The sequence below is a fragment of the Macaca fascicularis genome, chromosome 13, assembly GCF_037993035.2.
Source record: "Macaca fascicularis isolate 582-1 chromosome 13, T2T-MFA8v1.1".
Lineage (NCBI taxonomy): Eukaryota > Metazoa > Chordata > Mammalia > Primates > Cercopithecidae > Macaca > Macaca fascicularis.
In genome coordinates, this window is record NC_088387.1 from 25,407,392 (window position 1) to 25,551,570 (window position 144,179).

Sequence of the window (144,179 nt, forward strand, 5' to 3'; positions counted from 1 at the left end):
AGTTACATCTGTATTTCGTGAATCTCTTTGCTAGCCTTATTTCTGTGGAATCTGAGAACAGATATTTCGGTTCCCTTGGAAGACTATAGGGCCAAAGGAAATATCCTCCGATAACAAAGAGAAAGAAGCTTTCTGAGAAACTTCTTTGTGTTCTGTGAAATCATCTCACAGAGTTACAGCTTTCCCCTCAAGAAGCCTTTGGCTAAGACAGTTCTTGTGGAATTGGCAAAGTGATATTTCGAAGCCCATAGAGTTCTATGTTAAAAAGGGATATGTCCTCTGATGAAATCTGGAAAGAAGCTTTCTGAGAAACTGCTTAGTGTTCTGTTAATTCACTCACAGTGTTACATCTGTATTTCGTGGATCTCTTTGCTAGCCTTATTTCTGTGGAATCTGAGAACAGATATTTCGGATCCCTTGGAAGACTATAGGGCCAAAGGAAATATCCTCTGATAACAAAGAGAAAGAAGCTTTCTGAAAAACTTCTTTGTGTTCTGTGAAATCATCACACAGAATTACAGCTTTCCCCTCCAGAAGCCTTTCGCTAAGACAGTTCTTGTGGAATTGGCAAAGTGATATTTGGAAGCCCATACAGGGCTATGGTGAAAAAGGAAGTATCCTCAGATGAAATCTGGAAAGAAGCTTTCTGAGAAACTGCTTAGTGTTCTGTTAATTCATCTCACAGAGTTACATCTCTATTTCGTGGATCTCTTTGCTAGCCTTATTTTAGTGGAATCTGAGAACAGATATTTCGGATCCCTTGGAAGACTGTAGGGCCAAAGGAAATATCCTCCGATAACAAAGAGAAAGAAGATTTCTGAGAAACTTCTTTGTGTTCTGTGAAATCATCTCACAGAGTTACAGCTTTCCCCTCAAGAAGTCTTTCGCTAAGACAGTTCTTGTGGAATTGGGAAAGAGACATTTGGAAGCCCATAGAGGGCTACGGTGAAAAAGGAAGTATCCTCAGATGAAATCTGGAAAGAAGCTTTCTGAGAAACTGATTAGTGTTCTGTTAATTCATCTCACAGAGTTACATCTGTGTTTCGTGGATCTCTTTGCTAGCCTTTTTTCTGTGGAATCTGAGAACAGATATTTCTGATCCCTTTGAAGACTATAGGTCCTAAGGAAATATCCTCCGATAACAAAGAAAAAGAAGCTTTCTGAGAAACCTCTTTGAGTTCTCTGAAATCATCTCACAGAGTTACAGGTTTCGCCTCCAGAAGCCTTTCGCAAAGACAGTTCTTGTGGGATTGGCAAAGTGATATTTGGAACCCCTAGAGGGCTATGGTGAAAAAGGAAATATCCTCAGATGAAATCTGAAAAGAAGCTTTCTGAGAAACTGCTTAGTGTTCTGTTAATTCATCTCACAGAGTTACATCTGTGTTTCGTGGATCTCTTTGCTAGCCTTATTTCTGTGGAATCTGAGAACAGATATTTCGGATACCTTGGAAGACTATAGGTCCTAAGGAAATATCCTCCGATAACAAAGAGAAAGAAGCTTTCTGAGAAACTTCTTTGAGTTCTCTGAAATCATCTCACAGAGTTACAGGTTTCGCCTCAAGAAGCCTTTCGCTAAGACAGTTCTTGTGGAATTGGCAAAGTGATATTTGGAACCCCTAGAGGGCTATGGTGAAAAAGGAAATATCCTTAGATGAAATCTGGAAAGAAACTTTCTGAGAAACTGCTTAGTGTTCTGTTAATTCACTCACAGAGTCACATCTGTATTTCGTGGATCTCTTTGCTAGCCTTATTTCTGTGGAATGTGAGAACAGATATTTCGGATCCCTTGGAAGACTATAGCGCCAAAGGAAATATCCTCCGATAACAAAGAGAAAGAAACTTTCTGAGAAACTTCTTTGTGTTCTGTGAAATCATCTCACAGAGTTACAGCTTTCCCCTCAAGGAGCCTTTCGCTAAGACAGTTCTTGTGGAATTGGCAAAGTGATATTTGGAAGCCCATAAAGGGCTGTGGTTAAAATGGAAATATCCTCAGATGAAATGTGGAAAGAAGCTTTCTGAGAAACTGCTTAGTGTTCTGTTAATTCATCTCACAGAGTTACATCTGTATATCGTGAATCTCTTTGCTAGCCTTATTTTAGTGGAATCTGAGAACAGATATTTCGGATCCCTTGGAAGACTGTAGGGCCAAAGGAAATATCCTCCGATAACAAAGAGAAAGAAGCTTTCTGAGAAACTTCTTTGTTTTCTGTGAAATCATCTCAAAGAGTTACAGCTTTCCCCTCAAGAAGTCTTTCGCTAAGACAGTTCTTGTGGAATTGGCAAAGAGATATTTGGAAGCCCATAGAGGGCTATGGTGAAAAAGGAAATATCCTCAGATGAAATCTGGAAAGAAGCTTTCTGAGAAACAGCTTAGTGTTCTGTTAATTCATCTCACAGAGTTACATCTGTGTTTCGTGGATCTCTTTGCTAGCCTTATTTCTGTGGAATCTGAGAACAGATATTTCGGATCCCTTGGAAGACTATAGGGCCCAAGGAAATATCCTCCGATAACAAAGAAAAAGAAGCTTTCTGAGAAACCTCTTTGAGTTATCTGAAATCATCTCACAGAGTTACAGTTTTCGCCTCCAGAAGCCTTTCACAAAGACAGTTCTTGTGAGATTGGCAAAGTGATATTTGGAACCCCTAGAGGGCTATGGTGAAAAAGGAAATATCCTCAGATGAAATCTGAAAAGAAGCTTTCTGAGAAACTGCTTAGTGTTCTGTTAATTCATCTCACAGAGTTACATCTGTGTTTCGTGGATCTCTTTGCTAGCCTTATTTCTGTGGAATCTGAGAACAGATATTTCGGATCCCTTGGAAGACTATAGGTCCTAAGGAAATATCCTCCGATAACAAAGAGAAAGAAGCTTTCTGAGAAACTTCTTTGAGTTCTCTGAAATCATCTCACAGAGTTACAGGTTTCGCCTCAAGAAGCCTTTCGCTAAGACAGTTCTTGTGGAATTGGCAAAGTGATATTTGGAACCCCTAGAGGGCTGTGGTGAAAAAGGAAATATCCTCAGATGAAATCTGGAAAGAAGCTTTCTGAGAAAATACTTAGTGTTCTGTTAATTCATCTCACAGAGTTACGTCTGTATTTCGTGGATCTCTTTGCTAGCCTTATTTCTGTGGAATCTGAGAACAGATGTTTCAGATCCCTAGGAAGACTATAGGGTCAAAGGAAATATCCTCCGATAACAAAGAGAAAGAAGCTTTCTGAGAAACTTCCCTGTATTCTGTGAAATCATCTCATAGAGTTACAGCCTTCCCCTCAAGAAGCCTTTCGCTAAGACAGTTCCTGTGGACTTCGCAAAGTGATATTTGGAAGCCCTTAGAGGGCTGTGATTAAAATGGAAATATCCTCAGATGAAATCTGGAAAGAAGATTTCTGAGAAACTGCTTAGTGTTCTGTTAATTCATCTCACAGAGTTACATCTGTATTTCGTGGATCTCTTTGCTAGCCTTATTTCTGTGGAATCAGAGAACAGATATTTCGGATCCCTTGGAAGACTATAGGGCCAAAGGAAATATCCTCCGATAACAAAGAGAAAGAAGCTTTCTGAGAAACTTCTTTGTGTTCTCTGAAATCATCTCACAGAGTTACAGCTTTACCCTCAAGAAGCCTTTCGCTAAGACAGTTCTTGTGGAATTGGCAAAGTGATATTTGGACGCCCAAAGAGGGCTATGGTGAAAAAGGTAATATCCTCAGATGAAATCTGGAAAGAAGCTTTCTGAGAAACTGCTTAGTGTTCTGTTAATTCATCTCACAGAGTTATATCTGTATTTCGTGGATCTCTTTGCTAGCCTTATTTTTGTGGAATCTGAGAACAGATATTTCGGATCCCTTGGAAGACTATAGGGCCAAAGGAAATATCCTCCGATCACAAAGAGAAAGAAGCTTTCTGAGAAACTTCTTTGTATTCTGTGAAATCATCTCACAGAGTTACAGCTTTCCCCTCAAGAAGCCTTTCGCTAAGACAGTTCTTCTGGAATTGGCAAAGTGATATTTGGACGCCCATAGAGGGCTATGGTGAAAAAGGTAATATCCTCAGATGAAATCTGGAAAGCAGCTTTCTGAGAAACTGCTTAGTGTTTTGTTAATTCATCTCAGAGAGTTACATCTGTATTTCGTGGATCTCTTTGCTAGCCTTATTTCTGTGGAATCTGAGAACAGATATTTCGGATCCCTTGGAAGACTATAGGGCCAAAGGAAATATCCTCCGATAACAAAGAGAAAGAAGCTTTCTGAGAAACTTCTTTGTGTTCTGTGAAATCATCTCACAGAGTTACAGCCTTCCCCTCAATAAGCCTTACGCTAAGACAGTTCTTGTGGAATTGGCAACGTGATATTTGGAAGCCCATAGAGGGATATGGTGAAAAAGGAAATATCCTCAGATGAAATCTGGAAAGAAGGTTTCTGAGAAACTGCTTAGTGTTCTGTTAATTCACTCACAGAGTTACATCTGTATTTCGTGGATCTCTTTGCTAGCCTTATTTCTGTGGAATCTGAGAACAGATATTTCGGATCCCTTGGAAGACTATAGGGCCAAATAAAATATCCTCCGATAACAAAGAGAAAGAAGCTTTCTGAGAAACTTCTTTGTGTTCTGTGAAATCATCACACAGAATTACAGCTTTCCCCTCAAGAAGCCTTTCGCTAAGACAGTTCTTGTGGAATTGGCAAAGTGATATTTGGAAGCCCATACAGGGCTATGGTGAAAAAGGAAGTATCCTCAGATGAAATCTGGAAAGCAGCTTTCTGAGAAACGGCTTAGTGTTCTGTTAATTCATCTCACAGAGTTACATCTGTATTTCGTGGATCTCTTTGCTAGCCTTATTTCTGTGGAATCTGAGAACAGATATTTCGGATCCCTTGGAAGACTATAGGGCCAAAGGAAATATCCTCCGATAACAAAGAGAAAGAAGCTTTCTGAGAAACTTCTTTGTGTTCTGTGAAATCATCTCACTGAGTTACAGCTTTCACCTCAAGAGGCCTTTGGCTAAGACAGTTCTTGTGGAATTGGCAAAGTGATATTTGGAAGCCCATAGAGGGCTATGGTGAAAAAGGAAATATCCTCAGATGAAATCTGGAAAGAAGCTTTCTGAGAAACTGCTTAGTGTTCTGTTAATTCATCTCACAGAGTTAAATCTGTATTTCGTGGATCTCTTTGCTAGCCTTATTTTTGTGGAATCTGAGAACAGATATTTCGGATCCCTTGGAAGACTATAGGGCCAAAGGAAATATCCTCCGATAACAAAGAGAAAGAAACTTTCTGAGAAACTTCTTTGTGTTCTGTGAAATCATCTCACAGAGTTACAGCCTTCCCCTCAATAAGCCTTTCGCTAAGACAGTTCTTGTGGAATTGGCAACGTGATATTTGGAAGCCCATAGAGGGCTATGGTGAAAAAGGAAATATCCTCAGATGAAATCTGGAAAGAAGCTTTCTGAGAAAATACTTAGTGTTCTGTTAATTCATCTCACAGAGTTACGTCTGTATTTCGTGGATCTCTTTGCTAGCCTTATATCTGTGGAATCTGAGAACAGATGTTTCGGATCCCTAGGAAGACTATAGGGCCAAAGGAAGTATCCTCCGATAACAAAGAGAAAGAAGCTTTCTGAGAAACATCTTTGTGTTCTGTGAAATCATCTCATAGAGTTACAGCTTTCCCCTAAAGAAGCCTTTCGCTAAGACAGTTCTTGTGGAATTGGCAAAGTGATATTTGGAAGCCCTTAGAGGGCTATGGTGAAAAAGGAAATATACTGAGATGAAATCTGTAAAGAAGCTTTCTGAGAAACTGCTTAGTGTTCTGTTAATTCATCTCACAGAGTCACATCTGTATTTCGTGGATCACTTTGCTAGCCTTATTTCTGTGGAATCTGAGAAGAGATATTTCGGATCCCTTGGAAGACTATAGGACCAAAGGAAATATCCTCCGATAATAACGAGAAAGAAGCTTTCTGAGAAACTTCTTTGTGTTCCGTGAAATCATCTCACAGAGTTACAGCGTTCCCCTCGAGAAGCCTTTCGCTAAGACAGTTCTTGTGGAATTGGCAATGTGATATTTGGAAGGCCATAGAGGGCTATGGTGAAAAAGGAAATATCCTCAGATGAAATCTGGAAAGAAGCTTTCTGAGAAACTGCTTAGTGTTCTGTTAATTCATCTCACAGAGTTACATCTCTATTTCGTGGATCTCTTTGCTAGCCTTATTTCTGTGGAATCTGAGAACAGATATTTCGGATCCCTTGGAAGACTATAGGGCCAAAGAAAATATCCTCCGATAACAAATAGAAAGAAGCTTTCTGAGAAACTTCTTTGTGTTCTGTGAAATCAACTCACAGAATTACAGCTTTCCCCTCAAGAAGCCTTTCGCTAAGACAGTTCTTGTGGAATTAGCAAAGTGATATTGGGACGCCCATAGAGGGCTATGGTGAAAAAGGAAATATCCTCAGATGAAATCTGGAAAGCAGCTTTCTGAGAAACTGCTTAGTGTTCTGTTAATTCATCTCACAGAGTTACATCTGTATTTCGTGAATCTCTTTGCTAGCCTTATTTCTGTGGAATCTGAGAACAGATATTTCGGTTCCCTTGGAAGACTATAGGGCCAAAGGAAATATCCTCCGATAACAAAGAGAAAGAAGCTTTCTGAGAAACTTCTTTGTGTTCTGTGAAATCATCTCACAGAGTTACAGCTTTCCCCTCAAGAAGCCTTTGGCTAAGACAGTTCTTGTGGAATTGGCAAAGTGATATTTCGAAGCCCATAGAGTTCTATGTTAAAAAGGGATATATCCTCTGATGAAATCTGGAAAGAAGCTTTCTGAGAAACTGCTTAGTGTTCTGTTAATTCACTCACAGAGTTACATCTGTATTTCGTGGATCTCTTTGCTAGCCTTATTTCTGTGGAATCTGAGAACAGATATTTCGGATCCCTTGGAAGACTATAGGGCCAAAGGAAATATCCTCTGATAACAAAGAGAAAGAAGCTTTCTGAAAAACTTCTTTGTGTTCTGTGAAATCATCACACAGAATTACAGCTTTCCCCTCCAGAAGCCTTTCGCTAAGACAGTTCTTGTGGAATTGGCAAAGTGATATTTGGAAGCCCATACAGGGCTATGGTGAAAAAGGAAGTATCCTCAGATGAAATCTGGAAAGAAGCTTTCTGAGAAACAGCTTAGTGTTCTGTTAATTCATCTCACAGAGTTACATCTCTATTTCGTGGATCTCTTTGCTAGCCTTATTTTAGTGGAATCTGAGAACAGATATTTCGGATCCCTTGGAAGACTGTAGGGCCAAAGGAAATATCCTCCGATAACAAAGAGAAAGAAGATTTCTGAGAAACTTCTTTGTGTTCTGTGAAATCATCTCACAGAGTTACAGCTTTCCCCTCAAGAAGTCTTTCGCTAAGACAGTTCTTGTGGAATTGGGAAAGAGACATTTGGAAGCCCATAGAGGGCTACGGTGAAAAAGGAAGTATCCTCAGATGAAATCTGGAAAGAAGCTTTCTGAGAAACTGATTAGTGTTCTGTTAATTCATCTCACAGAGTTACATCTGTGTTTCGTGGATCTCTTTGCTAGCCTTTTTTCTGTGGAATCTGAGAACAGATATTTCTGATCCCTTTGAAGACTATAGGTCCTAAGGAAATATCCTCCGATAACAAAGAAAAAGAAGCTTTCTGAGAAACCTCTTTGAGTTCTCTGAAATCATCTCACAGAGTTACAGGTTTCGCCTCCAGAAGCCTTTCGCAAAGACAGTTCTTGTGGGATTGGCAAAGTGATATTTGGAACCCCTAGAGGGCTATGGTGAAAAAGGAAATATCCTCAGATGAAATCTGAAAAGAAGCTTTCTGAGAAACTGCTTAGTGTTCTGTTAATTCATCTCACAGAGTTACATCTGTGTTTCGTGGATCTCTTTGCTAGCCTTATTTCTGTGGAATCTGAGAACAGATATTTCGGATACCTTGGAAGACTATAGGTCCTAAGGAAATATCCTCCGATAACAAAGAGAAAGAAGCTTTCTGAGAAACCTCTTTGAGTTCTCTGAAATCATCTCACAGAGTTACAGGTTTCGCCTCAAGAAGCCTTTCGCTAAGACAGTTCTTGTGGAATTGGCAAAGTGATATTTGGAACCCCTAGAGGGCTATGGTGAAAAAGGAAATATCCTTAGATGAAATCTGGAAAGAAACTTTCTGAGAAACTGCTTAGTGTTCTGTTAATTCACTCACAGAGTCACATCTGTATTTCGTGGATCTCTTTGCTAGCCTTATTTCTGTGGAATGTGAGAACAGATATTTCGGATCCCTTGGAAGACTATAGCGCCAAAGGAAATATCCTCCGATAACAAAGAGAAAGAAACTTTCTGAGAAACTTCTTTGTGTTCTGTGAAATCATCTCACAGAGTTACAGCTTTCCCCTCAAGGAGCCTTTCGCTAAGACAGTTCTTGTGGAATTGGCAAAGTGATATTTGGAAGCCCATAAAGGGCTGTGGTTAAAATGGAAATATCCTCAGATGAAATGTGGAAAGAAGCTTTCTGAGAAACTGCTTAGTGTTCTGTTAATTCATCTCACAGAGTTACATCTGTATATCGTGAATCTCTTTGCTAGCCTTATTTTAGTGGAATCTGAGAACAGATATTTCGGATCCCTTGGAAGACTGTAGGGCCAAAGGAAATATCCTCCGATAACAAAGAGAAAGAAGCTTTCTGAGAAACTTCTTTGTTTTCTGTGAAATCATCTCAAAGAGTTACAGCTTTCCCCTCAAGAAGTCTTTCGCTAAGACAGTTCTTGTGGAATTGGCAAAGAGATATTTGGAAGCCCATAGAGGGCTATGGTGAAAAAGGAAATATCCTCAGATGAAATCTGGAAAGAAGCTTTCTGAGAAACAGCTTAGTGTTCTGTTAATTCATCTCACAGAGTTACATCTGTGTTTCGTGGATCTCTTTGCTAGCCTTATTTCTGTGGAATCTGAGAACAGATATTTCGGATCCCTTGGAAGACTATAGGGCCAAAGGAAATATCCTCCGATAACAAAGAAAAAGAAGCTTTCTGAGAAACCTCTTTGAGTTATCTGAAATCATCTCACAGAGTTACAGGTTTCGCCTCCAGAAGCCTTTCAGAAAGACAGTTCTTGTGAGATTGGCAAAGTGATATTTGGAACCCCTAGAGGGCTATGGTGAAAAAGGAAATATCCTCAGATGAAATCTGAAAAGAAGCTTTCTGAGAAACTGCTTAGTGTTCTGTTAATTCATCTCACAGAGTTACATCTGTGTTTCGTGGATCTCTTTGCTAGCCTTATTTCTGTGGAATCTGAGAACAGATATTTCGGATCCCTTGGAAGACTATAGGTCCTAAGGAAATATCCTCCGATAACAAAGAGAAAGAAGCTTTCTGAGAAACTTCTTTGAGTTCTCTGAAATCATCTCACAGAGTTACAGGTTTCGCCTCAAGAAGCCTTTCGCTAAGACAGTTCTTGTGGAATTGGCAAAGTGATATTTGGAACCCCTAGAGGGCTGTGGTGAAAAAGGAAATATCCTCAGATGAAATCTGGAAAGAAGCTTTCTGAGAAAATACTTAGTGTTCTGTTAATTCATCTCACAGAGTTACGTCTGTATTTCGTGGATCTCTTTGCTAGCCTTATTTCTGTGGAATCTGAGAACAGATGTTTCAGATCCCTAGGAAGACTATAGGGCCAAAGGAAATATCCTCCGATAACAAAGAGAAAGAAGCTTTCTGAGAAACATCTTTCTGTTCTGTGAAATCATCTCATAGAGTTACAGCTTTCCCCTAAAGAAGCCTTTCGCTAAGACAGTTCTTGTGGAATTGGCAAAGTGATATTTGGAAGCCCTTAGAGGGCTATGGTGAAAAAGGAAATATACTGAGATGAAATCTGGAAAGAAGCTTTCTGAGAAACTGCTTAGTGTTCTGTTAATTCATCTCACAGAGTTACATCTGTATTTCGTGGATCACTATGCTAGCCTTATTTCTGTGGAATCTGAGAAGAGATATTTCGGATCCCTTGGAAGACTATAGGACCAAAGGAAATATCCTCCGATAATAACGAGAAAGAAGCTTTCTGAGAAACTTCTTTGTGTTCCGTGAAATCATCTCACAGAGTTACAGCTTTCCCCTCAAGAAGCCTTTCGCTAAGACAGTTCTTGTGGAATTGGCAATGTGATATTTGGAAGGCCATAGAGGGCTATGGTGAAAAAGGAAATATCCTCAGATGAAATCTGGAAAGAAGCTTTCTGAGAAACTGCTTAGTGTTCTGTTAATTCATCTCACAGAGTTACATCTCTATTTCGTGGATCTCTTTGCTAGTCTTATTTCTGTGGAATCTGAGAACAGATATTTCGGATCCCTTGGAAGACTATAGGGCCAAAGAAAATATCCTCCGATAACAAAGAGAAAGAAGCTTTCTGAGAAACTTCTTTGTGTTCTGTGAAATCAACTCACAGAGTTACAGCTTTCCCCTCAAGAAGCCTTTCGCTAAGACAGTTCTTGTGGAATTGGCAAAGTGATATTGGGACGCCCATAGAGGGCTATGGTGAAAAAGGAAATATCCTCAGATGAAATCTGGAAAGCAGCTTTCTGAGAAACTGCTTAGTGTTCTGTTAATTCATCTCACAGAGTTACATCTGTATTTCGTGAATCTCTTTGCTAGCCTTATTTCTGTGGAATCTGAGAACAGATATTTCGGTTCCCTTGGAAGACTATAGGGCCAAAGGAAATATCCTCTGATAACAAAGAGAAAGAAGCTTTCTGAGAAACTTCTTTGTGTTCTGTGAAATCATCTCACAGAGTTACAGCTTTCCCCTCAAGAAGCCTTTGGCTAAGACAGTTCTTGTGGAATTGGCAAAGTGATATTTCGAAGCCCATAGAGTTCTATGTTGAAAAAGGATATATCCTCAGATGAAATCTGGAAAGAAGCTTTCTGAGAAACTGCTTAGTGTTCTGTTAATTCACTCACAGAGTTACATCTGTATTTCGTGGATCTCTTTGCTAGCCTTATTTCTGTGGAATCTGAGAACAGATATTTCGGATCCCTTGGAAGACTATAGGGCCAAAGGAAATATCCTCCGATAACAAAGAAAAAGAAGCTTTCTGAGAAACCTCTTTGAGTTATCTGAAATCATCTCACAGAGTTACAGTTTTCGCCTCCAGAAGCCTTTCACAAAGACAGTTCTTGTGAGATTGGCAAAGTGATATTTGGAACCCCTAGAGGGCTATGGTGAAAAAGGAAATATCCTCAGATGAAATCTGAAAAGAAGCTTTCTGAGAAACTGCTTAGTGTTCTGTTAATTCATCTCACAGAGTTACATCTGTGTTTCGTGGATCTCTTTGCTAGCCTTATTTCTGTGGAATCTGAGAACAGATATTTCGGATCCCTTGGAAGACTATAGGTCCTAAGGAAATATCCTCCGATAACAAAGAGAAAGAAGCTTTCTGAGAAACTTCTTTGAGTTCTCTGAAATCATCTCACAGAGTTACAGGTTTCGCCTCAAGAAGCCTTTCGCTAAGACAGTTCTTGTGGAATTGGCAAAGTGATATTTGGAACCCCTAGAGGGCTGTGGTGAAAAAGGAAATATCCTCAGATGAAATCTGGAAAGAAGCTTTCTGAGAAAATACTTAGTGTTCTGTTAATTCATCTCACAGAGTTACGTCTGTATTTCGTGGATCTCTTTGCTAGCCTTATTTCTGTGGAATCTGAGAACAGATGTTTCAGATCCCTAGGAAGACTATAGGGCCAAAGGAAATATCCTCCGATAACAAAGAGAAAGAAGCTTTCTGAGAAACATCTTTCTGTTCTGTGAAATCATCTCATAGAGTTACAGCTTTCCCCTAAAGAAGCCTTTCGCTAAGACAGTTCTTGTGGAATTGGCAAAGTGATATTTGGAAGCCCTTAGAGGGCTATGGTGAAAAAGGAAATATACTGAGATGAAATCTGGAAAGAAGCTTTCTGAGAAACTGCTTAGTGTTCTGTTAATTCATCTCACAGAGTTACATCTGTATTTCGTGGATCACTATGCTAGCCTTATTTCTGTGGAATCTGAGAAGAGATATTTCGGATCCCTTGGAAGACTATAGGACCAAAGGAAATATCCTCCGATAATAACGAGAAAGAAGCTTTCTGAGAAACTTCTTTGTGTTCCGTGAAATCATCTCACAGAGTTACAGCTTTCCCCTCAAGAAGCCTTTCGCTAAGACAGTTCTTGTGGAATTGGCAATGTGATATTTGGAAGGCCATAGAGGGCTATGGTGAAAAAGGAAATATCCTCAGATGAAATCTGGAAAGAAGCTTTCTGAGAAACTGCTTAGTGTTCTGTTAATTCATCTCACAGAGTTACATCTCTATTTCGTGGATCTCTTTGCTAGTCTTATTTCTGTGGAATCTGAGAACAGATATTTCGGATCCCTTGGAAGACTATAGGGCCAAAGAAAATATCCTCCGATAACAAAGAGAAAGAAGCTTTCTGAGAAACTTCTTTGTGTTCTGTGAAATCAACTCACAGAGTTACAGCTTTCCCCTCAAGAAGCCTTTCGCTAAGACAGTTCTTGTGGAATTGGCAAAGTGATATTGGGACGCCCATAGAGGGCTATGGTGAAAAAGGAAATATCCTCAGATGAAATCTGGAAAGCAGCTTTCTGAGAAACTGCTTAGTGTTCTGTTAATTCATCTCACAGAGTTACATCTGTATTTCGTGGATCTCTTTGCTAGCCTTATTTCTGTGGAATCTGAGAACAGATATTTCGGATCCCTTGGAAGACTATAGGGTCAAAGGAAATATCCTCCGATAACAAAGAGAAAGAAGCTTTCTGAGAAACTTCCCTGTATTCTGTGAAATCATCTCATAGAGTTACAGCCTTCCCCTCAAGAAGCCTTTCGCTAAGACAGTTCCTGTGGACTTCGCAAAGTGATATTTGGAAGCCCTTAGAGGGCTGTGATTAAAATGGAAATATCCTCAGATGAAATCTGGAAAGAAGATTTCTGAGAAACTGCTTAGTGTTCTGTTAATTCATCTCACAGAGTTACATCTGTATTTCGTGGATCTCTTTGCTAGCCTTATTTCTGTGGAATCAGAGAACAGATATTTCGGATCCCTTGGAAGACTATAGGGCCAAAGGAAATATCCTCCGATAACAAAGAGAAAGAAGCTTTCTGAGAAACTTCTTTGTGTTCTCTGAAATCATCTCACAGAGTTACAGCTTTACCCTCAAGAAGCCTTTCGCTAAGACAGTTCTTGTGGAATTGGCAAAGTGATATTTGGACGCCCAAAGAGGGCTATGGTGAAAAAGGTAATATCCTCAGATGAAATCTGGAAAGAAGCTTTCTGAGAAACTGCTTAGTGTTCTGTTAATTCATCTCACAGAGTTATATCTGTATTTCGTGGATCTCTTTGCTAGCCTTATTTTTGTGGAATCTGAGAACAGATATTTCGGATCCCTTGGAAGACTATAGGGCCAAAGGAAATATCCTCCGATCACAAAGAGAAAGAAGCTTTCTGAGAAACTTCTTTGTATTCTGTGAAATCATCTCACAGAGTTACAGCTTTCCCCTCAAGAAGCCTTTCGCTAAGACAGTTCTTCTGGAATTGGCAAAGTGATATTTGGACGCCCATAGAGGGCTATGGTGAAAAAGGTAATATCCTCAGATGAAATCTGGAAAGCAGCTTTCTGAGAAACTGCTTAGTGTTTTGTTAATTCATCTCAGAGAGTTACATCTGTATTTCGTGGATCTCTTTGCTAGCCTTATTTCTGTGGAATCTGAGAACAGATATTTCGGATCCCTTGGAAGACTATAGGGCCAAAGGAAATATCCTCCGATAACAAAGAGAAAGAAGCTTTCTGAGAAACTTCTTTGTGTTCTGTGAAATCATCTCACAGAGTTACAGCCTTCCCCTCAATAAGCCTTACGCTAAGACAGTTCTTGTGGAATTGGCAACGTGATATTTGGAAGCCCATAGAGGGATATGGTGAAAAAGGAAATATCCTCAGATGAAATCTGGAAAGAAGGTTTCTGAGAAACTGCTTAGTGTTCTGTTAATTCACTCACAGAGTTACATCTGTATTTCGTGGATCTCTTTGCTAGCCTTATTTCTGTGGAATCTGAGAACAGATATTTCGGATCCCTTGGAAGACTATAGGGCCAAATAAAATATCCTCCGATAACAAAGAGAAAGAAGCTTTCTGAGAAACTTCTTTGTGTTCTGTGAAATCATCACACAGAATTACAGCTTTCCCCTCAAGAAGCCTTTCGCTAAGACAGTTCTTGTGGAATTGGCAAAGTGATATTTGGAAGCCCATACAGGGCTATGGTGAAAAAGGAAGTATCCTCAGATGAAATCTGGAAAGCAGCTTTCTGAGAAACGGCTTAGTGTTCTGTTAATTCATCTCACAGAGTTACATCTGTATTTCGTGGATCTCTTTGCTAGCCTTATTTCTGTGGAATCTGAGAACAGATATTTCGGATCCCTTGGAAGACTATAGGGCCAAAGGAAATATCCTCCGATAACAAAGAGAAAGAAGCTTTCTGAGAAACTTCTTTGTGTTCTGTGAAATCATCTCACTGAGTTACAGCTTTCACCTCAAGAGGCCTTTGGCTAAGACAGTTCTTGTGGAATTGGCAAAGTGATATTTGGAAGCCCATAGAGGGCTATGGTGAAAAAGGAAATATCCTCAGATGAAATCTGGAAAGAAGCTTTCTGAGAAACTGCTTAGTGTTCTGTTAATTCATCTCACAGAGTTAAATCTGTATTTCGTGGATCTCTTTGCTAGCCTTATTTTTGTGGAATCTGAGAACAGATATTTCGGATCCCTTGGAAGACTATAGGGCCAAAGGAAATATCCTCCGATAACAAAGAGAAAGAAACTTTCTGAGAAACTTCTTTGTGTTCTGTGAAATCATCTCACAGAGTTACAGCCTTCCCCTCAATAAGCCTTTCGCTAAGACAGTTCTTGTGGAATTGGCAACGTGATATTTGGAAGCCCATAGAGGGCTATGGTGAAAAAGGAAATATCCTCAGATGAAATCTGGAAAGAAGCTTTCTGAGAAAATACTTAGTGTTCTGTTAATTCATCTCACAGAGTTACGTCTGTATTTCGTGGATCTCTTTGCTAGCCTTATATCTGTGGAATCTGAGAACAGATGTTTCGGATCCCTAGGAAGACTATAGGGCCAAAGGAAGTATCCTCCGATAACAAAGAGAAAGAAGCTTTCTGAGAAACATCTTTGTGTTCTGTGAAATCATCTCATAGAGTTACAGCTTTCCCCTAAAGAAGCCTTTCGCTAAGACAGTTCTTGTGGAATTGGCAAAGTGATATTTGGAAGCCCTTAGAGGGCTATGGTGAAAAAGGAAATATACTGAGATGAAATCTGTAAAGAAGCTTTCTGAGAAACTGCTTAGTGTTCTGTTAATTCATCTCACAGAGTCACATCTGTATTTCGTGGATCACTTTGCTAGCCTTATTTCTGTGGAATCTGAGAAGAGATATTTCGGATCCCTTGGAAGACTATAGGACCAAAGGAAATATCCTCCGATAATAACGAGAAAGAAGCTTTCTGAGAAACTTCTTTGTGTTCCGTGAAATCATCTCACAGAGTTACAGCGTTCCCCTCGAGAAGCCTTTCGCTAAGACAGTTCTTGTGGAATTGGCAATGTGATATTTGGAAGGCCATAGAGGGCTATGGTGAAAAAGGAAATATCCTCAGATGAAATCTGGAAAGAAGCTTTCTGAGAAACTGCTTAGTGTTCTGTTAATTCATCTCACAGAGTTACATCTCTATTTCGTGGATCTCTTTGCTAGCCTTATTTCTGTGGAATCTGAGAACAGATATTTCGGATCCCTTGGAAGACTATAGGGCCAAAGAAAATATCCTCCGATAACAAAGAGAAAGAAGCTTTCTGAGAAACTTCTTTGTGTTCTGTGAAATGAACTCACAGAATTACAGCTTTCCCCTCAAGAAGCCTTTCGCTAAGACAGTTCTTGTGGAATTAGCAAAGTGATATTGGGACGCCCATAGAGGGCTATGGTGAAAAAGGAAATATCCTCAGATGAAATCTGGAAAGCAGCTTTCTGAGAAACTGCTTAGTGTTCTGTTAATTCATCTCACAGAGTTACATCTGTATTTCGTGAATCTCTTTGCTAGCCTTATTTCTGTGGAATCTGAGAACAGATATTTCGGTTCCCTTGGAAGACTATAGGGCCAAAGGAAATATCCTCCGATAACAAAGAGAAAGAAGCTTTCTGAGAAACTTCTTTGTGTTCTGTGAAATCATCTCACAGAGTTACAGCTTTCCCCTCAAGAAGCCTTTGGCTAAGACAGTTCTTGTGGAATTGGCAAAGTGATATTTCGAAGCCCATAGAGTTCTATGTTAAAAAGGGATATATCCTCTGATGAAATCTGGAAAGAAGCTTTCTGAGAAACTGCTTAGTGTTCTGTTAATTCACTCACAGAGTTACGTCTGTATTTCGTGGATCTCTTTGCTAGCCTTATTTCTGTGGAATCTGAGAACAGATATTTCGGATCCCTTGGAAGACTATAGGGCCAAAGGAAATATCCTCTGATAACAAAGAGAAAGAAGCTTTCTGAAAAACTTCTTTGTGTTCTGTGAAATCATCACACAGAATTACAGCTTTCCCCTCCAGAAGCCTTTCGCTAAGACAGTTCTTGTGGAATTGGCAAAGTGATATTTGGAAGCCCATACAGGGCTATGGTGAAAAAGGAAGTATCCTCAGATGAAATCTGGAAAGAAGCTTTCTGAGAAACAGCTTAGTGTTCTGTTAATTCATCTCACAGAGTTACATCTCTATTTCGTGGATCTCTTTGCTAGCCTTATTTTAGTGGAATCTGAGAACAGATATTTCGGATCCCTTGGAAGACTGTAGGGCCAAAGGAAATATCCTCCGATAACAAAGAGAAAGAAGATTTCTGAGAAACTTCTTTGTGTTCTGTGAAATCATCTCACAGAGTTACAGCTTTCCCCTCAAGAAGTCTTTCGCTAAGACAGTTCTTGTGGAATTGGGAAAGAGACATTTGGAAGCCCATAGAGGGCTACGGTGAAAAAGGAAGTATCCTCAGATGAAATCTGGAAAGAAGCTTTCTGAGAAACTGATTAGTGTTCTGTTAATTCATCTCACAGAGTTACATCTGTGTTTCGTGGATCTCTTTGCTAGCCTTTTTTCTGTGGAATCTGAGAACAGATATTTCTGATCCCTTTGAAGACTATAGGTCCTAAGGAAATATCCTCCGATAACAAAGAAAAAGAATCTTTCTGAGAAACCTCTTTGAGTTCTCTGAAATCATCTCACAGAGTTACAGGTTTCGCCTCCAGAAGCCTTTCGCAAAGACAGTTCTTGTGGGATTGGCAAAGTGATATTTGGAACCCCTAGAGGGCTATGGTGAAAAAGGAAATATCCTCAGATGAAATCTGAAAAGAAGCTTTCTGAGAAACTGCTTAGTGTTCTGTTAATTCATCTCACAGAGTTACATCTGTGTTTCGTGGATCTCTTTGCTAGCCTTATTTCTGTGGAATCTGAGAACAGATATTTCGGATACCTTGGAAGACTATAGGTCCTAAGGAAATATCCTCCGATAACAAAGAGAAAGAAGCTTTCTGAGAAACCTCTTTGAGTTCTCTGAAATCATCTCACAGAGTTACAGGTTTCGCCTCAAGAAGCCTTTCGCTAAGACAGTTCTTGTGGAATTGGCAAAGTGATATTTGGAACCCCTAGAGGGCTATGGTGAAAAAGGAAATATCCTTAGATGAAATCTGGAAAGAAACTTTCTGAGAAACTGCTTAGTGTTCTGTTAATTCACTCACAGAGTCACATCTGTATTTCGTGGATCTCTTTGCTAGCCTTATTTCTGTGGAATGTGAGAACAGATATTTCGGATCCCTTGGAAGACTATAGCGCCAAAGGAAATATCCTCCGATAACAAAGAGAAAGAAACTTTCTGAGAAACTTCTTTGTGTTCTGTGAAATCATCTCACAGAGTTACAGCTTTCCCCTCAAGGAGCCTTTCGCTAAGACAGTTCTTGTGGAATTGGCAAAGTGATATTTGGAAGCCCATAAAGGGCTGTGGTTAAAATGGAAATATCCTCAGATGAAATGTGGAAAGAAGCTTTCTGAGAAACTGCTTAGTGTTCTGTTAATTCATCTCACAGAGTTACATCTGTATATCGTGAATCTCTTTGCTAGCCTTATTTTAGTGGAATCTGAGAACAGATATTTCGGATCCCTTGGAAGACTGTAGGGCCAAAGGAAATATCCTCCGATAACAAAGAGAAAGAAGCTTTCTGAGAAACTTCTTTGTTTTCTGTGAAATCATCTCAAAGAGTTACAGCTTTCCCCTCAAGAAGTCTTTCGCTAAGACAGTTCTTGTGGAATTGGCAAAGAGATATTTGGAAGCCCATAGAGGGCTATGGTGAAAAAGGAAATATCCTCAGATGAAATCTGGAAAGAAGCTTTCTGAGAAACAGCTTAGTGTTCTGTTAATTCATCTCACAGAGTTACATCTGTGTTTCGTGGATCTCTTTGCTAGCCTTATTTCTGTGGAATCTGAGAACAGATATTTCGGATCCCTTGGAAGACTATAGGGCCAAAGGAAATATCCTCCGATAACAAAGAAAAAGAAGCTTTCTGAGAAACCTCTTTGAGTTATCTGAAATCATCTCACAGAGTTACAGGTTTCGCCTCCAGAAGCCTTTCACAAAGACAGTTCTTGTGAGATTGGCAAAGTGATATTTGGAACCCCTAGAGGGCTATGGTGAAAAAGGAAATATCCTCAGATGAAATCTGAAAAGAAGCTTTCTGAGAAACTGCTTAGTGTTCTGTTAATTCATCTCACAGAGTTACATCTGTGTTTCGTGGATCTCTTTGCTAGCCTTATTTCTGTGGAATCTGAGAACAGATATTTCGGATCCCTTGGAAGACTATAGGTCCTAAGGAAATATCCTCCGATAACAAAGAGAAAGAAGCTTTCTGAGAAACTTCTTTGAGTTCTCTGAAATCATCTCACAGAGTTACAGGTTTCGCCTCAAGAAGCCTTTCGCTAAGACAGTTCTTGTGGAATTGGCAAAGTGATATTTGGAACCCCTAGAGGGCTGTGGTGAAAAAGGAAATATCCTCAGATGAAATCTGGAAAGAAGCTTTCTGAGAAAATACTTAGTGTTCTGTTAATTCATCTCACAGAGTTACGTCTGTATTTCGTGGATCTCTTTGCTAGCCTTATTTCTGTGGAATCTGAGAACAGATGTTTCAGATCCCTAGGAAGACTATAGGGCCAAAGGAAATATCCTCCGATAACAAAGAGAAAGAAGCTTTCTGAGAAACATCTTTCTGTTCTGTGAAATCATCTCATAGAGTTACAGCTTTCCCCTAAAGAAGCCTTTCGCTAAGACAGTTCTTGTGGAATTGGCAAAGTGATATTTGGAAGCCCTTAGAGGGCTATGGTGAAAAAGGAAATATACTGAGATGAAATCTGGAAAGAAGCTTTCTGAGAAACTGCTTAGTGTTCTGTTAATTCATCTCACAGAGTTACATCTGTATTTCGTGGATCACTATGCTAGCCTTATTTCTGTGGAATCTGAGAAGAGATATTTCGGATCCCTTGGAAGACTATAGGACCAAAGGAAATATCCTCCGATAATAACGAGAAAGAAGCTTTCTGAGAAACTTCTTTGTGTTCCGTGAAATCATCTCACAGAGTTACAGCTTTCCCCTCAAGAAGCCTTTCGCTAAGACAGTTCTTGTGGAATTGGCAATGTGATATTTGGAAGGCCATAGAGGGCTATGGTGAAAAAGGAAATATCCTCAGATGAAATCTGGAAAGAAGCTTTCTGAGAAACTGCTTAGTGTTCTGTTAATTCATCTCACAGAGTTACATCTCTATTTCGTGGATCTCTTTGCTAGTCTTATTTCTGTGGAATCTGAGAACAGATATTTCGGATCCCTTGGAAGACTATAGGGCCAAAGAAAATATCCTCCGATAACAAAGAGAAAGAAGCTTTCTGAGAAACTTCTTTGTGTTCTGTGAAATCAACTCACAGAGTTACAGCTTTCCCCTCAAGAAGCCTTTCGCTAAGACAGTTCTTGTGGAATTGGCAAAGTGATATTGGGACGCCCATAGAGGGCTATGGTGAAAAAGGAAATATCCTCAGATGAAATCTGGAAAGCAGCTTTCTGAGAAACTGCTTAGTGTTCTGTTAATTCATCTCACAGAGTTACATCTGTATTTCGTGAATCTCTTTGCTAGCCTTATTTCTGTGGAATCTGAGAACAGATATTTCGGTTCCCTTGGAAGACTATAGGGCCAAAGGAAATATCCTCTGATAACAAAGAGAAAGAAGCTTTCTGAGAAACTTCTTTGTGTTCTGTGAAATCATCTCACAGAGTTACAGCTTTCCCCTCAAGAAGCCTTTGGCTAAGACAGTTCTTGTGGAATTGGCAAAGTGATATTTCGAAGCCCATAGAGTTCTATGTTGAAAAAGGATATATCCTCAGATGAAATCTGGAAAGAAGCTTTCTGAGAAACTGCTTAGTGTTCTGTTAATTCACTCACAGAGTTACATCTGTATTTCGTGGATCTCTTTGCTAGCCTTATTTCTGTGGAATCTGAGAACAGATATTTCGGATCCCTTGGAAGACTATAGGGCCAAAGGAAATATCCTCTGATAACAAAGAGAAAGAAGCTTTCTGAGAAACTTCTTTGTGTTCTGTGAAATCATCACACAGAATTACAGCTTTCCCCTCAAGAAGCCTTTCGCTAAGACAGTTCTTGTGGAATTGGCAAAGTGATATTTGGAAGCCCATACAGGGCTATGGTGAAAAAGGAAGTATCCTCAGATGAAATCTGGAAAGCAGCTTTCTGAGAAACTGCTTAGTGTTCTGTTAATTCATCTCACAGAGTTACATCTGTATTTCGTGGATCTCTTTGCGAGCCTTATTTCTGTGGAATCAGAGAACAGATATTTCGGATCCCTTGGAAGACTATAGGGCCAAAGGAAATATCCTCCGATAACAAAGAGAAAGAAGCTTTCTGAGAAACTTCTTTGTGTTCTGTGAAATCATCTCACAGAGTTACAGCTTTCCCCTCAAGAAGCCTTTCGCTAAGACAGTTCTTGTGGAATTGGCAAAGTGATATTTGGACGCCCATAGAGGGCTATGGTGAAAAAGGTAATATCCTCAGATGAAATCTGGAAAGCAGCTTTCTGAGAAACTGCTTAGTGTTCTGTTAATTCATCTCACAGAGTTACATCTGTATTTCGTGGATCTCTTTGCTAGCCTTATTTCTGTGGAATCTGAGAACAGATATTTCGGATCCCTTGGAAGACTATAGGGCCAAAGGAAATATCCTCCGATAACAAAGAGAAAGAAGCTTTCTGAGAAACTTCTTTGTGTTCTGTGAAATCATCTCACTGAGTTACAGCTTTCACCTCAAGAGGCCTTTGGCTAAGACAGTTCTTGTGGAATTGGCAAAGTGATATTTGGAAGCCCATAGAGGGCTATGGTGAAAAAGGAAATATCCTCAGATGAAATCTGGAAAGAAGCTTTCTGAGAAACTGCTTAGTGTTCTGTTAATTCATCTCACAGAGTTAAATCTGTATTTCGTGGATCTCTTTGCTAGCCTTATTTTTGTGGAATCTGAGAACAGATATTTCGGATCCCTTGGAAGAATATAGGGCCAAAGGAAATATCCTCCGATAACAAAGAGAAAGAAGCTTTCTGAGAAACTTCTTTGTGTTCTGTGAAATCATCTCACAGAGTTACAGCCTTCCCCTCAATAAGCCTTTCGCTAAGACAGTTCTTGTGGAATTGGAAACGTGATATTTGGAAGCCCATAGAGGGATATGGTGAAAAAGGAAATATCCTCAGATGAAATCTGGAAAGAAGCTTTCTGAGAAAATACTTAGTGTTCTGTTAATTCATCTCACAGAGTTACGTCTGTATTTCGTGGATCTCTTTGGTAGCCTTATATCTGTGGAATCTGAGAACAGATGTTTCGGATCCCTAGGAAGACTATAGGGCCAAAGGAAATATCCTCCGATAACAAAGAGAAAGAAGCTTTCTGAGAAACATCTTTGTGTTCTGTGAAATCATCTCATAGAGTTACAGCTTTCCCCTAAAGAAGCCTTTCGCTAAGACAGTTCTTGTGGAATTGGCAAAGTGATATTTGGAAGCCCTTAGAGGGCTATGGTGAAAAAGGAAATATACTGAGATGAAATCTGGAAAGAAGCTTTCTGAGAAACTGCTTAGTGTTCTGTTAATTCATCTCACAGAGTTACATCTGTATTTCGTGGATCACTTTGCTAGCCTTATTTCTGTGGAATCTGAGAAGAGATATTTCGGATCCCTTGGAAGACTATAGGACCAAAGGAAATATCCTCCGATAATAACGAGAAAGAAGCTTTCTGAGAAACTTCTTTGTGTTCCGTGAAATCATCTCACAGAGTTACAGCGTTCCCCTCAAGAAGCCTTTCGCTAAGACAGTTCTTGTGGAATTGGCAATGTGATATTTGGAAGGCCATAGAGGGCTATGGTGAAAAAGGAAATATCCTCAGATGAAATCTGGAAAGAAGCTTTCTGAGAAACTGCTTAGTGTTCTGTTAATTCATCTCACAGAGTTACATCTCTATTTCGTGGATCTCTTTGCTAGCCTTATTTCTGTGGAATCTGAGAACAGATATTTCGGATCCCTTGGAAGACTATAGGGCCAAAGAAAATATCCTCCGATAACAAAGAGAAAGAAGCTTTCTGAGAAACTTCTTTGTGTTCTGTGAAATCATCTCACAGAGTTACAGCTTTCCCCTCAAGAAGCCTTTCGCTAAGACAGTTCTTGTGGAATTGGCAAAGTGATATTTGGACGCCCATAGAGGGCTATGGTGAAAAAGGTAATATCCTCAGATGAAATCTGGAATGCAGCTTTCTGAGAAACTGCTTAGTGTTCTGTTAATTCATCTCACAGAGTTACATCTGTATTTCGTGGATCTCTTTGCTAGCCTTATTTCTGTGGAATCTGAGAACAGATATTTCGGATCCCTTGGAAGACTATAGGGCCAAAGGAAATATCCTCCGATAACAAAGAGAAAGAAGCTTTCTGAGAAACTTCTTTGTGTTCTGTGAAATCATCTCACTGAGTTACAGCTTTCACCTCAAGAGGCCTTTGGCTAAGACAGTTCTTGTGGAATTGGCAAAGTGATATTTGGAAGCCCATAGAGGGCTATGGTGAAAAAGGAAATATCCTCAGATGAAATCTGGAAAGAAGCTTTCTGAGAAACTGCTTAGTGTTCTGTTAATTCATCTCACAGAGTTAAATCTGTATTTCGTGGATCTCTTTGCTAGCCTTATTTTTGTGGAATCTGAGAACAGATATTTCGGATCCCTTGGAAGACTATAGGGCCAAAGGAAATATCCTCCGATAACAAAGAGAAAGAAGCTTTCTGAGAAACTTCTTTGTGTTCTGTGAAATCATCTCACAGAGTTACAGCCTTCCCCTCAATAAGCCTTTCGCTAAGACAGTTCTTGTGGAATTGGAAACGTGATATTTGGAAGCCCATAGAGGGATATGGTGAAAAAGGAAATATCCTCAGATGAAATCTGGAAAGAAGCTTTCTGAGAAAATACTTAGTGTTCTGTTAACTCATCTCACAGAGTTACGTCTGTATTTCGTGGATCTCTTTGCTAGCCTTATATCTGTGGAATCTGAGAACAGATGTTTCGGATCCCTAGGAAGACTATAGGGCCAAAGGAAATATCCTCCGATAACAAAGAGAAAGAAGCTTTCTGAGAAACATCTTTGTGTTCTGTGAAATCATCTCATAGAGTTACAGCTTTCCCCTAAAGAAGCCTTTCGCTAAGACAGTTCTTGTGGAATTGGCAAAGTGATATTTGGAAGCCCTTAGAGGGCTATGGTGAAAAAGGAAATATACTGAGATGAAATCTGGAAAGAAGCTTTCTGAGAAACTGCTTAGTGTTCTGTTAATTCATCTCACAGAGTTACATCTGTATTTCGTGGATCACTTTGCTAGCCTTATTTCTGTGGAATCTGAGAAGAGATATTTCGGATCCCTTGGAAGACTATAGGACCAAAGGAAATATCCTCCGATAATAACGAGAAAGAAGCTTTCTGAGAAACTTCTTTGTGTTCCGTGAAATCATCTCACAGAGTTACAGCGTTCCCCTCAAGAAGCCTTTCGCTAAGACAGTTCTTGTGGAATTGGCAATGTGATATTTGGAAGGCCATAGAGGGCTATGGTGAAAAAGGAAATATCCTCAGATGAAATCTGGAAAGAAGCTTTCTGAGAAACTGCTTAGTGTTCTGTTAATTCATCTCACAGAGTTACATCTCTATTTCGTGGATCTCTTTGCTAGCCTTATTTCTGTGGAATCTGAGAACAGATATTTCGGATCCCTTGGAAGACTATAGGGCCAAAGAAAATATCCTCCGATAACAAAGAGAAAGAAGCTTTCTGAGAAACTTCTTTGTGTTCTGTGAAATCAACTCACAGAGTTACAGCTTTCCCCTCAAGAAGCCTTTCGCTAAGACAGTTCTTGTGGAATTAGCAAAGTGATATTGGGACGCCCTTAGAGGGCTATGGTGAAAAAGGAAATATCCTCAGATGAAATCTGGAAAGCAGCTTTCTGAGAAACTGCTTAGTGTTCTGTTAATTCATCTCACAGAGTTACATCTGTATTTCGTGGATCTCTTTGCTAGCCTTATTTCTGTGGAATCTGAGAACAGATATTTCGGTTCCCTTGGAAGACTATAGGGCCAAAGGAAATATCCTCCGATAACAAAGAGAAAGAAGCTTTCTGAGAAACTTATTTGTGTTCTGTGAAATCATCTCACAGAGTTACAGCTTTCCCCTCAAGAAGCCTTTGGCTAAGACAGTTCTTGTGGAATTGGCAAAGTGATATTTCGAAGCCCATAGAGTTCTATGTTGAAAAAGGATATATCCTCAGATGAAATCTGGAAAGAAGCTTTCTGAGAAACTGCTTAGTGTTCTGTTAATTCACTCACAGAGTTACATCTGTATTTCGTGGATCTCTTTGCTAGCCTTATTTCTGTGGAATCTGAGAACAGATATTTCGGATCCCTTGGAAGACTATAGGGCCAAAGGAAATATCCTCTGATAACAAAGAGAAAGAAGCTTTCTGAGAAACTTCTTTGTGTTCTGTGAAATCATCACACAGAATTACAGCTTTCCCCTCAAGAAGCCTTTCGCTAAGACAGTTCTTGTGGAATTGGCAAAGTGATATTTGGAAGCCCATAGAGGGCTATGGTGGAAAAGGAAGTATCCTCAGATGAAATCTGGAAAGAAGCTTTCTGAGAAACTGCTTAGTGTTCTGTTAATTCATCTCACAGAGTTACATCTGTATTTCGTGAATCTCTTTGCTAGCCTTATTTTAGTGGAATCTGAGAACAGATATTTCGGATCCCTTGGAAGACTGTAGGGCCAAAGGAAATATCCTCCGATAACAAAGAGAAAGAAGATTTCTGAGAAACTTCTTTGTGTTCTGTGAAATCATCTCACAGAGTTACAGCTTTCCCCTCAAGAAGTCTTTCGCTAAGACAGTTCTTGTGGAATTGGGAAAGAGACATTTGGAAGCCCATAGAGGGCTACGGTGAAAAAGGAAGTATCCTCAGATGAAATCTGGAAAGAAGCTTTCTGAGAAACAGCTTAGTGTTCTGTTAATTCATCTCACAGAGTTACATCTGTGTTTCGTGGATCTTTTTGCTAGCCTTTTTTCTGTGGAATCTGAGAACAGATATTTCTGATCCCTTTGAAGACTATAGGTCCTAAGGAAATATACTCCGATAACAAAGAAAAAGAAGCTTTCTGAGAAACCTCTTTGAGTTCTCTGAAATCATCTCACAGAGTTACAGGTTTCGCCTCCAGAAGCCTTTCGCAAAGACAGTTCTTGTGGGATTGGCAAAGTGATATTTGGAACCCCTAGAGGGCTATGGTGAAAAAGGAAATATCCTCAGATGAAATCTGAAAAGAAGCTTTGTGAGAAACTGCTTAGTGTTCTGTTAATTCATCTCACAGAGTTACATCTGTGTTTCGTGGATCTCTTTGCTAGCCTTATTTCTGTGGAATCTGAGAACAGATATTTCGGATCCCTTGGAAGACTATAGGTCCTAAGGAAATATCCTCCGATAACAAAGAGAAAGAAGCTTTCTGAGAAACTTCTTTGAGTTCTCTGAAATCATCTCACAGAGTTACAGGTTTCGCCTCAAGAAGCCTTTCGCTAAGACAGTTCTTGTGGAATTGGCAAAGTGATATTTGGAACCCCTAGAGGGCTGTGGTGAAAAAGGAAATATCCTCAGATGAAATCTGGAAAGAAGCTTTCTGAGAAACTGCTTAGTGTTCTGTTAATTCATCTCACAGAGTTACATCTCTATTTCGTGGATCTCATTACTAGCCTTATTTCTGTGGAATCTGAGAACAGATATTTCGGATCCCTTGGACGACTATAGGGCCAAAGGAAATATCCTCCGATAACAAAGAGAAAGAAGCTTTCTTAAAAACTTCTTTGTGTTCTGTGAAATCATCTCACAGAGTTACAGCTTTCCCCTCAAGAAGCCTTTCGCTAAGACAGTTCTTGTGGAATTGGCAAAGTGATATTTGGAAGCCCATAGAGGGCTATGGTGAAAAAAGAAATATCCTCAGATGAAATCTTGAAAGAAGCTTTCTGAGAAACTGCTTAGTGTTCTGTTAATTAATCTCACAGGGTTACGTCTGTATTTCGTGGATCTCTTTGCTAGCCTTATTTCTGTGGAATCTGAGAACAGATATTTCGGATCCCTTGGAAGACTATTGGCCCAAAGGAAATATCCTCCGAAAACTAAGAGAAAGAAGCTTTCTGAGAAACTTCTTTGTGTTCTGTGAAATCATCTCACAGAGTTACAGCTTTCGCCTCAAGAAGCCCTTCGCTAAGACAGTTTTTTTGGAATTGGCAAAGTGATATTTGGAAGCCCATAGAGGGCTATGGTGAAAAAGGAAATATCCTCAGATGAAATCTGGAAAGAAGCTTTCTGAGAAACTGCTTACTGTTCTGTTAATTCATCTCACAGAGTTACATCTGTATTTCGTGGATCTCTTTGCTAGCCTTATTTCTGTGCAATCTGAGAAAAGATATTTCGGATCCCTTTGCAGACTATAGAGCCAAAGGAAATATCCTCCGATTACAAAGAGAAAGAAGCTTTCTGAGAAACTTCTTTGTGTTCTGTGAAATCATGTCACAGAGTTACATCTGTATTTCGTGGATCTCCTTGCTAGTCTTATTTTTGTGGAATCTGAGAACAGATATTTCGCATTACTTTGAAGACTAAAGGGCCAAAGGAAATATCCTCCGATAACAAAGAGAAAGAAGCTTTCTGTGAAACTTCTTTGAGTTCTGTGAAATCATCTCACAGAGTTTCAGCTTTCCCCTCAAGAAGACTTTGGCTAAGACAGTTCTTGTGGAATTGGCAAAGTGATATTTGGAAGCCCATAGAGGGCTATGTTGAAAAAGGAAATATCCTCAGATGAAATCTGGAAAGAAGCTTTCTGAGAAACTGTTTAGTGTTCTGTTAATTCACTCACAGAGTTATATCTGTATTTCGTGGATCTCTTTGCTAGCCTTATTTCTGTGGAATCTGAGAACAGATATTTCGGATCCCTTGGAAGACTATAGGGCCAAAGGAAATATCCTCTGGTAACAAAGAGAAAGAAGCTTTCAGAGAAACTCCTTTGTGTTCTGTGAAATCATCTCACAGAGTTACAGCTTTCCCCTCAAGAAGCCTTTCGCTAAGACAGTTCTTGTGGAATTGGCAAAGTGATATTTGGAAGCCCATAGAGGGCTATGGTGAAAAAGGAAATATCCTCAGATGAAATCTGGAAAGAAGCTTTCTGAAAAACTGATTAGTGTTCTGTTAATTCATCTCACAGAGTTACATCTGTATTTCGTGGATCTCTTTGCTAGCCTTATTTCTGTGGAATCTGAGAACAGATATTTCGGATCCCTTGGAAGACTATAGGGCCAAAGGAAATATCCTCCGATCACAAAGAGAAAGAAGCTTTCTGAGAAACTTCTTTGTGTTCTGTGAAATCATCTCACAGAGTTACAGCTTTCCCCTCAAGAAGCCTTTCGCTAAGACAGTTCTTCTGGAATTGGCAAAGTGATATTTGGACGCCCATAGAGGGCTATGGTGAAAAAGGTAATATCCTCAGATGAAATCTGGAAAGCAGCTTTCTGAGAAACTGCTTAGTGTTTTGTTAATTCATCTCACAGAGTTAAATCTGTATTTCGTGGATCTCTTTGCTAGCCTTATTTTTGTGGAATCTGAGAACAGATATTTCGGATCCCTTGGAAGACTATAGGGCCAAAGGAAATATCCTCCGATAACAAAGAGAAAGAAGCTTTCTGAGAAACTTCTTTGTGTTCTGTGAAATCATCTCACAGAGTTACAGCCTTCCCCTCAATAAGCCTTTCGCTAAGACAGTTCTTGTGGAATTGGCAACGTGATATTTGGAAGCCCATAGATTGATATGGTGAGAAAGGAAATATCCTCAGATGAAATCTGGAAAGAAGGTTTCTGAGAAACTGCTTAGTGTTCTGTTAATTCATCTCACAGAGTTACATCTGTATTTCGTGGATCTCTTTGCTAGCCTTATTTCTGTGGAATCTCAGAAGAGATATTTCGGATCCCATGGAAGACTATAGGGCCAAAGGAAATATCCTCCGATAACAAAGAGAAAGAAGCTTTCTGAGAAACTTCTTTGTATTCCGTGAAATCAACTCACAGAGTTACAGCTTTCCCCTCAAGAAGGCTTTCGCTAAGACAGTTCTTGTGAAATTGGCAAAGTGATATTGGGACGCCCATAGAGGGCTACGGTGAAAAAGGAAATATCCTCAGATGAAATCTGGAAAGCAGCTTTCTGAGAAACTGCTTAGTGTTCTGTTAATTCATCTCACAGAGTTACATCTGTATTTCGTGGATCTCTTTGCTAGCCTTATTTCTGTGGAATCAGAGAACAGATATTTCGGATCCCTTGGAAGACTATAGGGCCAAAGGAAATATCCTCCGATAACAAAGAGAAAGAAGCTTTCTGAGAAACTTCTTTGTGTTCTGTGAAATCATCTCAAGAGTTACAGCTTTCCCCTCAAGAAGCCTTTCGCTAAGACAGTTCTTGTGGAATTGGCAAAGTGATATTTGGACGCCCATAGAGGGCTATGGTGAAAAAGGTAATATCCTCAGATGAAATCTGGAAAGCAGCTTTCTGAGAAACTGCTTATTTTTCTGTTAATTCATCTCACAGAGTTACATCTGTATTTCGTGGATCTCTTTGCTAGCCTTATTTCTGTGGAATCTGAGAACAGATATTTCGGATCCCTTGGAAGACTATAGGGCCAAAGGAAATATCCTCCGATAACAAAGAGAAAGAAGCTTTCTGAGAAACTTCTTTGTGTTCTGTGAAATCATCTCACTGAGTTACAGCTTTCACCTCAAGAGGCCTTTGGCTAAGACAGTTCTTGTGGAATTGGCAAAGTGATATTTGGAAGCCCATAGAGGGCTATGGTGAAAAAGGAAATATCCTCAGATGAAATGTGGAAAGAAGCTTTCTGAGAAACTGCTTAGTGTTCTGTTAATTCATCTCACAGAGTTACATCTGTATTTCGTGGATCTCTTTGCTAGCCTTATTTTTGTGGAATCTGAGAACAGATATTTCGGATCCCTTGGAAGACTATAGGGCCAAAGGAAATATCCTCCGATAACAAAGAGAAAGAAGCTTTCTGAGAAACTTCTTTGTGTTCTGTGAAATCATCTCACAGAGTTACAGCCTTCCCCTCAATAAGCCTTTCGCTAAGACAGTTCTTGTGGAATTGGCAACGTGATATTTGGAAGCCCATAGAGGGATATGGTGAAAAAGGAAATATCCTCAGATGAAATCTGGAAAGAAGCTTTCTGAGAAAATACTTAGTGTTCTGTTAATTCATCTCACAGAGTTACGTCTGTATTTCGTGGATCTCTTTGCTAGCCTTATATCTGTGGAATCTGAGAACAGATGTTTCGGATCCCTAGGAAGACTATAGGGCCAAAGGAAATATCCTCCGATAACAAAGAGAAAGAAGCTTTCTGAGAAACATCTTTGTGTTCTGTGAAATCATCTCATAGAGTTACAGCTTTCCCCTAAAGAAGCCTTTCGCTAAGACAGTTCTTGTGGAATTGGCAAAGTGATATTTGGAAGCCCTTAGAGGGCTATGGTGAAAAAGGAAACATACTGAGATGAAATCTGGAAAGAAGCTTTCTGAGAAACTGCTTAGTGTTCTGTTAATTCATCTCACAGAGTTACATCTGTATTTCGTGGATCACTTTGCTAGCCTTATTTCTGTGGAGTCTGAGAAGAGATATTTCGAATCCCATGGAAGACTATAGGACCAAAGGAAATATCCTCCGATAACAACGAGAAAGAAGCTTTCTGAGAAACTTCTTTGTGTTCCGTGAAATCATCTCACAGAGTTACAGCTTTCCCCTCAAGAAGCCTTTCGCTAAGACAGTTCTTGTGGAATTGGCAATGTGATATTTGGAAGGCCATAGAGGGCTATGGTGAAAAAGGAAATATCCTCAGATGAAATCTGGAAAGAAGCTTTCTGAGAAACTGCTTAGTGTTCTGTTAATTCATCTCACTGAGTTACATCTCTATTTCGTGGATCTCTTTGCTAGCCTTATTTCTGTGGAATCTGAGAACAGATATTTCGGATCCCTTGGAAGACTATAGGGCCAAAGAAAATATCCTCCGATAACAAAGAGAAAGAAGCTTTCTGAGAAACTTCTTTGTGTTCTGTGAAATCAACTCACAGAGTTACAGCTTTCCCCTCAAGAAGCCTTTCGCTAAGACAGTTCTTGTGGAATTGGCAAAGTGATATTGGGACGCCCATAGAGGGCTAGGGTGAAAAAGGAAATATCCTCAGATGAAACATTGAAAGAAGCTTTCTGAGAAACTGCTTAGTGTTCTGTTAATTCATCTCACAGAGTTACGTCTGTATTTCGTGGATCTCTTTGGTAGCCTTATTTCTGTGGAATCTGACAACAGATATTTCGGATCCCATGGAAGACTATAGGGCCAAAGGAAATATCCTCCGATAACAAAGAGAAAGAAGCTTTCTGAGAAATTTCTTTGTGTTCTGTGAAATCATCTCACAGAGTTACAGCTTTCCCCTCAAGAGGCCTTTCGCTAAGAGAGTTCTTGTGGAATTGGCAAAGTGATATTTGGAAGCCCATAGAGGGCTATGGTGAAAAAGAAAATATCCTCTGATGAAATCTGGAAAGAAGCTTTCTGAGAAACTGCTTAGTGTTCTCTTAATTCATCTCACAGAGTTACATCTGTATTTCGTGGATCTCTTTGCTAGCCTTATTTCTGTGGAATCTGAGAACAGATATTTCGGAACCCTTGGAAGACTATAGGGCCAAAGGAAATATCCTCCGATAACAAAGGGAAAGAAGCTTTCTGAGAAACTTCTTTGTGTTCTGTGAAATCATCTCACAGAGTTACAGCCTTCCCCACAAGAAGCCTTTCGCTAAGACAGTTCTTGTGGAATTCGGAAAGTGATATTTGGAAGCCCATAGAGGGCTGTGATTAAAATGGAAACATCCTCAGATGAAATCTGGAAAGAAGCTTTCTGAGAAACTACTTAGTGTTCCGTTAATTCATCCCACAGAGTTACATCTCTATTTCGTGGATCTCTTTGCTAGCCTTATTTCTGTGGAATCTGAGAACAGATATTTCGGATCCCTTGGAAGACTATAGGGTCAAAGGAAATATCCTCCGATAACAAAGAGAAAGAAGCTTTCTGAGAAACTTCCCTGTGTTCTGTGAAATCATCTCATAGAGTTACAGCCTTCCCCTCAAGAAGCCTTTCGCTAAGACAGTTCTTGTGGAATTCGCAAAGTGATATTTGGAAGCCCTTAGAGGGCTGTGATTAAAATGGAAATATCCTCAGATGAAATCTGGAAAGAAGATTTCTGAGAAACTGCTTAGTGTTCTGTTAATTCATCTCACAGAGTTACATCTGTATTTCGTGGATCTCTTTGCTAGCCTTATTTTTGTGGAATCAGAGAACAGATATTTCGGATCCCTTGGAAGACTATAGGGCCAAAGGAAATATCCTCCGATAACAAAGAGAAAGAAGCTTTCTGAGAAACTTCTTTGTGTTCTGTGAAATCATCTCACAGAGTTACAGCTTTCCCCTCAAGAAGCCTTTCGCTAAGACAGTTCTTGTGGAATTGGCAAAGTGATATTTGGACGCCCAAAGAGGGCTATGGTGAAAAAGGTAATATCCTCAGATGAAATCTGGAAAGAAGCTTTCTGAGAAACTGCTTAGTGTTCTGTTAATTCATCTCACAGAGTTATATCTGTATTTCGTGGATCTCTTTGCTAGCCTTATTTTTGTGGAATCTGAGAACAGATATTTCGGATCCCTTGGAAGACTATAGGGCCAAAGGAAATATCCTCCGATCACAAAGAGAAAGAAGCTTTCTGAGAAACTTCTTTGTATTCTGTGAAATCATCTCACAGAGTTACAGCTTTCCCCTCAAGAAGCCTTTCGCTAAGAGAGTTCTTCTGGAATTGGCAAAGTGATATTTGGACGCCCATAGAGGGCTATGGTGAAAAAGGTAATATCCTCAGATGAAATCTGGAAAGCAGCTTTCTGAGAAACTGCTTAGTGTTTTGTTAATTCATCTCACAGAGTTAAATCTGTATTTCGTGGATCTCTTTGCTAGCCTTATTTCTGTGGAATCTGAGAACAGATATTTCGGATCCCTTGGAAGACTATAGGGCCAAAGGAAATATCCTCCGATAACAAAGAGAAAGAAGCTTTCTGAGAAACTTCTTTGTGTTCTGTGAAATCATCTCACAGAGATACAGCCTTTCCCTCAATAAGCCTTTCGCTAAGACAGTTCTTGTGGAATGGGCAACGTGATATTTGGAAGCCCATAGAGGGATATGGTGAAAAAGGAAATATCCTCAGATGAAATCTGGAAAGAAGGTTTCTGAGAAACTGCTTAGTGTTCTGTTAATTCATCTCACAGAGTTACATCTCTATTTCGTGGATCTCTTTGCTAGCCTTATTTCTGTGGAATCTCAGAACAGATATTTCGGATCCCATGGAAGACTATAGGGCCAAAGGAAATATCCTCCGATAACAAAGAGAAAGAAGCTTTCTGAGAAACTTCTTTGTATTCCGTGAAATCAACTCACAGAGTTACAGCTTTCCCCTCAAGAAGGCTTTCGCTAAGACAGTTCTTGTGGAATTGGCAAAGTGATATTGGGACGCCCATAGAGGGCTACGGTGAAAAAGGAAATATCCTCAGATGAAATCTGGAGAGCAGCTTTCTGAGAAACTGCTTAGTGTTCTGTTAATTCATCTCACAGAGTTACATCTGTATTTCGTGGATCTCTTTGCTAGCCTTATTTCTGTGGAATCAGAGAACAGATATTTCGGATCTCTTGGAAGACTATAGGGCCAAAGGAAATATCCTCCGATAACAAAGAGAAAGAAGCTTTCTGAGAAACTTCTTTGTGTTCTGTGAAATCATCTCACAGAGTTACAGCTTTCCCCTCAAGAAGCCTTTCGCTAAGACAGTTCTTGTGGAATTGGCAAAGTGATATTTGGACGCCCATAGAGGGCTATGGTGAAAAAGGTAATATCCTCAGATGAAATCTGGAAAGCAGCTTTCTGAGAAACTGCTTAGTGTTCTGTTAATTCATCTCACAGAGTTACATCTGTATTTCGTGGATCTCTTTGCTAGCCTTATTTCTGTGGAATCTGAGAACAGATATTTCGGATCCCTTGGAAGACTATAGGGCCAAAGGAAATATCCTCCGATAACAAAGAGAAAGAAGCTTTCTGAGAAACTTCTTTGTGTTCTGTGAAATCATCTCACTGAGTTACAGCTTTCACCTCAAGAGGCCTTTGGCTAAGACAGTTCTTGTGGAATTGGCAAAGTGATATTTGGAAGCCCATAGAGGGCTATGGTGAAAAAGGAAATATCCTCAGATGAAATGTGGAAAGAAGCTTTCTGAGAAACTGCTTAGTGTTCTGTTAATTCATCTCACAGAGTTACATCTGTATTTCGTGGATCTCTTTGCTAGCCTTATTTTTGTGGAATCTGAGAACAGATATTTCGGATCCCTTGGAAGACTATAGGGCCAAAGGAAATATCCTCCGATAACAAAGAGAAAGAAGCTTTCTGAGAAACTTCTTTGTGTTCTGTGAAATCATCTCACAGAGTTACAGCCTTCCCCTCAATAAGCCTTTCGCTAAGACAGTTCTTGTGGAATTGGCAACGTGATATTTGGAAACCCTTAGAGGGATATGGTGAAAAAGGAAATATCCTCCGATGAAATCTGGAAAGAAGCTTTCTGAGAAAATACTTAGTGTTCTGTTAATTCATCTCACAGAGTTACGTCTGTATTTCGTGGATCTCTTTGCTAGCCTTATATCTGTGGAATCTGAGAACAGATGTTTCGGATCCCTAGGAAGACTATAGGGCCAAAGGAAATATCCTCCGATAACAAAGAGAAAGAAGCTTTCTGAGAAACATCTTTGTGTTCTGTGAAATCATCTCATAGAGTTACAGCTTTCCCCTAAAGAAGCCTTTCGCTAAGACAGTTCTTGTGGAATTGGCAAAGTGATATTTGGAAGCCCTTAGAGGGCTATGGTGAAAAAGGAAATATACTGAGATGAAATCTGGAAAGAAGCTTTCTGAGAAACTGCTTAGTGTTCTGTTAATTCATCTCACAGAGTTACATCTGTATTTCGTGGATCACTTTGCTAGCCTTATTTCTGTGGAATCTGAGAAGAGATATTTCGGATCCCTTGGAAGACTATAGGACCAAAGGAAATATCCTCCGATAATAACGAGAAAGAAGCTTTCTGAGAAACTTCTTTGTGTTCCGTGAAATCATCTCACAGAGTTACAGCTTTCCCCTCAAGAAGCCTTTCGCTAAGACAGTTCTTGTGGAATTGGCAATGTGATATTTGGAAGGCCATAGAGGGCTATGGTGAAAAAGGAAATATCCTCAGATGAAATCTGGAAAGAAGCTTTCTGAGAAACTGCTTAGTGTTCTGTTAATTCATCTCACAGAGTTACATCTCTATTTCGTGGATCTCTTTGCTAGCCTTATTTCTGTGGAATCTGAGAACAGATATTTCGGATCCCTTGGAAGACTATAGGGCCAAAGAAAATATCCTCCGATAACAAAGAGAAAGAAGCTTTCTGAGAAACTTCTTTGTGTTCTGTGAAATCAACTCACAGAGTTACAGCTTTCCCCTCAGGAAGCCTTTGGCTAAGACAGTTCTTGTGGAATTGGCAAAGTGATATTTCGAAGCCCATAGAGGTCTATGTTGAAAAAGGATATATCCTCAGATGAAATCTGGAAAGAAGCTTTCTGAGAAACTGCTTAGTGTTCTGTTAATTCACTCACAGAGTTACATCTGTATTTCGTGGATCTCTTTGCTAGCCTTATTTCTGTGGAATCTGAGAACAGATATTTCGGATCCCTTGGAAGACTATAGGGCCAAAGGAAATATCCTCTGATAAGAAAGAGAAAGAAGCTTTCTGAGAAACTTCTTTGTGTTCTGTGAAATCATCACCCAGAATTACAGCTTTCCCCTCAAGAAGCCTTTCGCTAAGACAGTTCTTGTGGAATTGGCAAAGTGATATTTGGAAGCCCATACAGGGCTATGGTGAAAAAGGAAGTATCCTCAGATGAAATCTGGAAAGAAGCTTTCTGAGAAACTGCTTAGTGTTCTGTTAATTCATCTCACAGAGTTACATCTGTATTTCGTGAATCTCTTTGCTAGCCTTATTTTAGTGGAATCTGAGAACAGATATTTCGGATCCCTTGGAAGACTGTAGGGCCAAAGGAAATATCCTCCGATAACAAAGAGAAAGAAGCTTTCTGAGAAACTTCTTTGTTTTCTGTGAAATCATCTCAAAGAGTTACAGCTTTCCCCTCAAGAAGTCTTTCGCTAAGACAGTTCTTGTGGAATTGGCAAAGAGATATTTGGAAGCCCATAGAGGGCTATGGTGAAAAAGGAAATATCCTCAGATGAAATCTGGAAAGAAGCTTTCTGAGAAACAGCTTAGTGTTCTGTTAATTCATCTCACAGAGTTACATCTGTGTTTCGTGGATCTCTTTGCTAGCCTTATTTCTGTGGAATCTGAGAACAGATATTTCGGATCCCTTGGAAGACTATAGGTCCTAAGGAAATACACTCCGATAACAAAGAGAAAGAAGCTTTCTGAGAAACTTCTTTGAGTTCTCTGAAATCATCTCACAGAGTTACAGGTTTCGCCTCAAGAAGCCTTTCGCTAAGACAGTTCTTGTGGAATTGGCAAAGTGATATTTGGAACCCCTAGAGGGCTGTGGTGAAAAAGGAAATATCCTCAGATGAAATCTGGAAAGAAGCTTTCTGAGAAACTGCTTAGTGTTCTGTTAATTCATCTCACAGAGTTACATCTCTATTTCGTGGATCTCATTGCTAGCCTTATTTCTGTGGAATATGAGAACAGATATTTCGGATCCCTTGGAAGACTATAGGGCCAAAGGAAATATCCTCCGATAACAAAGAGAAAGAAGCTTTCTTAAAAACTTCTTTGTGTTCTGTGAAATCATCTCACAGAGTTACAGCTTTCCCCTCAAGAAGCCTTTCGCTAAGACAGTTCTTGTGGAATTGGCAAAGTGATATTTGGAAGCCCATAGAGGGCTATGGTGAAAAAAGAAATATCCTCAGATGAAATCTGGAAAGAAGCTTTCTGAGAAACTGCTTAGTGTTCTGTTAATTAATCTCACAGGGTTACGTCTGTATTTCGTGGATCTCTTTGCTAGCCTTATTTCTGTGGAATCTGAGAACAGATATTTCGGATCCCTTGGAAGACTATAGGCCCAAAGGAAATATCCTCCGAAAACTAAGAGAAAGAAGCTTTCTGAGAAACTTCTTTGTGTTCTGTGAAATCATCTCACAGAGTTACAGCTTTCGCCTCAAGAAGCCCTTCGCTAAGACAGTTTTTTTGGAATTGGCAAAGTGATATTTGGAAGCCCATAGAGGGCTATGGTGAAAAAGGAAATATCCTCAGATGAAATCTGGAAATAAGCTTTCTGAGAAACTGCTTACTGTTCTGTTAATTCATCTCACAGAGTTACATCTGTATTTCGTGGATCTCTTTGCTAGCCTTATTTCTGTGCAATCTGAGAAAAGATATTTCGGATCCCTTTGCAGACTATAGAGCCAAAGGAAATATCCTCCGATTACAAAGAGAAAGAAGCTTTCTGAGAAACTTCTTTGTGTTCTGTGAAATCATCTCACAGAGTTACATCTGTATTTCGTGGATCTCCTTGCTAGTCTTATTTTTGTGGAATCTGAGAACAGATATTTCGCATTACTTTGAAGACTAAAGGGCCAAAGGAAATATCCTCCGATAACAAAGAGAAAGAAGCTTTCTGTGAAACTTCTTTAAGTTATGTGAAATCATCTCACAGAGTTACAGCTTTCCCCTCAAGAAGTCTTTGGCTAAGACAGTTCTTGTGGAATTCGCAAAGTGATATTTGGAAGCCCTTAGAGGGCTGTGATTAAAATGGAAATATCCTCAGATGAAATCTGGAAAGAAGCTTTCTGAGAAACTGCTTAGTGTTCCCTTAATTCATCTCACAGAGTTACATCTGTATTTCGTGGATCTCTTTGCTAGCCTTATTTCTGTGGAATCTGAGAACAGATATTTCGGATCCCTTGGAAGACTATAGGGCCAAAGGAAATATCCTCCAATAACAAAGAGAAAGAAGCTTTCTGAGAAACTTCTTTGTGTTCTGTAAAATCATCTCACAGAGTTACAGCTTTCCCCTCAAGAAGCCTTTGGCTAAGACAGTTCTTGTGGAATTGGCAAAGTGATATTTGGAAGCCCATAGAGGGCTATGTTGAAAAAGGAAGTATCCTCAGATAAAATCTGGAAAGAAGCTTTCTGAGAAACTGATTAGTGTTCTGTTAATTCATCTCACAGTGTTACATCTGTATTTCGTGGATCTCTTTGCTAGCCTTATTTCTGTGGAATCTGAGAACAGATATTTCGGATCCCTTTGAAGACTATAGGGCCAAAGGAAATATCCTCCGATAACAAAGAGAAAGAAGCTTTCTGAGAAACTTCCTTGTGTTCTGTGAAATCATCTCACAGAGTTACAGCTTTCCCCTTAAGAAGCCTTTCGCTAAGAGAGTTCTTGTGGAATTGGCAAAGTGATATTTGGAAGCCCATAGAAGGCTAGGGTGAAAAAGGAAATATCCTCAGATGAAACATTGAAAGAAGCTTTCTGAGAAACTGCTTAGTGTTCTGTTAATTCATCTCACAGAGTTAAGTCTGTATTTCGTGGATCTCTTTGGTAGGCTTATTTCTCTGGAATCTGACAACAGATATTTCGGATCCCTTTGAAGACTATAGGGCCAAAGGAAATATCCTCCGATAACAAAGAGAAAGAAGATTTCTGAGAAATTTCTTTGTGTTCTGTGAAATCATCTCACAGAGTTACAGCTTTCCCCTCAAGAGGCCTTTCGCTAAGAGAGTTCTTGTGGAATTGGCAAAGTGATATTTGGAAGCCCATAGAGGGCTATGGTGAAAAAGAAAATATCCTCTGATGAAATCTGGAAAGAAGCTTTCTGAGAAACTGCTTAGTGTTCTGTTAATTCATCTCACAGAGTTACATCTGTATTTCGTGGATCTCTTTGCTAGCCTTATTTCTGTGGAATCTGAGAACAGATATTTCGGAACCCTTGGAAGACTATAGGGCCAAAGGAAATATCCTCCGATAACAAAGGGAAAGAAGCTTTCTGAGAAACTTCTTTGTGTTCTGTGAAATCATCTCACAGAGTTACAGCCTTCCCCACAAGAAGCCTTTCGCTAAGACAGTTCTTGTGGAATTCGGAAAGTGATATTTGGAAGCCCATAGAGGGCTGTGATTAAAATGGAAACATCATCAGATGAAATCTGGAAAGAAGCTTTCTGAGAAACTACTTAGTGTTCCGTTAATTCATCTCACAGAGTTACATCTGTATTTCGTGGATCTCTTTGCTAGTCTTATTTCTGTGGAATCTGAGAACAGATATTTCGGATCCTTTGGAAGACTATAGGGTCAAAGGAAATATCCTCCGATAACAAAGAGAAAGAAGCTTTCTGAGAAACTTCTTTGTGTTCTGTGAAATCATCTCATAGAGTTACAGCCTTCCAATCAAGAGGCCTTTCGCTAATGCAGTTCTTGTGGAATTCGCAAAGTGATATTTGGAAGCCCTTAGAGGGCTGTGATTAAAATGGAAATATCCTCAGATGAAATCTGGAAAGAAGATTTCTGAGAAACTGCTTAGTGTTCTGTTAATTCATCTCACAGAGTTTCATCTGTATTTCGTGGATCTCTTTGCTAGCCTTATTTCTGTGGAATCAGAGAACAGATATTTCGGATCCCTTGGAAGACTATAGGGCCAAAGGAAATATCCTCCGATTACAAAGAGAAAGAAGCTTTCTGAGAAACTTCTTTGTGTTCTGTGAAATCATCTCACAGAGTTACAGCTTTCCCCTCAAGAAGCCTTTCGCTAAGACAGTTCTTGTGGAATTGGCAAAGTGATATTTGGACGCCCAAAGAGGGCTATGGTGAAAAAGGTAATATCCTCAGATGAAATCTGGAAAGCAGCTTTCTGAGAAACTGCTTAGTGTTTTGTTAATTCATCTCACAGAGTTACATCTGTGTTTCGTGGATCTCTTTGCTAGCCTTATTTCTGTGGAATCTGAGAACAGATATTTCGGATCCTTTGGAAGACTATAGGTCCTAAGGAAATATCCTCGGATAACAAAGAGAAAGAAGCTTTCTGAGAAACCTCTTTGAGTTCTCTGAAATCATCTCACAGAGTTACAGGTTTCGCCTCAAGAAGCCTTTCGCAAAGACAGTTCTTGTGGGATTGGCAAAGTGATATTTGGAACCCCTAGAGGGCTATGGTGAAAAAGGAAATATCCTCAGATGAAATCTGAAAAGAAGCTTTCTGAGAAACTGCTTAGTGTTCTCTTAATTCATCTCACTAAGTTACATCTGTGTTTCGTGGATCTCTTTGCTAGCCTTATTTCTGTGGAATCTGAGAACAGATATTTCGGATCCCTTGGAAGACTATAGGTCCTAAGGAAATATCCTCCGATAACAAAGAGAAAGAAGCTTTCTGAGAAACTTCTTTGAGTTCTCTGAAATCATCTCACAGAGTTACAGGTTTCGCCTCAAGAAGCCTTTCGCTAAGAAAGTTCTTGTGGAATTAGCAAAGTGATATTTGGAAGCCCAGAGAGGGCTCTGGTGAAGAAGGAAATATCCTTCGATGAAATCTGGAAAGAAGCTTTATGAGAAACTGCTTAGTGTTCTGTTAATTCATCTCACAGAGTTACATCTGTATTTCGTGGATCTCTTTGCTAGCCTTATTTCTGTGGAATCTGAGAATAGATATTTCGGATCCCTTGGAAGACTATAGGGCCAAAGGAAATATCCTCCGATAACAAAGAGAAAGAAGCTTTCTGAGAAACTTCTTTGTGTTCTGTGAAATCATCTCACAGAGTTACAGATTTCCCCTCAAGAAGCCTTTCGCTAAGAAAGTTCTTGTGGAATTGGCAAAGTGATATTTAGAAGCCCATAGAGGGCTATGGTGAAAAAGGAAATATCCTCCGATGAAATCTGGAAAGAAGCTTTCTGAGAAACTGCTTAGTGTTCTGTTAATTCATCTCACAGAGTTACATCTGTATTTCGTGGATCTCTTTGCTAGCCTTATTTCTGTGGAATCTGAGAACAGATATTTCGGATTCCTTGGAAGACTATAGGGCCAAAGGAAATATCCTCCGATAACAAAGAGAAAGAAGCTTTCTGAGAAACTTCTTTGTGTTCTGTGAAATCATCTCACAGAGTTACAGCTTTCCCCTCAAGAAGCCTTTCGCTAAGAAAGTTCCTATGGAATTGGCAAAGTGATATTTGGAAGCCCATAGAGGGCTATGGTGAAAAAGGAAATATCCTGAGATGAAATCTGGAAAGAAGCTTTCTGAGAAACTGCTTAGTGTTCTGTTAATTCATCTCACATAGTTACATCTGTATTTCGTGGATCTCTTTGCTAGCCTTATTTCTGTGGAATCTGAGAACAGATATTTCGGATTCCTTCGAAGACTGTAGGGCCAAAGGAAATATCCTCCGATATCAAAGAGAAAGAATCTTTCTGAGAAACTTCCTGTGTTCTGTGAAATCCTCTCACAGAGTTACAGCTTTCCTCTCAAGAAACCTTTCGTTAAGACAGTGCTTGTGGAATTGGCAAAGCGATATTTGGAAGCCCATACAGGGCTATGGTGAAAAAGGAAATATCCTCAGATGAAATCTGGAAAGAAGCTTTCTGAGAAACTGCTTAGTGTTCTGTTAATTAATCTCACAGGGTTACACCTGTATTTCGTGGATCTCTTTGCTAGCCTTATTTCTGTGGAATCTGAGAACAGATATTTCGGATCCCTTGGAAGACTATAGGGCCAAAGGAAATATCCTCCGAAAACTAATCGAAAGAAGCTTTCTGAGAAACTTCTTTGTGTTCTGTGAAATCATCTCACAGAGTTACAGCTTTCGCCTCAAGAAGCCTTTCGCTAAGACAGTTTTTGTGGAATTGGCAAAGTGATATTTGGAAGCCCATAGAGGGCTATGGTGAAAAAGGAAATATCCTCAGATGAAATCTGGAAAGAAGCTTTCTGAGAAACTGCTTAGTGTTCTGTTAATTCATCTCACAGAGTTACATCTGTATTTCGTGGATCTCTTTGCTAGCCTTATTTCTGTGGAATCTGAGAACAGATATTTCGGATCCCTTGGAAGACTATAGGGCCAAAGGAAATATCCTCCGATAACAAAGACAAAGAAGCTTTCTGAGAAACTTCTTTGTGTTCTGTGAAATCATCTCACAGAGTTACAGCTTTCCCCTCAAGAAGCCTTTCGCTAAGAAAGTTCTTGTGGAATTGGCAAAGTGATATTTGGAAGCCCATACAGGGCTATGGTGAAAAATGAAATATCCTCCGATGAAATCTGGAAAGAAGCTTTCTGAGAAACTGCTTAGTGTTCTGTTAATTCATCTCACAGAGTTACATCTGTATTTCGTGGATCTCTTTGCTAGCCTTATTTATGTGGAAACTGAGAACAGATATTTCAGATCCCTTGGAAGACTATAGGGCCAAAGGAATTATCCTCCGATAACAAAGTGAAAGAAGCTTTCTGAGAAACTTCTTTGTGTTCTGTGAAATCATCTCACAGAGTTACAGCTTTCCCCTCAAGAAGCCTTTCGCTAAGACAGTTCTTGTGGAATTGGCAAAGTGATATTTGGAAGCCCATAGAGGGCTATGGTGAAAAAGGAAATATCCTCAGATGAAATCTGGAAAGAAGCTTTCTGAGAAACTGCTTAGTATTCTGTTAATTCATCTCACAGAGTTACATCTGTATTTCGTGGATCTCTTTGCTAGTCTTATTTCTGTGGAATCTGAGAACAGATATTTCGGATCCTTTGGAAGACTATAGGGTCAAAGGAAATATCCTCCGATAACAAAGAGAAAGAAGCTTTCTGAGAAACTTCTTTGTGTTCTGTGAAATCATCTCATAGAGTTACAGCCTTCCAATCAAGAGGCCTTTCGCTAATGCAGTTCTTGTGGAATTCGCAAAGTGATATTTGGAAGCCCTTAGAGGGCTGTGATTAAAATGGAAATATCCTCAGATGAAATCTGGAAAGAAGATTTCTGAGAAACTGCTTAGTGTTCTGTTAATTCATCTCACAGAGTTTCATCTGTATTTCGTGGATCTCTTTGCTAGCCTTATTTCTGTGGAATCAGAGAACAGATATTTCGGATCCCTTGGAAGACTATAGGGCCAAAGGAAATATCCTCCGATAACAAAGAGAAAGAAGCTTTCTGAGAAACTTCTTTGTGTTCTGTGAAATCATCTCACAGAGTTACAGCTTTCCCCTCAAGAAGCCTTTCGCTAAGACAGTTCTTGTGGAATTGGCAAAGTGATATTTGGACGCCCAAAGAGGGCTATGGTGAAAAAGGTAATATCCTCAGATGAAATCTGGAAAGCAGCTTTCTGAGAAACTGCTTAGTGTTTTGTTAATTCATCTCACAGAGTTACATCTGTGTTTCGTGGATCTCTTTGCTAGCCTTATTTCTGTGGAATCTGAGAACAGATATTTCGGATCCTTTGGAAGACTATAGGTCCTAAGGAAATATCCTCGGATAACAAAGAGAAAGAAGCTTTCTGAGAAACCTCTTTGAGTTCTCTGAAATCATCTCACAGTGTTACAGGTTTCGCCTCAAGAAGCCTTTCGCAAAGACAGTTCTTGTGGGATTGGCAAAGTGATATTTGGAACCCCTAGAGGGCTATGGTGAAAAAGGAAATATCCTCAGATGAAATCTGAAAAGAAGCTTTCTGAGAAACTGCTTAGTGTTCTCTTAATTCATCTCACTAAGTTACATCTGTGTTTCGTGGATCTCTTTGCTAGCCTTATTTCTGTGGAATCTGAGAACAGATATTTCGGATCCCTTGGAAGACTATAGGTCCTAAGGAAATATCCTCCGATAACAAAGAGAAAGAAGCTTTCTGAGAAACTTCTTTGAGTTCTCTGAAATCATCTCACAGAGTTACAGGTTTCGCCTCAAGAAGCCTTTCGCTAAGAAAGTTCTTGTGGAATTAGCAAAGTGATATTTGGAAGCCCATAGAGGGCTCTGGTGAAAAAGGAAATATCCTTCGATGAAATCTGGAAAGAAGCTTTATGAGAAACTGCTTAGTGTTCTGTTAATTCATCTCACAGAGTTACATCTGTATTTCGTGGATCTCTTTGCTAGCCTTATTTCTGTGGAATCTGAGAATAGATATTTCAGATCCCTTGGAAGACTATAGGGCCAAAGGAAATATCCTCCGATAACAAAGAGAAAGAAGCTTTCTGAGAAACTTCTTTGTGTTCTGTGAAATCATCTCACAGAGTTACAGATTTCCCCTCAAGAAGCCTTTCGCTAAGAAAGTTCTTGTGGAATTGGCAAAGTGATATTTAGAAGCCCATAGAGGGCTATGGTGAAAAAGGAAATATCCTCCGATGAAATCTGGAAAGAAGCTTTCTGAGAAACTGCTTAGTGTTCTGTTAATTCATCTCACAGAGTTACATCTGTATTTCGTGGATCTCTTTGCTAGCCTTATTTCTGTGGAATCTGAGAACAGATATTTCGGATTCCATGGAAGACTATAGGGCCAAAGGAAATATCCTCCGATAACAAAGAGAAAGAAGCTTTCTGAGAAACTTCTTTGCGTTCTGTGAAATCATCTCACAGAGTTACAGCTTTCCCCTCAAGAAGCCTTTCGCTAAGAAAATTCTTGTGGAATTGGCAAAGTGATATTTGGAAGACCATAGAGGGCTATGGTGAAAAAGGAAATATCCTCAGATGAAATCTGGAAAGAAGCTTTCTGAGAAACTGTTTAGTGTTCTGTACATTCATCTCACAGAGTTACATCTGTATTTCGTGGATCTCTTTGCTAGCCTTATTTCTGTGGAATCTGAGAACAGATATTTCGGATCCCTTGGAGGACTATAGGGCCAAAGGAAATATCCTCCGATAATAAAGAGAGAGAAGCTTTCTGAGAAACTTCTTTGTGTTCTGTGAAATCATCTCACAGAGTTACAGCTTTCCCCTCAAGAAGCCTTTCGCTAAGAAAGTTCCTATGGAATTGGCAAAGTGATATTTGGAAGCCCATAGAGGGCTATGGTGAAAAAGGAAATATCCTGAGATGAAATCTGGAAAGAAGCTTTCTGAGAAACTGCTTAGTGTTCTGTTAATTCATCTCACATAGTTACATCTGTATTTCGTGGATCTCTTTGCTAGCCTTATTTCTGTGGAATCTGAGAACAGATATTTCGGATTCCTTCGAAGACTGTAGGGCCAAAGGAAATATCCTCCGATATCAAAGAGAAAGAATCTTTCTGAGAAACTTCCTGTGTTCTGTGAAATCCTCTCACAGAGTTACAGCTTTCCTCTCAAGAAACCTTTCGTTAAGACAGTGCTTGTGGAATTGGCAAAGCGATATTTGGAAGCCCATACAGGGCTATGGTGAAAAAGGAAATATCCTCAGATGAAATCTGGAAAGAAGCTTTCTGAGAAACTGCTTAGTGTTCTGTTAATTAATCTCACAGGGTTACATCTGTATTTCGTGGATCTCTTTGCTAGCCTTATTTCTGTGGAATCTGAGAACAGATATTTCGGATCCCTTGGAAGACTATAGGGCCAAAGGAAATATCCTCCGAAAACTAATCGAAAGAAGCTTTCTGAGAAACTTCTTTGTGTTCTGTGAAATCATCTCACAGAGTTACAGCTTTCGCCTCAAGAAGCCTTTCGCTAAGACAGTTTTTGTGGAATTGGCAAAGTGATATTTGGAAGCCCATAGAGGGCTATGGTGAAAAAGGAAATATCCTCAGATGAAATCTGGAAAGAAGCTTTCTGAGAAACTGCTTAGTGTTCTGTTAATTCATCTCACAGAGTTACATCTGTATTTCGTGGATCTCTTTGCTAGCCTTATTTCTGTGGAATCTGAGAACAGATATTTCGGATCCCTTGGAAGACTATAGGGCCAAAGGAAATATCCTCCGATAACAAAGACAAAGAAGCTTTCTGAGAAACTTCTTTGTGTTCTGTGAAATCATCTCACAGAGTTACAGCTTTCCCCTCAAGAAGCCTTTCGCTAAGAATGTTCTTGTGGAATTGGCAAAGTGATATTTGGAAGCCCATACAGGGCTATGGTGAAAAATGAAATATCCTCCGATGAAATCTGGAAAGAAGCTTTCTGAGAAACTGCTTAGTGTTCTGTTAATTCATCTCACAGAGTTACATCTGTATTTCGTGGATCTCTTTGCTAGCCTTATTTATGTGGAAACTGAGAACAGATATTTCAGATCCCTTGGAAGACTATAGGGCCAAAGGAATTATCCTCCGATAACAAAGTGAAAGAAGCTTTCTGAGAAACTTCTTTGTGTTCTGTGAAATCATCTCACAGAGTTACAGCTTTCCCCTCAAGAAGCCTTTCGCTAAGACAGTTCTTGTGGAATTGGCAAAGTGATATTTGGAAGCCCATAGAGGGCTATGGTGAAAAAGGAAATATCCTCAGATGAAATCTGGAAAGAAGCTTTCTGAGAAACTGCTTAGTATTCTGTTAATTCATCTCACAGAGTTACATCTGTATTTCGTGGATCTCTTTGCTAGCCTTATTTCTGTGGAATCTGAGAACAGATATTTCGGATCCCTTGGAAGACTATAGGGCCAAAGGAAATATCCTCCGATAACAAAGAGAAAGAAGATTTCTGAGAAACTTCTTTGAGTTCTGTGAAATCATCTCACAGAGTTACAGCTTTCCCCTCAAGACGCCTTTCGCTAAGACAGTTCTTGTGGAATTGGCAAAGTGATATTTGGAAGCCCGTAGAGGGCTATGGTGAAAAAGGAAATATCCTCAGATGAAATCTGGAAAGAAGCTTTCTGAGAAACTGCTTAGTGTTCTGTTAATTCATCTCACACAGTTTCATCTGTATTTCATGGATCTCTTTGCTAGCCTTATTTCTGTGGAATCTGAGAACAGATATTTTGGATCCCTTGGAAGACTATAGGGCCAAAGGAAATATCCTCCGATAACAAAGAGAAAGAAGCTTTCTGAGAAACTTCTTTGTGTTCTGTGAAATCATCTCACAGAGTTACAGCTTTCCCCTCAAGAAGCTTTTCGCTAAGACAGTTCTTGTGGAATTGGCAAAGTGATATTTGGAAGCCCATAGAGGGCTATGGTGAAAAAGGAAATATCCTCCGATAAAATCTGGAAAGAAGCTTTCTGAGAAACTGCTTAGTGTTCTGTTAATTCATCTCACAGAGTTACATCTGTATTTCGTGGATCTCTTTGCTAGCCTTATTTCTGTGGAATCTGAGAACAGATATTTCGGATCCCTTGGAAGACTATAGAGCGAAAGGAAATATCCTCCGATAACAAAGAGAAAGAAGCTTTCTGAGAAACTTCTTTGTGTTCTGTGAAATCATCTCACAGAGTTACAGCTTTCCCCTCAAGAAGCCTTTCGCTAAGACAGTTCTTGTGGAATTGGCAAAGTGATATTTGGAAGCCCATAGAGGGCTATGGTGAAAAAGGAAATATCCTCAGATGAAATCTGGATAGAAGGTTTCTGAGAAACTGCTTAGTGTTCTGTTAATTCATCTCACAGAGTTACATCTGTATTTCGTGGATTTCTTTGCTCTCCTTATTTCTGTGGAATCTGAGAACAGATATTTCGGATCCCTTGGAAGACTATAGGGCCAAAGGAAATATCCTCCGATAACAAAGAGAAAGGAGCTTTCTGAGAAACTTCTTTGTGTTCTGTGAAATCATCTCACAGAGTTACAGATTTCCCCTCAAGAAGCCTTTCGCTAAGAAAGTTCTTGTGGAATTAGCAAAGTGATATTTGGAAGCCCATAGAGTGCTATGGTGAAAAAGGAAATATCCTCCGATGAAATCTGGAAAGAAGCTTTCTGAGAAACTTCTTAGTGTTCTGTTAATTCATCTCACAGAGTTACATCTGTATTTCGTGGATCTCTTTGCTAGCCTTATTTCTGTGGAATCTGAGAACAGATATTTCGGATCCCTTGGAAGACTATAGGGCGAAAGGAAATATCCTCCGATAACAAAGAGAAAGAAGCTTTCTGAGAAACTTCTTTGTGTTCTGTGAAATCATCTCACAGAGTTACAGCTTTCCCCTCAAGAAGCCTTTCGCTAAGACAGTTCTTGTGGAATTGGCAAAGTGATATTTGGAAGCCCATAGAGGGCTATGGTGAAAAAGGAAATATCCTCAGATGAAATCTGGAAAGAAGCTTTCTGAGAAACTGCTTAGTGTTCTGTTAATTCATCTCACAGAGTTACATCTGTATTTCGTGGATCTCTTTGCTAGCCTTATTTCTGTGGAATCTGAGAAGAGATATTTCGGATCCCTTGGAAGACTATAGGGACAAAGGAAATATCCTCCGATAACAAAGAGAAAGAAGCTTTCTGAGAAACTTCTTTGTGTTCTGTGAAATCATCTCACAGAGTTACAGATTTCCCCTCAAGAAGCCTTTCGCTAAGAAAGTTCTTGTGGAATTGGCAAAGTGATATTTGGAAGCCCATAGAGGGCTATGGTGAAAAAGGAAATATTCTCAGATGAAATCTGGAAAGAAGCTTTCTGAGAAACTGCTTAGTGTTCTGTTAATTCATCTCACAGAGTTACATCTGTATTTCGTGGAGCTCTTTGCTAGCCTTATTTGTGTGGAATCTGAGAACAGATATTTCGGATTCCTTTGAAGACTATAGGGCCAAAGGAAATATCCTCCGATAACAAAGGGAAAGAAGCTTTCTGAGAAAGTTCTTTGTGTTCTGTGAAATCATCTCACAGAGTTACAGCTTTCCCCTCAAGAAGCCTTTCGCTAAGAAAGTTCTTTTGGAATTGGCAAAGTGATATTTGGAAGCCCTTAGAGGGCTATGGTGAAAAAGGAAATATCCTCAGATGAAATCTGGAAAGAAGCTTTCTGAGAAACTGCTTAGTGTTCTGTTAATTCATCTCACAGAGTTACATCTGTGTTTCGAGGATCTCTTTGCTAGCCTTATTTCTGTGGAATCTGAGAACAGATATTTCGGATCCCTTGGAAGAATATAGGGCCAAAGGAAATATCCTTCGATAACAAAGAGAAAGAAGCTTTCTGAGAAACTTCTTTGTGTTCTGTGAAATCATCTCACAGAGTTACAGCTTTCCCCTCAAGAAGCCTTTCGCTAAGACAGTTCTTGTGGAATTGGCAAAGTGATATTTGGAAGCCCATAGAGGGCTATGGTGAAAAAGGAAATATCCTCAGATGAAATCTGGATAGAAGGTTTCTGAGAAACTGCTTAGTGTTCTGTTAATTCATCTCACAGAGTTACATCTGTATTTCGTGGATTTCTTTGCTCTCCTTATTTCTGTGGAATCTGAGAACAGATATTTCGGATCCCTAGGAAGACTATAGGGCCAAAGGAAATATCCTCCGATAACAAAGAGAAAGGAGCTTTCTGAGAAACTTCTTTGTGTTCTGTGAAATCATCTCACAGAGTTACAGATTTCCCCTCAAGAAGCCTTTCGCTAAGAAAGTTCTTGTGGAATTAGCAAAGTGATATTTGGAAGCCCATAGAGTGCTATGGTGAAAAAGGAAATATCCTCCGATGAAATCTGGAAAGAAGCTTTCTGAGAAACTTCTTAGTGTTCTGTTAATTCATCTCACAGAGTTACATCTGTATTTCGTGGATCTCTTTGCTAGCCTTATTTCTGTGGAATCTGAGAACAGATATTTCGGATCCCTTGGAAGACTATAGGGCGAAAGGAAATATCCTCCGATAACAAAGAGAAAGAAGCTTTCTGAGAAACTTCTTTGTGTTCTGTGAAATCATCTCACAGAGTTACAGCTTTCCCCTCAAGAAGCCTTTCGCTAAGACAGTTCTTGTGGAATTGGCAAAGTGATATTTGGAAGCCCATAGAGGGCTATGGTGAAAAAGGAAATATCCTCAGATGAAATCTGGAAAGAAGCTTTCTGAGAAACTGCTTAGTGTTCTGTTAATTCATCTCACAGAGTTACATCTGTATTTCGTGGATCTCTTTGCTAGCCTTATTTCTGTGGAATCTGAGAAGAGATATTTCGGATCCCTTGGAAGACTATAGGGACAAAGGAAATATCCTCCGATAACAAAGAGAAAGAAGCTTTCTGAGAAACTTCTTTGTGTTCTGTGAAATCATCTCACAGAGTTACAGATTTCCCCTCAAGAAGCCTTTCGCTAAGAAAGTTCTTGTGGAATTGGCAAAGTGATATTTGGAAGCCCATAGAGGGCTATGGTGAAAAAGGAAATATTCTCAGATGAAATCTGGAAAGAAGCTTTCTGAGAAACTGCTTAGTGTTCTGTTAATTCATCTCACAGAGTTACATCTGTATTTCGTGGAGCTCTTTGCTAGCCTTATTTGTGTGGAATCTGAGAACAGATATTTCGGATTCCTTTGAAGACTATAGGGCCAAAGGAAATATCCTCCGATAACAAAGGGAAAGAAGCTTTCTGAGAAAGTTCTTTGTGTTCTGTGAAATCATCTCACAGAGTTACAGCTTTCCCCTCAAGAAGCCTTTCGCTAAGAAAGTTCTTTTGGAATTGGCAAAGTGATATTTGGAAGCCCTTAGAGGGCTATGGTGAAAAAGGAAATATCCTCAGATGAAATCTGGAAAGAAGCTTTCTGAGAAACTGCTTAGTGTTCTGTTAATTCATCTCACAGAGTTACATCTGTGTTTCGAGGATCTCTTTGCTAGCCTTATTTCTGTGGAATCTGAGAACAGATATTTCGGATCCCTTGGAAGAATATAGGGCCAAAGGAAATATCCTTCGATAACAAAGAGAAAGAAGCTTTCTGAGAAACTTCTTTGTGTTCTGTGAAATCATCTCACAGAGTTACATCTCTATTTCGTGGATCTCCTTGCTAGTCTTATTTTTGTGGAATCTGAGAACAGATATTTCGCATTACTTTGAAGACTAAAGGGCCAAAGGAAATATCCTCCGATAACAAAGAGAAAGAAGCTTTCTGAGAAACTTCTTTGAGTTCTGTGAAATCATCTCACAGAGTTACAGCTTTCCCCTCAAGACGCCTTTCGCTAAGACAGTTCTTGTGGAATTGGCAAAGTGATATTTGGAAGCCCATAGAGGGCTATGGTGAAAAAGGAAATATCCTCAGATTAAATCTGGAAAGAAGCTTTCTGAGAAACTGCTTAGTGTTCTGTTCATTCATCTCACAGAGTTACATCTGTATTTCGTGGATCTCCTTGCTAGCCTTATTTCTGTGGAATCTGAGAACAGATATTTCGCATCCCTTGGAAGACTATAGGGCCAAAGGAAATATCCTCCGATAACAAAGAGAAAGAAGCTTTCTGAGAAACTTCTTTGTGTTCTGTGAAATCATCTCACAGAGTTACAGCTTTCCCCTCAAGAAGCCTTTCGCTAAGAGAGTTCTTGTGGAATTGGCAAAGTGATATTTGGAAGCCCATGGAGGGCTATGGTGAAAAAGGAAATATCCTCAGATGAAATGTGGAAAGAGGCTTTCTGAGATACTGCTTAGTGTTCTATTAATTTATCTCAGAGTTACATCTGTATTTCGTGGATCTCTTTGCTAGCGTTATTTCTGTGGAATCTGAGAACAGAAATTTCGGATCCCTTGGAAGACTACAGGGCCAAAGGAAATATCTTCCGATAACAAAGAGAAAGAAGCTTTCTGAGAAACTTCTTTGTGTTCTGTGAAGTCATCTCACAGAGTTACATCTCTATTTCGTGGATCTCCTTGCTAGTCTTATTTTTGTGGAATCTGAGAACAGATATTTCGCATTACTTTGAAGACTAAAGGGCCAAAGGAAATATCCTCCGATAACAAAGAGAAAGAAGCTTTCTGAGAAACTTCTTTGAGTTCTGTGAAATCATCTCACAGAGTTACAGCTTTCCCCTCAAGACGCCTTTCGCTAAGACAGTTCTTGTGGAATTGGCAAAATGATATTTGGAAGCCCATAGAGGGCTATGGTGAAAAAGGAAATATCCTCAGATGAAATCTGGAAAGAAGCTTTCTGAGAAACTGCTTAGTGTTCTGTTCATTCATCTCACAGAGTTACATCTGTATTTCGTGGATCTCCTTGCTAGCCTTATTTCTGTGGAATCTGAGAACAGATATTTCGCATCCCTTGGAAGACTATAGGGCCAAAGGAAATATCCTCCGATAACAAAGAGAAAGAAGCTTTCTGAGAAACTTCTTTGTGTTCTGTGAAATCATCTCACAGAGTTACAGCTTTCCCCTCAAGAAGCCTTTCGCTAAGAGAGTTCTTGTGGAATTGGCAAAGTGATATTTGGAAGCCCATGGAGGGCTATGGTGAAAAAGGAAATATCCTCAGATGAAATGTGGAAAGAGGCTTTCTGAGATACTGCTTAGTGTTCTATTAATTTATCTCAGAGTTACATCTGTATTTCGTGGATCTCTTTGCTAGCGTTATTTCTGTGGAATCTGAGAACAGAAATTTCGGATCCCTTGGAAGACTACAGGGCCAAAGGAAATATCTTCCGATAACAAAGAGAAAGTAGCTTTCTGAGAAACTTCTTTGTGTTCTGTGAAATCATGTCACAGGGTTACAGCTTTCCCCTCAAGAAGCCTTTCACTAAGACAGTTCTTGTGGAATTGGCAAAGTGATATTTGGAAGCCCATAGAGGGCTATGGTGAAAAAGGAAATATCCTCAGATGAAATCTGGAAAGAAGCTTTCTGAGAAACTGCTTAGTGTTCTGTTAATTCATCTCACAGAGTTACATCTGTGTTTCGTGGATCTCTTTGCTAGCCTTATTTCTGTGGAATCTGAGAACAGATATTTCGGATCCTTTGGAAGACTATAGGTCCTAAGGAAATATCCTCGGATAACAAAGAGAAAGAAGCTTTCTGAGAAACCTCTTTGAGTTCTCTGAAATCATCTCACAGAGTTACAGGTTTCGCCTCAAGAAGCCTTTCGCAAAGACAGTTCTTGTGGGATTGGCAAAGTGATATTTGGAACCCCTAGAGGGCTATGGTGAAAAAGGAAATATCCTCAGAAGAAATCTGAAAAGAAGCTTTCTGAGAAACTGCTTAGTGTTCTGTTAATTCATCTCACAGTGTTACATCTGTGTTTCGTGGATCTCTTTGCTAGCCTTATTTCTGTGGAATCTGAGAACAGATATTTCGGATCCCTTGGAAGACTATAGGTCCTAAGGAAATATCCTCCGATAACAAAGAGAAAGAAGCTTTCTGAGAAACTTCTTTGAGTTCTCTGAAATCATCTCACAGAGTTACAGGTTTCGCCTCAAGAAGCCTTTCGCAAAGTAAGTTCTTGTGGAATTGGCAAAGTGATATTTGGAACCCCTAGAGGGCTATGGTGAAAAAGGAAATATCCTCAGATGAAATCTGGAAATAAGCTTTCTGAGAAACTGCTTAGTGTTCTGTTAATTCATCTCACAGAGTTACATCTGTATTTCGTGGATCTCTTTGCTAGCCTTATTTCTGTGGAATCTGAGAACAGATATTTCGGATCCCTTTGAAGACTATAGGGCCAAAGGAAATATCCTCCGATAACAAAGAGAAAGAAGCTTTCTGAGAAACTTCTTTTGTTCTCTGAAATCATCGCACAGAGTTACAGCTTTCCCCTCAAGAAGCCTTTCGCTAAGACAGTTCTTGTGGAATTGGCAAAGTGATATTTAGAAGCCCATAGAGGGCTATGGTGAAAAAGGAAATATCCTCAGATGAAATCTGGAATGAAGCTTTCTGAGAAACTGCTTAGTGTTCTGTTAATTCATCTCACAGAGTTACATCTGTATTTCGTGGATCTGTTTGCTAGCCTTATTTCTGTGGAATCTGAGAAGAGATATTTCAGATCCCTTGGAAGACTATAGGGCCAAAGGAAATATCCTCCGATAACAAAGAGAAAGAAGCTTTCTGAGAAACTTCTTTGTGTTCTGTGAAATCATCTCACAGAGTTACAGCTTTCCCCTCCAGAAGCCTTTCGCTAAGACAGTTCTTGTGGAATTGGCAAAGTGATATTTGGAAGCCCATTGAGGGCTACGGTGAAAATGGAAATATCCTCAGATGAAATCTGAAAAGAAGCTTTCTGAGAATCTGCTTAGTGTTCGTTAATTCATCTCACAGAGGTACATCTGTATTTCGTGGGTCTCTTTGCTAGCCTTATTTTGGTGGAATCTGAGAATAGATATTTCGGATCCCTTGGAAGACTATAGGGCCAAAGGAAATATCCTCCGCTAACAAAGAGAAAGAAGCTTTCTGAGAAACTTCTTTGTGTTCTGTGAAATCATCTCACAGAGTTACAGCTTTCCCCTCAAGAAGCCTTTCGCTAAGAGAGTTCTTGTGGAATTGGCAAAGTGATATTTGGAGGCCCATGGAGGGCTATGGTGAAAAAAGAAATATCCTCAGATGAAATGTGGAAAGAAGCTTTCTGAGAAACTGCTTAGTGTTCTATTAATTCATCTCACAGAGTTACATCTGTATTTCGTGGATCTCTTTGCTAGCGATATTTCTGTGGAATCTGAGAACAGAAATTTCGGATCCCTTGGAAGACTACAGGGCCAAAGGAAATAGCTTCCGATAACAAAGAGAAAGAAGCTTTCTGAGAAACTTCTTTGTGTTCTGTGAAATCATCTCACAGGGTTACAGCTTTCCCCTCAAGAAGCCTATAACTAAGACAGTTCTTGTGGAATTGGCAAAGTGATATTTGGAAGCCCATAGAGGGCTATGGTGAAAAAGGAAATATCCTCAGATGAAATCTGGAAAGAAGCTTTCTGAGAAACAGCTTAGTGTTCTGTTAATTCATCTCACAGAGTTACATCTGTGTTTCGTGGATCTCTTTGCTAGCCTTATTTCTGTGGAATCTGAGAACCGATATTTCGGATCCCTTGGAAGACTATAGGTCCTAAGGAAATATCCTCGGATAACAAAGAGAAAGAAGCTTTCTGAGAAACTTCTTTGTGTTCTGTGAAATCATCTCACAGAGTTACAGCTTTCCCCTCAAGAAGCCTTTCGCTAAGACAGTTCTTGTGGAATTGGCAAAGTGATATTTGGAAGCTCATAGAGGGCTATGGTGAAAAAGGAAATATCCTCACATGAAATCTGGAAAGAAGCTTTCAGAGAAACTGCTTAGTGTTCTGTTAATTCATTTCACAGAGTTACATCTGTATTTCGTGGATCTCTTTGCTAGCCTTCTTTCTGTGGAATCTGAGAACAGATATTTCGAATCCCTTGGAAGACTATAGGGCCAAAAGAAATATCCTCCGATAACAAAGAAAAGAAGCTTACTGAGAAACTTCTTTGTGTTCTGTGAAATCATCTCACAGAGTTACAGCTTTCCCCTCAAGGAGCCTTTCGCTAAGACAGTTCTTGTTTAAATGGCAAATTGATATTTGGAAGCCCATAGAAGGCTATGGTGAAAAAGGAAATATCCTCAGATGAAATCTGGAAAGAAGCTTTCTGAGAAACTGCTTAGTGTTCTGTTAATTCATCTCACAGAGTTACATCTGTATTTCGTGCATCTCTTTGCTAGCCTTATTTTTGTGGAATCTGAGAACAAATATTTCGGATCCCTTTGAAGACTATAGGGCCAAAGGAAATATCCTCCGATAAAAAAGAGAAAGAAGCTTTCTGAGAAACTTCTTTGTGTTCTGTGAAATCATCTCACAGAGTTACAGCTTTCCCCTCAAGAAGCCTTTCGCTTAGACAGTTCTTGTGGAATTGGCAAAGTGATATTTGGAAGCCCATAGAGGGCTACGGTGAAAATGGAAATATCCTCAGATGGAATCTGGAAAGAAGCTTTCTGAGAAACTGCTTAGTGTTCCGTTAATTCATCTCACAGAGTTATATCTGTATTTCGTGGATCTCTTTGCGAGCCTTATTTCTGTGGAATCTGAGAACAGATATTTCGGATACCTTGGAAGACTATAGGGCCAAAGGTAATATCCTCCGATAACAAAGAGAAAGAAGCTTTCTGCGAAACTTCTTTGTGTTCTGTGAAATCACCTCACAGAGTTACAGATTTCCCCTCAAGGAGCCTTTCGCTAAGACAGTTCTTGTTTAAAAGGCAAAGTGATATTTGGAAGCCCATAGAGTGCTATGATGAAAAAGTAAATATCCTCAGATGAAATAAGGAAAGAAGCTTTCAGAGAAACTGCTTAGTGTTCCGTTAATTCATCTCACAGAGTTACATCTGTATTTCGTGGATCTCTTTGCTAGCCTTATTTCTGTGGAATCTGAGAACAGATATTTCGGATCCCTTGGAAGACTATAGGGCCAAAGGAAATATCCTCCGATAACACAAAGAAAGAAGCTTTCTGAGAAACTTCTTTGTGTTCTTTGAAATCATCTCACAGAGTTACAGCTTTCCCCTCAAGAAGGCTTTGGCTAAGACAGTTCTTGTGGGATTGGCAAAGTGATATTTGGAAGCCCATACAGGGCTATGGTGAAAAAGGAAATATCCTCAGATGAAATCTGGAAAGAAGCTTTCTGAGAAACTGCTTAGTGTTCTGTTAATTCATCTCACAGAGTTACATGTGTATTTCGTGGATCTCTTTGCTAGCCTTCTTTCTGTGGAATCTCAGAACAGATATTTCGAATCCCTTGGAAGACTATAGGGCCAAAGGAAATATCCTTCGATAACAAAGAGAAAGAAGCTTTTGAGAAATTTCTTTGTGTTCGGTGAAATCATCTCACAGAGTTCCAGCTTTCCCCTCAAGAAGCCTTTCGCTAAGACAGTTCTTGTGGAATTGGCAAAGTGATATTTGGAAGGCCATAGAGGGCTATGGTGAAAATGGAAATATCCTCAGATGGAATCTGGAAAGAAGCTTTCTGAGAAACTGCTTAGTGTTCTGTTAATTCATCTCACAAAGTTACATCTGTATTTCGTGGATCTCTTTGCTAGCCTTATTTCTGTGGAATCTGAGAACAGATATTTCGGATCCCTTGGAAGACTATAGGGCCAAAGGAAGCATCCTCCGATAACAAAGAGAAAGAAGCTTTCTGAGAAACTTCTTTGTGTTCTGTGAAATCATCTCACAGAGTTACAGCTTTCCCCTCAAGAAGCCTTTCGCTAAGACAGTTCTTGTGGAATTGGCAAAGTGATATTTGAAGGCCCATAGAGGGCTGCTGTGAAAATTGAAATATCCTCAGATGAAATCTGGAAAGAAGCTTTCTGAGAAACTGCTTAGTGTTCTGCTAATTCATCTCACAGAGTTACATCTGTATTTCGTGGATCTCTTTGCTAGCCTTATTTCTGTGGAATCTGAGAACAGATATTTCGGATCCCTTGGAAGACTATAGGGCCAAAGGAAATATCCTCCGATAACAAAGAGAAAGAAGCTTTCTGAGAAACTTCTTTGTGTTCTGTGAAATCATATCACAGAGTTACAGCTTTCCCCTCACGAAGCCTTTCGCTAAGACAGTTCTTGTGGAATTGGAAAAGTGATATTTGGAAGCCCATAGAGGGCTATGGTGAAAAAGGAAATATCCTCAGATGAAATCTGGAAAGAAGCTTTGTGAGAAACTGCTTAGTATTCTGTTAATTCGTCTCACAGAGTTACATCTGTATTTCCTGGATCTCTTTGCTAGCCTTATTTCTCTGTTATCTGAGAACAGATATTTCGGATCTCTTTGAAGACTATAGGGCAAAGGAAATATCCTCCGATAACAAAGAGAAAGAAGCTATCTGAGAAACTTCTTTGTGTTCGTGGAAATCATCTCACAGAGTTACAGCTATCCCCTCACGAAGCCTTTCGCTAAGACAGTTCTTGTGGAATTGGCAAAGTGATATTTGGAAGCCCATAGAGGGCTATGTTGAAAATGGAAATATCCTCAGATGGAATCTGGAAAGAAGTTTTCTGAGAAACTGTTTAGTGTTCTGTTAATTCATCTCAGAGAGTTACATCTGTATTTCGTGGATCTCTTTGCTAGCCTTATTTCTGTGGAATCTGAGAACACATATTTCGGATCCCTTGGAAGACTATAGGGCCAAAGGAAGTATCCTATAATAACAAAGAGAAAGAAGCTTTCTGAGAAACTTCTTTGTGTTCTTTGAAATCATCTCACAGAGTTAAAGCTTTCCCCTCAAGAAGCCTTACGCTAAGACAGTTCTTGTGGAATTGGCAAAGTGATATTTGAAGCCTATAGAGGGCTGCGGTGAAAATCGAAATATCTTCAGATGAAATGTGGAAAGAAGCTTTCTGAGAAACTGCTTAGTGTTCTGCTAATTCATCTCACAGAGTTACATCTGTATTTCGTGGTTCTCTTTGCTAGCCTTATTTCTGTGGAATCTGAGAACAGATATTTCGGATCCCGTGGAAAACTATAGGGCCAAAGGAAATATCCTCCGACAACAAAGAGAAAGAAGCTTTCTGAGAAACTTCTTTGTGTTCTGTGATATCATTTCACAGAGTTACAGCTTTCCCCTAAAGAAGCGTTTCGCTAAGACAGTTCTTGTGGAATTGGCAAAGTGATATTTGGAAGCTCATAGAGGGCTACGGTGAAAATGGAAATATCCTCAGATGGAATCTGGAAAGAAGCTTTCTGAGAAACTGCTTAGTGTTCCGTTAATTCATCTCACAGAGTTATATCTGTATTTCGTGGATCTCTTTGCTAGCCTTATTTCTGTGGAATCTGAGAACAGATATTTCGGATCCCTTGGAAGACTATAGGGCCAAAGGAAGCATCCTCCGATAACAAAGAGAAAGAAGCTTTCTGAGAAACTTCTTTGTGTTCTGTGAAATCATCTCACAGAGTTACAGCTTTCCCCTCAAGAAGCCTTTCGCTAAGACAGTTCTTGCGGAATTGGCAAAGTGATATTTGGAAGCCCATAGAGGGCTATGGTGAAAAAGGTAATATCCTCAGATGAAATTTGGAAAGAAGCTTTCTGAGAAACTGCTTAGTGTTCTGTTAATTCATCTCACAGAGTTACATCTGTATTTCGTGGATCTCTTTGCCAGCCTTATTTCTGTGGAATCTGAGAACAGATATTCCGGATCCCTTGGAAGACTATAGGGCCAAAGGAAATATCCTCCGATAACAAAGAGAAAGAAGCTTTCTGAGAAACTTCTTTGTGTTCTGTGAAATCATCTCACAGAGTTACAGCTTTCCCCTCAAGAAGCCTTTCGCTAAGACAGTTCTTGTGGAATTGGCAAAGTGATATTTGAAGGCCCATAGAGGGCTGCTGTGAAAATTGAAATATCCTCAGATGAAATCTGGAAAGAAGCTTTCTGAGAAACTGCTTAGTGTTCTGCTAATTCATCTCACAGAGTTACATCTGTATTTCGTGGATCTCTTTGCTAGCCTTATTTCTGTGGAATCTGAGAACAGATATTTCGGATCCCTTGGAAGACTATAGGGCCAAAGGAAATATCCTCCGATAACAAAGAGAAAGAAGCTTTCTGAGAAACTTCTTTGTGTTCTGTGAAATCATATCACAGAGTTACAGCTTTCCCCTCACGAAGCCTTTCGCTAAGACAGTTCTTGTGGAATTGGAAAAGTGATATTTGGAAGCCCATAGAGGGCTATGGTGAAAAAGGAAATATCCTCAGATGAAATCTGGAAAGAAGCTTTGTGAGAAACTGCTTAGTATTCTGTTAATTCGTCTCACAGAGTTACATCTGTATTTCCTGGATCTCTTTGCTAGCCTTATTTCTCTGTTATCTGAGAACAGATATTTCGGATCTCTTTGAAGACTATAGGGCAAAGGAAATATCCTCTGATAACAAAGAGAAAGAAGCTATCTGAGAAACTTCTTTGTGTTCCTGGAAATCATCTCACAGAGTTACAGCTATCCCCTCACGAAGCCTTTCGCTAAGACAGTTCTTGTGGAATTGGCAAAGTGATATTTGGAAGCCCATAGAGGGCTATGTTGAAAATGGAAATATCCTCAGATGGAATCTGGAAAGAAGTTTTCTGAGAAACTGTTTAGTGTTCTGTTAATTCATCTCAGAGAGTTACATCTGTATTTCGTGGATCTCTTTGCTAGCCTTCTTTCTGTGGAATCTGAGAACAGATATTTCGAATCCCTTGGAAGACTATAGGGCCAAAAGAAATATCCTCCGATAACAAAGAAAAGAAGCTTACTGAGAAACTTCTTTGTGTTCTGTGAAATCATCTCACAGAGTTACAGCTTTCCCCTCAAGGAGCCTTTCGCTAGGACAGTTCTTGTTTAAATGGCAAATTGATATTTGGAAGCCCCTAGAAGGCTATGGTGAAAAAGGAAATATCCTCAGATGAAATCTGGAAAGAAGCTTTCTGAGAAACTGCTTAGTGTTCTGTTAATTCATCTCACAGAGTTACATCTGTATTTCGTGCATCTCTTTGCTAGCCTTATTTTTGTGGAATCTGAGAACAAATATTTCGGATCCCTTTGAAGACTATAGGGCCAAAGGAAATATCCTCCGATAACAAAGAGAAAGAAGCTTTCTGAGAAACTTCTTTGTGTTCTGTGAAATCATCTCACAGAGTTACAGCTTTCCCCTCAAGAAGCCTTTCGCTTAGACAGTTCTTGTGGAATTGGCAAAGTGATATTTGGAAGCCCATAGAGGGCTACGGTGAAAATGGAAATATCCTCAGATGGAATCTGGAAAGAAGCTTTCTGAGAAACTGCTTAGTGTTCCGTTAATTCATCTCACAGAGTTATATCTGTATTTCGTGGATCTCTTTGCGAGCCTTATTTCTGTGGAATCTGAGAACAGATATTTCGGATACCTTGGAAGACTATAGGGCCAAAGGAAATATCCTCCGATATCAAAGAGAAAGAAGCTTTCTGCGAAACTTCTTTGTGTTCTGTGAAATCACCTCACAGAGTTACAGATTTCCCCTCAAGGAGCCTTTCGCTAAGACAGTTCTTGTTTAAAAGGCAAAGTGATATTTGGAAGCCCATAGAGTGCTATGATGAAAAAGGAAATATCCTCAGATGAAATAAGGAAAGAAGCTTTCAGAGAAACTGCTTAGTGTTCCGTTAATTCATCTCACAGAGTTACATCTGTATTTCGTGGATCTCTTTGCTAGCCTTATTTCTGTGGAATCTGAGAACAGATATTTCGGATCCCTTGGAAGACTATAGGGCCAAAGGAAATATCCTCCGATAACACAAAGAAAGAAGCTTTCTGAGAAACTTCTTTGTGTTCTTTGAAATCATCTCACAGAGTTACAGCTTTCCCCTCAAGAAGGCTTTGGCTAAGACTGTTCTTGTGGAATTGGCAAAGTGATATTTGGAAGCCCATAGAGGGCTATGGTGAAAAAGGAAATATCCTCAGATGAAATCTGGAAAGAAGCTTTCTGAGAATCTGCTTAGTATTCTGTTAATTCATCTCACAGAGTTACATCTGTATTTCGTGGATCTCTTTGCTAGCCTTATTTCTGTGGAATCTGAGAACAGATATTTCGGATCCCTTGGAAGACTATAGGGCCAAATTAAATATCCTCCGATAACAAAGAGAAAGAAGCATTCTGAGAAACTTCTTTGTGTTCTGTGAAATCATCTCACAGAGTTACAGCTTTCCCACGAAGAAGCCTTTCGCTAAGACAGTTTTTGTGGGATTGGCAAAGAGATATTTGAAGCCTACAGAGGGCTACGGTGAAAATCGAAATATCTTCAGATGAAATGTGGAAAGAAGCTTTCTGAGAAACTGCTTAGTGTTCTGCTAGTTCATCTCACAGAGTTACATCTGTATTTCGTGGTTCTCTTTGCTAGCCTTATTTCTGTGGAATCTGAGAAAAGATATTTCGGATCCCTTGGAAAACTATAGGGCCAAAGGAAATATCCTCCGACAACAAACAGAAAGAAGCTTTCTGAGAAACTTCTTTGTGTTCTGTGAAATCATTTCACAGAGTTACAGCTTTCCCCTCAAGAAGCCTTTCGCTAAGACAGTTCTTGTGGAATTGGCAAAGTGATATTTGGAAGGCCATAGAGGGCTATGTTGAAAATGGAAATATCCTCAGATGGAATCTGGAAAGAAGCTTTCTGAGAAACGGCTTAGTGTTCTGTTAATTCATCTCACAGAGTTACATCTGTATTTCGTGGATCTCTTTGCTAGCCTTATTTCTGTGGAATCTGAGAACAGATATTTCGGATCCCTTGGAAGACTATAGGGCCAAAGGAAGCATCCTCCGATAACAAAGAGAAAGGAGCTTTCTGAGAAACTTCTTTGTGTTCTGTGAAATCATCTCACAGAGTTACAGCTTTCCCCTCAAGAAGCCTTTCGCTAAGACAGTTCTTGTGGAATTGGCAAAGTGATATTTGAAGCCTATAGAGGGCTGCGGTGAAAATCGAAATATCTTCAGATGAAATGTGGAAAGAAGCTTTCTGAGAAACTGCTTAGTGTTCTGCTAATTCATCTCACAGAGTTACATCTGTATTTCGTGGTTCTCTTTGCTAGCCTTATTTCTGTGGAATCTGAGAACAGATATTTCGGATCCCGTGGAAAACTATAGGGCCAAAGGAAATATCCTCCGACAACAAGGAGAAAGAAGCTTTCTGAGATACTTCTTTGTGTTCTGTGAAATCATTTCACAGAGTTACAGCTTTCCCCTAAAGAAGCGTTTCGCTAAGACAGTTCTTGTGGAATTGGCAAAGTGATATTTGGAAGCTCATAGAGGGCTATGGTGAAAAAGGAAATATCCTCACATGAAATCTGGAAAGAAGCTTTCAGAGAAACTGATTAGTGTTCTGTTAATTCATTTCACAGAGTTACATCTGTATTTCGTGGATCTCTTTGCTAGCCTTCTTTCTGTGGAATCTGAGAACAGATATTTCGAATCCCTTGGAAGACTATAGGGCCAAAAGAAATATCCTCCGATAACAAAGAAAAGAAGCTTACTGAGAAACTTCTTTGTGTTCTGTGAAATCATCTCACAGAGTTACAGCTTTCCCCTCAAGGAGCCTTTCGCTAAGACAGTTCTTGTTTAAATGGCAAATTGATATTTGGAAGCCCCTAGAAGGCTATGGTGAAAAAGGAAATATCCTCAGATGAAATCTGGAAAGAAGCTTTCTGAGAAACTGCTTAGTGTTCTGTTAATTCATCTCACAGAGTTGCATCTGTATTTCGTGCATCTCTTTGCTAGCCTTATTTTTGTGGAATCTGAGAACAAATATTTCGGATCCCTTTGAAGACTATAGGGCCAAAGGAAATATCCTCTGATAAAAAAGAGAAAGAAGCTTTCTGAGAAACTTCTTTGTGTTCTGTGAAATCATCTCACAGAGTTACAGCTTTCCCCTCAAGAAGCCTTTCGCTTAGACAGTTCTTGTGGAATTGGCAAAGTGATATTTGGAAGCCCATAGAGGGCTACGGTGAAAATGGAAATATCCTCAGATGGAATCTGGAAAGAAGCTTTCTGAGAAACTGCTTAGTGTTCCGTTAATTCATCTCACAGAGTTATATCTGTATTTCGTGGATCTCTTTGCGAGCCTTATTTCTGTGGAATCTGAGAACAGATATTTCGGATACCTTGGAAGACTATAGGGCCAAAGGAAATATCCTCCGATAACAAAGAGAAAGAAGCTTTCTGCGAAACTTCTTTGTGTTCTGTGAAATCACCTCACAGAGTTACAGATTTCCCCTTAAGGAGCCTTTCGCTAAGACAGTTCTTGTTTAAAAGGCAAAGTGATATTTGGAAGCCCATAGAGTGCTATGATGAAAAAGGAAATATCCTCAGATGAAATAAGGAAAGAAGCTTTCAGAGAAACTGCTTAGTGTTCCGTTAATTCATCTCACAGAGTTACATCTGTATTTCGTGGATCTCTTTGCTAGCCTTATTTCTGTGGAATCTGAGAACAGATATTTCGGATCCCTTGGAAGACTATAGGGCCAAAGGAAATATCCTCCGATAACACAAAGAAAGAAGCTTTCTGAGAAACTTCTTTGTGTTCTTTGAAATCATCTCACAGAGTTACAGCTTTCCCCTCAAGAAGGCTTTGGCTAAGACTGTTCTTGTGGAATTGGCAAAGTGATATTTGGAAGCCCATAGAGGGCTATGGTGAAAAAGGAAATATCCTCAGATGAAATCTGGAAAGAAGCTTTCTGAGAATCTGCTTAGTATTCTGTTAATTCGTCTCACAGAGTTACATCTGTATTTCCTGGATCTCTTTGCTAGCCTTATTTCTCTGTTATCTGAGAACAGATATTTCGGATCTCTTTGAAGACTATAGGGCAAAGGAAATATCCTCCGATAACAAAGAGAAAGAAGCTATCTGAGAAACTTCTTTGTGTTCGTGGAAATCATCTCACAGAGTTACAGCTATCCCCTCACGAAGCCTTTCGCTAAGACAGTTCTTGTGGAATTGGCAAAGTGATATTTGGAAGCCCATAGAGGGCTATGTTGAAAATGGAAATATCCTCAGATGGAATCTGGAAAGAAGTTTTCTGAGAAACTGTTTAGTGTTCTGTTAATTCATCTCAGAGAGTTACATCTGTATTTCGTGGATCTCTTTGCTAGCCTTATTTCTGTGGAATCTGAGAACACATATTTCGGATCCCTTGGAAGACTATAGGGCCAAAGGAAGTATCCTATAATAACAAAGAGAAAGAAGCTTTCTGAGAAACTTCTTTGTGTTCTTTGAAATCATCTCACAGAGTTAAAGCTTTCCCCTCAAGAAGCCTTACGCTAAGACAGTTCTTGTGGAATTGGCAAAGTGATATTTGAAGCCTATAGAGGGCTGCGGTGAAAATCGAAATATCTTCAGATGAAATGTGGAAAGAAGCTTTCTGAGAAACTGCTTAGTGTTCTGCTAATTCATCTCACAGAGTTACATCTGTATTTCGTGGTTCTCTTTGCTAGCCTTATTTCTGTGGAATCTGAGAACAGATATTTCGGATCCCGTGGAAAACTATAGGGCCAAAGGAAATATCCTCCGACAACAAAGAGAAAGAAGCTTTCTGAGAAACTTCTTTGTGTTCTGTGATATCATTTCACAGAGTTACAGCTTTCCCCTAAAGAAGCGTTTCGCTAAGACAGTTCTTGTGGAATTGGCAAAGTGATATTTGGAAGCTCATAGAGGGCTACGGTGAAAATGGAAATATCCTCAGATGGAATCTGGAAAGAAGCTTTCTGAGAAACTGCTTAGTGTTCCGTTAATTCATCTCACAGAGTTACATCTGTATTTCGTGGATCTCTTTGCTAGCCTTATTTCTGTGGAATCTGAGAACAGATATTTCGGATCCCTTGGAAGACTATAGGGCCAAAGGAAGCATCCTCCGATAACAAAGAGAAAGAAGCTTTCTGAGAAACTTCTTTGTGTTCTGTGAAATCATCTCACAGAGTTACAGCTTTCCCCTCAAGAAGCCTTTCGCTAAGACAGTTCTTGCGGAATTGGCAAAGTGATATTTGGAAGCCCATAGAGGGCTATGGTGAAAAAGGTAATATCCTCAGATGAAATTTGGAAAGAAGCTTTCTGAGAAACTGCTTAGTGTTCTGTTAATTCATCTCACAGAGTTACATCTGTATTTCGTGGATCTCTTTGCCAGCCTTATTTCTGTGGAATCTGAGAACAGATATTCCGGATCCCTTGGAAGACTATAGGGCCAAAGGAAATATCCTCCGATAACAAAGAGAAAGAAGCTTTCTGAGAAACTTCTTTGTGTTCTGTGAAATCATCTCACAGAGTTACAGCTTTCCCCTCAAGAAGCCTTTCGCTAAGACAGTTCTTGTGGAATTGGCAAAGTGATATTTGAAGGCCCATAGAGGGCTGCTGTGAAAATTGAAATATCCTCAGATGAAATCTGGAAAGAAGCTTTCTGAGAAACTGCTTAGTGTTCTGCTAATTCATCTCACAGAGTTACATCTGTATTTCGTGGATCTCTTTGCTAGCCTTATTTCTGTGGAATCTGAGAACAGATATTTCGGATCCCTTGGAAGACTATAGGGCCAAAGGAAATATCCTCCGATAACAAAGAGAAAGAAGCTTTCTGAGAAACTTCTTTGTGTTCTGTGAAATCATATCACAGAGTTACAGCTTTCCCCTCACGAAGCCTTTCGCTAAGACAGTTCTTGTGGAATTGGAAAAGTGATATTTGGAAGCCCATAGAGGGCTATGGTGAAAAAGGAAATATCCTCAGATGAAATCTGGAAAGAAGCTTTGTGAGAAACTGCTTAGTATTCTGTTAATTCGTCTCACAGAGTTACATCTGTATTTCCTGGATCTCTTTGCTAGCCTTATTTCTCTGTTATCTGAGAACAGATATTTCGGATCTCTTTGAAGACTATAGGGCAAAGGAAATATCCTCTGATAACAAAGAGAAAGAAGCTATCTGAGAAACTTCTTTGTGTTCCTGGAAATCATCTCACAGAGTTACAGCTATCCCCTCACGAAGCCTTTCGCTAAGACAGTTCTTGTGGAATTGGCAAAGTGATATTTGGAAGCCCATAGAGGGCTATGTTGAAAATGGAAATATCCTCAGATGGAATCTGGAAAGAAGTTTTCTGAGAAACTGTTTAGTGTTCTGTTAATTCATCTCAGAGAGTTACATCTGTATTTCGTGGATCTCTTTGCTAGCCTTCTTTCTGTGGAATCTGAGAACAGATATTTCGAATCCCTTGGAAGACTATAGGGCCAAAAGAAATATCCTCCGATAACAAAGAAAAGAAGCTTACTGAGAAACTTCTTTGTGTTCTGTGAAATCATCTCACAGAGTTACAGCTTTCCCCTCAAGGAGCCTTTCGCTAGGACAGTTCTTGTTTAAATGGCAAATTGATATTTGGAAGCCCCTAGAAGGCTATGGTGAAAAAGGAAATATCCTCAGATGAAATCTGGAAAGAAGCTTTCTGAGAAACTGCTTAGTGTTCTGTTAATTCATCTCACAGAGTTACATCTGTATTTCGTGCATCTCTTTGCTAGCCTTATTTTTGTGGAATCTGAGAACAAATATTTCGGATCCCTTTGAAGACTATAGGGCCAAAGGAAATATCCTCCGATAACAAAGAGAAAGAAGCTTTCTGAGAAACTTCTTTGTGTTCTGTGAAATCATCTCACAGAGTTACAGCTTTCCCCTCAAGAAGCCTTTCGCTTAGACAGTTCTTGTGGAATTGGCAAAGTGATATTTGGAAGCCCATAGAGGGCTACGGTGAAAATGGAAATATCCTCAGATGGAATCTGGAAAGAAGCTTTCTGAGAAACTGCTTAGTGTTCCGTTAATTCATCTCACAGAGTTATATCTGTATTTCGTGGATCTCTTTGCGAGCCTTATTTCTGTGGAATCTGAGAACAGATATTTCGGATACCTTGGAAGACTATAGGGCCAAAGGAAATATCCTCCGATATCAAAGAGAAAGAAGCTTTCTGCGAAACTTCTTTGTGTTCTGTGAAATCACCTCACAGAGTTACAGATTTCCCCTCAAGGAGCCTTTCGCTAAGACAGTTCTTGTTTAAAAGGCAAAGTGATATTTGGAAGCCCATAGAGTGCTATGATGAAAAAGGAAATATCCTCAGATGAAATAAGGAAAGAAGCTTTCAGAGAAACTGCTTAGTGTTCCGTTAATTCATCTCACAGAGTTACATCTGTATTTCGTGGATCTCTTTGCTAGCCTTATTTCTGTGGAATCTGAGAACAGATATTTCGGATCCCTTGGAAGACTATAGGGCCAAAGGAAATATCCTCCGATAACACAAAGAAAGAAGCTTTCTGAGAAACTTCTTTGTGTTCTTTGAAATCATCTCACAGAGTTACAGCTTTCCCCTCAAGAAGGCTTTGGCTAAGACTGTTCTTGTGGAATTGGCAAAGTGATATTTGGAAGCCCATAGAGGGCTATGGTGAAAAAGGAAATATCCTCAGATGAAATCTGGAAAGAAGCTTTCTGAGAATCTGCTTAGTATTCTGTTAATTCATCTCACAGAGTTACATCTGTATTTCGTGGATCTCTTTGCTAGCCTTATTTCTGTGGAATCTGAGAACAGATATTTCGGATCCCTTGGAAGACTATAGGGCCAAATTAAATATCCTCCGATAACAAAGAGAAAGAAGCATTCTGAGAAACTTCTTTGTGTTCTGTGAAATCATCTCACAGAGTTACAGCTTTCCCACGAAGAAGCCTTTCGCTAAGACAGTTTTTGTGGGATTGGCAAAGAGATATTTGAAGCCTACAGAGGGCTACGGTGAAAATCGAAATATCTTCAGATGAAATGTGGAAAGAAGCTTTCTGAGAAACTGCTTAGTGTTCTGCTAGTTCATCTCACAGAGTTACATCTGTATTTCGTGGTTCTCTTTGCTAGCCTTATTTCTGTGGAATCTGAGAAAAGATATTTCGGATCCCTTGGAAAACTATAGGGCCAAAGGAAATATCCTCCGACAACAAACAGAAAGAAGCTTTCTGAGAAACTTCTTTGTGTTCTGTGAAATCATTTCACAGAGTTACAGCTTTCCCCTCAAGAAGCCTTTCGCTAAGACAGTTCTTGTGGAATTGGCAAAGTGATATTTGGAAGGCCATAGAGGGCTATGTTGAAAATGGAAATATCCTCAGATGGAATCTGGAAAGAAGCTTTCTGAGAAACGGCTTAGTGTTCTGTTAATTCATCTCACAGAGTTACATCTGTATTTCGTGGATCTCTTTGCTAGCCTTATTTCTGTGGAATCTGAGAACAGATATTTCGGATCCCTTGGAAGACTATAGGGCCAAAGGAAGCATCCTCCGATAACAAAGAGAAAGGAGCTTTCTGAGAAACTTCTTTGTGTTCTGTGAAATCATCTCACAGAGTTACAGCTTTCCCCTCAAGAAGCCTTTCGCTAAGACAGTTCTTGTGGAATTGGCAAAGTGATATTTGAAGCCTATAGAGGGCTGCGGTGAAAATCGAAATATCTTCAGATGAAATGTGGAAAGAAGCTTTCTGAGAAACTGCTTAGTGTTCTGCTAATTCATCTCACAGAGTTACATCTGTATTTCGTGGTTCTCTTTGCTAGCCTTATTTCTGTGGAATCTGAGAACAGATATTTCGGATCCCGTGGAAAACTATAGGGCCAAAGGAAATATCCTCCGACAACAAGGAGAAAGAAGCTTTCTGAGATACTTCTTTGTGTTCTGTGAAATCATTTCACAGAGTTACAGCTTTCCCCTAAAGAAGCGTTTCGCTAAGACAGTTCTTGTGGAATTGGCAAAGTGATATTTGGAAGCTCATAGAGGGCTATGGTGAAAAAGGAAATATCCTCACATGAAATCTGGAAAGAAGCTTTCAGAGAAACTGATTAGTGTTCTGTTAATTCATTTCACAGAGTTACATCTGTATTTCGTGGATCTCTTTGCTAGCCTTCTTTCTGTGGAATCTGAGAACAGATATTTCGAATCCCTTGGAAGACTATAGGGCCAAAAGAAATATCCTCCGATAACAAAGAAAAGAAGCTTACTGAGAAACTTCTTTGTGTTCTGTGAAATCATCTCACAGAGTTACAGCTTTCCCCTCAAGTAGCCTTTCGCTAAGACAGTTCTTGTTTAAATGGCAAATTGATATTTGGAAGCCCCTAGAAGGCTATGGTGAAAAAGGAAATATCCTCAGATGAAATCTGGAAAGAAGCTTTCTGAGAAACTGCTTAGTGTTCTGTTAATTCATCTCACAGAGTTGCATCTGTATTTCGTGCATCTCTTTGCTAGCCTTATTTTTGTGGAATCTGAGAACAAATATTTCGGATCCCTTTGAAGACTATAGGGCCAAAGGAAATATCCTCCGATAACAAAGAGAAAGAAGCTTTCTGAGAAACTTCTTTGTGTTCTGTGAAATCATCTCACAGAGTTACAGCTTTCCCCTCAAGAAGCCTTTCGCTTAGACAGTTCTTGTGGAATTGGCAAAGTGATATTTGGAAGCCCATAGAGGGCTACGGTGAAAATGGAAATATCCTCAGATGGAATCTGGAAAGAAGCTTTCTGAGAAACTGCTTAGTGTTCCGTTAATTCATCTCACAGAGTTATATCTGTATTTCGTGGATCTCTTTGCGAGCCTTATTTCTGTGGAATCTGAGAACAGATATTTCGGATACCTTGGAAGACTATAGGGCCAAAGGAAATATCCTCCGATATCAAAGAGAAAGAAGCTTTCTGCGAAACTTCTTTGTGTTCTGTGAAATCACCTCACAGAGTTACAGATTTCCCCTCAAGGAGCCTTTCGCTAAGACAGTTCTTGTTTAAAAGGCAAAGTGATATTTGGAAGCCCATAGAGTGCTATGATGAAAAAGGAAATATCCTCAGATGAAATAAGGAAAGAAGCTTTCAGAGAAACTGCTTAGTGTTCCGTTAATTCATCTCACAGAGTTACATCTGTATTTCGTGGATCTCTTTGCTAGCCTTATTTCTGTGGAATCTGAGAACAGATATTTCGGATCCCTTGGAAGACTATAGGGCCAAAGGAAATATCCTCCGATAACACAAAGAAAGAAGCTTTCTGAGAAACTTCTTTGTGTTCTTTGAAATCATCTCACAGAGTTACAGCTTTCCCCTCAAGAAGGCTTTGGCTAAGACTGTTCTTGTGGAATTGGCAAAGTGATATTTGGAAGCCCATAGAGGGCTATGGTGAAAAAGGAAATATCCTCAGATGAAATCTGGAAAGAAGCTTTCTGAGAATCTGCTTAGTATTCTGTTAATTCATCTCACAGAGTTACATCTGTATTTCGTGGATCTCTTTGCTAGCCTTATTTCTGTGGAATCTGAGAACAGATATTTCGGATCCCTTGGAAGACTATAGGGCCAAATTAAATATCCTCCGATAACAAAGAGAAAGAAGCATTCTGAGAAACTTCTTTGTGTTCTGTGAAATCATCTCACAGAGTTACAGCTTTCCCACGAAGAAGCCTTTCGCTAAGACAGTTTTTGTGGGATTGGCAAAGAGATATTTGAAGCCTACAGAGGGCTACGGTGAAAATCGAAATATCTTCAGATGAAATGTGGAAAGAAGCTTTCTGAGAAACTGCTTAGTGTTCTGCTAGTTCATCTCACAGAGTTACATCTGTATTTCGTGGTTCTCTTTGCTAGCCTTATTTCTGTGGAATCTGAGAAAAGATATTTCGGATCCCTTGGAAAACTATAGGGCCAAAGGAAATATCCTCCGACAACAAACAGAAAGAAGCTTTCTGAGAAACTTCTTTGTGTTCTGTGAAATCATTTCACAGAGTTACAGCTTTCCCCTCAAGAAGCCTTTCGCTAAGACAGTTCTTGTGGAATTGGCAAAGTGATATTTGGAAGGCCATAGAGGGCTATGTTGAAAATGGAAATATCCTCAGATGGAATCTGGAAAGAAGCTTTCTGAGAAACGGCTTAGTGTTCTGTTAATTCATCTCACAGAGTTACATCTGTATTTCGTGGATCTCTTTGCTAGCCTTATTTCTGTGGAATCTGAGAACAGATATTTCGGATCCCTTGGAAGACTATAGGGCCAAAGGAAGCATCCTCCGATAACAAAGAGAAAGGAGCTTTCTGAGAAACTTCTTTGTGTTCTGTGAAATCATCTCACAGAGTTACAGCTTTCCCCTCAAGAAGCCTTTCGCTAAGACAGTTCTTGTGGAATTGGCAAAGTGATATTTGAAGCCTATAGAGGGCTGCGGTGAAAATCGAAATATCTTCAGATGAAATGTGGAAAGAAGCTTTCTGAGAAACTGCTTAGTGTTCTGCTAATTCATCTCACAGAGTTACATCTGTATTTCGTGGTTCTCTTTGCTAGCCTTATTTCTGTGGAATCTGAGAACAGATATTTCGGATCCCGTGGAAAACTATAGGGCCAAAGGAAATATCCTCCGACAACAAGGAGAAAGAAGCTTTCTGAGATACTTCTTTGTGTTCTGTGAAATCATTTCACAGAGTTACAGCTTTCCCCTAAAGAAGCGTTTCGCTAAGACAGTTCTTGTGGAATTGGCAAAGTGATATTTGGAAGCTCATAGAGGGCTATGGTGAAAAAGGAAATATCCTCACATGAAATCTGGAAAGAAGCTTTCAGAGAAACTGATTAGTGTTCTGTTAATTCATTTCACAGAGTTACATCTGTATTTCGTGGATCTCTTTGCTAGCCTTCTTTCTGTGGAATCTGAGAACAGATATTTCGAATCCCTTGGAAGACTATAGGGCCAAAAGAAATATCCTCCGATAACAAAGAAAAGAAGCTTACTGAGAAACTTCTTTGTGTTCTGTGAAATCATCTCACAGAGTTACAGCTTTCCCCTCAAGTAGCCTTTCGCTAAGACAGTTCTTGTTTAAATGGCAAATTGATATTTGGAAGCCCCTAGAAGGCTATGGTGAAAAAGGAAATATCCTCAGATGAAATCTGGAAAGAAGCTTTCTGAGAAACTGCTTAGTGTTCTGTTAATTCATCTCACAGAGTTGCATCTGTATTTCGTGCATCTCTTTGCTAGCCTTATTTTTGTGGAATCTGAGAACAAATATTTCGGATCCCTTTGAAGACTATAGGGCCAAAGGAAATATCCTCCGATAAAAAAGAGAAAGAAGCTTTCTGAGAAACTTCTTTGTGTTCTGTGAAATCATCTCACAGAGTTACAGCTTTCCCCTCAAGAAGCCTTTCGCTTAGACAGTTCTTGTGGAATTGGCAAAGTGATATTTGGAAGCCCATAGAGGGCTACGGTGAAAATGGAAATATCCTCAGATGGAATCTGGAAAGAAGCTTTCTGAGAAACTGCTTAGTGTTCCGTTAATTCATCTCACAGAGTTATATCTGTATTTCGTGGATCTCTTTGCGAGCCTTATTTCTGTGGAATCTGAGAACAGATATTTCGGATACCTTGGAAGACTATAGGGCCAAAGGAAATATCCTCCGATAACAAAGAGAAAGAAGCTTTCTGCGAAACTTCTTTGTGTTCTGTGAAATCACCTCACAGAGTTACAGATTTCCCCTTAAGGAGCCTTTCGCTAAGACAGTTCTTGTTTAAAAGGCAAAGTGATATTTGGAAGCCCATAGAGTGCTATGATGAAAAAGGAAATATCCTCAGATGAAATAAGGAAAGAAGCTTTCAGAGAAACTGCTTAGTGTTCCGTTAATTCATCTCACAGAGTTACATCTGTATTTCGTGGATCTCTTTGCTAGCCTTATTTCTGTGGAATCTGAGAACAGATATTTCGGATCCCTTGGAAGACTATAGGGCCAAAGGAAATATCCTCCGATAACACAAAGAAAGAAGCTTTCTGAGAAACTTCTTTGTGTTCTTTGAAATCATCTCACAGAGTTACAGCTTTCCCCTCAAGAAGGCTTTGGCTAAGACTGTTCTTGTGGAATTGGCAAAGTGATATTTGGAAGCCCATAGAGGGCTATGGTGAAAAAGGAAATATCCTCAGATGAAATCTGGAAAGAAGCTTTCTGAGAATCTGCTTAGTATTCTGTTAATTCATCTCACAGAGTTACATCTGTATTTCGTGGATCTCTTTGCTAGCCTTTTTTCTGTGGAATCTGAGAACAGATATTTCGGATCCCTTGGAAGACTATAGGGCCAAATTAAATATCCTCCGATAACAAAGAGAAAGAAGCATTCTGAGAAACTTCTTTGTGTTCTGTGAAATCATCTCACAGAGTTACAGCTTTCCCACGAAGAAGCCTTTCGCTAAGACAGTTCTTGTGGGATTGGCAAAGTGATATTTGAAGCCTACAGAGGGCTACGGTGAAAATCGAAATATCTTCAGATGAAATGTGGAAAGAAGCTTTCTGAGAAACTGCTTAGTGTTCTGCTAGTTCATCTCACAGAGTTACATCTGTATTTCGTGGTTCTCTTTGCTAGCCTTATTTCTGTGGAATCTGAGAAAAGATATTTCGGATCCCTTGGAAAACTATAGGGCCAAAGGAAATATCCTCCGACAACAAACAGAAAGAAGCTTTCTGAGAAACTTCTTTGTGTTCTGTGAAATCATTTCACAGAGTTACAGCTTTCCCCTCAAGAAGCCTTTCGCTAAGACAGTTCTTGTGGAATTGGCAAAGTGATATTTGGAAGGCCATAGAGGGCTATGTTGAAAATGGAAATATCCTCAGATGGAATCTGGAAAGAAGCTTTCTGAGAAACGGCTTAGTGTTCTGTTAATTCATCTCACAGAGTTACATCTGTATTTCGTGGATCTCTTTGCTAGCCTTATTTCTGTGGAATCTGAGAACAGATATTTCGGATCCCTTGGAAGACTATAGGGCCAAAGGAAGCATCCTCCGATAACAAAGAGAAAGAAGCTATCTGAGAAACTTCTTTGTGTTCTGTGAAATCATCTCACAGAGTTACAACTTTCCCCTCAAGAAGCCTTTCGCTAAGACAGTTCTTGTGGAATTGGCAAAGTGATATTTGGAACCCCTTAGAGGGCTATGGTGAAAAAGGAAATATCCTCAGATGAAATTTGGAAAGAAGCTTTCTGAGAAACTGCTTAGTGTTCTGTTAATTCATCTCACAGAGTTACATCTGTATTTCGTGGATCTCTTTGCCAGCCTTATTTCTGTGGAATCTGAGAACAGATATTCCGGATCCCTTGGAAGACTATAGGGCCAAAGGAAATATCCTCCGATAACAAAGAGAAAGAAGCTTTCTGAGAAACTTCTTTGTGTTCTGTGAAATCATCTCACAGAGTTACAGCTTTCCCCTCAAGAAGCCTTTCGCTAAGACAGTTCTTGTGGAATTGGCAAAGTGATATTTGAAGCCCATAGAGGGCTACGGTGAAAATCGAAATATCTTCAGATGAAATGTGGAAAAAAGCTTTCTGAGAAACCTCTTAGTGTTCTGTTAATTCATCTCACAGTGTTACATCTGTATTTCGTGGATCTCTTTGCTAGCCTTATTTCTGTGGAATCTGAGAACAGATATTTCGGATCCCTTGGAAGACTATAGGGCCAAAGGAAATATCCTCCGATAACAAAGAGAAAGAAGCTTTCTGAGAAACTCCTTTGTGTTCTGTGAAATCATCTCACAGAGTTTCAGCTTTCCCCTCAAGAAGCCTTTCGCTAAGACAGTTCTTGTGGAATTGGCAAAGTGATATTTGAAGGCCCATAGAGGGCTGCTGTGAAAATTGAAATATCCTCAGATGAAATCTGGAAAGCAGCTTTCTGAGAAACTGCTTAGTGTTCTGCTAATTCATCTCACAGAGTTACATCTGTATTTCGTGGATCTCTTTGCTAGCCTTATTTCTGTGGAATCTGAGAACAGATATTTCGGATCCCTTGGAAGACTATAGGGTCAAAGGAAATATCCTCCGATAACAAAGAGAAGGAAGCTTTCTGAGAAACTTCTTTGTGTTCTGTGAAATCATATCACAGAGTTACAGCTTTCCCCTCACGAAGCCTTTCGCTAAGACGGTTCTTGTGGAATTGGCAAAGTGATATTTGGACGCCCATAGAGTGCTATGGTGAACAAGGAAGTATCCTCAGATGAAATCTGGAAAGAAGGTTTCTGAGAAACTGATTAGTGTTCTGTTTATTCATCTCACAGAGTTACAACTGTATTTCGTGGATCTCTTTGCTAGCCTTATTTCTGTGGAATCTGAGAACAGATATTTCAGATCCCTTTGAAGACTTTAGGGCCAAAGGAAATATCCTCCGATAACAAAGAGAAAGAAGCTTTCTGAGAAACTTCTTTGTGATCTGTGAAATCATCTCACAGAGTTACAACTTTCGCCTCAAGAAGCCTTTCGCTAAGACAGTTCTTGTGGAATTGGCAAAGTGATATTTGAAAGCCCGTAGAGGGCTATGGTGAAAAAGGAAATATCCTCAGATGAAATATGGAAAAAAGCTTTCTGAGAAACTGCTTAGTGTTCTGTTAATTCATCTCACAGAGTTACATCTGTATTTCTTGGATCTCTTTGCTAGCCTTATTTCTGTGGAATCTGAGAACAGATATTACCGATCCCTTGGAATACTATAGGGCCAAAGGAAATGTCCTCCGATAACAAAGAGAAAGAAGCTTTCTGAGAAACTTCTTTGTGTTCTGTGAAATCATCTCACAGAGTTACAGCTTTCCCCTCAAGAAGCCTTTCGCTAAGACAGTTCTTGTGGAATTGGAAAAGTGATATTTGGAAGCCCATAGAGGGCTATGGTGAAAAAGGAAATATCCTCAGATGAAATCTGGAAAGAAGCTTTCTGAGAAACTGCTTAGTATTCTGTTAATTCGCCTCACAGAGTTACATCTGTACTTCCTGGATCTCTTTGCTAGCCTTATTTCTCTGTTATCTGAGAACAGATATTTCGGATCTCTTTGAAGACTATAGGGCCAAAGGAAATATCCTCCGATAACAAAGAGAAAGAAGCTATCTGAGAAACTTCTTTGTGTTCCTGGAAATCATCTCACAGAGTTACAGCTTTCCCCTCACGAAGCCTTTCGCTAAGACAGTTCTTGTGGAATTGGCAAAGTGATATTTGGAAGCCCATAGAGGGCTATGGTGAAAATGGAAATATCCTCAGATGGAATCTGGAAAGAAGTTTTCTGAGAAACTGTTTAGTGTTCTGTTAATTCATCTCACAGAGTTACATCTGTATTTCGTGGATCTCTTTGCTAGCCTTATTTCTGTGCAATCTGAGAACACATATTTCGGATCCCTTGGAAGACTTTAGGGCCAAAGGAAGTATCCTATAATAACAAAGAGAAAGAAGCTTTCTGAGAAACTTCTTTGTGTTCTGTGAAATCATCTCACAGAGTTACAGCTTTCCCCTCAAGAAGCCTTTCGCTTAGACAGTTCTTGTGGAATTGGCAAAGTGATATTTGGAAGCCCATAGAGGGCTATGGTGAAAAAGGAAATATCCTCAGATGGAATCTGGAAAGAAGCTTTCTGAGAAACTGCTTAGAGTTCCGTTAATTCATCTCACAGAGTTATATCTGTATTTCGTGGATCTCTTTGCGAGCCTTATTTCTGTGGAATCTGAGAACAGATATTTCGGATACCTTGGAAGACTATAGGGCCAAAGGAAATATCCTCCGATAACAAAGAGAAAGAAGCTTTCTGCGAAACTTCTTTGTGTTCTGTGAAATCACCTCACACAGTTACAGATTTCCCCTCAAGGAGCCTTTCGCTAAGACAGTTCTTGTTTAAAAGGCAAAGTGATATTTGGAAGCCCATAGAGTGCTATGATGAAAAAGGAAATATCCTCAGATGAAATAAGGAAAGAAGCTTTCAGAGAAACTGCTTAGTGTTCCGTTAATTCATCTCACAGAGTTACATCTGTATTTCGTGGATCTCTTTGCTAGCCTTATTTCTGTGGAATCTGAGAACAGATATTTCGGATCCCTTGGAAGACTATAGGGCCAAAGGAAATATCCTCCGATAACACAAAGAAAGAAGCTTTCTGAGAAACTTCTTTGTGTTCTTTGAAATCATCTCACAGAGTTACAGCTTTCCCCTCAAGAAGGCTTTGGCTAAGACTGTTCTTGTGGAATTGGCAAAGTGATATTTGGAAGCCCATAGAGGGCTATGGTGAAAAAGGAAATATCCTCAGATGAAATCTGGAAAGAAGCTTTCTGATAATCTGCTTAGTATTCTGTTAATTCATCTCACAGAGTTACATCTGTATTTCGTGGATCTCTTTGCTAGCCTTATTTCTGTGGAATCTGAGAACAGATATTTCGGATCCCTTGGAAGACTATAGGGCCAAATTAAATATCCTCCGATAACAAAGAGAAAGAAGCATTATGAGAAACTTCTTTGTGTTCTGTGAAATCATCTCACAGAGTTACAGCTTTCCCACGAAGAAGCCTTTCGCTAAGACAGTTCTTGTGGGATTTGCAAAGTGATATTTGGAAGCCCATACAGGGCTATGGTGAAAAAGGAAATATCCTCAGATGAAATCTGGAAAGAAGCTTTCTGAGAAACTGCTTAGTGTTCTGTTAATTCATCTCACAGAGTTACATGTGTATTTCGTGGATCTCTTTGCTAGCCTTCCTTCTGTGGAATCTCAGAACAGATATTTCGAATCCCTTGGAAGACTATAGGGCCAAAGGAAACATCCTTCGATAACAAAGAGAAAGAAGCTTTTGAGAAATTTCTTTGTGTTCGGTGAAATCATCTCACAGAGTTCCAGCTTTCCCCTCAAGAAGCCTTTCACTAAGACAGTTCTTGTGGAATTGGCAAAGTGATATTTGGAAGCCCATAGAGGGCTATGGTGAAAAAGGAAATATCCTCAGATGAAATTTGGAAAGAAGCTTTCTGAGAAACTGCTTAGTGTTCTGTTAATTCATCTCACAGAGTTACATCTCTATTTCGTGGATCTCTTTGCCAGCCTTATTTCTGTGGAATCTGAGAACAGATATTCCGGATCCCTTGGAAGACTATAGGGCCAAAGGAAATATCCTCCGATAACAAAGAGAAAGAAGCTTTCTGAGAAACTTCTTTGTGTTCTGTGAAATCATCTCACAGAGTTACAGCTTTCCCCTCAAGAAGCCTTTCGCTAAGACAGTTCTTGTGGAATTGGCAAAGTGATATTTGAAGCCCATAGAGGGCTACGGTGAAAATCGAAATATCTTCAGATGAAATGTGGAAAAAAGCTTTCTGAGAAACTGCTTAGTATTCTGTTAATTCATCTCACAGTGTTACATCTGTATTTCGTGGATCTCTTTGCTAGCCTTATTTCTGTGGAATCTGAGAACAGATATTTCGGATCCCTTGGAAGACTATAGGGCCAAAGGAAATATCCTCCGACAACAAACAGAAAGAAGCTTTCTGAGAAACTTCTTTGTGTTCTGTGAAATCATTTCACAGAGTTACAGCTTTCCCCTCAAGAAGCCTTTCGCTAAGACAGTTCTTGTTGAATTGGCAAGGTGATATTTGGAAGGCCATAGAGGGCTATGGTGAAAATGGAAATATCCTCAGATGGAATCTGGAAAGAAGCTTTCTGAGAAACGGCTTAGTGTTCTGTTAATTCATCTCACAGAGTTACATCTGTATTTCGTGGATCTCTTTGCTAGCCTTATTTCTGTGGAATCTGAGAACAGATATTTCGGATCCCTTGGAAGACTATAGGGCCAAAGGAAGCATCCTCCGATAACAAAGAGAAAGAAGCTTTCTGAGAAACTTCTTTGTGTTCTGTGAAATCATCTCACAGAGTTACAACTTTCCCCTCAAGAAGCCTTTCGCTAAGACAGTTCTTGTGGAATTGGCAAAGTGATATTTGGAAGCCCATAGAGGGCTATGGCGAAAAAGGAAATATGCTCAGATGAAATGTGGAAAGAAGCTTTCTGAGAAACTGCTTAGTGTTCTGTTAATTCATCTCACAGAGTTACATCTGTATTTCGTGGATCTCTTTGCCAGCCTTATTTCTGTGGAATCTGAGAACAGATATTCCGGATCCCTTGGAAGACTATAGGGCCAAAGGAAATATCCTCCGATAACAAAGAGAAAAAACTTTCTGAGAAACTTCTTTGTGTTCTGTGAAATCATCTCACAGAGTTACAGCTTTCCCCTCAAGAAGCCTTTCGCTAAGACAGTTCTTGTGGAATTGGCAAAGTGATATTTGAAGCCCATAGAGGGCTACGGTGAAAATCGAAATATCTTCAGATGAAATGTGGAAAAAAGCTTTCTGAGAAACTGCTTAGTGTTCTGTTAATTCATCTCACAGTGTTACATCTGTATTTCGTGGATCTCTTTGCTAGCCTTATTTCTGTGGAATCTGAGAACAGATATTTCGGATCCCTTGGAAGACTATAGGGCCAAAGGAAATATCCTCCGATAACAAAGAGAAAGAAGCTTTCTGAGAAACTTCTTTGTGTTCTGTGAAATCATCTCACAGAGTTTCAGCTTTCCCCTCAAGAAGCCTTTCGCTAAGACAGTTCTTGTGGAATTGGCAAAGTGATATTTGAAGGCCCATAGAGGGCTGCTGTGAAAATTGAAATATCCTCAGATGAAATCTGGAAAGCAGCTTTCTGAGAAACTGCTTAGTGTTCTGCTAATTCATCTCACAGAGTTACATCTGTATTTCGTGGATCTCTTTGCTAGCCTTATTTCTGTGGAATCTGAGAACAGATATTTCGGATCCCTTGGAAGACTATAGGGTCAAAGGAAATATCCTCCGATAACAAAGAGAAAGAAGCTTTCTGAGAAACTTCTTTGTGTTCTGTGAAATCATATCACAGAGTTACAGCTTTCCCCTCACGAAGCCTTTCGCTAAGACAGTTCTTGTGGAATTGGCAAAGTGATATTTGGAAGCCCATAGAGTGCTATGGTGAACAAGGAAGTATCCTCAGATGAAATCTGGAAAGAAGGTATCTGAGAAACTGATTAGTGTTCTGTTTATTCATCTCACAGAGTTACAACTGTATTTCGTGGATCTCTTTGCTAGCCTTATTTCTGTGGAATCTGAGAACAGATATTTCAGATCCCTTTGAAGACTATAGGGCCAAAGGAAATGTCCTCCGATAACAAAGAGAAAGAAGCTTTCTGAGAAACTTATTTGTGTTCTGTGAAATCATCTCACAGAGTTACAGCTTTCCCCTCAAGAAGCCTTTCGCTAAGACAGTTCTTGTGGCATTGGAAAAGTGATATTTGGAAGCCCATAGAGGGCTATGGTGAAAAAGGAAATATCCTCAGATGAAATCTGGAAAGAAGCTTACTGAGAAACTGCTTAGTATTCTGTTAATTCGCCTCACAGAGTTACATCTGTACTTCCTGGATCTCTTTGCTAGCCTTATTTCTCTGTTATCTGAGAACAGATATTTCGGATCTCTTTGAAGACTATAGGGCCAAAGGAAATATCCTCCGATAACAAAGAGAAAGAAGCTATCTGAGAAACTTCTTTGTGTTCCTGGAAATCATCTCACAGAGTTACAGCTTTCCCCTCACGAAGCCTTTCGCTAAGACAGTTCTTGTGGAATTGGCAAAGTGATATTTGGAAGCCCATAGAGGGCTATGGTGAAAATGGAAATATCCTCAGATGGAATCTGGAAAGAAGTTTTCTGAGAAACTGTTTAGTGTTCTGTTAATTCATCTCACAGAGTTACATCTGTATTTCGTGGATCTCTTTGCTAGCCTTATTTCTGTGGAATATGAGAACACATATTTCGGATCCCTTGGAAGACTTTAGGGCCAAAGGAAGTATCCTATAATAACAAAGAGAAAGAAGCTTTCTGAGAAACTTCTTTGTGTTCTGTGAAATCATCTCACAGAGTTACAGCTTTCCCCTCAAGAAGCCTTACGCTAAGACAGTTCTTGTGGAATTGGCAAAGTGATATTTGGAAGCCCATAGAGGGCTATGGTGAAAAAGGAAATATCCTCAGATGAAATCTGGAAAAAATCTTTCTGAGAAACTGCTTAGTGTTCTGTTAATTCATCTCACAGAGTTACATCTGTATTTCGTGGATCTCTTTGCCAGCCTTATTTCTGGGGAATCTGAGAACAGATATTTCGTACCCTTGGAAGACTATAGGGCCAAAGGAAATATCCTCCGATAACAAAGAGAAAGAAGCTTTCTGAGAAACTTCTTTGTGTTCTGTGAAATCATCTCACAGAGTTACAGCTTTCCCCTCAAGAAGCCTTTCGCTAAGACAGTTCTTGTGGAATTGGCAAAGTGATATTTGGAAGCCCACAGAGGGCTATGGTGAAAAAGGATATATACTCAGATGAAACATGGAAAGAAGCTTTCTGAGAAACTGATTAGTGTTCTGTTAATTCATCCCACAGAGTTGCATCTGTATTTCTTGGATCTCTTTGCTAGCCTTATTTCTCTGGAATCTGAGAACAGATATTTCGGATCCCTTGGAAGACTATAGGGCCAAAGGAAATATCCTCCGACTACAAAGAGAAAGAAGCTTTCTGAGAAACTTCTTTGTGTTCTGTGAAATCATCTCACAGAGTTACAGCTTTCCCCTCAAGAAGCCTTTTGCTAAGACAGTTCTTGTGGAATTGGCAAAGTGATATTTGAAGCCTATAGAGGGCTACGGTGAAAATCGAAATATCTTCAGATGAAATGTGGAAAGAAGCTTTCTGAGAAACTGCTTAGTGTTCTGCTAATTCATCTCACAGAGTTACATCTGTATTTCCTGGTTCTCTTTGCTAGCCTTATTTCTGTGGAATCTGAGAACAGATATTTCGGATCCCTTGGAAAACTATAGGGCCAAAGGAAATATCCTCCGATAACAAAGAGAAAGAAGCTTTCTGAGAAACTTCTTTGTGTTCTGTGAAATCATCTCACAGAGTTACAGCTTTCCCATCAAGAAGCGTTTCGCTAAGGCAGTTCTTGTGGAATTGGCAAAGTGATATTTGGAAGAACATAGAGGGCTACGGTGAAATTGGAAATATTCTCAGATGAAATCTGGAAAGAAGCTTTCTGAGAAATTGCTTAGTGTTCTCTTAATTCATCTCACAGAGTTACATCTGTATTTCGTGGATCTCTTTGCTAGCCTTATTTCTGTGGAATCTGAGAACAGATATTTCGGATCCCTTTGAAGACTATGGGTCCAAAGGAAATATCCTCCGATAACAAAGAGAAAGAAACTTTCTGACAAAATTCCTTGTGTTCTGTGAAATCATCTCACAGAGTTACAGCTTTCCCCTCAAGAAGCCTTTCGCTAAGACAGTTCTTGTGGAATTGGCAAAGTAATATGTGGAAGCCCATAGAGGGCTATGGTGAAAATGGAAATATCCTCAGATGGAATCTGGAAAGAAGGTTTCTGAGAAACTGCTTAGTGTTCTGTTAATTCATCTCACAAAGTTACATCTGTATTTCGTGGATCTCTTTGCTAGCCTTATTTCTGTGGAATATGAGAACAGATATTTCGGATCCCTTGGAAGACTATAGGGCCAAAGGAAATATCCTCCGATAACAAAGAAAAGAAGCTTACTGAGAAACATCTTTGTGTTCTGTAAAATCATCTCACAGAGTTACAGCTTTCCCCTCAAGGACCCTTTCGCTAAGGCAGTTCTTGTTTAAATGGCAAATTGATATTTGGAAGCCCCTAGAAGGCTATGGTGAAAAAGGAAATATCCTCAGATGAAATCTGGAAAGAAGCTTTCTGAGAAACTGCTTAGTGTTCTCTTAATTCATCTCACAGAGTTACATCTGTATTTCGTGGATCTCTTTGCTAGCCTTATTTCTGTGGAATCTGAGAACAGATATTTCGGATCCCTTGGAAGACTATAGGGCCAAAGGAAATATCCTCCGATAACACAGAGAAAGAAGCTTTCTGAGAAACTTCTTTGTGTTCTTTGAAATCATCTCACAGAGATACATCTTTCCCCTCCAGAAGGCTTTGGCTAAGACTGTTCTTGTGGAATTGGCAAAGTGATATTTGGAAGCCCATAGAGGGCTATGGTGAAAAAGGAAATATCCTCAGATGAAATCTGGAAAGAAGATTTCTGAGAATCTGTTTAGTATTCTTTTAATTCATCTCACAGAGTTACATCTGTATTTCGTGGATCTCTTTGCTAGCCTTATTTCTGTGGAATCTGAGAACAGATATTTCGGATCCCTTGGAAGACTATAGGGCCAAATTAAGTATCCTCCGATAACAAAGAGAAAGAAGCTTTCTGAGAAACTTCTTTGTGTTCTGTGAAATCATCTCAAACATTTACAGCTTCCCCCTCAAGGAGCCTTTAGCTAAGACAGTTCTTGTGGAATTGGCAAAGTAATATTTGGAAGCCCATAGAGGGCTATGGTGAAAAAGGAAATATCCTCAGATGTAATCTGGAAAGAAGCTTTCTGAGAAACTGCTTAGTGTTCTGTTAATTCATCTCACAGAGTTACATGTGTATTTCGTGGATCTCTTTGCTAGCCTTCTTTCTGTGGAATCTCAGAACAGATATTTCGGATCCCTTGGAAGACTATAAGGCCAAAGGAAGTATCCTTCGATAACAAAGAGAAAGAAGCTTTTGAGAAATTTCTTTGTGTTCGGTGAAATCATCTCACAGAGTTCCAGCTTTCCCCTCAAGAAGCCTTTCGCTAAGACAGTTCTTGTGCAATTGGCAAAGTGATATTTGGAAGGCCATAGAGGGCTATGGTGAAAATGGAATTATCCTCAGATGGAATCTGGAAAGAAGCTTTCTGAGAAACTGCTTAGTGTTCTGTTAATTCATCTCACAGAGTTACATCTGTATTTCGTGGATCTCTTTGCTAGCCTTATTTCTGTGGAATCTGAGAACAGATATTTCGGATCCCTTGGAAGACTATAGCGCCAAAGGAAGTATCCTCAGATAACAAAGAGAAAGAAGCTTTCTGAGAAACTTCTTTGCGTTCTGTGAAATCATCTCACAGAGTTACAGCTTTCCCCTCAAGAAGCCTTTCGCTAAGACAGTTCTTGTGGATGTGGCAAAGTGATATTTGGAAGCCCATAGAGGGCTATGGTGAAAAGGGAAATATCCTCAGATGGAATCTGGAAAGAAGCTTTCTGAGAAACTGATTAGTGTTCTGTTAATTCATCTCACAGAGTTACATCTGTATTTCGAGGATCGCTTTGCTAGCCTTATTTCTGTGGAATCTGAGAACAGATATTTCGGATCCCTTGGAAGACTATAGGGCAAAAGGAAATATCCTCCGATAACAAAGAGAAAGAAGCTTTCTGAGAAACCTCTTTGTGTTCTGTGAAATCATCTCACAGAGTTACAGCTTTCCCCTCAAGAAGCCTTTCGCTATGACAGTTCTTGTGGAATTGGAAAAGTGATATTTGGAAGCTCATAGAGGGCTATGGTGAAAATGGATATATCCTCAGATGGAATCTGGAAAGAAGCTTTCTGAGAAACTGCTTAGTGTTCTTTTAATTCATCTCACAGTGTTACATCTGTATTTCGTGGATCTCTTTGCTAGCCTTATTTCTGTGGAATCTGAGAACAGATATTTCGGATACCTTGGAAGACTATAGGGCCAAAGGAAATATCCTCCGATAACAAAGAGAAAGAAGCTTTCTGTGAAACCTCTTTGTGTTCTGTGAAATCACCTCACAGAGTTACAGCTTTCCCCTCAAGGAGCCTTTAGCTAAGACAGTTCTTGTTTAAAAGGCAAAGTGATATTTGGAAGCCCATAGAGGGCTATGGTGAAAAAGGAAATATCCTCAGATGAAATATGGAAAGAAGCTTTCAGAGAAACTGCTTAGTGTTCTGTTAATTCATCTCACAGAGTTACATCTGTATTTCGTGGATTTCTTTGCTAGCCTTATTTCTGTGGAATCTGAGAACAGATATTTCGGATCCCTTTGAAGACTACAAGGCCAAAGGAAATAACTTTCGATAACAAAGGGAAAGAAGCTTTCTGGGAAACTTCTTTGTGTTCTGTGAGATCATCTCACAGAGTTACAGCTTTCCCCTCAAGAAGCCTTTCGCTAAGACAGTTCCTGAGGAATTGGCAACGTGATATTTGGAAGCCCTTAGAGGGCTATGGTGAAAAAGGAAATACCCACAGATGAAATCTGGAAAGAAGCTTTCTGAGAAACTGCTTAGTGTTCTGTTAATTCATCTCACAGAGTTACATCTGTGTTTCGTGGATCTCTTTGCTAGCCTTTTTTCTGTGGAATCTGAGAACAGATATTTCGGATCCCTTGGAAGACTATAGGGCCAAAGGAAATATCCTCCGATAACAAAGAGAAAGAAGCTTTCTGAGAAACTTCTGTGTGTTCTGTGGAATCATCTCACAGAGTTACAGCTTTCCCCTCAAGAAGCCTTTCGCTAAGACAGTTCTTGTGGAATTGGCAAAGTGATATTTGGAAGCCGATTGAGGGCTATGGTGACAAATGAAATATCCTCAGATGAAATCTGGAAAGAAGCTTTCTGAGAAACTGCTCTGCGATATGTGATTTCCACTTCTAGAGTTACATCAGTATTTCGTGCATCTCTTTGCTAGCCTTATTTCTGTGGAACCTGAGAGCAGATATTTCGGATCCCTTGGAAGACTATAGGGCCAAAGAAAATATCCTCCGATAACAAAGAGAAAGAAGCTTTCTGAGAAACTTCTTTGTGTTCTGTGAAATCATCTCACAGAGTTACAGCTTTTCCCTCAAGAAGCCTTCGGTTAGACAGTTCTTGTGGAATTGGCAAAGTGATATTTGGAAGCCCATAGAGGGCTAGGGTGAAAAGGGAAATATCCTCAGATGAAATCTGGAAAGAAGCTTTCTGAGAAACTGCTTAGTGTTCTGTTAATTCATCTGAGAGAGTTACATCTGTATTTCGAGGATCGCTTTGCTAGCCATATTTCTGTGGAATCTGAGAACAGATATTTCGGATCCCTTGGAAGACTATAGGGCCAAAGGAAATATCCTCTGATAACAAAGAGAAAGAAGCTTTCTGAGAAACCTCTTTGTGTTCTGTGAAATCATCTCACAGAGTTACAGCTTTCCCCTCAAGAAGCCTTTCGCTATGACAGTTCTTGTAGAATTGGAAAAGTGATATTTGGATGCTCATAGAGGGCTATGGTGAAAATGGAAATATCCTCAGATGGAATCTGGAAAGAAGCTTTCTGAGAAACTGCTTAGTGTTCTTTTAATTCATCTCACAGTGTTACATCTGTATTTCGTGGATCTCTTTGCTAGCCTTATTTCTGTGGAATCTGAGAACAGATATTTTGGATCCCTTGGAAGACTATATGGCCAAAGGAAATATCCTCCGATAAGAAAGAGAAAGAAGCTTTCTGAGAAACTTCTTTGTGTTCTGTGAAATCATCTCACAGTGTTACAGCTTTCCCCTCAAGGAGCCTTTAGCTAAGACAGTTCTTGTGGAATTGGCAAAGTAATATTTGGAAGCCCATAGAGGGCTCTGGTGAAAAAGGAAATATCCTCAGATGAAATCCGGAAAGAAGCTTTCGAGAGACTGCTTAGTGTTCTGTTAATTCATCTCAAAGAGTTACATCCGTACTTCGTGCATCTCTTTGCTAACCTTATTTCTGTGGAATCTGGGAGCAGATATTTCGTATCCCTTTGAAGAATATAGGGCCAAAGGAAATATCCTCCGATACCAAAGAGAAAGAAGCTTTCTGAGAAACTTCTTTGTGTTCTGTGAAATCATCTCACAGAGTTACAGCTTTCCCTTCAAGAAGCCTTTCGCTAAGACAGTTCTTGTGCAATTGGCAAAGTGATATTTGGAAGCCCTTAGAGGGCTATGGTGACAAAGGAAATATCCTCAGATGAAATAAGGAAAGAAGCTTTCTGAGAAACTGCTCTGCGATATGTGATTTCCACTTCTAGAGTTACATCAGTATTTCGTGCATCTCTTTGCTAGTCTTATCTCTGTGGAACCTGAGAACAGATATTTCGGATCCCTTTGAAGACTATAGGGCCAAAGGAAATATTCTCCGATAACAAAGAGAAAGAAGCTTTCTGAGAAACTTCTTTGTGTTCTGTGAAATCATCTCACAGAGTTACAGCTTTTCCCTCAAGAAGCCTTCGGTTAGACAGTTCTTGTGGAATTGGCAAAGTGATATTTGGAAGCCCATAGAGGACTAGGGTGAAAAGGGAAATATCCTCAGATGAAATCTGGAAAGAAGCTTTCTGAGAAACTGCTTAGTGTTCTGTTAATTCATCTGAGAGAGTTACATCTGTATTTCGAGGGTCGCTTTGCTAGCCTTATTTCAGTGGAATCTGAGAACAGATATTTCGGATCCCTTGGAAGACTATAGGGCCAAAGGAAATATCCTCCGATAACAAAGAGAAAGAAGCTTTCTGAGAAACCTCTTTGTGTTCTGTGAAATCATCTCACAGAGTTACAGCTTTCCCCTCAAGAAGCCTTTCGCTATGACAGTTCTTGTAGAATTGGAAAAGTGATATTTGGAAGCTCATAGAGGGCTATGGTGAAAATGGAAATATCCTCAGATGGAATCTGGAAAGAAGCTTTCTGAGAAACTGCTTAGTGTTCTTTTAATTCATCTCACAGTGTTACATCTGTATTTCGTGGATCTCTTTGCTAGCCTTATTTCTGTGGAATCTGAGAACAGATAATTTGGATACCTTGGAAGACTATATGGCCAAAGGAAATATCCTCCGATAACAAAGAGAAAGAAGCTTTCTGAGAAACTTCTTTGTGTTCTGTGAAATCATCTCACAGTGTTACAGCTTTCCCCTCAAGGAGCCTTTAGCTAAGACAGTTCTTGTGGAATTGGCAAAGTAATATTTGGAAGCCCATAGAGGGCTATGGTGAAAAAGGAAATATCCTCAGATGAAATCTGGAAAGAAGCTTTCTGAGAAACGGCTCTGTAATATGTGACTTCCACCATAGAGTTACACCAGTATTTCGTCCATCTTTTTGTAGCCTTATTTCTGTGGAATCTGAGAACAGATATTTCGGATCCCTTGGAAGACTATAGGGCCAAAGGAAATATCCTCCAATAACAAAGAGAAAGAAGCTTTCTGAGAAACTTCTTTGTGTTCTGTGAAATCATCTCATAGAGTTACAGCTTTCCCCTCAAGAAGCCTTTCGCTAAGACAGTTCTTGAAGAATTGGCAAAGTGATATATGGAAGCCCTTAGACGGCTATGGTGAAAAACGAAATACCCTCTGATGAAATCTGGAAAGAAGCTTTCTGAGAAACTACTTAGTGTTCTGTTAATTCATCTCACAGAGTTACATCTGTATTTCGTGGATCTCTTTGCTAGCCTTTTTTCTGTGGAATCTTAGAGCAGATATTTCAGATCCCTTGGAAGACTATAGGGCCAAAGGAAATATCCTCCGATAACAAAGACAAAGAGGCTTTAGAGAAGCTTGTTTGTGTTCTGTGAAATCATCTCACAGAGTTACAGCTTTCAACTCAAGAAGCCTTTCGCTAAGACAGTTCTTCTGGAATTGGCAAAGTGATATTTGGAAGCCCCTAGAGGGCTATGGTGAAAAACGAAATATCCTCAGATGAAATCTGGAAAGAAACTTTCTGAGAAACTGCTTATTGTTCTGTTAATTCATCTCAGAGAGTTACATCTGTATTTCGTGGATCTCTTTGCTAGCCTTATTTCAGAGGAATCTGAGAACAGATATTTCGGATGCCTTGGAGGACTATTGGGCCAAAGGAAATATCCTCCGATAACAAAGAGAAAGAAGCTTTCTGAGAAACTACCTTGTGTTCTGTGAAATCATCTCACAGAGTTACAGCTTTCCCCTCAAGAAACCTTTCGCTAAGACAGTTCTTGTGGAATTGGCAAAGTGATATAAGGAAGCCCAGAGAGGGAAATGGTGAAAAAGGAAATATCCTCAGATGAAATCTGGAATGAAGCTTTCTGAGAAACTGCTCTGTGATATGTGACTTCCACCATAGAGTGACATCAGTATTTCGTGCATCTATTTGCTAGCCTTATTTCTGTGGAATCTGAGAACAGATATTTCGGATCCCTTTGAAGACTCTAGGGCCAAAGGAAATATCCTCCGATAACAAAGAGAAAGAAGCTTTCTGTGAAACTTCTTTGTGTTCTGTGAAATCATCTCACAGAGTTACAGCTTTCCCCTCAAGAAGCCTTTCGCTAAGACAGTTCTTGTGGAATGGGCAAAGTGATATTTGGAAGCCCATAGAGGGCTATGGTGAAAAACGAAATACCCTCAGATCAAACCTGGAAAGAAGCTTTCTGAGAATCTGCTTAGTGTTCTGTTAATTCATCTCACAGAGTTACATCTGTATTTCGTGGATCTCTTTGCTAGCCTTATTTCTGTGGAATCTTAGAACAGATATTTCAGATCCCTTTGCAGACTATAGAGCCAAAGGAAATATCCTCCGATAACAGAAGAGAAAGAAGCTTTCTGAGAAACTTCACTGTGTTCTCTGAAATCATATCACAGAGTAACAGCGTTCCCCTCAAGAAGCCTTTCGCTAAGACAGTTCTTGTGGAATTGGCAAAGTGATATTTGGAAGCCCGTAGAGGGCTATGTTGAAAAAGGAAATATCCTCAGATGAAATCGGGAAAGAAGCTTTCTGAGAAACTGCTTAGTGTTCTGTTAATTCATCTCACAGAGTTACATCCGTATTTCGTGCATCTCTTTGCTAGCCTTATTTCTGTGGAATCTGGGAGCAGATATTTCGAATCCCTCTGAAGACTATAGGGCCAAAGGAAATATCCTCCGATAACAAAGAGAAGGAAGCTTTCTGAGAAACTTCTTTGTGTTCTGTGAAATCATCTCACAGAGTTACAGCTTTCCCCTCAAGAAGCCTTTCGCTAAGACAGTTCTTGTGGAATTGGCAAAGTGATATTTGGAAGCCCATAGAGGGCTACGGTGAAAAAGGAAATATCCTCAGATGAAATCTGGAAAGAAGCTTTCTGAGAAACTGCTCTGCGATATGTGATTTCTACTCTTAGAGTTACATCCGTATTTCGTGCATCTCTTTGCTAGCGTTATTTCTGTGGAAACTGAGAACAGATATTTCGGATCCCTTGGAAGACTATAGGGCCAAAGGAAATATCCTCTGATAACAAAGAGAAAGAAGCTTTCTGAGAAACTTCTTTGTGTTCTGTGAAATCATCTCACAGAGTTACAGCTTTCCCCTCAAGAAGCCTTTCGCTAAGACAGTTCTTGTGGAATTGGCAAAGTGATATTTGGAGGCCCATAGAGGGCTATGGTGAAAAAGGAAATATCCTCAGATGAAATCTGGAAAGAAGCTTTCTGGGAAACTGCTTAGTGTTCTGTTAATTCATCTCACAGAGTTACATATGTGTTTCGTGGATCTCTTTGCTAGCCTTATTTCTGTGGAATCTGAGAACAGATATTTCGGATCCCTTGGAAGACTATAGGGCGAAAGGAAATTTCCTCCGATAACAAAGAGAAAGAAGCTTTCTGAGAAACTTCTTAGTGTTCTCTGAAATCACCTCACAGAGTTACAGCTTTCCGCTCAAGAAGCCTTTCGCTAAGGCAGTTCTTGTGGAATTGGCAAAGTGATATTTTGAAGCCCTTAGAGGGCTATGGTGACAAAGGAAATATCCTCAGATGAAATATGGAAAGAAGCTTTCTGAGAAACTGCTCTGCGATATGTGATTTCCACTCATAGAGTTACATCAGTATTTCGTGCATCTCTTTGCAAGCCTTATTTCTGTGGAACCTGAGAACAGATATTTCGGATCCCTTTGAAGACTATAGGGCCAAAGGAAATATCCTCCGATAACAAACAGAAAGAAGCTTTCTGAGAAACTTCTTTGTGTTCTGTGAAATCATCTCACAGAGTTACAGCTTTCCCCTCAAGAAGCCTTTCGCTAAGACAGTTCTTGTGGAATTGGCAAAGTGATATTTTGAAGCCCTTAGAGGGCTATGGTAAAAAAGGAAATATCCTCAGATGAACTCTTGAAAGAAGCTTTCTGAGAAACTGCTTAGTGTTCTGTTAATTCATCTCACAGAGTTATATCTGTATTTCTTGGATCACTTTGCTAGCCTTATTTCTGTGGAGTCTGAGAACAGATATTTCGGATACATTGGAAGACTATAGGGACAAAGGAAGTATCCTCCTATAACAAAGAGAAAGAAGCTTTCTGAGAAATTTCTTTGTGTTCTGTGAAATCACCTCACAGAGTTACCGCTTTCCCCTCAAGAAGCCTTTCGCTAAGACAGTTCTTGTGGAATTGGCAAAGTGATATTTGGAATCCCATAGAGGGCTATGGTGAAAAAGGAAATATCCTCAGATGAAATCTGGAAAGAAGCTTTCTGAGAAACTGCTCTGTGATATGTGACTTCCACTCATAGAGTTACATCTGTATTTCGTGGATCTCTTTGTTAGCCTTATTTCTGTGGAATCTGAGAACAGATATTTCGGATCCCTTGGAAGACTATAGGGCCATAGGAAATATCCTACGATAACAAAGAGAAAGAAGCTTTCTGAGAAACTTCTTTGTGTTCTGTGAAATCATCTCACAGAGTTACAGATTTCCCCTTAAGAAGACTTTCGCTAAGACAGTTCTTGTGGAATTGGCAAAGTGATATTTGGAAGCCCATAGAGGGCTATGGTGAAAAAGGAAATATCCTCAGATGAAATCTGGAAAGAAGCTTTCTGAGAAACTGCTCTGTGATATGTGACTTCCACTCACTGAGTTACTTCTGTATTTCGTGGATCTCTTTGCTAGCCTTATTTCTGTGGAATCTGAGAACAGATATTTTGGATCCCTTGGAAGTCTATAGGGCCAAAGGCAATATCCTCCGATAACAAAGAGAAAGAAGCTTTCTGAGAAACTTCTTTGTGTTCTGTGAAATCATCTCACAGAGTTACAGCTTTCCCCTCAAGAAGCCTTTCGCTAAGACAGTTCTTGTGGAACTGGCAAAGTGATATTTGGAAGCCCATAGGGGGCTATGATGAAAAAGGAAATATCCTTAGATGAAATCTGGAAAGAAGCTTTCTGAGAAACTCCTTAGTGTTCTGTTAATTCATCTCACAGAGTTACATCTGTATTTCGTGGATCTCTTTGCTAGCCTTATTTCTGTGGAATCTGAGAACAGATATTTCGGATCCCTATGAAGACTATAGGGCCAAAGGAAATATCCTAAGATAAGAAAGAGAAAGAAGCTTTTTGAGAAACTTCTTGGTGTTCTGTGAAATCACCTCACAGAGTTACAGCTTTCCCCTCAAGAAGCCTTTCGCCAGGACAGTTATTGTGGAATTTGCAAAGTGATATTAGGAAGCCCCTAGAGGGCTATGGTGAAAAAGGAAATATCCTCAGATGAAATCGGGAAAGAAGCTTTCTGAGAAACTTGTTAGTGTTCTGTTGATTCATCTCACAGAGTTACATCTGTATTTCGTGGATCTCCTTGCTAGCCTTATTTCTGTGGTACCTGAGAACAGATATTTCGGATCCCTTTGAAGACTATAGGGCCAAAGGAAATATCCTCCGATAACAAAGAGAAAGAAGTTTTCTGAGAAACTGCTTTGTGTTCTGTGAAATCATCTCACAGAGTTACAGCTTTCCCCTCAAGAAGCCTTTCGCTAAGACAGTTCTTCTGGAATTGGCAAAGTGATATTTGGAAGCCCACAGAGGGCTATGGTAAAAAAGGAAATATCCTCAGATGAACTCTGGAAAGAAGCTTTCTGAGAAACTGCTTAGTGTTCTGTTAATTCATCTCACAGAGTTATATCTGTATTTCTTGGATCTCTTTGCTAGCCTTATTTCTGTGCAGTCTGAGAACAGATATTTGGGATATGTTGGAAGACTATAGGGCCTCAGGAAATATCCTCCTATAACAAAGAGAAAGAAGCTTTCTGAGAAATTTCTTTGTGTTCTGTGAAATCACCTCACAGAGTTACCGCTTTCCCCTCAAGAAGCCTCTCGCTAATACAGTTCTTGTGGAATTGGAAAAGTGATATTTGGAATCCCATAGAGGGCTATGGTGAAAAAGGAAATATCCTCAGATGAAATCTGGAAAGAAGCTTTCTGAGAAACTGCTCTGTGATATGTGACTTCCACTCATAGAGTTACATCTGTATTTCGTGGATCTCTTTGCTAGCCTTATATATGTGGCATCTGAGAACAGATATTTCGGATCGCTTTAAAGACTATAGGGCCAAAGGAAATATCCTCCGATAACAAAGAGAAAGAAGCTTTCTGAGAAACTTCCTAGTGTTCTGTGAAATCATCTCACAGAGTTACAGTTTTCCACTCAGAAGCCTTTCGCTAAGACAGTTCTTGTGGAATTGGCAAAGTCATATTTGGAAGCCCTTAGAGGGCTATGGTGAAAAAGGAAATATCCTCAGATGAAATCTGGAAAGAAGCTTTCTGAGAAACTGCTTTGTGCTCTGTTAATTCATCTCACAGAGTAACATCCTTATTTCTTGGATCTCTTTTCTAGACTTATTTCTTTGGAATCTGAGAGCAGATATTTCGGATCCCTTTGAAGAATATTGGGCCAAAGGAAATATCCTCCGATAACAAAGAGAAAGAAGCTTTCTGAGAAACTTCTTTGTGTTCTGTGAAATCATCTCACAGAGTTACAGCTTTCCCCTCAAGAAGGCTTTCGCTAAGACAGTTCTTGTGGAATTGGCAAAGTGATATTTGGAAGCCCATAGAGGTCTACGGTGAAAAACGAAATATCCTCAGATGAAATCTGGAAAGAAGATTTCTGAGAAACTGTTTATTCTTCTGTTAATTCATCTCACAGAGTTACATCTGTATTTCGTGGATCTCTTTGCTAGCCTTATTTATGTGGAATCTGAGAACAGATATTTCGGATCCCTTTGAAGACTCTAGGGCCAAATGAAATATCTTCCGATAACAAAGAGAAAGAAGCTTTCTGAGAAACTACCTTGTGGTCTTTGAAATCAACTCACAGAGTTACAGCTTTCCCCTCAAGAAGCCTTTCGCTAAGACAGTTCTTGTGGAATTGGCAAAGTGATATTTGGAAGCCCATAGAGGGCTATGGTGAAAAAGGAAATATCCTCAGAGGAAATCTGGAAAGAAGCTTTCTGAGAAACTGCTTAGTGTTCTGTTAATTCATCTCACATTGTTACATCTGTATTTCGTGGATCTCTTTGCTAGCCTTATTTCTGTGGAATATGAGAACAGATATTTCGGATCCCTTTGATGACTATAGGGACAAAGGAAATATCCTCCGATAACAAAGAGAAAGAAGCTTTCTGAGAAACTTCTTTGTTTTCTGTGAAATCATCTCACAGAGTTACAGCTTTCCTCTCAAGAAGGCTTTCGCTAAGACAGTTCTTGTGGAATTGGCAAAGTGATATTTGGAAGCCCATAGAGGGCTATGGAGAAAAAGGAAATATCCTCAGACGAAATCTGGAAAGAAGCTTTCTGAGAAACTGCTTAGTGTTCTGTTAAGTCATCTCACATAGTTACATCTGTATTTCGTGGAATTCTTTGCTAGCCTTATTTCTGTGGAATCTGAGAACAGATATTTCGGATCCCTTTGAAGACTATAGGGCCAAAGGAAATATCCTCCGATAACATAGAGAAAGAAGCTTTCTGAGAAATTTTTTGTTTTCTGTGAAATCATCTCAAAGAGTTACAGCTTTCCCCTCAAGAAGCCTTTCGCTAAGACAGTTCTTGTGGAATTGGCAATGTGATATTTGGAAGCCCATAGAATGCTATGGTGAAAAAGGAAATATCCTCAGATGAAATCTGGAAAGAAGCTTTCTGAGAAACTTCTCTGTGATATGTGACTTCCACCATAGAGTTACATCAGTATTTCGTGCATGTCTTTGCTAGCCTTACTTCTGTGGAATCTGAGAACAGATATTTCGGATCCCTTGGAAGACTATGGGGCCAATGGAAATATCCTCTAATAACAAAGAGAAAGAAGCTTTCAGAGAAACTTCTTTGTGTTCTGTGAAATCATCTCACAGAGTTACAGCTTTCCCCTCAAGAAGCCTTTCGCTAAGACAGTTCTTGTGGAATTGGCAAAGTGATATTTGGAAGCCCATAGAGGGCTTTGGTGAACAACGACATATCCTCAAATGAAATCTGGTAATAAGTTTTCTGAGAAACTGCTTAGTGTTCTGTTAATTCATCTCACAAAGTTACATCCGTATTTCGTGCATCTCTTTGCTAGCCTTATTTCTGTGGAATCTGGGAGCAGATATTTCTTATCCCTTTGAAGAATATAGGGCCAAAGGAAATATCCTCCGATAAAAAAGAGAAAGAAGCTTTCTGAGAAACTTCCTTGTGTTCTGTGAAATCATCTCGCAGAGTTTCAGCTTTCCCCTCATAAACCCTTTCGTTAAGACAGTTCTTGTGGAATTGGCAAAGTGATATTTGGAAGCCCATAGAGGGCTATGGTGAAAAAGGAAATATCCTCAGATGAAATCTGGAAAGAAGCTTTCTGAGAAACTGCTTCGTGTTCTGTTAATTCATCTCATAGAGTTCCATCTGTATTTCGTGGATCTCTTTGCTAGCCTTTTTTCTGTGGAATCTTAGAACAGATATTTCGGATCCCTTTGAAGACTATAGGGCCAAAGGAAATATCCTCCAATAACAAAGAGAAAGAAGCTTTCTGAGAAACTTCTTTTGTGTTCTGTGAAATCACCTCACAGAGTTACAGCTTTCCCCTCAAGAAGCCTTTCGCTAAGACAGTTGTTGTGGAATTGGCAAAGTGATATTTGGAAGCCCTTAGAGGGCTATGGTGAAAAACGAAATGTCCTCAGATGAAATCTGGAAACAAGCTTTCTGAGAAACTGCTCTGTGATATGTGACTTCCACTCATAGAGTTACATCAGTATTCGTGGATCTCTTTGCTAGCCTTATTTCTGTGGAATCTGAGAACAGATATTTCGGATCCCTTGGAAGACTATAGGGCCAAAGGAAATATCCTCGGATAACAAAGAGAAAGAAGCTTTCTGAGAAACTTCTTTGTGTTCGTGAAATCATCTCACAGAGTTACAGCATTCCCCTCAAGAAGCCTTTCGCTAAGACAGTTCTTGTGGAATTGGAAAAGTCATATTTGGAAGCCTATGGAGGTCTATGGTGAAAAACGAAATATCCTCAGATGAAATCTGGAAAGAAGCTTTCTGAGAAACTGTTTATTGTTCTGTTAATTCATCTCACAGAGATACATCTGTATTTCGTGGATCTCTTTGCTAGCCTTATTTATGTGGAATCTGAGAAAGATATTTCGGATCCCTTTGAAGACTATAGGGCCAAAGGAAATATCCTCCGATAACAAAGAGAAAGAAGCTTTCTGAGAAACTACCTTGTGGTCTTTGAAATCATCTTACAGAGTTACAGCTTTCCCCTCAAGAAGCCTTTCGCTAAGACAGTTCTTGTGGAATTAGCAAAGTGATATTTGGAAGGCCATAGAGGTCTATGGTGAAAAAGGAAATATCCTCAGATGAAATCTGGAAAGAAGCTTTATGAGAAACTGCTTAGTGTTCAATTAATTCATCTCACATTGTTACATCTGTATTTCGTGGATCTCCTTGCTAGCCTTATTTCTGTGGAATCTGAGAACAGATATCTCGGATCCCTTTGAAGACTATAGGGCCAAAGGAAATATCCACCGATAACAAAGAGAAAGAAGCTTTCTGAGAAATTTCTTTGTATTCTGTGAAATCATCTCAAAGAGTTACAGCTTTGCCCTCAAGAAGCCTTTCGCTAAGACACTTCATGTGGAATGGGCAAAGTGATATTTGGAAGCCCTAAGAGGGCTATGGAGACAAAGGAAATATCCTCAGATGAGATAAGGAAAGAAGTTTTCTGAGAAACTGCTCTGCGATATGTGATTTCCACTCTTAGAGTTAAATCAGTATTTCGTGCATCTCTTTGCTAGCCTTATTTCTGTGGTATCTGAGAACAGATATTTCGGATCCCTTTGAAGACTATAGGGCCAAAGGAAATATCCTCCGATAACAAAGAGAAAGAAGCTTTCTGAGAAACTTCTTTGTGTTCTATGAAATCATCTCACAGAGTTACAGCTTTCCCCTCAGGAAGCCTTTCGCTAAGACAGTTCTTGTGGAATTGGCAAATTGATATTTGGAAGACCAAAGAGGGCTATGGTGAAAAAGGAAATATCCTCAGAGGAAATCTGGAAAGAAGCTTTCTGAGAAACTGCTTAGTGTTCTGTTAATTCATCTCACAGAGTTACATATGTATTTCGTGGATCTCCTTGCTAGCCTTATTTCTGTGGAATCTGAGAACAGAGATTTCGGATCCCTTAGAAGACTACAGGGCCAAAGGAAATATCCTCCGATAACAAAGAGAAAGAAGTTTTCTGGGAAACTTCTTTGGGTTCTGTGAAATCATCTCACAGAGTTACAGCTTTCCCCTGAAGAAGCCTTTAGCTAAGACAGTTCTTGTGGAATTGGAAAAGTGATATTTGGAAACCCATAGAGGGCTACGGTGAAAAAGGAAATATCCTCAGATGAAATCTCCAAAGAAGTTTTCTGAGAAACTGCTTAGTGTTCTGTTAATTCATCTCACATTGTTACATCTGTATTTCGTGGATCTCTTTGCTAGCCTTATTTCTGTGCAATCTGAGAATAGATATTTCGGATCCCATTGAAGACTATAGGGCCAAAGGAAATATCCTCCGAGAACAAAGAGAAAGAAGCTTTCTGAGATATTTCTTTGTTTTCTGTGAAATCATCTCAGAGAGTTACAGCTTTCCCCTCAAGAAGACTTTCGCTAAGACAGTTCTTGTGGAATTGGCAAAGTGATATTTGGAAGCCCATAGAGGGCTATGGTGAAAAAGGAAATATTCACAGATGAAATCTGGAAAGAAGCTTTCTGAGAAAATGCTCTGTGATATGTGACTCCCACCACAGAGTTACATCAGTATTTTGTGCAACTCTTTGTAGCCTTATTTCTGTGGAATCTGAGAACAGATATTTCGGATCCCTTGGAAGACTATAGGGCCAAATGGAATATCCTCCAATAACAAAGAGAAAGAAGCTTTCTGAGAAACTTCTTTGTGTTCTGTGAAATCATCTCATAGAGTTACAGCTTTCCCCTCAAGAAGCCTTTCGCTAAGACAGTTCTTGTGGAATTGGCAAAGTGATATTTGGAAGCCCGTAGAGGGCTATGGTGAAAAAGGAAATAGCCTCAAATGAAATCTGGTAAGAAGCTTTCTGAGAAACTGCTTAGTTTTCTGTTAATTAATCTCACAGAGTTACATCCGTATTTCGTGCATCTCTTTGTTAGCCTTATTTCTGTGGAATCTGGGAGCCGATATTTCTTATCCCTTTGAAGAATATAGGGCCAAAGGAAATATCCTCCGATAACAAAGAGAAAGAAGCTTTCTGACAAACTTCTTTGTGTTCTGTGAAATCATCTCACAGAGTTACAGCTTTCCCCTCAAGAAGCCTTTTGCTAAGACAGTTCTTTTGGAATTGGCAAAGTGATATTTGGAAGCCCATAGACGGCTATGGTGAAAAAGGAAATATCCTCAGATGAAATCTGGAAAGAAGCTTTCTGAGAAACTGCTTCGTGTTCTGTTAATTCATCTCACAGAGTTACATCTGTATTTCGTGGATCTCTTTGCTGGCCTTATTTCTGTGGAATCTGAGAACAGATATTTCGGATCCCTTGGAAGCGTATAGGGCCAAAGGAAATACCCTCCGATAACAAAGAGAAAGAATCTTTCTGAGAAACTTCTTTGTGTTCTGTGAAATCACCTCACAGAGTTACAGCTTTCCCCTCAAGAAGCCTTTCGCTAAGACAGTTCTTGTGGAATTGGCAAAGTGATATTTGGAAGCCCTTAGAGGGCTATGGTGACAAAGGAAATATACTCAGATGAGATATGGAAAGAAGCTTTCTGAGAAACTCCTCTGCGATATGTGATTTCCACTCTTAGAGTTACATCAGTATTTCGTGCATCTCTTTGCTAGCCTTATTTCTGTGGAATCTGAGAACAGATATTTCGTATCCCTTTGAAGACTATAGGGCCAAAGGAAATATCCTCCGATAACCAAGAGAAAGAAGCTTTCTGAGAAACTTCTTTGTGTTCCGTGAAATCATCTCATAGGTTTTCACCTTTCCTCTCAAGAAGCCTTTCGCTAAGACAGTTCTTGTGGAATTGGCAAAGTGATATTTGGAAGCCCATAGAGGGCTATGGTGAAAAAGGAAATATCCTCAGATGAAATCTGGAAAGAAGCTTTCTGAGAAACTGCTTAGTGTTCTGTTAATTCATCTCACAGAGTTACATCTGTATTTCGTGGATCTCCTTGCTAGCCTTATTTCTGTGGAATCTGTGAACAGAAATTTCGGATCCCTTTGAAGTCTACAGGGCCAAAGGAAATATCCTCCAATAACAAAGAGAAAAAAGTTTTCTTGTAAACTTCTTTGGGTTCTGTGAAATCATCTCACAGAGTTACAGCTTTCCCCTGAAGAAGCCTTTAGCTAAGACAGTTCTTGTGGAATTGGCAAAGTGATATTTGGAAGCCCTTAGTGGTCTATGGTGAAAAAGGATATATCCTCAGATGAAATCTGGAAAGAAGCTTTCTGAGAAACTGCTTAGTGTTCCGTTAATTCATCTCACAGAGTTGCATCTGTATTTGGTGCATATCTTTGCTAGCCTTAATTCTGTGGAATCTTAGAACAGATATTTCGGATCCCTTTGAAGACTGTAGGACCAAAGGAAATATCATCCGATAACAAAGAGAAAGAAGCTTTCTGAGAAACTTATATGTGTTCTGTGAAATCATCTCACAGAGTTACAGCTTTCCCCTCAAGAAGCCTTTCGCTAAGACAGTTCTTGTAGAATTGACAAAGTAATATTTGGAAGCCCATAGAGGTCTATGGTGAAAAAGGAAATATCCTCAGATGAAATCTGGAAAGAAGCTTTCTGAGAAACAGCTTAGTGTTCTGTTAAATCATCTCACAGAGTTACATCCGTATTTCGTGGATCTCTTTGCAAGCCTTATTTCTGTGGAATCTGAGAGCAGATATTACGGATTCCTTTGAAGACTATAGGGCCAAAGGAAATATCCTCCGATAACAAAGAGAAAGAAGCTTTCTGAGAAACTTCCTTGTGTTCTGTGAAATCATCTCGCAGACTTTCAGCTTTCCCCTCATAAACCCTTTCGCTAAGACAGTTCTTGTGGAATTGGCAAAGTGATTTTTCGAAGCCCATAGAGGGCTATGGTGAAAAAGGAAAAATCCTCAGATGAAATATGGAAAGAAGCTTTCTGAGAAATTGCTCTGTGATATGTGACTTCCACCATAGAGTTACATCAGTATTTCGTGCATCTCTTTGCTAGCCTTATTTCTGTGGAATCTGAGAACAGATATTTCGGATCCCTTTGAAGACTATAGGGCCAAAGGAAATATTCTCCGATAACAAAGAGAAAGAAGCTGTCTGAGAAACTTCTTTGTGTTCTGTGAAATCATCTCCCAGAGTTAGAGCTTTCCCCTCAAGAAGCCTTTCGCTAATTCAGTTCTTGTGGAATTGTCAAAGTGATATTTGGAAACCCATAGAGGGCTATGGTGAAAAAGGAAATATCCTCAGATGAAATCTGGAAAGAAGCTTTCTGAGAAACTGCTCTGTGATATGTGATTTCCACTCACAGAGTTACATCAGTATTTCGTGGATCTCTTTGCTAGCCTTATTTCTGTGGAATCTGAGAACAGATATTTCGGATCCCTTGGAAGACTATACGCCCAAAGGAAATATCCTCCGAAAACAAAGAGAAAGAAGCTTTCTGAGAAACTTCTTTGTGTTCGTGAAATCATCTCACAGAGTTACAGCTTTCCCCTCAAGAAGCCTTTCGCTAAGACAGTTTTGTGGAATTGTCAAAGTCATATTTGGAAGCCCATAGAGGGCTATGGTGAAAAAGGAAATATCCTCAGATGAAATCTGGAAAGAAGCTTTCTGAGAAACTGCTCTGTGATATGTGACTTCCACCATAGAGTTACATCAGTATTTCGTGCATCTCTTTGCTAGCCTTACTTCTGTGGAATCTGAGAACAGATATTTCGGATCCCTTGGAAGACTATGGGGCCAAAGGAAATATCCTCCAATAACAAAGAGAAAGAAGCTTTCTGAGAAACTTCTTTGTGTTCTGTGAAATCATCTCACAGAGTTACAGCTTTCCCCTCAAGAAGCCTTTCTCTAAGACAGTCTTGTGGAATTGGCAAAGTGATATTTGGAAGCCTTTAGAGGGCTATGGTGAAAAACGAAATACCCTCAGATGAAATCTGGAAAGAAGCTTTCTGAGAAACTGCTTAGTGTTCTGTTAATTCATCTCACAGAGTTACATCTGTATTTCGTGGATCTCTTTGCTAGCCTTATTTCTGTGGAATCTTAGAACAGATATTTCGGATCCCTTTGAAGACTATAGAGCCAAAGGAAATATCCTCCGATAACAAAGAGAAAGAAGAATTCTGAGAAACTACCTTGTGTTCTGTGAAATCATCTCACAGAGTTACAGCTTTCCCCTCAAGAAGCCTTTCGCTAAGACAGTTCTTGTGGAATTGGCAAAGTGATATTTGGAAGCCCACAGAGGGCTATGTTGAAAAAGGAATTATCCTCAGATGAAATCTGGAAAGAAGCTTTCTGAGAAACTGCTTAGTGTTCCGCTAATTCATCTTACAGAGTTACATCCGTATTTCTTGGATCTCTTTGCTAGCCTTATTTCTGTGGAATCTGAGAGCAGATATTTCGGATCCCTTTGAAGACTATAGGGCCAAAGGAAATATCCTCCGATAACAAAGAGAAAGAAGCTTTCTGAGAAATTTCTTTGATTTCTGTGAAATCATCTCACAGAGTTACAGCTTTCCTGTCTAGAAGCCTTTCGATAAGACAGTACTTTTGGAATTGGTAAAGTGATATTTGGAAGCCCATAGAGGGCTATGGTGAAAAAGGAAATATCCTCAGATGAAATCTACAAAGAAGCTTTCAGAGAAACTGCTTAGTGTTCTGTTAATTCATCTCACATTGTTACATCTGTATTTCGTGGATCTCCTTGCTAGCCTTATTCCTGTGTAATCTGAGAACAGATATTTCCGATCCCTTTGAAGACTCTAGGGCCAAAGGAAGTATCCTCCGATAACAAAGAGAAAGAAGCTTTCTGAGAAATTTCTTTGTTTTCTGTGAAATCATCTCAGAGAGTTACAGCTTTCCCCTCAAGAAGACTTTCGCTAAGACAGTTCTTGTGGAATTGGCAAAGTGATATTTGGAAGCCCATAGAGGGCGATGGGGAAAACGAAATATCCTCAGATGAAATCTGGAAAGAAGCTTTCAAAGAAACTGCTCTGTGATATGTGACTTTCCCCATAGAGTTACATCAGTATTTTGTGTATCTCTTTGTACCCTTATTTCTGTGGAATCTGAGAACAGATATTTCGGATCCCTTGGAAGACTATAGGGCCAAAGGGAATACCCTCCAATAACAAAGAGAAAGAAGCTTTCTGAGAAACTTCTTTGTGTTCTGTGAAATCATCTCATAGAGTTACAGCTTTCCCCGCAAGAATCCTTTCGCTAAGACAGTTCTTGTGGAATTGGCAAAGTGATATTTGGAAGCACTTAGAGGGCTATGGTAAAAAACGAAATACCCTCAGATGAAATCTGGAAAGAAGTTCTGAGAAACTGCTTCGTGTTCTGTTAATTCATCTCACAGAGTTACATCTGTATTTCGTGGATCTCTTTGCTAGCCTTTTTTCTGTGGAATCTTAGAACAGATATTTCGGATCCCCTTAAAGACTATAGGGCCAAAAGAAATTTCCTCCGATAACAAAGAGAAAGAAGCTTTCTGAGAAACTTCTTTGTGTTCGTGAAATCATCTCACAGAGTTACAGCTTTCCCCTTAGCGAAAGAAGCCTTTCGCTAAGACAGTTCTTGTGGAATGGGCAAAGTCATATTTGGAAGCCCATAGAGGTCTAAGGTGAAAAACGAAATATCCTCAGATGAAATCTGCAAAGAAGCTTTCTGAGAAACTGCTTAGTGTTCTCTTAATTCATCTCACAGAGTTACGTCTGTATTTCGTGGATCTCTTTGCTAGCCTTATTTATGTGGCATCTGAGAACAGATATTTCGCATCCCTTGAAGACTATAGGGCCAAAGGAAATATCCTCCGATAACAAAGAGAAAGAAGATTTCTGAGAAATTGCCTTGTGTTCTCTGAAATCATCTCACAGAGTTACAGCTTTCCCCTCAAGAAGCCTTTCGCTAAGACAGTTCTTGTGGAATTGGCAAAGTGATATTTGGAAGCCCGTAGAGGGCTATGGTGATAAAGGAAATATCCTCAAATGAAATCTGGTAAGAAGCTTTCTGAGAAACTGGTTAGTGTTCTGTTAATTCATCTCACAGAGTTACATCCGTATTTCGTGCATCTCTTTGCTAGCCTTATTTCTGTGGAATCTGGGAGCAGATATTTCGTATCCCTTTGAAGACTATAGGGCCAAAGGAAATATCCTCCGATAACAAAGAGAAAGAAGCTTTCTGACAAACTTCTTTGTGTTCTGTGAAATCATCTCACAGAGTTACAGCTTTCCCCTCAAGAAGCCTTTCTCTAAGACAGTCTTGTGGAATTGGCAAAGTGATATTTGGAAGCCTTTAGAGGGCTATGGTGAAAAACGAAATACCCTCAGATGAAATCTGGAAAGAAGCTTTCTGAGAAACTGCTTAGTGTTCTGTTAATTCATCTCACAGAGTTATATCTGTATTTCGTGGATCTCCTTGCTAGCCTTATTTCTGTGGAATCTGAGAACAGATATTTCGGATCCCTTGGAAGACTACAGGGCCAAAGGAAATATCCTCCGATAACAAAGATAAAGACGTTTTCTGGGAAACTTCTTTGGGTTCTGTGAAATCATCTCACAGAGTTACAGCTTTCCCCTCAAGAAGCCTTTCGCTAAGACAGTTCTTGTGGAATTGGCAAAGTGATATTTGGAAGCCCATAGAGGTCTATGGGGAAAAAGGATATATCCTCAGATGAAATCTGGAAAGAAGCTTTCTGAGAAACTGCTTAGTGTTCTGTTAATTCATCTCACAGAGTTACATCTGTATTTCGTGCATCTCTTTGCTAGCCTTATTTCTGTGGAATCTTAGAACAGATATTTCGGATCCCTTTGAAGACTATAGAGCCAAAGGAAATATCCTCCGATAACAAAGAGAAAGAAGAATTCTGAGAAACTACCTTGTGTTCTGTGAAATCATCTCACAGAGTTACAGCTTTCCCCTCAAGAAGCCTTTCGCTAAGACAGTTCTTGTGGAATTGGCAAAGTGATATTTGGAAGCCCATAGCGGGCTATGTTGAAAAAGGAATTATCCTCAGATGAAATCTGGAAAGAAGCTTTCTGAGAAACTGCTTAGTGTTCCGCTAATTCATCTTACAGAGTTACATCCGTATTTCTTGGATCTCTTTGCTAGCCTTATTTCTGTGGAATCTGAGAGCAGATATTTCGGATCCCTTTGAAGACTATAGGGCCAAAGGAAATATCCTCCGATAACAAAGAGAAAGAAGCTTTCGGAGAAATTTCTTTGATTTCTGTGAAATCATCTCACAGAGTTACAGCTTTCCTCTCTAGAAGCCTTTCGGTAAGACAGTTCTTTTGGAATTGGCAAAGTGATATTTGGAAGCCCAAAGAGGGCTATGGTGAAAAAGAAAATATCCTCAGATAATATCTGCAAAGAAGCTTTCTGAGAAACTGCTTAGTGTTCTGTTAATTCATCTCACATTGTTACATCTGTATTTCGTGGATCTCCTTGCTAGCCTTATTCCTGTGTAATCTGAGAACAGATATTTCCGATCCCTTTGAAGACTCTAGGGCCAAAGGAAGTATCCTCCGATAACAAAGAGAAAGAAGCTTTCTGAGAAATTTCTTTGTTTTCTGTGAAATCATCTCAGAGAGTTACAGCTTTCCCCTCAAGAAGACTTTCGCTAAGACAGTTCTTGTGGAATTGGCAAAGTGATATTTGGAAGCCCATAGAGGGCGATGGGGAAAACGAAATATCCTCAGATGAAATCTGGAAAGAAGCTTTCAAAGAAACTGCTCTGTGATATGTGACTTTCCCCATAGAGTTACATCAGTATTTTGTGTATCTCTTTGTAGCCTTATTTCTGTGGAATCTGAGAACAGATATTTCGGATCCCTTGGAAGACTATAGGGCCAAAGGGAATACCCTCCAATAACAAAGAGAAAGAAGCTTTCTGAGAAACTTCTTTGTGTTCTGTGAAATCATCTCATAGAGTTACAGCTTTCCCCGCAAGAATCCTTTCGCTAAGACAGTTCTTGTGGAATTGGCAAAGTGATATTTGGAAGCCCTTAGAGGGCTATGGTAAAAAACGAAATACCCTCAGATGAAATCTGGAAAGAAGTTCTGAGAAACTGCTTCGTGTTCTGTTAATTCATCTCACAGAGTTACATCTGTATTTCGTGGATCTCTTTGCTAGCCTTTTTTCTGTGGAATCTTAGAACAGATATTTCGGATCCCCTTAAAGACTATAGGGCCAAAAGAAATTTCCTCCGATAACAAAGAGAAAGAAGCTTTCTGAGAAACTTCTTTGTGTTCGTGAAATCATCTCACAGAGTTACAGCTTTCCCCTTAGCGAAAGAAGCCTTTCGCTAAGACAGTTCTTGTGGAATGGGCAAAGTCATATTTGGAAGCCCATAGAGGTCTAAGGTGAAAAACGAAATATCCTCAGATGAAATCTGCAAAGAAGCTTTCTGAGAAACTGCTTAGTGTTCTGTTAATTCATCTCACAGAGTTACGTCTGTATTTCGTGGATCTCTTTGCTAGCCTTATTTATGTGGCATCTGAGAACAGATATTTCGCATCCCTTGAAGACTATAGGGCCAAAGGAAATATCCTCCGATAACAAAGAGAAAGAAGATTTCTGAGAAATTACCTTGTGTTCTCTGAAATCATCTCACAGAGTTACAGCTTTCCCCTCAAGAAGCCTTTCGCTAAGACAGTTCTTGTGGAATTGGCAAAGTGATATTTGGAAGCCCGTAGAGGGCTATGGTGATAAAGGAAATATCCTCAAATGAAATCTGGTAAGAAGCTTTCTGAGAAACTGGTTAGTGTTCTGTTAATTCATCTCACAGAGTTACATCCGTATTTCGTGCATCTCTTTGCTAGCCTTATTTCTGTGGAATCTGGGAGCAGATATTTCGTATCCCTTTGAAGACTATAGGGCCAAAGGAAATATCCTCCGATAACAAAGAGAAAGAAGCTTTCTGACAAACTTCTTTGTGTTCTGTGAAATCATCTCACAGAGTTACAGCTTTCCCCTCAAGAAGCCTTTCTCTAAGACAGTCTTGTGGAATTGGCAAAGTGATATTTGGAAGCCTTTAGAGGGCTATGGTGAAAAACGAAATACCCTCAGATGAAATCTGGAAAGAAGCTTTCTGAGAAACTGCTTAGTGTTCTGTTAATTCATCTCACAGAGTTATATCTGTATTTCGTGGATCTCCTTGCTAGCCTTATTTCTGTGGAATCTGAGAACAGATATTTCGGATCCCTTGGAAGACTACAGGGCCAAAGGAAATATCCTCCGATAACAAAGATAAAAACGTTTTCTGGGAAACTTCTTTGGGTTCTGTGAAATCATCTCACAGAGTTACAGCTTTCCCCTCAAGAAGCCTTTCGCTAAGACAGTTCTTGTGGAATTGGCAAAGTGATATTTGGAAGCCCATAGAGGTCTATGGGGAAAAAGGATATATCCTCAGATGAAATCTGGAAAGAAGCTTTCTGAGAAACTGCTTAGTGTTCTGTTAATTCATCTCACAGAGTTACATCTGTATTTCGTGCATCTCTTTGCTAGCCTTATTTCTGTGGAATCTTAGAACAGATATTTCGGATCCCTTTGAAGACTATAGAGCCAAAGGAAATATCCTCCGATAACAAAGAGAAAGAAGAATTCTGAGAAACTACCTTGTGTTCTGTGAAATCATCTCACAGAGTTACAGCTTTCCCCTCAAGAAGCCTTTCGCTAAGACAGTTCTTGTGGAATTGGCAAAGTGATATTTGGAAGCCCATAGCGGGCTATGTTGAAAAAGGAATTATCCTCAGATGAAATCTGGAAAGAAGCTTTCTGAGAAACTGCTTAGTGTTCCGCTAATTCATCTTACAGAGTTACATCCGTATTTCTTGGATCTCTTTGCTAGCCTTATTTCTGTGGAATCTGAGAGCAGATATTTCGGATCCCTTTGAAGACTATAGGGCCAAAGGAAATATCCTCCGATAACAAAGAGAAAGAAGCTTTCGGAGAAATTTCTTTGATTTCTGTGAAATCATCTCACAGAGTTACAGCTTTCCTCTCTAGAAGCCTTTCGGTAAGACAGTTCTTTTGGAATTGGCAAAGTGATATTTGGAAGCCCAAAGAGGGCTATGGTGAAAAAGAAAATATCCTCAGATAATATCTGCAAAGAAGCTTTCTGAGAAACTGCTTAGTGTTCTGTTAATTCATCTCACATTGTTACATCTGTATTTCGTGGATCTCTTTGCTAGCCTTATTCCTGTGTAATCTGAGAACAGATATTTCGGATCCCTTTGAAGACTCTAGGGCCAAAGGAAGTATCCTCCGATAACAAAGAGAAAGAAGCTTTGTGAGAAATTTCTTTGTTTTCTGTGAAATCATCCCAGAGAGTTACAGCTTTCCCCTCAAGAAGACTTTCGCTAAGACAGTTCTTGTGGAATTGGCAAAGTGATATTTGGAAGCCCATAGAGGGCGATGGTGAAAAACGAAATATCCTCAGATGAAATCTGGAAAGAAGCTTTCAGAGAAACTGCTCTGTGATATGTGACTTCCCCCATAGAGTTACATCAGTATATTGTGCATCTCTTTGTAGCCTTATTTCTGTGGAATCTCAGAACAGATATTTCGGATCCCTTGGAAGACTATAGGGCCAAAGAGAATACCCTCCAATAACAAAGAGAAAGAAGCTTTCTGAGAAACTTCTTTGTGTTCTGTGAAATCATCTCATAGAGTTACAGCTTTCCCCGCAAGAATCCTTTCGCTAAGACAGTTCTTGTGGAATTGGCAAAGTGATATTTGGAAGCCCTTAGAGGGCTATGGTAAAAAACGAAATACCCTCAGATGAAATCTAGAAAGAAGTTCTGAGAAACTGCTTAGTGTTCTGTTAATTCATCTCACAGAGTTACATCTGTATTTCGTGGATCTCTTTGCTAGCCTTTTTTCTGTGGAATCTTAGAACAGATATTTCGGATCCCTTTGAAGACTATAGGGCCAAAAGAAATTTCCTCCGATAACAAAGAGAAAGAAGCTTTCTGAGAAACTTCTTTGTGTTCTGTGAAATCATCTCACAGAGTTACAGCTTTCCCCTCAAGAAGCCTTTCACTAAGACAGTTCTTGTGGAATTGGCAAAGTGATATTTGGAAGCCCATAGAGGGCTACGTTGAAAAACGAAATATCTTCAGATGAAATCTGGAAAGAAGCTTTCTGAGAAACTGCTCTGTGATATGTGACTTCCACTCATAGAGTTACATCAGTATTTCGTGGATCTCTTTGCTAGCGTTATTTCTGTGGAATCTGAGAACAGATATTTTGGATCCCTTGGAAGACTATATGGCCAAAGGAAATATCCTCGGATAACAAAGAGAAAGAAGCTTTCTGAGAAACTTCTTTGTGTTCGTGAAATCATCTCACAGAGTTACAGCATTCCCCTCTAGAAGCCTTTCGGTAAGACAGTTATTGTGGAATTGGAAACGTCATATTGGGAAGCCTATAGAGGTCTATGGTGAAAAACGGAATATCCTCAGATGAAATCTGGAAAGAAGCTTTCTGAGAAACTGCTCTGTGATATGTGACTTCCACTCATAGAGTTACATCAGTATTTCGTGGATCTCTTTGCTAGCCTTATTTCTGTGGAATCTGAGAACAGATATTTCGGATCCCTTGGAAGACTATATGGCCAAAGTAAATGTCCTCCGATAACAAAGAGAAAGAAGCTTTCTGAGAAACTTCTTTGTGTTCTCTGAAATGATCTCACAGAGTTACAGCTTTCCCCTCAAGAAGCCTTTCGCTAAGACTGTTCTTGTGGAATTGGCAAAGTGATATATGGAAGCCCATAGATGTCTGCGGTGAAAAACGAAATATCCTCAGATGAAATCTGGAAAGAAGCTTTCTGAGAAACTGTTTATTGTTCTGTTAATTCATCTCACAGAGTTACATCTGTATTTCGTGGATCTCTCTGCTAGCCTTATTTATGTGGAATCTGAGAAAGATATTTCGGATCCCTTTGAAGACTATAGGGCCAAAGGAAATATCCTCCGATAACAAAGAGAAAGAAGCTTTCTGAGAAACTACCTTGTGGTCTTTGAAATCATCTTACAGAGTTACAGCTTTCCCCTCAAGAAGCCTTTCGCTAAGACAGTTCTTGTGGAATTAGCAAAGTGATATTTGGAAGGCCATAGAGGTCTATGGTGAAAAAGGAAATATCCTCAGATGAAATCTGGAAAGAAGCCTTCTGAGAAACTGCTTAGTGTTCTGTTAATTCATCTCACATTGTTACATCTGTATTTCGTGAATCTCTTTGCTAGCCTTATTTATGTGGAATCTGAGAACAGATATTTTGGATCCCTTTGAAGACTATAGGGACAAAGGAAATATCCTCCGATAAGAAAGAGAAAGAAGCTTTCTGAGAAACTTCTTTGTGTTCTGTGAAATCATCTCACAGAGATACAGCTTTCCAATCAAGAAGCCTTTCGCTAAGACAGTTCTTGTGGAATTGGCAAAGTGATATTTGAAAGCCCATAGAGGGCTATGGTGAAAAAGGAAATATCCTCAGATGAAATCTGGAAAGAAGCTTTCTGAGAAACTGCTCTGAGGTATGTGACTTCCAAAATAGAGTTAAATCAGTATTTCGTGCATCTCTTGCTAGCTTTATTTCTGTGAAATCTGAAAAGAGATATTTCGGATCCCTTGGAAGACTATAGGGCCAAAGGAAATATCCTCCTATAACAAAGAGAAAGAAGCTTTCTGAGAAACTTCTTTGTGTTCGTGAAATCATCTCACAGAGTTACAGCTTTCCCCTCAAAAAGCCTTTCGCAAAGACAGTTCTTGTGGAATTGGCCAATTCATATTTGGAAGCCCATAGAGGTCTATGGTGAAAAACGAAATATCCTCAGATGAAATCTGGAAAGAAGCTTTCTGAGAAACTGCTTAGTGTTCTGTTAATTCATCTCACATTGTTAATCTGTATATCGTGAATCTCTTTGCTAGCCTTATTTCTGTGGAATCTGAGAACAGATATTTTGGATCCCTTTGAAGACTATAGGGCCAAAGGAAATATCCTCCGATAACAAAGAGAAAGAAGCTTTTTGAGAAATTTCTTTGTTTTCTGTGAAATCACCTCACAGAGCTACAGCTTTTCCCTCAAGAAGCCTTTCGCTAGACAGTTCTTGTGGAATTGGCAAAGTGATATTTTGAAGCCCTTAGAGGGCTATGGAGACAAAGGAAATATCCTCAGATGAGATATGGAAAGAAGCTTTCTGAGAAACTGCTCTGCGATATGTGATTTCCACTCTTAGAGTTACATCTGTATTTCGTGGATCTCTTTGCTAGCCTTATTTCTGTGGAATCTGAGAACAGATATTTCAGATCCTTTTGAAGACTATAGGGCCAAAGGAAATATCCTCCAATAACAAAGAGAAAGAAGCTTTCTGAGAAACTTCTTAGTGTTCTGTGAAACCATCTCACAGAGTTACAGCTTTCCCTCAAGAAGCCTTTCGCTAAGACAGTTCTCGTGGAATTGGCAAAGTGATATTTGGAAGCCCATAGAGGGCTATGGTGAAAAAGGAAATATCCTCAGATGAAATCTGGAAAGAAGCTTTCTGAGAAACTGCTCTGTGATATGTGACTTCCACTCATAGAGTTACATCAGTATTTCGTGGATCTCTTTGCTAGCCTTATTTCTGTGGAATCTGAGAACAGATATTTCGGATCCCTTGGAAGACTATAGGGCCAAAGGAAATATCCTCCTATAACAACTAGAAAGAATCTTTCTGAGAAACTTCTTTGTGTTCGTGAAATCATCCCACAGACTTACAGCTTTCCCCTCAAGAAGCCTTTCGCTAAGACAGTTGTTGTGGAATTGTCAGAGTCATATTTGGAAGCCCATAGAAGTCTATGGTGAAAAACGAAATATCCTCAGACGAAATCTAGAAAGAAGCTTTCTGAGAAACTGCTTAGTGTTCTGTTAATTCATCTCACATTGTTACATCTGTATTTCGAGGATCTCTTTGCTAGCCTTATTTATGTGGCATCTGAGAACAGATATTTCGGATCCCTTGGAAGACTAAGGGGCCAGAGGAAATATCCTGCAATAACAAAGAGAAAGAAGCTTTCTGAGAAACTTCTTTGTGTTCTGTGAAATCATGTCACAGAGTTACAGCTTTCCGCTCAATAAGCCTTTCGCTAAGACAGTTCTTGCGGAATTGGCAAAGTGATATTTGGAAGCCCATAGAGGGCTATGGTGAAATACGAAATATCCTCAGATGAAATCTGGTAAGAAGGTTTCTGAGAAACTGCTTATTTTTCTGTTAATTCATCTCACAGAGTTATATCTGTATTTCGTGGATCAGTTTGCTTGCCATATTTCTGTGGAATCTGAGAACAGATATTTCGGATCCCTTCGAAGACTAAGGGCCAAAGGAAATATCCTCTGATAACAAAGAGAAAGAAGCTTTCTGAGACACTTCTTTGTGTTCTGTGAAATCATCTCACAGGTTTACACCTTTCCTCTCAAGAAGCCTTTCGCTAAGACAGTTCTTGTGGAATTGGCAAAGTGATATTTGGAAGCCCATAGAGGGCTATGGGGAAAAAGGATATATCCTCAGATGAAATCTGGAAAGAAGCTTTCTGAGAAACTGCTTAGTGTTCTGTTAATTCATCTCACAGAGTTACATCGGTATTTCGTGGATCTCTTTGCTAGCCTTATTTCTGTGGAATCTTAGAACAGATATTTCGGATCCCTTTGAAGACTATAGGACCAAAGAAATATCATCCGATAACAAAGAGAAAGAAGTTTTCTGTGAAACTTCTTTGGGTTCTGTGAAATCATCTCACAGAGTTACAGCTTTCCCCTCAAGAAGCTTTTCACTAACACAGTTCTTGTGGAATTGGCAAAGTGATATTTGGAAGCCCATGCAGGGCTATGATGAAAAAGGATATATCCTCAGATGAAATCTGGAAAGAAGCTTTCTGAGAAACTGCTTAGTGTTCTGTTAATTCATCTCACAGAGTTACATCTGTATTTCGTGCATCTCTTTGCTAGCCTTATTTCTGTGGAATCTTAGAACAGATATTTCGGATCCCTTTGAAGACTATAGGACCAAAGGAAATATCATCCGATAACAAAGAGAAAGAAGCTTTCTGAGAAACTGCTCTGTGATATGTGACTTCCACCATAGAGTTACATCAGTATTTCGTGCATCTCTTTGCTAGCCTTATTTCTGTGGAATCTGAGAACAGATATTTCGGATACCTTTGAAGACTATAGGGCCAAAGGAAATATTCTCCGATAACAAAGAGAAAGAAGATTTCTGAGAATCTTCTTTGTGTTCTGTGAAATCATCTCACAGAGTTACAGCTTTACCCTCAAGAAGCCTTTCGCTAAGACAGTTCTTGTGGAATTGGCAAAGTGATATTTGGAAGCCCATAGAGGGCTATGATGAAAAAGGAAATAACCTCAGATGAAATTTGGAAAGAAGCTTTCTGAGAAACTGCTCTGTGATATGTGACTTCCACTCATAGAGTTACATAAGTATTTCGTGGATCTCTTTGCTAGCCTTATTTCTGTGGAATCTGAGAACAGATATTTCGGATCCCTTGGAAGACTATAGGGCCAAAGGAAATATCCTCCGATAACAACTAGAAAGGGGCTTTCTGAGAAACTTCTTTGTGTTCGTGAAATCATCTCACAGAGTTACAGCTTTCCCCTCAAGAAGCCTTAAGATAAGACAGGTCTTTTGGAATGGGCAAAGTGATATTTGGAAGCCCTTAGAGGGCTTTGGAGAAAAAGGGAATATCCTCAGATGAAATCTAGAAAGAAGCTTTCTGAGAAACTGCTTAGTGTTCTGTTAATTCATCTCGCAGAGTTACGTCTGTATTTCGTGGATCTCTTTGCTAGCCTTATTTCTGTGGAATCTGAGAACAGATATATCTGATCCCTTGGAAGACTATAGGGCCAAAGGAAATATCCTCCGATAACAAAGAGAAAGAAGCTTTTGAGAAACTTCTTTGTGTTCTGTGAAATCAACTCACAGAGTTACAGCTTTCCCCTCAAGAAGCCTTTCGCTAAGACAGTTCTTGTGGAATTGGCAAAGTGATATTTGGAAGCCCCTAGAGGGCTATGGTGAAAAAGAAAATATCCTCGGATGAAATCGGGAAAGAAGCTTTCTGAGAAACTGCTCTGTGATATGTGACTTCCACTCACAGAGTTACATCTGTATTTCTTGCATCTCTTTGCTAGCCTTTTTTCTGAGGAATATGATAACAGATATTTCGGATCCCTTTGAAGACTATAGGACCAAAGTAAATATCCTCCGATAACAAAGAGAAAGAAGCTTTCTGAGAAACTTCTTTGGTTCTGTGAAATCATCTCACAGAGTTACAGCTTTCCCCTCAGGAAGGCTTTCACTAAGACGGTTCTTGTGGAATTGGCAAAGTGATTTTTGGAAGCCCATAGAGGGCTGTGGTGAAAAAGGAAATATCCGCAGATGAAATCTGGAAAGAAGCTTTCTGAGAAACTGCTTAGTGTTCTGTTAATTCATCTCACAGAGTTACATCTGTATTTCGTGGATCTCTTTGCTAGCCTTATTTCTGTGGAATCTGAGAAGAGGTATTTCGGATCCCTTTGAAGAGTGTAGGGCCAAAGGAACAATCCTCCGATAACAAAGAGAAAGAAGCTTTCTGAGAAACTTCTTTGTGTTCTGTGAAATCATCTCACAGAGTTACAGCTTTCCCCTGAAGAAGCCTTTCGCTAAGAGAGTTCTTGTGGAATTGGCAAAGTGATATTTGGAAGCCCACAAAGGCTATGGTGAAAAAGGAAATATCCTCAAATGAAATCTGGAAAGAAGCTTTTTGAGAAACTGCTTAGTGTTCTGTTAATTCATCTCACAGAGTTACATCTGTATTTCGTGGATCTCTTTGCTAGCCTAATTTCTGTGGAATCTGGGAACAGATATTTCGGATCCCTTTGAAGACTATAGGGCCAAAGGAAATATCCTCCGATAACAAAGAGAAAGAAGCTTTCTGAGAACCTTCTTTGTGTTCTGTGAAATCATCTCACAGAGTTACAGCTTTTCCCTGAAGAAGCCTTTCGCTTAGACAGTTCTTGTGGAATTGACAAAGTGATATTTGGAAGGCCTTAGAGGGCTAGGGTGAAAAAGGAAATATCCTCAGATGATATATGGAAAGAAGCTTTCTGAGAAACTGCCCTGTGATATGTGACTTCCACTCACAAAGTTACATCTGCATTTCGTGGATCTCCTTGCTAGCCTTATTTCTGTGGAATCTGAGAACAGATATTTCGGTTCCCTTTGAAGACTATAGGGCCAAAGGATATATCCTCTGATAACAAAAAAAAGAAGCTTTCTGAGAAATTTCTTTGTGTTCTGTGAAATCATCTCACAGAGTTACAGCTTTCCCCTCAAGAAGCCTTTCGCTAAGACAGTTCTTGTGGAATTGGCAAAGTGATAGTTGGAAGACTATAGAGGGCTATGGTGAAAAAGGAAATATCCTCAGATGAAATCTGGAAAGAAGCTTTCTGAGAAACTGCTGTGTGATTTGTGACTTCCAGTCACAGAGTTACATCTGTATTTCGTGGAACTCTTTGCTAGCCTTATTTCTGTGAAATCTGAGAACAGATATTTCGGATCCCTTGGAAGACTATAGGGCCAAAGGAAATATCCTCCGATAACAAAGAGAAAGAAGCTTTCTGAGAAACTTCTTTGTGTTCTGTGAAATCATCTCACAGAGTTACAGCTTTCACTTCAAGAAGCCTTTCGTTAAGACAGTTCTTGTGGAATTGGCAAAGTGATATTGGGAAGCCCATAGAGGGCTATGGTGAAAAAGGAAATATCCTCAGATGAAATCTGGAAAGAAGCTTTCTGAGAAACTGCTCTGTGATATGTGACTTCCACTCACAGAGTTACATCTGTATTTCGTAGATCTCTTTGCTAGCCTTATTTCTGTGGAATCTAAGAACAGATATATCGGATCCCGTTGAAGACTATAGGGCCAAAGGAAATATCCTCCGATAACAAGGGAAAGAAGATTTCTGAGAAACTTCTTTGTGTTCTGTGAAATCTTCTCACAGAGTTACAGCTTTCCCCTCAAGAAGCCTTTCGCTAAGACAGTTCTTGTGGAATTGGCAAAGTGATATTTGGAAGCCCATAGAGGGCTATGGTGAAAAAGGAAATATCCTCAGATGAAATCTGGAAAGAAGCTTTCTCAGAAACTGCTTAGTGGTCTGTTAATTCATCTCACAGATTACATCTGTATTTCGTGGATCTCTTTTCTAGCCTTATTTCTGTGGAATCTGAGTACAGATATTTCGGATCCTTTTGAAGACTATAGGGCCAAAGGAAATATCCTCCGATAACAAAGAGAAAGAAGCTTTCTGAGAAACTTCTTTGTGTTCTGCGAAATCATCTGACAGAGTTACAGGTTTCCCCTCAAGAAGCCTTTCGCTAAGACAGTTCTTGTGGAATTGGCAAAGTGATATTTGGAAGCCCATAGAGGGCTATGTTGAAAAAGGAATTATCCTCAGATGAAATCTGGAAAGAAGCTTTCTGAGAAACTGCTTAGTGTTCTGTTAATTCATCTCACAGAGTTACATCTGTATTTCGTGGATCTCTTTCTTATCCTTTTTTCTGTGGAATCTGAGAACAGATATTTCGGATCCCTTGGAAGACTATAGGGCGAAAGGAAATATCCTCCGATAACAAAGAGAAAGAAGCTTTCTGAGAAACTTCTTTGTGTTCTGTGAAATCATCTCACAGAGTTACAGCTTTCCCCTCAAGAAGCCTTTCGCTGAGACAGTTCTTGTGGAATTGGCAAGGTGATATTTGGAAGCCCATAGAGGGCTATGTTGAAAAAGGATATATCCTCAGATGAAATCTGGAAAGAAGCTTTCTGAGAAACTGCTTAGTGTTCTGTTAATTCATCTCACAGTGTTACATCTGTATTTCATGGATCTCTTTGCTAGCCTTAGTTCTGTGGAAACAGAGAACAGATATTTCGGATCCCTTGGAAGACTATAGGGCCAAAGGAAATATCCTCCGATAACAAAGAGAAAGAAGCTTTCTGAGAAACTTCTTTGTGTTCTGTGAAATCATCTCACAGAGTTACAGCTTTCCCCTCAAGAAGCCTTTCACTAAGACAGTTCTTGTGGAATTGGCAAAGTGATATTTGGAAGCCCATAGAGGGCTATGGTGAAAAAGGAAATATCCTCAGATGAAATCTGGAAAGAAGCTTTCTGAGAAACTGCTATGTCATATGTGATTTCCTCTCACAGAGTTACATCTGTATTTCGTGAATCTCTTTGCCAGCCTTATTTCTGTGGAATCTGAGAACAGATATTTCGGATTCCTTGGAAGACTATAGGGCCAAAGGAAATATCCTCGGATAACAAAGAGAAAGAAGCTTTCTGAGAAACTTCTTTGTGTTCTGTGAAATCATCTCACAGAGTTACAGCTTTCTCCTCAAGAAACATTTCGCTAAGACAGTTCTTGTGGAATTGGCAAAGTGATATTTGGAAGCCCATAGAGGGCTATGGTGAAAAAGGAAATATCCTCAGATGAAATCTGGAAAGAAGCTTTTTGAGAAACTGCTTAGTGTTCTGTTAATTCATCTCACAGAGTTACATCTGTATTTCGGGGATTTCTTTGCTAGCCTTATTTCTGTGGAATCTGAGAACAGATATTTCGGATCCCTTTGAAGACTATAGGGGAAAGGAAATATCCTCCGATAACAAAGGGTAAGAAGGTATCTGAGAAACTTCTTTGTGTTCTGTGAAATCATCTCACAGAGTTACAGCTTTCCCCTCAAGACGCCTTTCGCTAAGACAGTTCTTGTGAAATTGGTAAAGTGATATTTGGAAGCCCGTAGAGGGCTAGGGTGAAAAAGGAAATATCCTCAGATGAAATCTGGAAAGAAGATTTTTGAGAAACCGCTTAGTGTTCTGTTAATTCATCTCACAGAGTTACATCTGTATTTCGTGGATCTCTTTGCTAGCCTTATTTCTGTGGAATCTGAGAACAGATATTTCGGATCCCTTGGAACACTATAGTGCCAAAGGAAATATCCTCCGATAACAAAGGGAAAGAAGCTTTCTGTGAATCTTCTTTGAGTTCTGTGAAATCATCTAACAGAGTTACAGCTTTCCCCTCAAGAAGCCTCTCGCTAAGACAGTTCTTGTGGAATTGGCAAAGTGATATTTGGAAGCCCATAGAGGGCTATGGTGAAAAAGGAAGTATCCTCAGTTGAAATCTGGAAAGAAGCTATCTGAGAAACTGCTCTGTGATATGCGACTTCCTCTCAGAGAGTTACATCTGTATTTCGTGGATCTCTTTGCTAGCCTTATTTCTGTGGAATCTGAGAACAGATATTTCGGATCCCTTGGAAGACTATATTGCCAAAGGAAATATCCTCCGATAACAAAGGGAAAGAAGCTTTCTGAGAAACTTCTCTGTGTTCTGTGAAATCATCTCACAGACATACAGCTTTCCACTCAAGAAGCCTTTCGCTAAGACAGTTCTTGTGGATTTGGCAAAGTGATATTTGGAAGCCCATAGACGGCTATGGTGAAAAAGGAAATATCCTCAGATGAAATCTGGAAAGGAGATTTCTGAGAAACTTCTTAGTGTTCTGTTAATTCATCTCACAGAGCTACATCTTTATTTCGTGGATCTCTTTGCCAGCCTTATTTCTGTGGAATCTGGGAACAGATATTTCGCATCTCTTTGAAGACTATAGGGCGAAAGGAAATATCCTACGTTAACAAAGAGAAAGAAGCTTTCTGAGAAACTTCTTTTAGTTCTCTGAAATCATCTCACAGAGTTACAGCTTTCCCCTCAGGAATCCTTTCGCTAAGACAGTTCTTGTGGAATTGCAAAGTGATATTTGGAAGCCCATAGAAGGTTATGTTGAAAAAGGAAATATCCTCAGATGAAATCTGGAAAGAAGCTTTCTGAGAAACTGCTTAGTGTTCTGTTAATTCATCTCACAGAGTTACATCTGTATTTCGTGGATCTCTTTGCCAGCCTTATTTCTGTGGAATCTGAGAACAGATATTTCGGATCCCTTTGAGGACTATAGGGCCAAAGGACATATCCTCCGATAACAAAGAGAAAGGAGCTTTCTGAGAAACTTCTTTGTGTTCTGTGAAATCATCTCACAGAGTTACAGCTTTCCCTTCAAGAAGCCTTTCGCTAAGACAGTTCTTGTGGAATTGGCAAAGTGATATTTGGAAGCCCATGGAAGGCTATGGTGACAAAGGAAATATTCTCAGAAGAAATCTGGAAAGAAGCTTTCTGAGAAACTGCTCTGTGATATGTGACTTCCTCTCACTGAGTTACATCTGTGTTTCGCGGATCACTTTGCTAGACTTATTTCTGTGTAATCTAAAGACAGATATTTCGGATCCCTTGGAAGACTATAGGGCCAAAGGAAATATCCTCCGATAACAAGGAGAAAGAAGCTTTCTGAGAAACTTCTTTGTGTTCTGTGAAATCATCTCACAGAGTTACAGCTTTACCCTCAAGAAGCCTTTCGCTAAGACAGTTCTTGTGGAATTGGCAAAATGATATATGGAAGCCCTTAGAGGGCTATGGTGAAAAAGGAAATATCCTCAGATGAATTCTGGAAAGAGGCTTTCTGAGAAACTGCTTAGTGTTCTGTTAATTCATCTCACAGAGTTACATCTGTATTTCGTGCATCTCTTTGCTAGCCTTATTTCTGTGAAATCTGAGAACAGATATTTCGGATCCCTTTGAAGACTATAGGGCCAAAGGAAATATCCTCCGATTACAAAGGGAAAGAAGCTTTCTGAGAAACTCCTTTGTGTTCTGTGAAATCATCTCACAGAGTTACAGATTTCCCCTCAAGCAGCCTTTCGCTAAGACAGTTCTTGTGGAATTGGCAAATTGATATTTGGAAGCCCATAGAGGGCGACAGTGAAAAAGGAAATATTCTCAGATGAAATCTGGAAAGAAACTTTCTGAGAAACTGTTCTGTGATATGTGACTTCCACTCACAGAGTTACATCTGTATTTCGTGGATCTCTTTGCCAGCCTTATTTCTGTGGAATCTGAAAACAGATATTTCGGATCCCTTTGAAGCCTATAGGGCCAAAGGAAATATCCTCCGATAACAAAGAGAAAGAAGCTTTCTGAGAAACTTCTTTGTGTTCTGTGAAATCATCTCACAGAGTTACAGCTTTACCGTCAAGAAGCCTTTTGCTAAGAGAGTTCTTGTGGAATTGCAAAGTGATATTTGGAAGCCCTTAGTGGGCTATGGTGAAAAAGGTAATATCCTCAGATGAAATCTGGAAAGAAGCTTTCTGAAAAACTGCTTAGTGTTCTGTTAAGTCATCTCAGAGAGTTACATCAGTATTTCGTGGATCTCTTTGCCAGCCTTATTTCTGTGGAATCTGAGAACAGATATTTCGGATCCCTTTGAAGACTACAGGGCCAAAGGAAATATCCTCCGATAACAAAGAGAAAGAAGCTTTCTGAGAAACTTCTTTGTGTTCTGTGAAATGATCTCACAGAGTTACAGCTTTCCCCTCAAGAAGCCTTTCGCTAAGACAGTTCTTGTGGAATTGGCAAAGTGATATTTGGAAGCCCATAGAGGGCTATGGTGAAAAAGGAAATATCCTCAGATGAAATCTGGAAAGAAGCTTTCTCAGAAACTGCTTACTGTTCTGTTAATTCATCTGACAGTGTTACATCTGTATTTCGTGGATCTCTTTTCTAGCCTTATTTCTGTGGAATCTGAGTACAGATATTTCGGATCCCTTTGAAGACTGTAGGGCCAAAGGAAATATCCTCCGGTAACAAAGGGAAAGAAGGTTTCTGACAAACTTCTTTGTGTTCTGTGAAATTATCTCACAGAGTTACAGCTTTCCCCTCAACAAACCTTTCGCTAAGAGTTCTTGTGGAATTGGCAAAGTAATATTTGGAAGAACATAGAGGGCCATGGTGAAAATGGAAACATCCTCAAATGAAATCTGGAAAGAAGCTTTCTGAGAAACTGCTCTGTGATATGTGAATTCCTCTCACACAGTTACATCTGTATTTCGTGGATCTGTTTCCTAGCCTTATTTCTGTGGAATCTGAGAAAATATATTTCGGGTCTCTTTGAAGACTATAGGGCCAAAGGAAATATCCTCCGATAACAAAGAGAAAGAAGCTTTCTGAGAAACTTCTCTGTGTTCTAAGAAATCATCTCACAGAGTTACAGCTTTCTCCTCAAGAAGCCTTTCGCTAAGATATTTCTTGTGGAATTGGCAAAATGATATTTGGAAGCCCATAGAGGGCTATGGTGAAAAAGGAAATATCCTCAGATGAAATCGGGAAACAGGCTTTCTGAGAAACTGCTTAGTGTTCTGTTAATTCATCTCACCGAGTTACATCTGTATTTCGTGGATCTCTTTGCTAGCGTTATTTCTGTGGAATCTGAGAACAGATATGTCGGATCCCTTTGAAGACTATAGGGCCAAAGGAAATATCGTCTGATAACAAAGGTAGAGAAGCTTTCTGGGAAACTTCTGTGTTCTGTGAAATCATCTCACAGAGTTACAGCTTTGCCCTCAAGAAACCTTTTGCTAAGACAGTTCTTGTGGAATTGCAAAGTGATATTTGGAAGCCCATAGAGGGCTACGGTGAAAAAGGAAATATCCTCAGATGAAATCTGGAAAGAAGCTTTCTGAGAAACTGCTATGTCATATGTGACTTCCTCTCACAGAGTTACATCTGTATTTCGTGGATCTCTTTGCCAGCCTTATTTCTGTGGAATCTGAGAACAGATATTTCGGATCCCTTGGAAGACTATAGGGCCAAAGGAAGCATCCTCCGATAACAAAGAGAAAGAAGCTTTCTGAGAAACTTCTTTGTGTTCTGTGAAATCATCTCACAGAGTTACAGCTTTCCCCTCAAGAAGCCTTTCGCTAAGTCAGTTCTTGTGGAATTGGCAAAGTGATATTTGGAAGCCCATAGAGGGCTATGGTGAAAAAGGAAATATCCTCAGATGAAATTTGGAAAGAAGCTTTCTGAGAAACTGCTTAGTGTTCTGTTAATTCATCTCACAGAGTTACATCTGTATTTCGTGGATCTCTTTGCCAGCCTTATTTCTGTGGAATCTGAGAACAGATATTCCGGATCCCTTGGAAGACTATAGGGCCAAAGGAAATATCCTCCGATAACAAAGAGAAAGAAGCTTTCTGAGAAACTTCTTTGTGTTCTGTGAAATCATCTCACAGAGTTACAGCTTTCCCCTCAAGAAACCTTTCTCTAAGACAGTTCTTGTGGAGTTGGCAAAGTGATATTTCTAAGCCCCTAGAGGGCTATGGTGAAAAAGGAAATATCCTCAGATGAAATCTGGAAAGAAGCTTTCTGAGAAACTGCTTAGTGTTCTGTTAATTCATCTCACAGAGTTACATCTGTATTTCGTGGATCTCTTTGTTATCCTTTTTTCTGTGGAATCTGAGAACAGATATTTCGGATCCCATGGAAGACTATAGGGCCAAAGGAAATATCCTCCGATAACAAAGAGAAAGAAGCTTTCTGAGAAACTTCTTTGTGTTTTGTGAAATCATCTCAAAGAGTTACAGCTTTCCCCTCAAGAAGCCTTTCGCTGAGACAGTTCTTGTGGAATTGGCAAGGTGATATTTGGAGGCCCATAGAGGGCTATGTTGAAAAAGGAAATATCCTCAGATGAAATCTGGAAAGAAGCTTTCTGAGAAACTGCTTAGTGTTCTGTTAATTCAACTCACAGTGTTACATCTGTATTTCGTGGATTTCTTTGCTAGCCTTAGTTCTGTGGAAACAGAGAACAGATATTTCGGATCCCTTTGAAGACTATAGGGCCAAAGGAAATATCCTCCGATAACAAAGAGAAAGAAGCTTTCTGAGAAACTTCTTTGTGTTCTGTGAAATCATCTCACAGAGTTACAGCTTTCCCCTCAAGAAGCCTTTCACTAAGACAGTTCTTGTGGAATTGGCAAAGTGATATTTGGAAGCCCATAGAGGGCTATGTTGAAAAAGGAAATATCCTCAGATGAAATCTGGAAAGAAGCTTTCTGAGAAACTGCTATGTCATATGTGACTTCCTCTCACAGAGTTACATCTGTATTTCGTGGATCTCTTTGCCAGCCTTATTTCTGTGGAATCTGAGAACAGATATTTCGGATCCCTTGGAAGACTATAGGGCCAAAGGAAATATCCTCCGATAACAAAGAGAAAGAAGCTTTCTGAGAAACTTCTTTGTGTTCTGTGAAATCATCTCACAGAGTTACAGCTTTACCCTCAAGAAACCTTTCGCTAAGACAGTTCTTGTGGAATTGGCAAAGTGATATTTGGAAGGCCATAGAGGGCTATGGTGAAAAAGGAATTATCCTCAGATGAAATCTGGAAAGAAGCTTTCTGAGAAACTGCTTAGCGTTCTGTTAATTCATCTCACAGAGTTACATCTGTATTTCGTGGATCTCTTTGCTCGCCTTATTTCTGTGGAATCTGAGAACAGATATTTCGGGTCCCTTTGAAGACTATAGGGCCAAAGGAAATATCCTCCGATAACAAAGAGAAAGAAGCTTTCTGAGAAACTTCTTTGTGTTCTATGAAATCATCTCCCAGAGTTACAGCTTTCACCTCAAGAAGCCTTTCGCTAAGAAGTTCTTGTGGAATTGGCAAAGTGATATTTGGAAGGACATAGAGGGCTACGGTGAAAAAGGAAATATCCTCAGATGAAATCTGGAAAGAAGCTTTCTGAGAAACTGCTTAGTGTTCTGTTAATTCATCTCACAGAGTTACATCTGTATTTCGTGGATCTCTTTGCTAGCCTTATTTCTGTGGAATCTGAGAACAGATATTTCAGATCCCTTGGAAGACTATAGGGCCAAAGGAAATATCCTCCGATAACAAAGAGAAAGAAGCTTTCTGAGAAACTTCTTTGAGTTCTGTGAAATCATCTCACAGAGATACAGCTTTCCCCTCAAGAAGTCTTTCGCTAAGACAGTTCTTGTGGAATTGGCAAAGTGATATTCGGAAGCCCATAGAGGGCTATGGTGAAAATGGAAATTTCCTCAGAGGAAATCTGGAAAGAAGCTTTCTGAGAAACTGCTTAGTGTTCTGTTAATTCATCTCACAGAGTTACATCTGTATTTCGTGGATCTCTTCGCTAGCCTTATTTCTGTGGAATCTGAGAACAGATATTTCGGATCCCTTGGAAGACTAGAGGGCCAAAGGAAATAACCTCCGATAACAAAGGGAAAGAAGCTTTCTGAGAAACTTCTTTGTGTTCTGTGAAATCATCTCACAGAGTTACACGTTTCCCCTCAAGAAGCCTTTCGCTAAGACAGTTCTTGTGGAATTGGCAAAGTGATATTTGCAAGCCCATAAAGGGCTATGGTGAAAATGTAAATATCCTCAGATGAAATCTGCAAAGAAGCTTTCTGAAAAACTGCTTAGTGTTCTGTTAATTCATCTCACAGAGTTACATCTGTATTCGTGAATCTCTTTGCCAGCCTTATTTCCGTGGAAATTGAGAACAGATATTTCGGATCCCTTGGAAGACTATAGGGCCAAAGGAAATATCCTCCGATAACAAAGAGAAAGAAGCTTTCTGAGATATTCCTTTGTGTTCTGTGAAATCATCTCACAGAGTTACATCTTTCACCTCAAGAAGCCTTTCGCTAAGACAGTTCTTGTGGAATTGGCAAAGTGATATTAGGAAGCCCATAGAGGACTATGGTGAAAAAGGAAATCTCCTCAGATGAAATATGGAAAGAAGCTTTCTGAGAAACAGCTCTGTGATATGTGACTTCCACTCACAGAGTTACATCTGTATTTCGTGGATCTCTTTGCTAGCCTTATTTCTGTGGAATCTGAGAACAGATATTTCGGATCCCTTGGAAGACTATAGGGCCAAAGGAAATAACTTCCGATAACAAAATGAAAGACGCTTTCTGAGAAACTTCTTTGTGTTCTGTGAAATCATCTCACAGAGTTACAGCTTTCCCCTCAAGAAGCCTTTCGCTACGACAGTTGTTGTGGAAATGGCAAAGTGATATTTGGAAGCCCATAGAAGGCTATGGTGAAAAAGGAAATATCCTCAGATGAAATCTGGAAAGAAGCTTTCTGAGAAACTGCTTAGTGTTCTGTTAATTCATCTCACAGAGTTACATCTGTATTTCGTGGATCTCTTTGCAGCCTTATTTCTGTGGATCTGAGAACAGATATTTCGGATCCCTTTGAACTATAGGGCCAAAGGAAATATCCTCCGATAACAAAGAGAAAGAAGCTTTCTGAGAAACTTCTTTGTGTTCTGTGAAATCATCTCACAGAGTTACAGCTTTCCCCTCAAGAAGCCTTTCGCTAAGACAGTTCTTGTGGCATTTGCAAGGTGATATTTGGAAGCCCATAGAGCGCTATGGTGAAAAAGGAAATAACCTCAGATGAAATCTGGAAAGAAGCTTTCTGAGAAACTGCTTAGTGTTCTGTTAATTCATCTCACAGAGTTACATCTCTATTTCGTGGATCTCTTTGCTAGCCTTATTTCTGTGGAATCTGAGAACAGATATTTCGTATCCCTTGGAAGACTATAGGGCCAAAGGAAATAACTTCCGATAACAAAGGGAAAGAAGCTTTCTTAGAAACTTCTTTGTGTTCTGTGAAATCATCTCACAGAATTACAGGTTTCCCCTCAAGAAGCCTTTCGCTAAGACAGTTCTTGTGGAATTGGCAAGGTGATATTTGCAAGCCCATAAAGGGCTATGGTGAAAATGTAAATATCCTCAGATGAAATCTGGAAAGAAGCTTTCTGAGAAACTACTTAGTGTTCTGTTAATTCATCTCAGAGTTACATCTGTATTTCGTGGATCTCTTTGCTAGCCTTATTTCTGTGGATATGAGAACAGATATTTCGGATCCCTTTGAAGACTATAGGGCCAAGGGAATTATCCTCCGATAACAAAGAGAAAGAAGCTTTCTGAGAAACTTCTTTGTGTTCTGTGAAATCATCTCACAGAGTTACCACTTTCCCCTCAAGAAGCCTTTCGCTAACACAGTTCTTGTGGAATTGGTAAAGTGATATTTGGAAGGCCATAGAGGGCTATGGTGAAAAAGGAAATATCCTCAGATGAAATCTGGAAAGAAGCTTTCTGAGAAACTGCTTAGTGTTCTGTTAATACATCTCACAGAGTTACATCTGTATTTCGTGGATCTCTTTGCCAGCCTTATTTCTGTGGAATCTGAGAACAGATATTTCGGATGCCTTTGAAGAATACAGGGCCAAAGGAAATATCCTCCGATAACAAAGAGAAAGAAGCTTTTTGAGAAACTTCTTTGTGTTCTGTGAAATCATCTCACCTAGTTACAGCTTTCCCCTCAAGAAGCCTTTCGCTAAGACAGTTCTTGTGGATTTGCAAAGTGATATTTGGAAGCCCATAGAGGGAAATGGTGAAAAAGGAAATATCCTCAGATGAAATCTGGAAAGAAGCTTTCTGAGAAACTGCTTAGTGTTCTGTAAATTCATCTCACAGAGTTACATCTGTATTTCGTGGATCTCTTTGCTAGCCTTATTTCTGTGGAATCTGAGAACAGATATTTCGGATCCCTTGGAGACTATAGGGCCAAAGGAAATATCCTCCGATAACAAAGAGAAAGAAGCTTTCTGAGAAACTTCTTTGTGTTCTGTGAAATCATCTCACAGAGTTACAGCTTTCCCCTCAAGAAGCCTTTCGCTAAGATAGTTCTTGTGGCATTGGCAAGGTGATATTTGGAAGCCCATAGAGGGCTATGGTGAAAAAGGAAATAACCTCAGATGAAATCTGGAAAGAAGCTTTCTGAGAAACTGCTTAGTGTTCTGTTAATTCATCTCACAGAGTTACATCTGTATTTCGTGGATCTCTTTGCTAGCCTTATTTCTGTGGAATCTGAGAACAGATATTGCGGATCCCTTGGAAGAGTATATTGCCAAAGGAAATATCCTCCGATAACAAAGAGACAGAAGCTTTCTGAGAAACTTCCTTGTGTTCTGGGAAATCATCTCACAGAGTCACAGGTTTCCCCTCAAGAAGCCTTTCGCTAAGACAGTTCTTATGGAATTGGCAAAGTGATATTTGAAAGCCCATAAAGGGCTATGGTGCAAATGGAAATATCCTCAGATGAAATCTGGAAAGAAGCTTTCAGAGAAACTGCATAGTGTTCTGTTAATTCATCTCACAGAGTTACATCTGTATTTTGTGGATCTCTTTGCCAGCGTTATATCTGTGGAATCTGAGAACAGATATTTCGGATGCCTTTGAAGACTATAGGGCCAAAGGAAATATCCTCCGATAACAAAGAGAAAGAAGCTTTCTGAGAAACTTCTTTGTGTTCTGTGAAATCATCTCACAGAGTTACAGCTTTCCCCTCAAGAAGTCTTTCGCTAAGACAGTTCTTGTGGAATTGGCAAAGTTTTATTTGGAAGCCCATAGAGGGCTATGGTGAAAATGGAAATATCCTCAGATGAAATCTGGAAAGAAGCTTTCTGAGAAACTGCTTAGTGTTCTGTTAATTCATCTCACAGAGTTACATCTGTATTTCGTGGATCTCTTTGCTAGCCTTATTTCTGTGGATCTGAGAACAGATATTTCGGATCCCTTTGAGGACTATAGGGCCAAAGGAAATATCCTCCGATAACAAAGAGAAAGAAGCTTTCTGAGAAACTTCTTTGTGTTCTGTGAAATCATCTCACAGAGTTACAGCTTTCCCCTCAAGAAGCCTTTCGCTAAGGCAGTTCTTGTGGCATTGGCAAGGTGATATTTGGATGCCTATAGAGGGCTATGGTGAAAAAGGAAATAACCTCAGATGAAATCTGGAAAGAAGCTTTCTGAGAAACTGCTTAGTGTTCTGTTAATTCATCTCACAGACTTACATTTGTATTTCGTGGATCTCTTTGCTAGCCTTATTTCTGTGTAATCTGAGAACAGATATTTCAGATCCCTTGTCAGACTATGGGGCCAAAGGAAATATCCTCCGATAACTAAGAGAAAGAAGCTTTCTGAGAAACTTCTTTGTGTTCTGTGAAATCATCTCACAGAGTTACAGCTTTCCCCTCAAGAAGCCTTTCGCTAAGACAGTTCTTGTGGAATTGGCAAAGTGATATTTGGAAGCCCATAGAGGGCTATGGTGAAAAAGGAAATAACCTCAGATGAAATCTGGAAAGAAGCTTTCTGAAAAACTGCTTAGTGTTCTGTTACTTCATCTCACAGACTTACATTTGTATTTCGTGGATCTCTTTGCTAGCCTTATTTCTGTGGAATCTGAGAACAGATATTTCAGATCCCTTGGAAGACTAAGGGCCAAAGGAAATATCCTCCGATAACTAAGAGAAAGAAGCTTTCTGAGAAACTTCTTTTTGTTCTGTGACATCATCTCACAGAGTTACAGCTTTCCCCTAAAGAAGTCTTTCGCTAAGAGAGTTCTTGTGGAATTGGCAAAGTGATATTTGGAAGCCCATAGAGGGCTATGGTGAAAAAGGAAATATCCTCAGATGAAATCTGGAAAGAAGCTTTCTGAGAAACTGCTTAGTGTTCTGTTAATTCATCTCACAGAGTTACATCTGTATTTCGTGGATCTCTTTGCTAGCCTTATTTCTGTGGAATCTGAGAACAGATATTTCGGATCCCTTGGAAGACTATAGGGCCAAAGGAAATATCCTCCGATATCAAAGAGAAAGAAGCTTTCTGAGAAACTTCTTTGTGTTCTCTGAAATCGTCTCACAGAGTTACAGCTTTCCCCTCAAGAAGCCTTTCGCTAAGACAGTTCTTGTGGAATTGGCAAAGTGATATTTGGAAGCCCATAGATGGCTATGATGAAAAAGGAAATATCCTCAGATGAATCTGGAAAGAAGCTTTCTGAGAAACTGCTTAGTGTTCTGTTAATTCATCTCACAGATTTACATCTGTATTTCGTGGATCTCTTTGCAGCCTTATTTCTGTGGATCTGAGAACAGATATTTCGGATCCCTTTGAAGACTATAGGGCCAAAGGAAATATCCTCCGATAACAAAGAGAAAGAAGCTTTCTGAGAAACTTCTTTGTGTTCGGTGAAATCATCTCACAGAGTTACAGCTTTCCCCTCAAGAAGCCTTTCGCTAAGAAAGTTCTTGTGTCATTGGCAAGGTGATATTTGGAAGCCCATAGAGGCCTACGGTGAAAAAGGAAATAACCTGAGATGAAATCTGGAAAGAAGCTTTCTGAGAAACTACTTAGTGTTCCGTTAATTCATCTCACAGAGTTACATCTGTATTTCGTGGATCTCTTTGCTAGCCTTATTTCTGTGGAATCTGAGAACAGATATTTCAGATCCCTTGGAAGACTATAGGACCAAAGGAAATATCCTCCGATAACAAAGAGAAAGAAGCTTTCTGAGAACCTTCTTTGTGTTCTGTGAAATCATCTCACAGAGTTACAGCTTTCCCCTAAAGAAGTCTTTCGCTAAGACCGTTCTTGTGGAATTGGCAAAGTGATATTTGGAAGCCCTTAGAGGGCTATGGTGAAAAAGGAAATATCCTCAGATGAAATCTGGAAAGAAGCTTTCTGAGAAACTGCTTAGTGTTCTGTTAATTCATCTCACTGAGTTACATCTGTATTTCGTGGATCTCTTTGCTAGCCTTATTTCTGTGGAATCTGAGAACAGATATTTCGGATCCCTTTGAAGACTATAGGGCCAAAGGAAATATCCTCCGATAACAAAGAGAAAGAAGCTTTCTGAGAAACTTCTTTGTGTTCTCTGAAATCGTCTCACAGAGTTACAGCTTTCCCCTCAAGAAGCCTTTCGCTAAGACAGTTCTTGTGGAATTGGCAAAGTGATATTTGGAAGCCCATAGTTGGCTATGATGAAAAAGGAAATATCCTCAGATGAAATCTGGAAAGAAGCTTTCTGAGAAACTGCTTAGTGTTCTGTTAATTCATCTCACAGAGTTACATCTGTATTTCGTGGATCTCTTTGCTAGCCTTATTTCTGTGGAATCTGAGAAAAGATATTTCAGATCCCTTGGAAGACTATAGGGCCAAAGGAAATATCCTCCGATAACAAAGAGAAAGAAGCTTTCTGAGAAACCTCTTTGTGTTCTTGAAATCATCTCACAGAATTACAGGTTTCCCCTCAAGAAGCCTTTCGCTAAGGCAGTTCTTGTGGAATTGGCAAGGTGATATTTGCAAGCCCATAAAGGGCTATGGTGAAAATGTAAATATCCTCAGATGAAATCTGGAAAGAAGCTTTCTGAGAAACTACTTAGTGTTCTGTTAATTCATCTCAGAGTTACATCTGTATTTCGTGGATCTCTTTGCTAGCCTTATTTCTGTGGATATGAGAACAGATATTTCGGATCCCTTTGAAGACTATAGGGCCAAGGGAATTATCCTCCGATAACAAAGAGAAAGAAGCTTTCTGAGAAACTTCTTTGTGTTCTGTGAAATCATCTCACAGAGTTACCACTTTCCCCTCAAGAAGCCTTTCGCTAACACAGTTCTTGTGGAATTGGTAAAGTGATATTTGGAAGGCCCTAGAGGGCTATGGTGAAAAAGGAAATATCCTCAGATGAAATCTGGAAAGAAGCTTTCTGAGAAATTGCTTAGTGTTCTGTTAATTCATCTCACAGAGTTACATCTGTATTTCGTGGATCTCTTTGCCAGCCTTATTTCTGTGGAATCTGAGAACAGATATTTCGGATGCCTTTGAAGACTACAGGGCCAAAGGAAATATCCTCCGATAACAAAGAGAAAGAAGCTTTTTGAGAAACTTCTTTGTGTTCCGTGAAATCATCTCACCTAGTTACAGATTTCCCCTCAAGAAGCCTTTCGCTAAGACAGTTCTTGTGGCATTGGCAAGGTGATATTTGGAAGCCCATAGAGGGCTATGGTGAAAAAGGAAATAACCTCAGATGAAATCTGGAAAGAAGCTTTCTGAGAAACTGCTTAGTGTTCTGTTAATTCATCTCACAGAGTTACATCTGTATTTCGTGGATCTCTTTGCTAGCCTTATTTCTGTGGAATCTGAGAACAGATATTGCGGATCCCTTGGAAGAGTATATTGCCAAAGGAAATAGCCTCCGATAACAAAGAGACAGAAGCTTTCTGAGAAACTTCCTTGTGTTCTAGGAAATCATCTCACAGAGTCACAGGTTTCCCCTCAAGAAGCCTTTCGCTAAGACAGTTCTTGTGGAATTGGCAAAGTGATATTTGAAAGCCCATAAAGGGCTATGGTGCAAATGGAAATATCCTCAGATGAAATCTGGAAAGAAGCTTTCAGAGAAACTGCATAGTGTTCTGTTAATTCATCTCACAGAGTTACATCTGTATTTTGTGGATCTCTTTGCCAGCCTTATTTCTGTGGAATCTGAGAACAGATATTTCGGATGCCTTTGAAGACTATAGGGCCAAAGGAAATATCCTCCGATAACAAAGAGAAAGAAGCTTTCTGAGAAACTTCTTTGTGTTCTGTGACATCATCTCACAGAGTTACAGCTTTCCCCTCAAGAAGTCTTTCGCTAAGACAGTTCTTGTGGAATTGGCAAAGTTTTATTTGGAAGCCCATAGAGGGCTATGGTGAAAATGGAAATATCCTCAGATGAAATCTGGAAAGAAGCTTTCTGAGAAACTGCTTAGTGTTCTGTTAATTCATCTCACAGAGTTACATCTGTATTTCGTGGATCTCTTTGCTAGCCTTATTTCTGTGGATCTGAGAACAGATATTTCGGATCCCTTTGAGGACTATAGGGCCAAAGGAAATATCCTCCGATAACAAAGAGAAAGAAGCTTTCTGAGAAACTTCTTTGTGTTCTGTGAAATCATCTCACAGAGTTACAGCTTTCCCCTCAAGAAGCCTTTCGCTAAGGCAGTTCTTGTGGCATTGGCAAGGTGATATTTGGATGCCTATAGAGGGCTATGGTGAAAAAGGAAATAACCTCAGATGAAATCTGGAAAGAAGCTTTCTGAGAAACTGCTTAGTGTTCTGTTAATTCATCTCACAGACTTACATTTGTATTTCGTGGATCTCTTTGCTAGCCTTATTTCTGTGGAATCTGAGAACAGATATTTCAGATCCCTTGGAAGACTATGGGGCCAAAGGAAATATCCTCCGATAACTAAGAGAAAGAAGCTTTCTGAGAAACTTCTTTTTGTTCTGTGACATCATCTCACAGAGTTACAGCTTTCCCCTCAAGAAGCCTTTCGCTAAGACAGTTCTTGTGGAATTGGCAAAGTGATATTTGCAAGCCCATAAAGGGCTATGGTGAAAATGTAAATATCCTCAGATGAAATCTGGAAAGAAGCTTTCTGAGAAACTACTTAGTGTTCTGTTAATTCATCTCAGAGTTACATCTGTATTTCGTGGATCTCTTTGCTAGCCTTATTTCTGTGGATATGAGAACAGATATTTCAGATCCCTTTGTAGACTATAGGGCCAAGGGAATTATCCTCCGATAACAAAGAGAAAGAAGCTTTCTGAGAAACTTCTTTGTGTTCTGTGAAATCATCTCACAGAGTTACAGCTTTGGCCTCAAGAAGCCTTTCGCTAAGACAGTTCTTGTGGAATTGGCAAGGTGATATTTGGAAGCCCATAGAGGGCGATGGTGAAAAAGGAAATAACCTCAGATGCAATCTGGAAAGAAGCTTTCTGAGAAACTGCTTAGTGTTCTGTTAATTCATCTCACAGACTTACATCTGTATTTCGTGGATCTCTTTGCTAGCCTTATTTCTGTGGATCTGAGAACAGATATTTCAGATCCCTTTGAAGACTATAGGGCCAAAGGAATTATCCTGTGATAACAAAGAGAAAGAAGCTTTCTGAGAAACTTCTTTGTGTTCTGTGAAATCATCTCACAGAGTTACAGCTTTCCCCTCAAGAAGCCTTTCGCTAAGACAGTTCTTGTGGCATTGGTAAAGTGATATTTGGAAGGCCATAGAGGGCTATGGTGAAAAAGGAAATATCCTCAGATGAAATCTGGAAAGAAGCTTTCTGAGAAACTGCTTAGTGTTCTGTTAAATCATCTCAGAGAGTTACATCTGTATTTCGTGGATCTCTTTGGTAGCCTTATTTCTGTGGAATCTGAGAACAGATATTTCGGATCCCTTGGAGACTATAGGGCCAAAGGAAATATCCTCCGATAACAAAGAGAAAGAAGCTTTCTGAGAAACTTCTTTGTGTTCTGTGAAATCATCTCACAGAGTTACAGCTTTCCCCTCAAGAAGCCTTTCGCTAAGACAGTTCTTGTGGCATTGGCAAGGTGATATTTGGAAGCCCATAGAGGGCTATGGTGAAAAAGGAAATAACCTCAGATGAAATCTGGAAAGAAGCTTTCTGAGAAACTGCTTAGTGTTCTGTTAATTCATCTCACAGAATTACATCTGTATTTCGTGGATCTCTTTGCTAGCCTTATTTCTGTGGAATATGAGAACAGATATTGCGGATCCCTTGGAAGACTATAGGGCCAAAGGAAATATCCTCCGATAACAAAGAGAAAGAAGCTTTCTGAGAAACTTCCTTGTGTTCTGTGAAATCATCTCACAGAGTCACAGGTTTCCCCTCAAGAAGCCTTTCGCTAAGACAGTTCTTGTGGAATTGGCAAAGTGATATTTGAAAGCCCATAAAGGGCTATGGTGCAAATGGAACTATCCTCAGATGAAATCTGGAAAGAAGCTTTCTGAGAAACTGCTTAGTGTTCTGTTAATTCATCTCACAGACTTACATTTGTATTTCGTGGATCTCTTTGCTAGCCTTATTTCTGTGGAATCTGAGAACAGATATTTCAGATCCCTTGGAAGACTAAGGGCCAAAGGAAATATGCTCCGATAACTAAGAGAAAGAAGCTTTCTGAGAAACTTCTTTTTGTTCTGTGACATCATCTCACAGAGTTACAGCTTTCCCCTAAAGAAGTCTTTCGCTAAGACAGTTCTTGTGGAATTGGCAAAGTGATATTTGGAAGCCCATAGAGGGCTATGGTGAAAAAAGAAATATCCTCAGATGAAATCTGGAAAGAAGCTTTCTGAGAAACTGCTTAGTGTTCTGTTAATTCATCTCACAGAGTTACATCTGTATTTCGTGGATCTCTTTGCTAGCCTTATTTCTGTGGAATCTGAGAACAGATATTTCGGATCCCTTTGAAGACTATAGGGCCAAAGGAAATATCCTCCGATAACAAAGAGAAAGAAGCTTTCTGAGAAACTTCTTTGTGTTCTCTGAAATCGTCTCACAGAGATACAGGTTTCCCCTCAAGAAGACTTTCGCAAAGACAGTTCTTGTGGAATTGGCAAAGTGATATTTGGAAGCCCATAGATGGCTATGATGAAAAAGGAAATATCCTCAGATGAATCTGGAAAGAAGCTTTCTGAGAAACTGCTTAGTGTTCTGTTAAATCATCTCACAGAGTTACATCTGTATTTCGTGGATCTCTTTGCTAGCCTTATTTCTGTGGAATCTGAGAACAGATATTTCAGATCCCTTGGAAGACTATAGGACCAAAGGAAATATCCTCCGATAACAAAGATAAAGAAGCTTTCTGAGAAACTTCTTTGTGTTCTGTGAAATCATCTCACAGAGTTACAGCTTTCCCCTCAAGAAGTCTTTCGCTAAGACCGTTCTTGTGGAATTGGCAAAGTGATATTTGGAAGCCCTTAGAGGGCTATGGTGAAAAAGGAAATATCCTCAGATGAAATCTGGAAAGAAGCTTTCTGAGAAACTGCTTAGTGTTCTGTTAATTCATCTCACAGAGTTACATCTGTATTTCGTGGATCTCTTTGCTAGCCTTATTTTTGTGGAATCTGAGAACAGATATTTCGGATCCCTTTGAAGACTATAGGGCCAAAGGAAATAACCTCCGATAACAAAGGGAAAGAAGCTTTCTGAGAAACTTCTTTGTGTTCTGTGAAATCATCTCACAGAGTTACAGCTTTCCAGTAAAGAAGCCTTTCGCTAAGACAGTTCTTGTGGAATTGGCAAAGTGATATTTGGAAGCCCATAGAGGGCTATGGTGAAAATGAAATATCCTCAGATGAAATCTGGAAAGAAGCTTTCTGAGAAATTGCTTAGTGTTCTGTTAATTCATCTCACAGAGTTACATCTGTATTTCGTGGATCTCTTTGCTAGGATTATTTCTGTGGAATCTGAGAACAGATATTTCGGATCCCTTTCAAGACTATAGGGCCAAAGGAAATATCCTCCGATTACAAAGAGAAAGAAGCTTTCTGAGAAACTTCTTTGGTTCTGTGAAATCATCTCACAGAGTTACAGCTTTCCCCTCAAGAAGCCTTTCGCTAAGACAGTTCTTGTGGAATTGGCAAAGTGATATTTGGAAGCCCATAGAGGGCTCTGGTGAAAAAGGAAATATCCTCAGATGAAATCTGGAAAGAAGCTTTCTGAGAAACTGCTTGGTGTTCTGTTAATTCAACTCACAGAGTTACATCTGTATTTCGTGGATCTCTTTGCTAGCCATGTTTCTGTGGAATCTGAGAACAGATATTTCGGATCCCTTGGAATACTATAGGGCCAAAGGAAATATCCTCCGATAACAAAGAGAAAGAAGCTTTCTGAGAAACTTCTTTGTGTTCTGTGAAATCATCTCACAGAGTTACAGCTTTCCCCTCAAGAAGCCTTTCGCTAAGACAGTTCTTGTGGAATTGGCAAAGTGATATTTGGAAGCCCATAGAGGGCTATGGTGAAAAGGGAAATATCCTCAGATGAAATCTGGAAAGAAGCTTTCTGAGAAACTGCTTAGTGTTCTGTTAATTCATCTCACAGAGTTTCATCTGTATTTCGTGGATCTCTTTGCTAGCCTTATTTCTGTGGTATCTGAGATCAGATATTTCGGATCCTTTGGAAGACTATAGGGCCAAAGGAAATATCCTCCGATAACAAAGAGAAAGAAGCTTTCTGAGAAACTTCTTTCTGTTCTGTGAAATCACCTCATAGAGTTACAGCTTTCCCCTCAAGAAGTCTTTCGCTAAGACAGTTCTTGTGGAATTTGCAAAGTGATATTTGGAAGCCCTTAGAGGGCTATGGTGAAAAAGGAAATCTCCTCAGATGAAATCTGGAAAGAAGCTTTCTGAGAAACTGCTTAGTGTTCTGTTAATTCATTTCACAGAGTTACATCTGTATTTCGTGGATCTCTTTGCTAGCCTTATTTCTGTGGAATATGAGAACAGATATTTCGGATCCCTTTGAAGACTATAGGGCCAAAGGAAATATCCTCCGATAACAAAGAGAAAGAAGCTTTCTGAGAAACTTCTTTGTGTTCTGTGAAATGATCTCACAGAGTTACAGCTTTCCCCTCAAGAAGCCTTTCGCTAAGACAGTTCTTGTGGAATTGGCAAAGTGATATTTGGAAGCCCATAGAGGGCTATGGTGAAAAAGGAAATATCCTCTGATGAAATCTGGAAAGAAGCTTTCTGAGAAACTGCTTAGTGTTCTGTTAATTCATCTCACAGAGTCACATCTGTATTTCGTGGATCTCTTCTCTAGCCTTATTTCTGTGGAATCTGAGAACAGATATTTCGGATTCCTTGGAAGACTATAGGGCCAAAGGAAATATCCTCCGATAACAAAGAGAAAGAAGCTTTCTGAGAAACTTCTTTGTGTTCTGTGAAATCATCTCCCAGAGTTACAGCTTTCCCCTCAAGAAGCCTTTCGCTAAGACAGTTCTTGTGGAATTTTCAAAGTGATATTTGGAAGCCCATAGAGGGCTATGGTGAAAAAGGAAATATCATCAGATGAAATCTGGAAAGAAGCTTTCTGAGAAATTGCTTAGTGTTCTGTTAATTCATCTCACAGAGTTACATCTGTATTTCGTGGATCTCTTTGCTAGCCTTCTTTCTGTGGATTCGGAGAACAGATATTTCGGATCCCTTGGAAGACTATAGGGCCAAAGGAAATACCCTTCGATAACAAAGAGAAAGAAACTTTCTGAGAAACTTCTTTGTGTTCTGTGAAATCATCTCACAGAGTTACAGCTTTCCCCTCAAGAAGCCTTTCGCTAAGACAGTTCTTGTGGAATTGGCAAAGTGATATTTGGAAGCCCATAGAGGGCTATGGTCAAAATGGAAATATCCTCAGATGAAATCTGGAAAGAAGCTTTCTGAGAAACTGCTTAGTGTTCTGTTAATTCATCTCACAGAGTTACATCTGTATTTCGTGGATCTCTTTGCTAGCCTTATTTCTGTGGAATCTGAGAACAGATATTTCAGATCACTTGGAAATCTATAGGGCCAAAGGAAATATCCTCCGATAACAAAGGGAAAGAAGCTTTCTGAGAAACTTCTTTGTGTTCTGTGAAATCATCTCACAGAGATACAGCTTTCCCCTCAAGAAACCTTTCGCTAAGACAGTTCTTGTGGATTTGGCAAAGTGATATTTGGAACCCCATAGCTGGCTATGGTGAAAAAGGAAATATCCTCAGATGAAATCTGGAAAGAAGCTTTCTGAGAAACTGCTTAGGGTTCTGTTAATTCATCTCACAGAGTTATATCTGTATTTCGTGGATCTCTTTGCCAGCCTTATTTCTGTGGAATCTGAGAACAGATATTTCGGATCCCTTTGAAGACTCTAGTGCCAAAGGAAATATCCTCCGATAACAAAGAGAAAGAAGCTTTCTGAGAAACTTCTTTGTGTTCTGTGAAATCATCTCAAAGAGTTACAGCTCTCCCCTCAAGAAGGCTTTCGCTAAGACAGTTCTTGTGGAATTGGCAAAGTGATATTTGGAAGCCCATAGAGGGCTATGGTGAAAAAGGAAATATCCTCAGATGAAATCTGTAAAGAAGCTATCTGAGAAACTTCTTAGTGTTCTGTTAATTCATCTCACAGAGTTACATCTCTATTTCGTGGATCTCTTTGCTAGCCTTATTTCTGTGGAATCTGAGAACAGATATTTCGGATCCGTTGGAAGACTATAGGGCCAAAGGAAATATCCTCCGATAACAAAGAGAAAGAAGCTTTCTGAGAAACTTCTTTGTGTTCTGTGAAATCATCTCACAGAGTTACAGCTTTCCCCTCAAGAAGCCTTTCGCTAAGACAGTTCTTGTGGAATTGGCAAAGTGATATTTGGAAGCCCATAGAGGGCTATGGTGAAAAAGGAAATATCCTCAGATAAATTCTGGAAAGAAGCTTTCTGAGAAACTGCTTAGTGTTCTGTTGATTCATCTCACAGATTTACATCTGTATTTCGTGGATCTCTTTGCTAGCCTTATTTCTGTGGAATCTGAGAACAGATATTTCGGATCCCTTGGAAGACTATAGGGCCAAAGGAAATATCCTCCGATAACAAAGAGAAAGAAGCTTTCTGAGAAATTTCTTTGTGTACTGTGAAATCATCTCACAGAGTTACAGCTTTCCCCTCAAGAAGCCTTTCGCTAAGACAGTTCTTGTGGAATTGGCAAAGTGACATTTGCAAGCCCATAGACGGCTATGGTGAAAAAGGAAATATCCTGAGATGAAATCTGTAAGGAAGCTTTCTGAGAAACTGCTTAGATTTCTGTTGATTCATCTCACAGAGTTACATCTGTATTTCATGGATCTCTTTGCTAGCCTTATTTCTGTGCAATCTGAGATCAGATATTTCGGATCCCTTGGAAGAGTATAGGGCCAAGGGAAATATCCTCCGATAACAAAGAGAAAGAAGCTTTCTGAGAAACTTCTTTGTGTTCTGTGAAATCATCTCACAGAGTTACAGCTTTCCCCTAAAGAAGCCTTTCGCTAAGACAGTCTTGTGGAACTGGCAAAGTGATATTTGGAAGCCCATAGAGGGCTATGGTGAAAAAGGAAATATCCTCAGATGTAATCTGGAAAGAAGCTTTCTGAGAAACTGCTTAGTGTCCTGTTAATTCATCTAACAGAGTTACATCTGTATTTCGTGGATCTCTTTGCTAGCCTTCTTTCTGTGGATTCGGAGAACAGATATTTCGGATCCCTTGGAAGACTATAGGGCCAAAGGAAATACCCTTCGATAAGAAAGAGAAAGAAGCTTTCTGAGAATCTTCCTTGTGTTCTGTGAAATCATCTCACAGAGTTACAGCTTTCCCCTCAAGAAGCCTTTCGCTAAGACAGTTCTTGTGGAATTGGCAAAGTGATATTTGGAAGCCCATAGAGGGCTATGGTGAAAATGGAAATATCCTCAGATGAAATCTGGAAAGAAGCTTTCTGAGAAACTGCTTAGTGTTCTGTTAATTCATCTCACAGAGTTACATCTGTATTTTGTGGATCTCTTTGCTAGCCTTATTTCTGTGGAATCTGAGAACAGATATTTCGGATCACTTGGAAAACTATAGGGCCAAAGGAAATATCCTCCGATAACAAAGGGAAAGAAGATTTATGAGAAACTTCTTTGTGTTCTGTGAAATCATCTCACAGAGATACAGCTTTCCCCTCAAGAAACCTTTCGCTAAGACAGTTCTTGTGGATTTGGCAAAGTGATATTTGGAACCCCATAGCTGGCTATGGTGAAAAAGGAAATATCCTCAGATGAAATCTGGAAAGAAGCTTTCTGAGAAACTGCTTAGTGTTCTGTTAATTCATCTCACAGAGTTACATCTGCATTTCGTGGATCTCTTTGCTAGCCTTATTTCTGTGGAATCTGAAAACAGATATTTCTGATCCCTTGGAAGACTATAGGGCCAAAGGAAATATCCTTCGATAACAAAGGGAAAGAAGCTTTCTGAGAACCTTCTTTGTGTTCTGTGAAATCATCTCACAGAGTTACAGCTTTCCCCTCAAGAAGCCTTTCGCTAAGACAGGTCTTGTGGAATTGGCAAAGTGATATTTGCAAGCCCATAGAGTTCTATGGTGAAAAAGGAAATATCCTCAGATGAAATCTGGAAAGGAGCTTTCTGAGAAACTGCTTAGTGTTCTGTTAATTCATCTCACAGAGTTACATCTGTATTTCGTGGATCTCTTTGCTAGCCTTATTTCTGTGGAATCTGAGAACAGATATTTCGGATCCCTTGGAAGACTATAGGGCCAAAGGAAATATCCTCCGATAACAAAGAGAAAGAAGCTTTATGAGTAACTTCTTTGTGTTCTGTGAAATCATCTCACAGAGTTAGAGCTTTCCCCTCAAGAAGCCTTTCGCTAAGACAGTTCTTGTGGAATTGGCAAAGTAATATTTGGAAGCCCCTAGAGGGCTATGGTGAAAATGGAAATATCCTCAGATGAAATCTGGAAAGAAGCTTTCTGAGAAACTGCTTAGTGTTCTGTTAATTCATCTCACAGAGTTACATCTGTATTTCGTGGATCTCTTTGCTAGCCTTACTTCTGTGGAATCTGAGAACAGATATTTCGGATCCCTTGGAAGACTATAGGGCCAAAGCAAATATCCTCTGATAACAAAGAGAAAGAATCTTTCTGAGAAACTTCTTTGTTTTCTGTGAAATCATCTCACAGAGTTAGAGCTTTCCCCTCAAGAAGCCTTTCGCTAAGACAGTTCTTGTGGAATTGGCAAAGTGATATTTGGAAGCCCATAGAGGGCTAGGGTGTAAAAGGAAATATCCTCAGAGGAAATCTGGAAAGAAAATTACTGAGAAACTGCTTAGTGTTCTGTTAATTCATCTCACAGAGTTACATCTGTATTTCGTGGATCTCTTTGCTAGCCTTATTTCTGTGGAATCTGAGAACAGATATTACGGATCCCTTGGAAGAATATAGGGCCAAAGGAAATATCCTCCGATAACAAAGAGAAAGAAGCTTTCTGAGAAACTTCTTTGTGTTCTGTGAAATCATCTCACAGAGTTACAGCTTTCCCCTCAAGAAGCCTTTCGCTAAGACAGTTCTTGTGGAATTGGCAAAGTGATATTTGGAAGCCCATAGAGGGCTATGGTGAAAAAGGAAATATCGTCAGATGAAATCTGCAAAGAAGCTTTCTGAGAAACTTCTTAGTGTTCTGTTAATTCATCTCACAGAGTTACATCTGTATTTCGGGGATCTCTTTGCTAACCTTATTTCTGTGCAATCTGAGAACAGATACTTCGGATCCCTTGGAAGACAATAGGGCCAAAGGAAATATCCTCCGATAATAAAGAGAAAGAAGATTTCTGAGAAACTTCTTTGTGTTCTGTGAAATCATCTCACAGAGTTACAGCTTTCCCCTCAAGAAGCCTTTCGCTAAGACAGATCTTGTGGAATTGGCAAAGTGATATTTGGAAGCCCATAGAGGGCTATGGTGAAAAAGGAAATATCCTCAGATGAAATCTGGAAAGAAGCTTTCTGAGAAACTGCTTAGTGTTCTGTTAATTCATCTCACAGAGTTACATCTGCATTTCGTGGATCTCTTTGCTAGCCTTATTTCTGTGGAATCTGAAAACAGATATTTCTGATCCCTTGGAAGACTATAGGGCCAAAGGAAATATCCTTCGATAACAAAGGGAAAGAAGCTTTCTGAGAACCTTCTTTGTGTTCTGTGAAATCATCTCACAGAGTTACAGCTTTCCCCTCAAGAAGCCTTTCGCTAAGACAGGTCTTGTGGAATTGGCAAAGTGATATTTGCAAGCCCATAGAGTTCTATGGTGAAAAAGGAAATATCCTCAGATGAAATCTGGAAAGGAGCTTTCTGAGAAACTGCTTAGTGTTCTGTTAATTCATCTCACAGAGTTACATCTGTATTTCGTGGATCTCTTTGCTAGCCTTATTTCTGTGGAATCTGAGAACAGATATTTCGGATCCCTTGGAAGACTATAGGGCCAAAGGAAATATCCTCCGATAACAAAGAGAAAGAAGCTTTATGAGTAACTTCTTTGTGTTCTGTGAAATCAACTCACAGAGTTAGAGCTTTCCCCTCAAGAAGCCTTTCGCTAAGACAGTTCTTGTGGAATTGGCAAAGTAATATTTGGAAGCCCCTAGAGGGCTATGGTGAAAATGGAAATATCCTCAGATGAAATCTGGAAAGAAGCTTCCTGAGAAACTGCTTAGTGTTCTGTTAATTCATCTCACAGAGTTACATCTGTATTTCGTGGATCTCTTTGCTAGCCTTACTTCTGTGGAATCTGAGAACAGATATTTCGGATCCATTGGAAGACTATAGGGCCAAAGGAAATATCCTCTGATAACAAAGAGAAAGAATCTTTCTGAGAAACTTCTTTGTTTTCTGTGAAATCATCTCACAGTGTTAGAGCTTTCCCCTCAAGAAGCCTTTCGCTAAGACAGTTCTTGTGGAATTGGCAAAGTGATATTTGGAAGCCCATAGAGGGCTAGGGTGTAAAAGGAAATATCCTCAGAGGAAATCTGGAAAGAAAATTACTGAGAAACTGCTTAGTGTTCTGTTAATTCATCTCACAGAGTTACATCTGTATTTCGTGGATCTCTTTGCTAGCCTTATTTCTGTGGAATCTGAGAACAGATATTACGGATCCCTTGGAAGAATATAGGGCCAAAGGAAATATCCTCCGATAACAAAGAGAAAGAAGCTTTCTGAGAAACTTCTTTGTGTTCTGTGAAATGATCTCACAGAGTTACAGCTTTCCCCTCAAGAAGCCTTTCGCTAAGACAGTTCTTGTGGAATTGGCAAAGTGATATTTGGAAGCCCATAGAGGGCTATGGTGAAAAAGGAAATATCGTCAGATGAAATCTGCAAAGAAGCTTTCTGAGAAACTTCTTAGTGTTCTGTTAATTCATCTCACAGAGTTACATCTGTATTTCGGGGATCTCTTTGCTAGCCTTATTTCTGTGCAATCTGAGAACAGATACTTCGGATCCCTTGGAAGACAATAGGGCCAAAGGAAATATCCTCCGATAATAAAGAGAAAGAAGATTTCTGAGAAACTTCTTTGTGTTCTGTGAAATCATCTCACAGAGTTACAGCTTTCCCCTCAAGAAGCCTTTCGCTAAGACAGATCTTGTGGAATTGGCAAAGTGATATTTGGAAGCCCATAGCGGGCTATGGTGAAAAAGGAAATATCCTCAGATGAAATCTGGAAAGAAGCTTTCTGAGAAACTGCTTAGTGTTCTGTTAATTCATCTCACAGAGTTACATCTGTATTTCGTGGAACTCTTTGCTAGCCTTATTTCTGTGGAATCTGAGAACAGATACTACGGATCCCTTGGAAGACTATAAGGCCAAAGGAAATATCCTCCGATAACAAAGAGAAAGAAGCTTTCTGAGAAACTTCTTTGTGTTCTGTGAAATCATCTCACAGAGTTACAGCTTCCCCTCAAGAAGCCTTTCGCTAAGACAGTTCTTGTGGAATTGGCAAAGTGATATTTGGAAGCCCATAGAGGGCAACGGTGAAAATGGAAATATCTTCAGGTGAAATCTGGAAAGAAGGTTTCTGAGAAACGGCTTAGTTATCTGTTAATTCATCTCACAGATGTACATCTGTATTTCGTGGATCTCTTTGCTAGCCTTATTTCTGTGGAATCTGAGAACAGATATTTCGGATCCCTTGGAAGACTATAGGGCCAAAGGAAATATCCTCTGATAACAAAGAGAAAGAAGCTTTCTGAGAAACTTCTTTGTGTTCTGTGAAATCATCTCACAGAGTTACAGCTTTCCCCTCAAGAAGCCTTTCGCTAAGACAGTTCTTGTGGAATTGGCAAAGTGATATTTGGAAGCCCATAGAGGGCTATGGTGAAAAAGGAAATATCCTCAGATGAAATCTGGAAAGAAGCTTTCTGAGAAACTGCTTAGTGTTCTGTTAATTCATCTCACAGAGTTACATCTGTATTTCGTTTATCTCTTTGCTAGCCTTATTTCTGTGGAATCTGAGAACAGATATTTCGAATCCCTTGGAAGACTATAGGGCCAAAGGAAATATCCTCCGATAACAAAGAGAAAGAAGCTTTCTGAGAAACTTCTTTGTGTTCTGTGAAATCATCTCACAGAGTTACAGCTTTCCCCTCAAGAAGCCTTTCGCTAAGACAGTTCTTGTGGAATTGGCAAAGTGATATTTGGAAGCCCATAGAGGGCTATGGTGAAAAAGGAAATATCCTCAATTAAAATCTGAAAAGAAGCTTTCTGAGAAACTGCTTAGTGTTCTGTTAATTCATCTCACAGAGTTACATCTGTATTTCGTGGATCTCTTTGCTAGCCTTATTTCTGTGGAATATGAGAACAGATATTTTGGATCCCTTTGAAGACTATAGGGCCAAAGGAAATATCCTCCGATAACAAAGAGAAAGAATCTTTCTGAGAAACTTCTTTGAGTTCTGTGAAATCATCTCACAGAGTTAGAGCTTTCCCCTCAAGAAGCCTTTCGCTAAGACAGTTCTTGTGGAATTGGCAAAGTGATATTTGGAAGCCAATAGAGGGCAACGGTGAAAATGGAAATATCTTCAGATGAAATCTGGAAAGAAGCTTTCTGAGAAACTGCTTAGTGTTCTGTTAATTCATCTCACAGAGTTACATCTGCATTTCGTGGATCTCTTTGCTAGCCTTATTTCTGTGGAATCTGAAAACAGATATTTCGGATCCCTTGGAAGACTATAGGGCCAAAGGAAATATCCTTCGATAACAAAGGGAAAGAAGCTTTCTGAGAAACTTCTTTGTGTTCTGTGAAATCATCTCACAGAGTTACAGCTTTCCCCTCAAGAAGCCTTTCGCTAAGACAGGTCTTGTGGAATTGGCAAAGTGATATTTGCAAGCCCATAGAGTTCTATGGTGAAAAAGGAAATATCCTCAGATGAAATCTGGAAAGGAGCTTTCTGAGAAACTGCTTAGTGTTCTGTTAATTCATCTCACAGAGTTACATCTGTATTTCGTGGATCTCTTTGCTAGCCTTATTTCTGTGGAATCTGAGAACAGATATTTCGGATCCCTTGGAAGACTATAGGGCCAAAGGAAATATCCTCCGATAACAAAGAGAAAGAAGATTTATGAGTAACTTCTTTTTGTTCCGTGAAATCATCTCACAGAGTTAGAGCTTTCCCCTCAAGAAGCCTTTCGCTAAGACAGTTCTTGTGGAATTGGCAAAGTGATATTTGGAAGCCCTTAGAGGGCTAGGGTGAAAAAGGAAATATCTTCAGATGAAATCTGGAAAGAAGCTTTCTGAGAAACTGCTTAGTGTTCTGTTAATTCATCTCACAGAGTTACATCTGCATTTCGTGGATCTCTTTGCTAGCCTTATTTCTGTGGAATCTGAAAACAGATATTTCGGATCCCTTGGAAGACTATAGGGCCAAAGGAAATATCCTTC